Raw genomic sequence first — 144179 nt, forward strand, 5'->3', positions numbered from 1 at the left:
AGGCTCCTCTTGCTCACAGTATAGTCGTCGTACGCCCCCTGCTGGAACCTGGGGACACTGCCGGGCCCTCTTGCTGGCAGTGTCGTCGCAGCACAACACCTGCAGACAGATGGGGACTGTGCAGGGCCCTCTTGCTCCAGGTGTGAGGGCTGGCGCCCCCTACTGGCCGCCTCCTGCACCACTTAAAGTCAGAGCGCCAGTTATTAAGTGCCATCAGTTCTGGAAATTCAAACTGAAACGGGGCTATTACTGGGGAGAGCTGATGTCCCAGTTCTTTTCTAACTTGGAAGAAAGATTTTCACCAAGAGGCAGTACGAAGATGGCAGACAACTTCATTGAAAAAAATACAGTGTGAAGAGCTTATTGTAGAAAAATAGGGAGGAGTAGGCTGATCATGCAGGAAAGCAGCCTGAGAGTCCTGTGCATGGAATTTTATTTTGGACTTCTTCACATTCCTGCCTCTGTCTCAGGTCTCTCTCTGTTTTCTTTGGTTTTCCTGCTACTGCCTTAGATCCCCAACTTGCCCCACTTAGGCTTGTGGGACCTTCTCACTGTTGGTTCAGGCACATGTGTGGTCATCAATCTGAATCCACTCTGGCATCAGGCTCCCTCCCACCATCCCAGGCAGGCTGACAGCAGTCACGTTTGTACCTACTGCGCCCGTCTCTTTTGAATGTCCTTCTCTGCCCTAATCTGTACTTATGGTGCCAGGTTTCTTTTAAAAATGTCCCCTTTGTCCTTATCAGCATGTAGCTAGCAATATTGTGACATTTTTACTGCAGAGTGAATGATGACTGGGGCATCTTAAGAGGAGTTGTAGGGTGTCTCTTTCTGCATAGGTACCTCTTCTCCCTCCTACCCACAATTGACAAGTGCCCATCCACTCTGGCATTAGAGATGCTACTAATATGTGAATTTTTGGTGGTCCCTCCATGTAAGCCTTCCCAGACTTTCCATTTTCCAGGAGCTCAACCTCCTGTTCATGTCTAGCTGTCTATCTACTCAAACAGAGCCCACTACCTTGTGTCCTTCCCAAAAATAGTGAGGGAACAATGAATTGGAAACCATAGCAAATGATATGCATGTAGATGAAAACTTTTAACTTACACAAATAACCACTCAAAATCATCCTTACACTAAAAATGCAAAACTATACAATTTCTAGAAGAAACTATAGAAGAAAAGCTATGTGCCTTTGGGTTTGGTAATGAATTTTAACAAATGGTACAAAAGGTTGATACACATAGAAGAAATGACAATGTGGATTTCTTAATATTTAAAGTTAATACTGTGGAAAATACCTTGTGAAGGGAACAAAAAGACAAGTCACATATTGAAAGAAAATATTTGCAAAATACAGATCTGAGAAATACTTTGTACTCAAAATACATACAAAATTCTTAAAACTGAACAATAAGTTAAACAGCCCAATTAAAAATGCACACAGATCTGAACAGACACCTCACCAAAGATGATCTACAGAAGGCAAGTAAACATACCAAAAGATGCTCAACATAGTACATAACTGAAAACCACAATGAGATAGCACACCTGGTCTATACCTGTTACAACTGCTAAACTCTTTAAAAAATGACAAATTGCTGGAGGAAAAACAAGAACTCTTTTCATTGCTGGTGGAACACAGTGTATAAGACCAAAATGTGCCACCCTAAAATATAATGGCAGGAAACCAGAATATGCCACCCCAAAAAATGTTCCTTTGGCTTAAGAATTATTCTAAGCTGATTATTTTGAAAAAATGCCAACAAAGGAAGTTCTGAAAACAGAGTAGAAGTTACCCTTGTGTAAGGAAAATTTACATCTATAAAGGATAAGCTACCTCTCTCTCTCAGCACCAACAACAGAAGGATAACTAAATCACTGAAGAGTCTTATCAATAAGGTATACATGTTTTTAAACTTTTATGTTTTTCTCATTTTAATCTGTCGTTTATTACAGAGGGTCCCATCTAAGAATTCCAAAAACACAGAAAATTATTTTTCCTCCCCTATTACAAGTTGGGCAGTTTTTTCCAAAGCTAAACAACTCTCACCTTACAATCCAAAAATCACATTCCTAAGTATTTTGACAACTACTTTGATGTTATTTCTAAATAAAAGCTACCATGCAATTATTTACAGAAGCTCTATTCATAATGACCAAAGGAAAAAAAGAATCAGAAAGTCTTATATTAGATGACTGTGTGGGAATCCACTCAGACATCAAGAGTTCTTATAAAGATTATTTAAACGAAAACATTTGAGATACAGAAGATAAAGGAAGAAATCTTACCAGAACTTACTTTATCCAATTAAAGCAGAGCTCCCAGAAAAATACAGCTGCCATTAACTCCATCCAAGGAGTTTCTTGCAAATTCAGCTGCCATGAAGACAGTGTACTCTTTCCCATTAGCATTGATAAATGAAAATGAAATCCTAAGCTCCCAACTGACTGAACAGACCAACTCTTGGCTGAGGGAACCCCAGAGTAACTTTCAAAACTGAGTTCTCAGCTTGGCCAGGATGGGATGATGGGGGTCAGATACACCGCGTTATTCCCCCTCATTTGCTAACCATGATGAGGCTTTCTTCCCTAAGGATTAAACAGAAACCAGCCCTTTAAAAGGTGCCACCACTGATATCAACCTCTCCTTTCTTGCCTAATAAGAGACCACCCATGATGGAGAGGTTCTGGCCTGTGTACAGAGGATGCACAGAGTGAGTTTTCATGTCCTCTGCTTCACCTTTTAATGTCAGAGGGCTGAAAACTCTAGCCTGGGATCGTGCTAACACTGCCATTTTTTGTACATGGGTCCCATGAAGAAGCAAGAAACTCAATTGTGCAAGCATGCATTTCTCCTTTCATAAATATTCATTACTCCTCCTAGAGTTTATTAAATATATGTATTTGCCAATTCCACTCAGCATAAATTACTATTTCCTTTACATCTCCCTTGAAGCATCTGTTTCTGGCTTCTGGCTGGAGGCTATGCTTCCCAGTCTGTGAGAAGGACAATCCTGCAGGCTGCAACTCTTTATAGGAAATAAATCTCTCACTGGGTGTGGTGGCTCATGCCTGTAATCCTAGCACTTTGGGAGGCCAAGGTAGGTGGATCACCTGAGGTCAGGGGTTTGAGACCAGCCTGGCCAACATGATGAAACCCTGTCTCTACTAAAAATACAAAAAATTAGCCAGGCTTGGTGGTGGGCATCTGTAATCCCAGCTAATTGGGAGGCTGAGGCAGGAGAATCGCTTGAACCCAGAAGGTGGAGGTTGCAGTGAGCCGAGATTGCACCATTGCACTCCAGCCTGGGCAACAAGAGTGAAACTCCATCTCAAAAAAAAAAAAAAAAAAGTAAAAATGAAGAAATGTCTCCTTTCCAAATTTATGAATGTCATCATTCTTCTGTTGACAGCATTAAAATGTTCAAAAAGACCTTCCATACTCTCCCACAAAAGCCCTAGAAATTGTCATTTTGTTAATCATTTTGGATGCTGAAGAACTTGTAATCCAATGAGTAGAAAAGTTGGTAGCGCATTTATGGCTGTCAACCTGCCAATTCTCAGGAGTTTGTATGATCCTAAATCTGAAAGAATCTCATCCCATTAGGATTCTTGTCTCCTTTTCTGTTGCCTTTGCCCACTGGCTCTGCCAACAGGGGTCTTTCTTTCTCCTTGGCTATCTTTGGATATGGGGGCTCCATCTTCTGTACCACCTTAAGGAATGCCTTTTGCATGCATGGCTAAGTCATTGAAAAGCCTACAGTTTCAGTAACATTTTGAGTGAGTACTCTGTGAAGCTGGGTTGGAATCTCAGGCTTCTTTGTCTGGAAGGTAACTCTTGGGATACAAGTTTCTTATCCTAGCTTTGGTTTTGAGGCCTCTGTGTTCTCCTCTTGGGTTGGAAGTTATTCCTGGCTTTTTGTTTCATGGTGTCTCTGTGATCTTGATCTTGCTCTTTTCATGGGAACTTCTCAGTTGACTAAATTCTCCCTTCTCAAACCTCTGCTGACTATGTGTTCCACCAATATGGAGCTAATTCTGTCTACTTCCTTTCCTGTTTGCATGACTTTACTAAGAATAAGAATTATTTAGAACTTAAATGGCTCCTTTGAGAAAATTTTTATCTTCCAAACTGCCTCCTTTTAGATCTTTCCCTTCCCATTTGAGTCTCTCAACTCCCTATAATCACTGAAACTTTAGGCACCCTGCTCCATGCCTTGGAGGCTCTCAACATGCTCAAGAATCTGCAAAAGCAAACACCTGGGGCTGAAAAATAAAACAGAAAAAAAAATTATTTCTCAGCCTCTGTAAGATTGTATGTCAAAACAAAAGAAAATCTTACAAATCTCCAAAATTATTAGCGAGAAAAAAGCTTTAGCCCTCATATGAAGAAGGTAAAAACTTGTTCCATTTTCCAGAAACACAGTTATAATACAAATAAAAAATGGGGCAAAGACAAAAACCAAGTCTTCTGTATAAACTAGTGAATTTTGTATTATTGTAATCACATTAGTCAGGGTTCTCCAGAAAGACAGAATCAATGTGATATATGTAGATAGATAGATGAGAGAAGACTCATTAGGGGAATTGGTTCACATAATTATGGAGGCTGAGAAGTTCCACGATAGCCTAGCGCCAAGTTGGAGAACCAGGAAAGCGTAGCATGGCTCAGTCCAGGTCCAAAGGACTCAGAATGAGGGAAGCCAATGGTGTAACTCTCATTCTGAGGCCAAAGGCCTGAGACCCTGAAGTTCTGATGTCAAGGGCAGGAGAAGAAGGATGTTTCCATTTCAGAAGGAGATAATTCCCCTTTCCTCTTCCTTTTTGTTCTATCTGGGTTCTCAACCAATTGGATGGTGCCTGTATTCATCCATTTATACACTGCTATGAAGAAATACCTGAGTCTGAGCAATTTATAAAGAACAAAGAGGTTTAATGGGCTGACAGTTCCACATGGCTGGAGGGGCCTCACAATCATGGTGGAAGGGGAAGCAAAGACGTCCTTCTTCACATGGCAGCAACAAGGAGAAGTGCTGAGCCAAATGGGAAAACCTCGTTATAAAAACATCAGATCACGAGAACTCACTCACTATCATGAGAACAGCATGGCAGTAACCACCACCATGATTCAATCACCTCCAACTGGGTCCCTCCCACGACATGTAGGAATTATAGGAACTACAATTCAAGATGAGATCTAAGTGAGGACACAGCCAAACCATATCTGTGCCCATCTACATTGGGTCAGGGTTATCTCAGTGTCTTGCGGAAACACCCTCACACATATGCCCAGAAATTGTGTTTTACCAGCTGTGTGTGTCTCTTAATCCAATCAAGTAGATGTCTAAGATTAACCATCAGAATATTTATGCCTGATTCATGGCTGAAATTTCAGGATGAAAGCTATGAAATCTCTATTTGTGTTTGTATGTCTATTAATGTGTGTTATGTATATGTGATATTTTCTTAACTCAGGATAGCGTTGCAAAATTCATTTATAAAATCCTTTAAAGGTGCTCCATTCTAACTTGGCTTGGAAAAAAATAAGCATTTATAAATAAATATTCACCAAACTCCCAGAAATATTGGAACTGATCAAATGTTTTTTAAGTTAACATGATTTGGATAAAACTAAGTTAAATAAGGTTAATATAATATTTTTGGTATAATAAAACCACTATGTCTTCAAAGTTACCACTATTGAATTTAAAACAAGCATAAATTCCTATTCTGCTTCAGTTCTAGTCAAATAAGCTAATATTATACTTACTAGAAACGTAAAATCTTAAAGCTTATAGATTTGATTCTAATTAAGTTGTCATTCTTATGAAAAACATTATTTCTTTTTTATGGTGAAAAGATATACATATATTTAGAGTTAGCCAGCTGGACTTGGTTTAGATGATCCCAATTTTGTTGCAACATCCAAAGCATCACAATCAGGAGCCAGTCGAACATATGCCTTCTTCTCTTTATCAGGTCGAATCAGGATGTTGACTGTGGCCACATCCATGTCCCAGAGCTTCTTCACAGCCTGTTTGATCTGGTGCTTGTTGGCTTTAACATCCACAATGAACACAAGCATGTTGTTTTCTTCTGTCTTCTTCATGGCCAACTCAGTGGTCAGCGGAAACTTGATGATAGCATAGTGTTCAAGCTTGTTTCTCCTGGGGGTGATCTTCGGAGGATATTTGGGCTGCCTCCGGAGTCGCAGTGTCTTGGGCCACCTCAAGGTGAGTGACATGCGGATCTTCTTTTTTGTGTGTTGCTGTGGACACCTTTCAACACTGCCTTCTTGGCCTTTAAAGCCTTCGCTTTGGCTTTGGCTTTAGGAGGGGCAGGAGCTTCCTTCTTCACTTTTGGTGCCATCTTGTGAAAAGCAAAAAACATTATTTCAAAAATAATTTGTTCACTGTAAACCTGCTTAATAGTAGCTTCCAAAATACTTTTGGTAATTTTTAACCTTAAAGTTAAGCTAAGTAAAAGATTTGCATTAAATATCTAGACCATTTATAAATAAGATACAATACTAAAACATTAATTACTGAACATAAATAATTCAAGTTTATATACTTTTGGCTTCTTATTTTTACAGAGAGATTAAAGATATTTTGGCCCTTTAATAAACATGGTTTTGTCTGCCACAATGAGAAATTGTACTATGAGGAAACACATCCCTGTAGATGTTGGGAGATGGTATACTCATACATTTTCTAACCTACTATAGAATACTAATATATGACAGTTTATGACTGTTTACTTCCTAGTTTTCTCTGGAAAATAAAAGATTAATAAATATTAAAATTATAATCAATATATGTAAATAAAACTACTAGAAGTAATAGAATAACTAGAAACGACTATGCAAAGCATGCAAGAAAAGTAGGGCATGTTTCACAAGTAAAGTAGGGTGTATTTTTTATAAGGAAAACCATACAAAAGATACAAATAAAAAGAGATATCTAACCTTTCCTGTGTTATATTTGTATGGGTAAAATGTTATGTTTTCAGAAATTATATAAAATTCCTGGAAATTTGTCAATGTCCTCCTTATCCATGCTATGTGCCAGTATAGAGTTATGAGTCATAATTCCAATTATCATTTTAAATGTTGTGCTGGGTGCAGTGGCTCACACCTGTAATCCCAGCACTTTGGGAGGCCGAGGCGGGTGGATCACAAGGTCAGGAGATCAAGACCATCCTGACTGACACGGTGAAACCCCTTCTCTACTAAATATACAAAAAAGTAGCCAGGCGTGGTGGCAGGCACCTGTAGTCACAGCTACTCAGGAGGCTGAGGCAGGAGAATGGCGTGAACCCAGGAAGAGGAGTTTGCAGTGAGCCGAGATCGCACCACTGTACTCCAGCCTGGGTGACAGAGCGAGACTCCGTTTCTAAATACATAAATAAATAAATGAATAAATAAATGTTGTATGCCACAGGAAAAATCGAATATCCTTTTCAATTGTGGTATAATTACAGCCATTTCATATTCTTTGTCATTTAGATATTCTTTCCTCCTGATGCTTTCCTGAAAGCTCCTGCAATCAGCTACAGGTCAGAATGTTCATCTCCAACACAGGACTCCCTCTGAGATTCACGGAAAAGAGTATGACAGGCACTCTGGTTAAAGGCTTCTGATGATATTGCTTAAATAACTTTAAGACCATACACTTGACTCGGTGAAGATCTCCAGAAGCCTAGTGGAGAAATTGATGGGTTCATGAGACTGCTAACCCAAGATCCAGCAAGACTGGAATTGATTACATGGCACTGCATGAACTGATGAAAATTGATTATAATTTTATAGCTTTTTAGAGCATTGCTGGTTCTTTAATGTTCTAGTTTCTGGATTTAAGAAATCTCTTTCTCTTAATCTAACTGTAACTTACAACAGTTTAGTAGGTTATACTTTTGTAAACAGAAATGAAACATTTATCTTTTCCCCCTGCCTGATTTCTCCAGAATTTTGAAATTCTTACTGAATACTCTTATTTTCATGATGATACAGTTATTAGCAAAAGTCCAGTAAGAATCTGTTCACCTTATAACAGGACATAATTGGAAAATTTGGTTATATTATCAAGGTTTTTACTGGAATATTATATTTTAGAAGTGTACCTAAGATCAGTTACGACCAGCAATTTTAAGGAAGTACGGTTGACTTTTATGGAGACAATGCTTACAAAGCACTGTGAGAAATGGGAAAGTTCTTCTTCAAAGATTGTAAAAAGTCACAATTTCTTACTATAAGATTGCTATCCACTATTTTTATGTGTGTGTGTGTGTGTGTTCCAAATCAGTTGTCCTAGCTTGCTCCGGCATGCCTGGACAGAACTAGACAAGCTCCAACCCATAGTATATGCCATTCCTTATTTGGAGATGCTTCCTTAACTATCCCTGGCAACTTCCTTTTCCTTCTTTGTTCTATTCCCCTTACCTAATTAAGAAAGTTTTAAACTAATAGCCAACTCGGTAAAGTGTAAAATGTGAGGTCCTATTCCAGCCAATGGTAACTGGACACAGCAGTAGGGTAGACACATCAGGTTATAAGTAACTCTGTCTCCTTTGTTCGGTGTGCTCTTGTGGCTGGACAGCTATTGAGTAGCACCCTTTCTGCAGAAAGTAAAGCTCGCCTTGCTAAGAGATCATTTGTTCCCATGTTAATTCTTTTTTTGTTGTTGTTGTTTTTTGGAACACCAGACACTTCATTCCCAACAGCACTCTGAGAAAAGCCAGGCTGATACTTAGATTACAGGGTTCACAGCCTTACAGGTTAGTAAAGAAGGTCATTTCCTGGTAGGCCCAGGAATTTAGCGATATTTTGGGGGCCTCAAGAAGAGAGGAATTCGCACAAAGCTATAAGGACTGCAGCTGAAATTTGACAGTATGTTCTTAGCTTGGCTTTTAGCCTGAATAAGGCCTTTAAAAGTCAAATCTGAGATTCTGTATGAAAACTTCCAGCAAAGAAACTTGAAAGCACCTATGTGGCCATCTCCTGTTCTTGCTGCACTTACGTAAATAATCAAGCAAAATCTAACAAAACTAGACTTATTTTTAAAACAAGAATAGTCTTACTTTGATTATGATCAAAAATGATGGTTACTACAGAGATAAATTTTATGTTTCAATGGAAAACTATAAGTCGGACGGGCGTGGGGGCACATGCCTATAATTCCAGCACTTTGGGAGGCCAGGAGTTCAAGACCAGCCTGGGCAACATGGTGAAACCTCATGTCTACTAAAAATAGAAAAATTAGATGGGCATGATGGCAGGTGCCTGTAGTCCCAGCTAATCAGGAGGCTGAGGAGGGAGGATGGCTTGCACCCAGGAGGTAGAGGTTGCAGTGAGCTGAGATTGCACCTTTGCACTCCAGCCTGGGAGACAGAGCCAGACCCTGTCTCAAAAAAAACTTTTTTGAGGAAAACTATACGTAACGTAAATGACGAGTAGATGGGTGCAGCAAACCAACATGGCACATGTATACCTACGTAACAAACCTGCACGTTGTGCACATGTACCCTAGAACTTAAAGTATAATAAAAAATTTAAATAAATAAAAGGAAATCTATAGCCCTTGCGGGTTATCAGATTCTAGTCTAGTTTCTTGTCTTTGGGCTAGTTTTACCTGTTTGTAAACTGGATCCTGCCATCTGATGAATTTTGTCCTACAATGATACTTGTGGAATAAGAAGCCAAATATTGCCTCTCCTATTAATGTATCTATTGTCAGTTAATTTGAAGGTCTCCAACCCTGGAACAAAGTTAGAAGAGGAAGGTTTTGCTCCCCAAAATGCATAACCAAACTGTGGTACATTCATGCAATGGAATACTATTTAGCCATAGAAAGGAACAAGCTATCAACTCACACAAAGACATGAGTGAATCTTGTATGCACATTGCTAAGTGGAATAAGACAGTCTGAGGAGAATACACACAGTGTGACTTCATGTAATGAGATTCTGGAGAAGGCAAACTACACAGATGGGAAGCCATTGGCTCCATGGCGTGGGGATTTGAAGCATTCCATATGATACTTTAATAGTGGATACCTGCCACAATGCATTTGTCAAAACACGCAGAATTTTACAGCCAAATGAATAAGCCAAACTCTATTCAAATTAAATAAAATTATTCAGGATGTGGAGTATCCCAGGACAGAATACATCATGTGAAAAAGAAATTAACTATGCTACAAATTACTATGGTTTGGATGTGGTTTGTCCCTGCAAAAACTCGTGTTGAAATTTGACCCCCAGTGTGGCAGTGTGGGGCGGTAGGGCCCAGTGGAAGGTGTTTGGGTCATGAGGACGGATCGCTCATGAATAGGTTAATGTCCTCCATGGGGATGAGTGAGTTCTGCTCTCACAGGAATGGATTAATTCCTGCAGGAGTAGGAGTAGGAGTAAGAGTCTGGGTTCCTTGGCTTCCCTCCTGCTGTCACTCTTGCTATGTGATCTCTGGTGCACCCCTTGCTCCCCTTCCACTTTCCACCATGAGGTGAAAAAGACTCAGGCCCCACCAGATGCAACTGCCTAATCTCGGACATTCCAGCCACCAGTATTGTGAGCCAAATGGACCTTTTTTACTTTTAAATTACCCAGCCTCAGGTATTCTGTTACAGAAGCACAAAACGGACTAAGACACAAATGTAGGAAAAAACTCAATGAAGGTGTAGGGAAAATGGTGTTGACCTAATCACTTCAAAAATGAATCGATTCTGTAGGCTGAAGGCAAATGGACTACACTTCATCACTGGATTCCATTTTATAAAGTTCTTTCCAACAGGAGTAATTGTGAACAATTGTAAAACCACAGTATCTATATCTGGAATAAAACAATGACTTACATAAGTTGCAGATGGTAGGAACCAGGTCTCTCACTGTTGAAGTGGGAGGTTACAAATTAGCAAGGGGAGAAGGCTAGAATGATTCATGTAATAGTAGATCAGAGGTAGAGACATCAACATAAACTTACATTTGGTTTAATATAGATACATACAGTTCTACATAGAAACCTTTATAATTAGGTGTGTATGGGTCTGTTAGATGCACACATATACTTCCTAGCATTGCTAAGGACGGACAAGATATAATGTGCTCATTCAGCAGTCAGATGTAAGTTTTCCTACCATTCTCAAAGGAATCAGGCTCTTTGAAGAAATGTCTGGTACTAGAACTGGGACAGTAAATATATGAGCCAGGATAATCTTGAAGTATCAGAAAGTAAGTATGTACGAAAAAAAATTAAAAATGTCATAAAAATAAATAAAAGTTAATTCTTTTATTAAAAGAAAAACAGGAGCCAATAAAAAGAGCTACCCATGACCAACACAGGAATGAATTGTGCAACATAATGCTGTAGTGCTGAATAGTAACTAAAGCTTTACATAATTATCTAGGTGTCTGTGTTTGTATACATAGGTGAATAAGCAAATGGAGTTGAATAGAAATCTCCTTTGCAAAAGAATTCCAAATAATTGAGGTAGACAGTCAGCCATCAAGAAGGTGGAGCTCCTCACTCTGTAAGTGTGGGCTCCGCATAGTGACTTGCTCCGAAAGAACACGTGCAGTATGGACAAGGAGGAAAAATAACGTCACAGTGGAGAAACCTGACAAGCTAGCTCCGCCGAACAATCCAAGTGAACATCAAAGGTGACACTTCACCTTGAGAAAATGAAGTGACAAGAGTAGCACTTCACCTCTGTGATCTACTTCTTCCAGACCCATAACCCCAGTCTAATTATAAGAAAAATTCCATGTTTAATCACAATGGGGGACATTCTACAAAATTCCTGACCAATCCTCCTCAATACTGTCAAGGTCATCATGAGATGGAAAGCCAGACACGCTGTCACATCCAGGAGCCGCCTACGTGATGACTACATGTCATGTGGGATCCTGGATGGGTCAGGGTAAGATGGAACTAAGGGAATCCAAATGAAATATGAATTTTAGTTAATAATACTCTATCAGTATTTGTTCATTAACGGTGACACATTATGTAAGATATTAATAAGCCATGTGAGACACACTGACAGAAGATGTTAATAAGAAAGGAAAGTAGGTTGAAGCTACAAGGAAAATCTCTGCAATTTTTCTTTTTTGCAATTTCTGCGTAAGTCAAAAACTGCTATAAAATATAACTATATTTAAAACATTGTTATATTTTTTGAACACTTCCTTGTTTATTTATACCATGAATTGCTAGTAATTGACACTGTTAACTAGTCCTGTTTTTTAAATAAGAGCATTTATGACACAAAAAAATTAAACAATGCAGACTGATATATAAATCAAAATAAATGTTCTTTACATGTTTTCTGTTGGTAACACATATGTGTAAACTTATTTATCATTTTTTTTCTTGTGCTGCAGTTGTGTCCTGGGTTCATTATCTAAAATGCTGTTCACCTTAGACCAGGAAAAAAAATAATCTACCAGACTCTGTTTCAATTCATGACTAAATATTTTCAAAAGAGTGACTTTGTAAAAATATGTTCCAATGGCAAATTGATTCATTGTGACTGGATCACTTCTTCCAAAGACTTCTTGTCTTTATTTTGTTCCATGCCTACCTTTTAGCCATAATACAACAGAATCAAATATTGGCCACTGGGAAAAAAATATTCAAAGAAAGAAAGAATGTGAACAGAACTTGTGACCATGAAGATTCAGTGTTTTACCACAAAGCTTTCTAAAACAGAAGAGTGTAAAAAGATATTCAAAGTCAATTTCCTCAATGAGGCTTTGCAGAAAATGGGGAAACTAGAGGAAAAAAAAATGGCAGGACATTTCTACGGGTGATTTTAGATGTCACTATGCTTTACGGAAAAAAAAAATACTTTACCTTTTAAAGAATCACAAAGAAGTATTAGAAACCAAAACTGTGGAATGTTTCCAAATTTAGTTGAACCTCTATGTAGTTATGTCTATATAGCTAGTCATGAAGTTGATGATTTTTTAAAAATCCATGCCTTGTGTAATAAAATACACAATGAATACTCAATGCTCATAGGAAAACATGTTAGACTTTGTGAAAGGAAAATCAACCTTGGGGACCCAAAATCACTAAGCTAAAACGAAAAGTCAAGCTGGGGCTGCTGGGGGCAAACCTGCCTCCCATTCTGTCCAAAGTCACCCGTTTGCTCACCGAGATAAATGCGTGTCTGAGTGCCTCATCGGGAGAGGGTAACCGGCAACTCAAAAGAATGAAACCATTTGTGTCTTACCTACCTATGACCTGGAAGCTCCCTGTCTGGCCTTCTCTTCAAGTTGTCTCACCTTCCTGGACTGAACCAAGGTACATCTTTCACATACTGATCGATGTCTCACGTCTCCCTAAAGTGTGTAAAACCAAGCTAGGCCCCGACCACTTTGGGTCCGTGTTGTCAGGACCTCCTGCAGAGGCATCACAGGCGCATCCTCAAACTTGGCAAAATAAACTTTCTAAAAAATCTGAGACCTGTCTCAGATTTTCAGGGTTCACACATATAATGTAGGATGTCAATGTTTATAAAACAGACATTATTCTATCTACTATTAAAATATGCTGCCAATTAACCTTAGACTTTCTCAACAAAATAAAAAATGTTCATGAGGTACAAATAATATATTTAGACTTAAATAATGTTGCAAGTTTTAATATGCCTACTTTTCAATTTCTCCATACCACTTTTACTACTTTAACACTGTAAGAAAAATGAGTAATGAAAACATGAATAAAAGTGTTTACAGGGGGTGCACATGTTTCCTCCAGCCTCTGCCCATCCCCAGCTTTCATCCCAACTGTCCTGATGGTGGCTCTAAGCATTGCTCCTTTCTCTATACCAAGATCTCCTGCTGAAGCAAACCCAAATCTTATCACGTGTTATGACACGCTGTGATGATGAGCAACCAAAGCCTCAAGGAAGGGATGCTTTTGTAAAACAAGACTTGCAGGATATAACGTGTGAAGTAAAGCCCATGGCGGAGCTCCCTCTTTAGCACACGGGGGCAGACAGGAAGCTTTTGCCTCACCTTCCTCACTGGCCCGCAGCCACGTCTCCCCAGGTCAGTCTTGAGGACAACGAAACTCTGGTCTTCACTGTGGACACACTACCAGGTGCTCCAAAGCCATGTCCTCTCCTCAGGTGGGTCCTGAGGAGAACAAAGCTCTGATTCTAATCCTAACCCCAATCCTGTCTCTAGACTTTGACCCTGACCCTAAACCCTGATCCCTACCCTGGTCCCTAATTCTGACCCTGACTTTGACCCTGACTCTGATCTTGACCCTGACCATGACCCCACCTCTAACCATACTTCCGGCCCTGACTCTGACCTAGACCCTAATCCTAACCCTAACCCTACTATTATCTTTACAATCTATCTCTAATTTTACCCCCTACTGCTAAATAGCTGTACCCAAGAGCACTTTTTAAATTATTTGACTTCTTTTCCTTGAATTATCTAAGTACATCCTAAAGGAGATGTCATTATGTATTTTGCAGTCCCTCTGAGTGGTATGGCTTCAGATAGGAAGTTCTAATACTTTGCAAGACATAAAAAGTTTGGAGAGTAACAGCATGGAGTTGTCAGGGATGCATGTTGGCATTCACGATAGTCATTGGTGCTGTTCTCCAAATATTTTCAGTTCAGTTTTTATTAATTCATTCTGACTATTCCAACCCACCTACTTAAAGTTTTGCATGACCACATAGCTTTTTTTTTTTTTTTTTTTTTTTGCCAATGGAGGTGAGAAGAAATAACATGTGACTTTTTCAGGAGAAATCTCTAAGAACAGAGTTCTATTCAGCATGTTTTTTTCTCTTTTCTATAGCAATAATTTTAGCAATATTAATAGCTTCAAAAATTAACTTAGCTATTAGGTTTTTTAAAATGTCTTTTGTCTTCCAGTTTGTAAGCCACACTTACCTAGCCCTAACCCTAGCCCTAGCCCTAGCCCTAGCCCTAGCCCTAACCCTAGCCCTAACCCTAACCCTAACCCTAACCCTCACCCTCACCCTCACGCTCACCCTAACCCTAACCCCTAACCCTAACCCTAACCCCTACCCCTAACCCTCACACTCACCCTCAGCCTCAGCCTCAGCCTCACCCTCACCCTCACCCTCACCCTCACCCTCACCCTCACCCTCACCCTCACCCTCACCCTCACCCTCACCCTCACCCTCACCCTCACCCTCACCCTCACCCTCACCCTCACCCTCACCCTCACCCTCACCCTCACCCTCACCCTCACCCTCACCCTCACCCTCACCCTAACCCTAACCCTAACCCTACCTGGGCATGGTGGCACATGCCTGTAATCCAGCTACTCAGGCGGCTGAGGCAGGAGGATTGCTTGAACCCAGGAGGCGCAGGTTGCAGTGATCCAATATCGTGTCCCTGCACTCCAGCCTGGGTGACAGAGCCAAACTCCATCTTATAAAAAAAGATGGCTGGTAGACAAAACTCAATTGATTTTCTCTCTTTTGTTTTTAAGAGGCAGGGTCTGGCTCTCTCGCCCATGCTGAAGTACAGTGGCGTAATCACAGCTCCTGAGTTCAGCCTCCAAGTCCCGGGTTCAAGAGATTCTCCAGCCTCAGCCTTCCAACACACTGGGATTGCAGGTGTGAACAACTGCACCCGGCACCACCTGATTTCCCTTTATTTATTTATTTTTTTAAATTAAAAAAATTTTTTTTTATGGGCAGGGAGGTCTAACTATGTTGCCCAGGCTGGTCTAGAACTCCCAAGCTCAAATGATCCTCCTGACTAGGCCTCTCAAAGTGCTAGGATTACAGGCAAGAGCCACCACACACTACCTGATTTTCTTTCTATCAGCAATAATGTATATGAATAATTTGAACTGGAAATTTTAAAAAAATCATTTACAGTAGCACCCTCAAAATTGAATTTATTAGGTGTAAATCTAACAAAATACATACAAATATGCATTCAGAAAACCTTAGATCACAGTTGAGAAGAATAAAAATATATAAATAAATGCAGATACTACTTGTTTAGGAGCAGTACACTCATTATTGTTAGCTTTACCACAAAGCTAAAGGAATGAAGAGAGTGATATTGGTGAAGGAATGGACAAACAGATCAACAGAACACAATACAGAACTCAAAAAACCCAAGTAAATACAGTCAACTGATTTTGCCAAAGGGGCCAAAGAAATTCACTGGGGAAAGAAAAAGTCTATTCCACAAATGGCAATAGACAATCGGAAACCATAGGGAAAACACAGAATGTAGACAAAAACTTCATAGTTCACCCCCAAAAAAATCACTCAAGATAGTCTGTAGCCTTAAATGATCAAATGTAAAATTGTAAAAGTTATAGAAGAAAATCCACATGACTTTGGGTTGGTAATGAGTTCTTAGATACAATACCAAAAGCCAGTCCGTAAAAGAAAAAAACGATAATGCGGACTTCATTAAAATTTAAAATGACTACTCTGTGAAATATCCTGTTAAGAGAATCAAAAAAAGCCACAGATTGAGAGAAAATATTTACAAAACAAGCATGAAAAAAGACTTGTGAGCAAAATATACAAGGAAATTCTAATACTCAACAAGAAGAAAAAAAACCCAATTAAAAGATAAAGAGACCTCATCAAAAAAAGATATATAGATGATATGCCCAAAATGTGGTGGCTCATGCCTCTAATCCCAGCACTTTAGGAAATGGAGGCAGGTGATCACTTGAGACCAGGAGTTCAAGACCAGCCTGGCCAGCATGGAAAAACCCCATCTCTACTAAAAATACAAAAATTAGCACGTGCCTATAAACCCAGCTACTCAGGAGGCAGAGGCAGGAGAATAACTTGAACCTGGGAGGGAGAGGTGGTAGTGAGCTGAGATCATGCCACTGCACTCCAGCCTGGGCAACAGAGGAAGACTTCGGGAAAAAAAAAAAAAAAAACACAGACGGCAAACAGGCATCCAAAATAATGCTCAATAGCACTTGCTATGAGGGAAAGGCAACTTAATGTAACAATGAAAACCACTAAACATCTGCTAAAATGGCTAAAATCTTTTTTTAATGCAAGAAAAATTGCAACAGAAACTCTCATTTAATGATAGTGGAACGTATAACGGTACAGCAACTTCAGAAAACAATATGGCAGTTTTTCTCAAAGCTAAACATGCTCTCACCATAGAAGCCAGCAATTGCACTCCTAGATATTTAGATAACTGCTTTGAAAAATTAGGTCCAAATGAAGAAAAACATGCAATTATGTACAAGTGATCTCTTCATCATGGCCAAATACTTTAAGGAGTCAGGATGACCTTCAATAAGTGAATGAATAACCAAGCTGGGTACATCCATTAAATGGAATGCTAGTCAGTAAGAGAAAGGGGTGACCTATGAAGCCATGCAAAAACATGGATGAATCTGACATGCATATCACTAAGTGAAAGAAGCCAGTCTGAAGAGATCACATACTGTGTGATCCCAAAGGAAAGACTACAGACATGGTAAACAGATCTGTGATTGACAATGGTTTGTAGGGCATGGGGTGAGTTAAATAGGGGAATAGGATGATGGAAGGAGCCCCAATGGGCCAGGTGGGAGTGGACTCGGGTTGGTGAGATTGTGCTTGGTGAGTGTGGAAGAGCCTGGGACGTACAGCAGCAGTGTGAACAAAAAGGCTACTTCTCACTGTAGGAGATAAGGGTCTCCTTTCATCACACATGGAATTATTTCAGGATCAGTTCTGAAGAAGATTGTGCTGTGTGTGGTATAATTTACCATTTTAAGCATTTGTTGTTGTGGGGAAAGACACATAACATAATATTTACCATTTTAAACATTTTTTAAGTGTGTAGCTCAGTGGCACTATGTATGCTCACAATGTTGTGCAGCCATTACCTCTATCATCTCACATTCTCACCAGCAATGCACAAGGGTTCTAATTTCTCCATATACTCACTAACACTAGTAAGTTTCCATTTTTATAAAAGATAGTCACTCCAATGGGTATGAAATGGTATCTCATTGTGGTTTTAATTTTCACTTGTCTAATGGCAAGTGATGTTGAGCATGTTTTCATGTGTTTATTGGCATTGGATTTAGCAATGATTTCTTGGGTGTGACACCAAAAGCACAGGAAACAAGAGAAAAAATAGATATGCTGGAATTCATCAGAATTTAAAACTTATGTACTTCAAAGGACATTACCAAGAGAGCTAAAAGAAAACCGACTGTATGGGAGAAAAACATTGCAAGTCATATCTGATAAAGGTATACTATCCAGAACATATAAAGAACCCAACTACAAAAGGACAAAAACCACAATTTTATAATGGGAAGAAGAGTTGAAAAGACTTTTCTCCAAAGAAGATACACAAATAGTACATGAAAAGGTGCTCAACATCACTAGCCATCAGGGAAAGGCAAATGGAAATTACAATAAAATACCACTTGACACCCATTAGAATAACCATTACCAAAAACAACCACAACAACAAGGCCAGGAACAGTGGCTCACACTTGTCATCCCAGCACTTTGGGAGGGCGAGACGAGCAGATCACTTGAGGCCAGGAGTTTGAGACCAGCCCGGCCAACATGGTAAAACCCCATCTCTACTAAAAATACAAAACTTAGCCAGGCTTGGTAGCAAGCGCCTGTAATCGCAGCTACTTGAGAGGCTGATGCAGGAGAATTGCTTGAGCCTGGGAGGAGGAGGTTGCAACAAGCTGTGATTGTGCCACCGCACTCCAGCCTGGGTGACACAGTGAGACTCTGTCTCAAAAAACAAAACAAACAAACAAACAAACAGAAAATAACAAGTGTTGGCAAAGAAGTGAAGAAATGTGAACATCACTGATGGGAATGTAAAATGACACAGCCACTATGGATAAGTTTGGAGGTTCTGCAAAAGGCTACACATAAAATTACCATAGGACTCAGCAATTCTATTTCTAGATACATCACAAAATAATTGCAAACAGGTATTCAAACAAAGCCATGTACATAAGTCTTCATAGCAGCAGTATTCACGATAACAAAACAAATTGAAACCCAAATGTCCATCAAGAGATGAATCAACAAACAAAACGTGGTATATCTATACAAGAATATGAATAATAATAGCCATAAAAAGGATTGTGGTGCTGGCACTTGCTACAACCTGGTAGAAATTGTACACAAAAGGTCACATATTATACGATTCCATTCATAGGTATCCATAGAGATAGAAAGCAGGTTAGTGGTGGTCAGAGGGAGGGCAGATTAGGCCATAGTTGCTTAATAGGTGGGACTTCCTTTTGAGATGATGAAAATATTTTGGAACTAAGAGGTGATGGTTGCACAATATTGTGCATGCACTAAATGTCACTGAATTGTACATCTGTTATTTTTATATTATGTGATTTTTTGCCTCAATAAAAAGAGGAGGCCAGGTGGGGTGGCTCATGCCTGTAATCCCAGCACTTTGGGAAGCCGAGGTGGGCGGATCACAAGGTCAGGAGTTCGAGACCAGCCTGGCCAACATGGTGAAACCCCGTCTCTACTAAAAAAATACAAAAATTAGCCGGGCACAGTGGCATGCACCTGTAATTCCTACTACGCGGGAGGCTGAGGCAGGAGAATTGCTTGAACCCGGGAGGCAGAGGTTGCAGTGAGCTGAGATTGAGTCACTGCACTCCAGCCTGGGTGACAGAGCAAGACTCCATCTCAAAAAAATAAATAAATAAAAATAAAATAAAAAGAGGAAAACCCAGTCCCCAGTGTTCCCTCAGCAGGGATTGGCCTGGCATTCGAGTTTCTCCACAGTCCAGTGCTGCCTGGGCCTGGCCATCCACATTCTGCACCTGTGCTCCAACCACACTGTCCACCAGCTCTTAAGCCCACAGTGTCATCATTTCAGGTCCAGGTCACCTTCTCTCTGAGGACTTCACAGATGCCCAGTGATCAGCGACGCCTCCTCAGAGCTCACATGGTCTTTTGAACCTTGCCCTGCTGTAATCCACACCTCATCACATGGTCTTCAAGGGTTGTCGCATCTCTCTTTTTTAAATTTCCTTTTTTTTTTTTTTTTTTTTGAGACAGGGTCTCACTCTGTCACCCAGGCTGGAATGCAGTGATACAATCTTGGCTTACTGCAACTTCTGCCTCCCAGGCTTAATCAGTCTTTCTGCGTCAGCCTCCCAAATACCTAGGACTACAGGCAAGTACCACCATGCCCAGCTAATTACTTTTGTATTTTTCGTAGATAACTCAGGTTCCAGCCCAAAATCAGCTCTCCAGGAGCCACTCGGGGAAAGTTTGTGAGTTGAATGAAAACATGTCCATGCCACACAGGAGAGGCATCCCAACTGTGGGTTCGTTTGTGTGATCATGAGGTAGCCCAGGTCACACATGGAGCCTCATGAGCCACACAATCCCTGTTATAAATGCACTAGCCCGGGGATCCCCAGAGCCCAGCTACAGGAAGTGGATTCACACTAGTATTTTTATACTTGGTTACAGCTGAGGATGTCTGTACCTCACTTCCGTCCACACCCCTCCCACTCTCTGGATACTAAAGATATATTCTGGGGCCTGCCTCGCCCCCACAGACCAGGATCCAGCTCTGCCTAGGCTCCCCACAAAACCCTAGAAGTTCTGCAGGCATGCAGGGTGGGAGGGCTGCCTATCTGAGCCAGAAAGGGCTTTTGCCTTTGGGGGTGTCAGGTAGCAGGTACTTCTTTCTGCTCAGGTTGCAGGGAGCATGAAAGCCCCCAGGACAGTTGCTCCCTGTGGCTCAGGGCCCAGTGAGAGAACAGCTTCCATTTCATCCTGCCTTCAAAACTTCAGCGCTCCCAGCCCCAAAACCCTCTTGATGCAGGGAAGATGAGCCCAGAAATTGGGGTTTAGCACAGGAGGGCTCTTGGCTTCACCCAGGAAATAATTCAAGGGCGAGTCGGTGGTATTAGACAGCAACTTTTATTGAAGCGGCCGTGCACAGCAGCAGCAGAGGCACTGCTCCTTATGCAGCAGGGGATACCCCATAGGCAGTGAGCCCAGAGTAGCAGCTCAGAGGCAGTTCTGCACACATATTTATACTCACTTGTAATTATATGCAAATTAAGGAGCAGGTTATTTAGAAATTTCTAGAAAAGGGGTGGTAACTTTCAGGTCATTGTCATGGAAAGGGGCAGTAATTTCCAGGTGTTGCCATGAGAACCACAAACTCACTTGGCACCAGTGGGTGTGTCTTATGGAGGGGTACTTTTGCCTGTTTCAACTAGTCTAGAGTTCAAGCCCTGCCTCAGGAGTCAGGTCCCCCTCCTATCTCAGTCTGGTCACAGCCCTAACTAGGCAGATGATCCCAATGCCAGCCCAAAGCCCGGCAGTCAGGCCCTCCTGTGATCTGCCTGGGGCACCCAGGAAGGGGATGGGGCATGCTGGGGAGGGGCCATGGTGTTTGGGGCCAGCAGTCAGGCCCTCTAGGTTGAAGTCCTAACCCCAGTACCTGTGAATGTGACCTCATATGGAAATAGTGTCTTTGCAGATGATCAAGTTAAGATTAAATCATCAGGGCCAGCCTTAATCCACTATTATTGTGATTTTTAAAAGGGGAAATTTGGACACAGAAATGCACACAGGGAAAAAGCCCTGTAAAGACTGGAGCTTTGGCCAGGCTTGGTGGCTCATGCCTGTAATCCCAACACTTTGGGAGGCAGAGGCAGGCAGGTCACTTGATATCAGGAGTTTGAGAACTGCCTGGGCAACATAGAGAAATGCTGTCTCTATTAAAAATACAAAAACTAGCCAGGCATGGTAGCAGGTGCCTGTAATCCCAGCCACTCCAGAGGCTGAGGCAGGAGAATCGCTTGAACCTGGGAGGTGGAGGTTGCAGTGAGCCGAGATTGTGCCATTGCACTCCAGCCTGGGTGACAAGAGCAAAATTCTGTCTCAAAAACAAAACAAAAAAAAGATTACAGCTTTGGTGTCACAAGCCAAGAAACTAACAGAAGCTGAAGAAAGGCCTGAAACTAATCCTTCCCTAGTGCTTTCAGAGGGAGCATGGCCCTGCTGAGACAGAGTAGAAATGGGACTTGGCCCACCCCCACTAACGTGTTGTTCCATACATGCCTGCTGACCACTAGACCTTGCAGCACCATACTCGCTAACCAGACCTTGCCAACTGTCTGAAAAAAAATAAGATAAGTAGCATCATGCCATAAGTCTTACTCAGGGGAGTTGACTGTAACACCTGCTTGTGCACAAGGCCAGGAGAATTACCCTGGCCTTATGATAATACTAAAGTCCTCACCCAGGGAGGGGCTTATCTGCCATTTTCTGATCATGCAACGTATGTGTTAGCATGCATCTGAGCACCCTTCACTCCACCCCATACATGTAATGACACTCACTTAGCTCATAAATTATGCATGTCACCCTCCTTAAGACACCACAATGCATTCCCCTTGGGGAGCCAGCCAAGAACCCTTCCTCCTGCACTGTCTCTCTTCTGCCCAACCTTTTGGGCCATAAGACTCAATGAAGCCTTGTCTGGGAAACTTGCTTGGCCTCATATCAACTTCTGTTTCATGGGAGCCTAAGAACATGTGGTCAGGAATACTGCCAACATCTTTGTTTCCAACTTCTGGACTTTGGAACTATGAGATAACAAATCTCTATGGTTCTAAGATACCCATTTTGTGGCACTTTGTTACGGCAGCCCTAGGAAACAAATGCAGGCATGTTCTGCTGCAACTGCCACTCTCTCCAGACCACAGCTCCTCACCAAAGCCACCCCCTGAGAGGCTGAGGACAGAAGCAGGACCCTTCACAGACCACCATCACTGCTGGATGGTCACTTCCAGCCCTGACTGTCTGGGAGCTCCAGCCTCAGTTCTCAGTTTCCTGGAGCGGATGGGAGGATGAGGACAAGGAGGAACGAGGGTGCTGGCCTCCCAGGAACTGTCCCTGAGCCTCCACCCTGCTGTCCCTGGAGCTGCCCCTGAACCTCCGCCCTGCTGTCCCCAGAACTGTCATTGAGCCTCCACTGTGCGTCTCTAGAGCCCAGAAAGCCCAGGGCTGGACAAACCCCACCCCTCACCTCTCCTCTGGCCCCTCCTCCCAGCCATCAACACTTTGGAATAGCCATCAAGCTCATTTTAATCTCTAGAAAGGTGCCTCAGGAAGACACAGAGAGGTCACACCAGGTGGTCATGGTGCCTTACCTGTGTCCACTGGGCCCAGGCTGGCCCTTTAAGGGGATGAGGGCAGAACAGCTGAGAGACCACACCCCTCTTCTCAGAGAGGCCAGGGATAAAGAAAAGGGACAGTGGAAGGAGGAACCTGTGGCCAGGATGCTGAGGATAGAGGCTCCTCCCCACAGGCACTGAGCAGAGGGGTTGAAGGGGAGCCTACAGCCTCCATCCAGACAGGACCTCTGACCACTGCTAGGGGCCCCTTCTCAGGAGGTTCAGTCCCAGACAAGGGCTCCAGAGACCTCAGTCCATTTTCTCAAAATGGACATGATGCATCTGGCAAGTCAGGGACCTAGAATGTCCAGGACCGAGCCTTGCTGAGGACAGAAGGGAAAACTATGCCCTGGAGGTCCTCATGCAGCCCGGGCCTCTGGCAGTGGCCAGCCAGCACCCAGGCAACTCCTTGCTGGGTCTCAAGGCCCTGATGGTCACAGGAAAGACCACAAGCCAGGGCTGGGATGGGCCCAGGGCTCTGCGTGTTCCCTGGGAGGGCTGAGAGGTGCCATCCCCCATAGCAGCCCAAAGTACAGTAGTCACTGCTGCTGCTGCTGCTGCCCTCTGAGTCTGGGGGAGCTGACCCGGTGGGGGACGTGGGGGCCCAGTCCTCCTGTGGCAGATAGGCAAGCGTCTGTGCCCTCCACTCCGTACACCCTGCTGGCAGCACATTCTCTGAGCTCAGGTTCCCTGCAAGCCTGGTCCCAGTGCCCTCCTCTTCCTCCTCCAGGGCCACAGATTTCCAAGGATGCACTGGGCCACAGGTTAGCAGTGCAATGGCCTCCTGGATGCAGGGCTCCGAGGCTCCTCGTGGGGCGCCAGCACAGTCCTGGCTCAGCAGCACACCGGCCCTGTGGGCCCCCATCCAAGTCTGGAACAGAGTGAGGGAGGAGGGAAGGGCTCAGGCAGCATGTTCAGAACTCATCCGGGGAGCAGCTGCCTCCTTTCTGGCAAACCTAGTCTCCCTCCTCCTCCAGAAAGCCCTCCTGAGGTTTCCCTGGGAGGGCTGAGAGGTGCCATTCCCCATAGCAGCCCAAAGTACACCCAGAGGCCAAGCATCACCTGTGTCTTGGACATTCTGTCTTTCCTCCATGTGCCAGCCCAACCTCAACGTGGGACCCTGAGTCCCTTCAGGCCCCTCATCACTCCCCCAGCACAGGGCCTGGTGTTCACAGCAGCTTGAAACAAGGTACAGATGGTGACATCTGCCCAGGACAGAGCCAACTCCTGACAGCATGTGCCTCAGGGCCTTTCAGCAGCTACAGAGACTGGGCACTCCCACCTGACATGCACACACACACACACACACACACACACAAGTCGCTGTCAAGACCAGTGACTTTCAAAGCACTAGGCTACAGCCAGCAGACCTGGATCCTTCTGTGGGGCCACAGGAGGCCCCCGCCTCCAAAAAGAAGCTATTCCCTTGGTGTGACCAGGAGCCTCCATTCCATTCACCACACACACCACACCCTCCATCACTGCACTGCTCCCTGAAGACCAACCTACGGCACCAGATCCCCACCAGAGGGTCTAAATAACCCCTGGCAGGTGCCCTGATTCTCTAGGGAAGGGCTGGTGCCTGCAACAGGATGACAGTCCCAGGGACAATCACAATCTGTGTCCTGCTCAGCCTTGTTCTCAGCTGCCCAGGCTCTTAACAGTCACACCTACACCCTGTGGAAAGAAGGGGACTCTGCCAAGAGTCAGGTGCCCGGTTTATGGTTCAAATTGAATATTTGGACAAAAATCTTGAGAACTAGGCTCTTCATTGAGAGAGAAAAGGATTTTTCTGCATAGTAAGCTGGAGCCGTGGTGTGGAGGGGACATCCTTGCCGCACAGGGCCCAGGGATGCCCTAGGGCACAGGGAGGGAAGATCCTGGGGAAGAGGGGTCAGCTTGGCCCAGACCCCAGGGAGGGGCCCTCACTGCCTCTCTTGTCCTTTGCCCAAAGTGAGGAGTCTGAGGGGAAAAACCAGAGACCACTCACTGGAGTCCTCCCTCTCCTGCTCCTCCCACCCCCCTCCTCCCTCTCCCGCTCCTCCCACCCAGGGGGCATGAACCGCCAGCCCAGCAGGGAGGGGAGGGCCTGATGCAACCCCCAAGTTGCTCACTGGTCCCTGGGCTGTGGGAGCCCAACAGGGCCACAGAGGGGGAAGTGCAGAGCCCACTCCTCAGCTGTGGTGCCAGCATGTGATCCGGGGGGACCAAGGGACCAGGCAGAGCAGGAACCCAGAGGCAGTGAGAGCCCCAAGGGCAGCCCACACACCACAGACCCTTCCCCACGGCCACAGGACAGACACGTTCGCAGAAGGAGGAGGTGAGGCAGCTGCAAACCAGAGGGGACAGAGATAAGTCATGAGAAATTTGCATTTTTTCCATCGACAATGGAACTGGAGATATGAGAACAAAAAGAAATCAGCAATGGAAAATAAAGCTAGTTTTTCCCCATTTGAGACACGTGTATAATAAAGCTAGTTTTTCGCCATTTGAGACACGCATATAAACTGAAATTCACTGAATATACAGAAAAGGCTCCAAGCACTGACAAGCCTCCCATACTGGCCACCAACCCTCATGAAAGCCAACATCCCGGGCAGGCCAGAGCTCTGGGCAACCCCTGCCCCCCATGCCCTGCCGTGGTCTCTGCACACACCTGGAAGTTCCCATTGTGCACACTGTAGAGGGGCCGGAAGAACGCCGCTGGAGAGGGCACGTTCTGGTAGAAGATTCTCTTCACCCTGAGGCGAAGAGAGGCCAGTCAGAGGCCTGTGGCGACCCAGGGGGCCTGAGGTGGCCTGAGGTCATTGCACAGGCTGAGCTTCCTTCCATCAACAGGAGGCCCACTCACCTTGTCCCTGCCACTGCCTCTCTCCCGTCTCATCACATTCCAACCCACTCTCAGGGTAGGACCCAACTGGGCCTCCTTGCTTAACGGCCTCACAGAACTGATTTATACTGAGGCAGGCATCCTTTACAGCGTGAGCTGCTATGGTGGGTTCAGAACGGGGAGTTACCAGCCGGGTCCTCAGCCCACAGAGGGAGCCAGCACCTGCAGGAACCCCGTCTTTGCCATCAGCAGAAGGTCTGTGGCTCCCACTCCACCCAGTGTCTCCTTGAGTACCAGACTTGCTGCCAAGGATCCACTGACCCTCCCACAAGGATGTCACCTGGGGCTCCAACCCAACAGGTGCAAATAGACCTCCCCAACCTCCCCGCAAGGGTGTCCCCCATTTTCCCACCTCAGGGGTCACCACTCGTATCTCATCCACCCACATGTCCCCTCTGTTTCTCCTCCTAAAACCCCGCAATTCCTTCAGATTTGCTCTGTCTCCGCTTCTTTCACTGGCTCATGCTGAATCATCTGCCTGTGGGCACCCCACTGGCCCCCATTGGCCTCCAGCAGGTCCCCTGTGTCCCCTTGTCCCAGCAATCTATTCCTCAAAACATAAACTAGGTCGTATCACACAGTTTCACACTTTCCTTTGCTCCAAGGAGAAGCCAAGCACCCTCCCGCTTAGCCCCACCCAACACCCACTCCCCACACCCTCTTCCTCACATCTGCTGCCTGACATGGCCCCTGCACCCCTTCTTGTAACCTGACATGCGGTGCATGAGGCATGACGGTTTATTTAAAGAGAGTCCTTGTCTATCTTGTTCTCTAAGGCATCTGCCAGGGTGAGAACAGGGTCCTGAGCACACCAGATGACCCAACTGTCCTTTCGTAGACTATGTGAACAGATGAACAAACCAAGCTCCTCCAGAGGCAGAAGACTAGGATCCGGGCTCTTGATCTCGGTGACTCTGGGTCTGGTCGGGACCACACTGCCCTTGTCTTCGGCCTCTGCCACAGATCCCCCTTCCCTTCTCTCCCCTGGCAACTTGTAAACCCTCTTCTGGCCCAGGGTGGAGCCTTGAAAAGCCCACCCCATCCGGGACCAGACCGTGGAGAGGGGAGGGGAGGGGAGGAACCAGACAGGGATGGCCCTTGACGGCCCACCCACCACACACTCACACATTCACACAGTGGCACATCAGCACACATACACTAACACATGTACACTATTACCCACTCACACATGTACACACAAACACACACACACACACACACACATCAGCTACCTACCTGGGTGAAAGCTTGAACAGGAGATAAGTTAGGCCAATCAGCAGGAGGAAGACGGACACAGCGACAAGGGTGTTGTCTGGCTGCCCCCAGGGTGGGATCAGAGGGCCTGTGGGCAGGAAGGGCCCAGGGCTGTGAGCAGCCTCAGTGCCAGGAGGCTCCCCACAAACCTATATGGCAAGGGTGCGCCCTTTAGTGCCCTGGGCTAAAGTGGAAGGTTTGTGATGGGCCTTGGAGGTTTGTGTCACCTGCTGAAGGACCTTGGCAGGTGTTTGTTTCCGCCGTATAGACCTCAGACCTTCAGAAGAAGGGGATCAACTGGGGTATGACTGCCTTAGGGAGGGGCTTCCAGGAGTGTGAAAGGGTGCGGGGAGTGAGGTGAACAGGGGAGAAGACGCCCAGCCCAGACTCTGGAAGTGCAGCAGCCACAGCAGCGCCCACCTTGTCTCTGGGGAGTCTGGAAGCACACAGGCTGGCTCCACTCACTCCACTGGCCTGTGTAACGCTCCTCCTCTGCCACGTCATCCTCCAGTGTGGCCATCCGGACACGCAGCCTGGCCTCAAGGATAAAGCCAGGGTCCAGCTCAAAGGCTTCAAGTACGAGCCAGGTCACCCCGACAATGTGATCCCTGTGCTGGGCCCGCTGTGGGGGTGGGGGCAGTTAGCAGGTGCTGAAGGTGGGGCTGGGTGCCTCAGCCCTTGAGAATACACACATGCATTATATGCTCATATAACACACACACGAACACACCTGTGTTAACACACAGGCACACTCACCACATTCATGTGCACACACGCACACACAGAGAAGGCACACACTCACACACAGATACAGCTGCGTATGCCCACCAATACACATATGCACACACAGGCAAACATGTCTACAGGCACACTTTCACACTCCTCACACTTGCATGCACACTCATATACACAAGCGTGTGCACAGAAGCAACTCACCACACTCACATACACACTCATACACATAGGCATGTCCATGTGCACACTCACAGATACAAACACAAGGCACAGGCACACTCATATGTACACTTACATACAAACACATAAACAAGGGCACACAAACATGTGAGTGTGCACACTTACATGTGTGCACACATAAACACATTCATGCATACTCACACTTATGTGCACATACTCACAGAGACACAGGCACACTCACCCTACTCCCATACACACACACAAAGCATGCACATGTGCATGCCAGCATGTGTGTGTGCACACACACACCGCTCTAGTTCCTCCCCTCCTCATCACTATAAGTTGACATCTCCCTATGTAGAGTGGGGGGTCTGCCTTGGACTGCTGTTCCCAGGAGAGAGGCCCCCAGGGAAAGCCAGCCAAAGTGTTACCTCCCAGGCCTCTTCCTGCTTCTTGAAGGCCAATTCATAGCTGAGAAGTGTGGTCATTGGCTCCAAGGCAGGACTGATGCTCCAGGTCAGGATGCAGTGGCCAGAGCTGATGTTGCTCTGCAAGTCAGAGGGCGGGTCCAGCTTAACTGGAACAGAGTGAATCCACGTGAGGCCGAAGCCCCATGGATCTGGGTGTGTCCGTCGGAATACACAAGACTGGGGCCTGAAAGATTCCCAAGGGGCATGGTCAAGGCCCTCTCAGACCAGGCACCTCACTGGGAGACTGGTCAAGAAAAGCCCCAGGCGGGACAGGACAGCAATGACTTCCTCTGGCCTCTGCAGCTAGACTAGGTGGTTTCCAAATCTTGCCCACTCACTGGGCCACAGGGGTCACAGGCTGCAGGGCCCTGCTGCCAACGCCCAAGCAGCCAGGATGTTCTTGCCAAGGGGCCCCGCCCCAGACCTATAGCCGCTGCTCACCATGTCTCCGGGGCAGGTACTCCGGGTCCACCAGGCTGACCTGCTCCCTGCCAGACACGCAGTGGTGGAAAGTGATGGTGAAATTGTCGGATGGCACGAGCACTGCCTCGGGTGGCAGCACTACGGTGCACTCACTGCCCTGCAAGATGCACTTATGTGTGCCGCCGGGAGCCTGGTTGCTGGAAAGGGCATGTGTCAGCACCATGGGGCTGCTACACTGTCCTGGCGTAGTTGCTTCAATCCTGGGGACCTCACCCTCATCCCTGTCCAGAGCACGGGAGGAGGGAAGGGCTCAGGCAGCATGTTTAGAACTCATCCTGGGAGCAGCTGCCTCTTTTCTGGCAAGCCTAGTCTCCCTCCTTTCCCGTGGAAAGCCATGTCTTTCCTCCATGTGCCAGCCCAACTTCAACGTGGGACCCTAAGTCCCTTCAGGCCCCTCACTGCTCCCCCAGCATGGCCCTCCACCCTCACCTGGTGAAGAGGAGCCAGGGGCTGGAGCCCTGGCCAAGCTCTGGGGCAGACCAGCGGCAATCGATCCTGAGAATGTTGTTGGTGAGGCAGGTGAAGTTTCCAGCCCTTGGCCCTGGAGACAGTGATCATTGGGAGCCCACAGTAAGTGCTTCAGGGCACAGTTGAGCTAGGGGGCTGGGGGGGATCTGACAGCTGACACCCTAGCAGGGCAGTCACCAGTGAATGATCCCAGAATCTGTCCAGGGAAGCACTGGGAGGCCTGGGAAATGATGGGCGCTGACTCCTGGTACACGGGCAAGTCAGACCCGGAGAGGCATCAAGAAGGTGAAGGAAGGGAGACTAGGGTCGGTCCAGGGACTGAAGGTAGGGAGGTAAAGGTAGGGAGACTAGAGACTGAGGCCCAGGCTGACCCCTAGAGGACATGCCCCAGCACAGTTTGAGCCAAATCTTTCCCTAGGGACTTGACATTGGACAACCCAGTCCCCCAAACATGCCCCAGTTCTCCCCCCACCTCATACAAACACTAGTACCCAGCCCTCACCTCGTCCTTCCTCTGTGACACAGACTCCCAAGCAGACACAGGTGCAGACGCAGGTGCAGGCCAGGAGCCAGGTGCCCATGTCTCGCCTCAGGGCTTCACTCTCCAAGGTCCAGCCTGCAAGGGACTGGGCTGAGGGCCTGTGCAAATCATCCCTCCCTAGAGGGGTGCTCCCCATGAATTGCTCCCCAGCAGAGTGGTCAGTGGGTCCCCACCTGCACTCACACTGTGTCCAGCGTCCTGGCACCACTGCCCAGGCTTTACTGATAAGGAACTGTAGCTCAGAAAGGACATTTGACCCAGCCAAAGACTCATGGCTGCAGGGTATAAGGAGCACCCTCAAACTTAGATCCTGGACTCTGACTCAGCTTGGTCTCCACATTTGCCAAGAAGACTCCTCTCTGGGATGGGCATCCTTTGCCAGCCCATCCCCCATCCCTGGGCCCAGGCCCCATCCGCCGCCATGTCCAGCTAATTTTTTTTTTTTGTATTTTTAGTAGAGACGGGGTTTCACTATGTTGGCCAGGCTAGTCTTGAACTCCTGACTTCAAGGGATCCACCTGCCTAGGCCTCCCAAAGTGTTGGGATTACAGGCATGAGCCATCACACCCGGCCTCTGCATTCTCTCTCCCTTTTGTCTTCTTAAAGACCCATCCAAGTGTTCTGCCCCAGAAAGGTGGACGAGGGTGGCAGCAGAGTATTCATGCAACTTCCTGAACTCTGTCGCACCCCTGTTCCAAGGTACCTGCAAAGGAGAGCACCACCAGAAGGGCAAAGTCCCCCAATGCTGGAGTGTGAGGCCTGAGTCCCAGGATCCCTGGGGGAGCCAGAGGTTGGCCAGAGATGAGGGGCTGGGTGTCAGGAAGTGCTTGGGTGTGGGAAGGCCACTGATGCCCTATCACCCCATTTGCAGCTCCAGATGGTACACAGATAGCCCCTAGGCAGGAAGCAGGGCCAGCCTGGTTATACAAGACTGATTACTGATAAGGAGGAGGAAAAAACCAGACATGCACACAGACTACAGCATGCATGCCCTTAAGGAACCCGCACACCTCAACGGGCAGCAGGCACTACTCTAACCCCACCCCGCCCCACTATAGGTACTCATAGGACAGTCCCCTGTTGAGACTGATGATCAGGAAGCCTCACCCTTCCCTAGAATGGAGCGTGCAGCCTGGCACCACCAGCCGCAGCATGAAACACCGTGGCAAGTTCTCTGCAGCAGTGTCTGTCCCTTCTTGCAGCAGTTACTGGAAAGGTGGGAATGGGGAGGACAGTCAGCCTGCTCTTGGGATATGTGAAGGCAGGGTTGGAGTGACCACCAGGGCCTGGGGAAGCCCAGGCACAACAGCCACAGCTGAGAGCTGACCCAGGCCCCAGGATGGATGACCGCTGCCCCAGCAGTGGAGAAACACCCACATCTGTGTAGAACCAGGCCAGGTCTGGGTACAGTGACAAGGGAGTATGGCCATCTGAGGGGAAGGTCTCTGCTTTTCCTCTGCACTGAAAATGCACAGCTGTACCTGGTAAGCTGAGCAGGGCAAGGTCACCACCCTCCTACAGATGAGAAAACTGAGGCTCGGAGACCTGGGACCTGCCAAATACCTGACTCCTGACACCTCTGTTCTTGGCCCATTCCCACCGGCTTCCACATAAGCCTGTGAACTTCCCGAGGGCAGTGCCTGCGAGGTGCCCCTCAGCACATGACCCAACAGAAGGCACCACAATGTTTTATAACCCCCATCCTCGACCACAGGGCCAGGCAGTCAGGGCAGGTGCACATACCCCTACTTGCATGCTCCCTGCTCCTGGATGTCACCAGGGAGGTCTCACCACAGCTCAGACAACACCAGGTCACAGGAAGATTGTGACAGCAGGAGGGGAAACCAATGTGCCACCTGGGACAGAGCTGCCTCTGACACCCCCACTCCTGCTGCGGAGCCTGGCTGACATCAATGCCCAGCACAGACTATCCCGCATTGAGTCTGTGGACATAGCCTTCAGCCCACGATCACTTTGGTCCCTTCTCAGAGCCCCACCTGTTCCATGGCCTCAGTGTCAAAGTCTGGCCCAGATGCCTACTGGGCCCTATAGCCTGGCTGCCCTGCTTCCGTGGGCCACTGTGAAGCTGTGGGCTGTCCTGCAGCTGGAGCCCTGCCTCAGATCTCAGGGTCTGCCACACCCACAGGAAGGTCTTTAGACAGACTCAGTCCTTCACCTTTCCTGGCCCTCATGCCCTGAACACTCACCTAACACCAGGAAGAATCTTAACCCACAGCAGGCCACCATCATGGAGGCTGTCCAGGCAGCCCTGAGCATCTCTGTGCCTCGAAGCACACTCTTCAAGTTGCCCTCACACCGGCTACTGCGCACTTACTGTTACACAGAGACTATTATGCATATATATGCATATATTATGCATATATATATATATATATATCTCACTCTGTTGCCCAGGCTGGAGCACAGTGGCGTGATCTCAGCTCACTGCAACCTCTGCCTCCCGAGTTCAAGTGATCCTACTGCTTCAGCCTCCCAAGTAGCTGGGATTACAAGCATGAGTCACCACGCCTGGCTAATTTTTGTATTTTTAGTAGAGGCAGGGTTTCACCATGTTGGTCAGGCTAGTCTCGTACTCCTGGCCTCAAGTGACCCACCCGCTTCGGCCTCCCAAAGTGCTGGGATGACAGGCATAAGCCAACATGTCTGGTCATATTTTGTCTTTTTTAATGGGGACAGGAAAGGGTATCCTGGTTCTTCTGGACCATTCAGGAGGCTGGCAGCCATAGAGGTGGATAGGATGGAAGTTACTATTGAAGTGGACACTTGTCCAGCAAGGTCTTCTGTCTGCTGGGGGAAGAGGAAGAAATGCAGACCTTGGTATCCCAGAAGCAGCTGGAGCCTGGGGACATGGAGGCTCTGCTAGAAAATGGGTCTGGAAATGGGAGCAGGGGCCAGCTCCTCTCTGGACCACATGAGGACTTCCTTCAGCACAGTGGGAATCCCCAGTGCTGTTGGGCACAGAGTGTGTGGAGGTGCCGACAGGGGTGGGGATGGGGATGGGCAGGAGGCAGGAGGGATGGGGTCAGAAAGGCCAGCTGGAGGCAAGTACAGAGACAACAGACACCTCATCCAGAAGGTGCAGGGAAGGCAGGGTGGGAGAGAGATGGCACCAAGAGGCATTTTCCACACGCTTTCAGAAAAGAGGATGGGGGGCGGTGCTGCATCCATGAGGTAGATGTCTGTGGGAACGCTGGGCCACAGCTCAGGAAGAAGTCAGGGCTGGACTCGGCACTGCAGAGGTGTTGTTGGGTGGACAAGGGCACAGATCCAGGGCAGAGGGGAGCAGGCGAGGGTGGGTGTGAGAAGCAGAGAGGCATGGAGGAGACCCCTGCTGCTCTGCTTCCCACTGTACCCTCTGCCAGCTTCCCTCCCCATCACAGGTATGGTCTTTCATGAGGCCTTCCCCCAGTCCCCTAGTAGGCATCCCCAGCTGGATGGAATCCCTGAGCCTGAGCAACTCTCGTTCTGCACAGTCCTGAACTGACAGGGCCCAGGGGTTGGGCAGTGGCCATGGGCCAAGGCTGGAGTAAGGATATTGATACAATTCCCTGGGAGTCTGGAGGCGAGATGGGAAAATGATGTCCGTGCTCTTCCTGCTGTCTTGGTGAAGAGGTACCAGCATGTTGCCTGCTCTGCCCAACACGCCCCTCCCACAGCCTTGCTGCCCCACTGCAGTTGAAGGTCATCACTGTGCGGTGTCCCTACATGAGGCTCCTTAAGGCAAGACCCTGTTTGATCATGTTGCATCCCCTGCACCCATCTCAACTGTTTGATAAATGTTTTCCACTCCCCCTACAGAGGCTGCCCTTGCTTCTGGATGGTATTCATATTGTGGGTACCCAGGAGCGGGGCTCTGGGATGCTACTTGAAGACACGCTGAGAGGATACCCACTCTTGATACTAATCTACCTCGTGTAGCTAAGCTCTGGAAAGAAGGTGAGCCCAGAACAGCATAAATCAAAGGAAGATAAAATGGGGGCCTAGACCTCAGTTCCACCCCGTGGCCCTCACAACTGAGGCCCAAGTATGCCCATTTTCACCCAACAAAGGCACCCCCACAAAGGTCAGTTCAATCATTGAGGAAGCAGAGTTCCTTCCACACTGGCCACAGCAGAACCCATGACCCTTACAGGACTGGAAATTAGTTTGTAATCCTTGAGTTCAGCACTGCAAATTTTGCCATCTCTAAGAGATACCCAAGGCCAGGACACTGGAGGAGGTAAAGCTAGGGTGGTGTTCTCAAACACCACGCTTCCACAGTGGCTCCCTGGGCCCAGGGATGGAGGGCCACTTGTCCCTCTCTGCCTTCTGAATTTCAAGCTGACTTGAGAGGTCGGGAAGCCCAAAGCACAGACTCACCTTTCCAGATGCATCTGCCCAGTCCCATCACAAGTCTGAGGCATCCCCAACCTGGAGGTGATTTGTCACCCAACTGTCTCTGGGTGCACAGCAAAGACCCTCAGCCTGATTCAGGAGATAACTGCAGCAGTTGGTGACGTGAGCCTTGCACGACAGGTTCACACAGGCCGCCCACATCTGAAACCACAAACGCATTACAGAGCTGCTCTCCCGAACAGAGCTGAGAATGTCTGTCAGCACTAATCTTGTAAGTCAGGGAACTGTGAGACATGACAACCTTACAGTCCCCATGACAATGAGAACTGCCAGACATGGACTTCAGTGATTTGTCTACTGACTGGCAAGTGAGTGTCCACTGTGTTCTTCCCAAGAAACACCACTGAGATGCATTAAACTGACCCCAGGAGGCAAGGACCTGTGCAGGTGCAGAGCAGTGCTCTTGTCCCCTTCTATACTTTGCCAAAACCAGAGGTGTAGGTTCTCCTTCCACCAGCTAAAGCAACCTGTGGGCATCAGGGGTGGGGAGAGTATTAAACATAAAAGTAATGCAGACTCAGTTGAAGAAAAGCAATACAAAAGAAAAATTATTTAACAGGGTCCCCTTTCACCTCCCCCCAGAAGTAGTCACTGTGAGTAGTTAGGCACAAGTCCATGCAGACACTTCTGTTTCTTGGGGGTTTTGTTTATTCGTTTTCTTTTCTTTTTTGAGATGAAGTCTTGCTCTGTCACCAGGCTGGAGTGCAGTGGCGCGATCTCGGCTCACTGCAACCTCCACCTCCTGGGTTCAAGCAATTCCCCTGCCTCAGCCTCCTGAGTGGCTGGACTACAGGAATGCGCCACCATAACCAGCTAAATTTTTGTATTTTAGTAGAGATGGGGTTTCACCATGTTGGCCAGGATGGTCTTGATCTCCTGAACTCGTGATCCTCCTGCCTCGGCCTCCCAAAGTGCTGGGATTACAGGCATGAGCCACCTTGCACCCAGTCTTTTTTTTTTTTTTTTGACCAACTCTCACTCTGTCGCCCAGGTGGGAGTGCAGTGGTGCGATCTCGGCTCACTGCAACCTTGGCCTCCCGGGTTCAAATGATTCTCCTGCCTCAGCTCCCAAGTAGCTGGGATTACAGCCACCTGACACCAAGTCCAGCTAATTTTTTTGTATTTTTAGTAGAGATGGGGTTTCACCATGTTGACTAGGCTGGTCTCGAACTCCTAACCTCAAGTGATCCACCCACCTCAGCCTCCCTAGGTGCTGGGATTACAGGTGTGAGCCACCACGCCCAGCCAGACACTTCTTAAGCTGAAACAAATGCTTATTTCTTAAAGACTCCTGCTGTGCTGCCACTTTGCAGCCTTCTTGTTCCCCTATGTTTTTGCACCATCTTTCTAGGTCAGCACATAAAACCTACCTCATACCTTTGATGGTAGTAGACACCACCGTTTAATAATCCCTGCAATGTCTAGGCCCAGTGCCTCACACCTGTAATCCCAGAACTTTAGGAAGCAGAGGCCAGAGGATCACTTGAGGATCCCAGGAGGTCAAGATTAGTCTGGGAAACAGAGTGACACCCTGTCTTTAAAAGAGAAACAGTAATAATCATAATTTCTGCAATGAACATTTGGATTGTTGCCTGTATATGCTATTTTATTTATTTTTATTTTCATTTCTTTAGACACAGAGTCTTGCTCTGTCACCCAGGCTGGGCTGGAGTGCAGTGACATGATCATAGCTCACTGCAGCCTCAGACTTCTGGGCTCAAGTATATATGTTATTTTAAATGAATTTAGTGAACAATTCTGGGCGTGGATCTTCAACCAACAGAGTGAGTCTTACTGTAGGATAAATTGCTAGGGGTGGAATTGTGGGATCTCAGGGTTAGCATTTTAAAATATTGATAGATGCTGAGAAGTGGCCCTACATAAAAAGTGTTGCACAGACTTTTACTCTCACCAACAATGAAAGAATGCCTGTAACCCTCACCAACAGTAAACGTTATCAGTCTTTTTCATCTTTGCCAATCTGATAGGCTAAGATATTTCAATGTGGTTCTAATTTGTACTTCCTTGAGTATTAGTCAAGATAAGCATCTTTTCATGTATTTATTACTTGTGTGTTCTTTGAGGTTGAATTTTAATCAGCTTGACTTATCTGCTACAAGCTTGTCTTATCTGCTACAAGCATATACTGTTCTACTCACTGGAGCCATCCCTGCACTGGTGTCCTTACCAAGAGAGCTTCTTCCTGTCAGGGTGCCTTCCATCTTGCTGAAGCCAGAATTTACCAACTCAAGACCAGCAGACCACACTACCCATATCATAACCTCAGAAGCAGAGACCACAAGGGCTGGATAGGGAGAAAGGAAATTCTCAAAAGAAAAACCAGAGAAGAAAGCCCAAAATTCTGCATCTAAATTCTACCCAAATCTCTGGATGACCCTTGAACTATACATCTGCAGGCTAACTCCAAGGAGCCCAGCTAAGGTTAAACAACCTGAACAGAAGTTTCAGCCGTTCACCTCAGGACACAGAGTTTTCTGCCTGCTAAAATAACAAACAAACAAAAACAAAATTAAAAAAAATTTTAAACACCCTCCAGAGAAATATAACAGAACACACAGTCTCAACAATGTATATCATTCACAATTTCTAAGATAAAAACAAAATTATCAGACACATGAAGAAACAGAACTATTTTCTTAACCCATACTTAAGAGAAAAGATAATCAATGAAGATTGACTTCCAGGAATAAGTTGTTGGAATAGCAAAGGTTTTAAAGCAGATACTCTATGCTCAGATATATAAAGGAAAATATGCTCCCAATGAATAGATAGGAAATCTCAGAGGAGAAATAGAAACTATGCAAAAGAAACAATGCCAGGTGCGGTTCTATACAAAAGTTACCATTGTAACCACTTGTAAGTATATAATTCACTGGAATTTAGTGGGGCATTGTGCAACCATCTAGCTAGCTCCAGGGCATTTTCATTAGCTCAAAAGAAAACTTAATGTTGCTGATAGGTCCTTGGAAACTGCTACTTAAAGTGAAATTACATAGAATAAAACCAATTTTACCATAGGATAATTGATATAAACAAGAGCTAAATTCCTCGGGGCATATTTCTGGGCAAAGAAACATCACCAAACTGCTAAATAAAAATTGAAACATTTCTTTTCTTTTCTTTTCTTTTTTTTTTTTTTGAGATGGAGTCTTGCTCTTTTGTCCAGGCTGGAGAAGAGGGCCACTGTTCTCCAGACCTCCGAATGGTAGATCTACTGATGGCTTGCACCATGCACCTGGGAAAGCTGCAGGCACTCAACACCAGCCCATGAAAGCATCTGTGGGGGCTGCATTCTGCGGAACCTCAGGGGAAGAGCTGCCCAAGGCCTTGGGAGCCCATCCATTGCATCAGTGTGACCTGGATGTGAGACATGGAGTCAAAAGAGATCATTGTGAAGCTTTAAGATTTAATGACTGCCCTGCTGGGTTTCAGACTTGCATGGGGCCTGTAGCCCCTTTGTTTTGGCCAATTTCTCCCATTTGGAATGGAACATATACCCAATGCCTGCACTCCCATTGTATCTTGAAGTAACTAACTTGTTTTTTATTTTAGAGGCTCATAGGTAAAAGGTACTTACTCTGTTTCAAATGAGACTGTACTGTGGATTTTGAGTTAATGCTGAAATGAGTTAAGACTTTAGGGGACTATTGGGAAGGCATGATTAGATTTGAAATGTGAGAAGAACATGAAATTTGAAAGAGACCAGGGAGGAATGATATGATTTGGCTCTGTCCCCACCCAAATCTCATGTCAAATTGTAATCCCCATGTGTCAGGGAAGGATCTGGTGGGAGGTGATTGGATCACGGGGGCAGATTTCCTCCATGTTGTTCTTGTGATAGTGAGTTCTCACAAGATCTAATAGTTTGAAAGTGTGGCCCTTCCCGATTTGCTTTTTCTCCTGCCACTGTGTAAGATGTACCTGGTTTCCCCTTCACCTTCCACCATGATTGTAAGTTTCCTGAGGCCTCCCCAGCTGTGTGGAGCTGTGCATCAATTAAATCTCTTTTTTTAATAAATTACCCAGCCTCAGGTAGTTCTTTACAGCAGTGTGAAAATGGACTAATGCAATACCCATGAGGAAAATGAAGGACTAGCACATTGGGCCTTAATAAACATTTAAAGCTGAATAACTGGCCCCTATATCTATAAGGAACATTATCTCTGGTTCAGTCGCAATCAGATTTGCCTGAGGCTCATCCATACAGATGGAAAAGATAGGAGTCTGGACGGCCTCAATACCCCATCAGTCATCTAGAGGATGACTTTCAGAGGCTTGATCATAATCCAGGAATTGAGTTAGAGGTTCTTGTCCTTGCCTTTGCCCTTGTCCTTATCCTGCAGGACCCCCCTGTGAGATAGGTTGATGAGGTCGTGGCTGTAACAGCCTAGAAGGAAGAGGTGGCCCCCTCATGACAGAGAGAGGGACACTTACTCTTCTAATGATCCTCTTGTTTGCAATGAGGACAAGGTCCTGGGGGGTGGCTTGTAATTCGGAGGTTTGGGATATTCTCTACTCTAGTGTCCTGGATTCCTGCAGTGATTATAGGCCCCCGTTCTGTTACTATTATAGGGATGAGTCTTGGGTTTATTAGCTAACAAAAAATAATATGCCAATGCCATTGCTATGTAATTCGCTTGGTGATGGCATTTTTCCTCCTCCAATTGAGCCTTTTTTATTTTTGAGATTTCCTCCCAGTCGTTGAAAACCTTAAAGGCTATATTTAATAAAGTAGGAAAGGGACTATGTGGGCCTTGCTCTAATTTTTGGAGTTTTTGTCTGATGTCTGGGGAAGCCTGACCTATAAGCTGTACAGCCAGAATGGATTGGCCCTGAGGGCTTTCAGGGTCTGAATATGTATATTTATGCATTGCCTCCACCAGTCCAGCTTGGAAAAGGGTGGAGTTCTCAGATGGTTCCTGAGTGATTTCTCATAACTTAGAAAAATTAACAGGTTTTATCACAGCCTTTTTCATTCCTTCCAACAAGCACGTTATTATATAATCTTATCTGCCTCACGTTTGTTTGTGCCTGGTATTGCCAATTGGGTTCTCTGTCGATGACAGCTTCTGCCCAAACTCTTTTATCATTAGGATTATGAGCATGAGCTTTATTTGTTTATGCTTGAGCTAAAGACCATATGTGTGATTTTTCTTTGTGGGAATGGCGTGAATATGTCTTGTCAGGTTAAATCAAAGGAGTTCTTGAGTGAACTTAGAGGGATCCTGGCTAAATCAACCCAATGTGGGTTGAATTTGTGAAAGATCAGACATTGGAAGAGGGACATGAACTCGAACTGTTCACAAATCTCTATTTGCCATCTAAGGAATCTAAGAGTTGCATATGTGACTCCCGAGTGAGCATGTGAGGGGGATAAAGTATCTGGTTATGGGAAGGGTTGATTGGGGGACGGAGCAGATGGAGAGGTTGTAGGTGAAGCAGGAGCAGGCCAAGGAGAGTGTGGTATGCAAAAAGAAGAATCGTCTAAGACATCAGAATCAGGGAGAGAGGAAGTTCCTTGGAAGTATAGGGAAAAGAAAGAGAGACCAGACGGTTACTGTGTCTATGTAGAAAGGGAAGACATAAGAAATTCCATTTTGATCTGTACCTTAAACAATTGCTTTGCTGAGATGTTGTTAATTTGTAACTTTGCCCCAGCCACTTTGCCCCAGCCACTTCGCCCCAACCTTGTGCTCACAGAAACATGTGTTGTATGCAATCAAGGTTTAAGGGATCTAGGGCTGTGCAGGACGTGCCTTGTTAACAAAATGTTTACAGGCAGTATGCTTGGGAAAAGTCATCGCCATTCTCTAGTCTCAATAAATCAGGGACACAATGCACTGCGAAAAGCTGCAGGGACCTCTGCCTTGGAAAGCTGGGTATTGTCCAAGGTTTCTCCCCATGTGATAGTCTGAAATATGGCCTCGTGGGATGAGAAAGACCTGACCATCCCCCAGCCCAACACCCGTAAAGGGTCTGTGCTGAGGTGGATTAGTAAAAGAGGAAAGCCTCTTGCAGTTGAGATAGAGGAAGGCCACTGTCTCTTGCCTGCCCCTGGGAACTGAATGTCTTGGTATAAAACCCAATTGTACATTTGTTCAATTCTGAGACAGGAGAAAACTACCCTACGGCAGGAGGTGAGACATGTTGGCAGCAATGCTGCTTTTTTATTTTTTACTCCACTGAGATGTTTGGGCGGAGAGAAACATAAATCTGGCCTACATGCACATCCAGGCATAGCACCTCCCCTTGAACTTAATTGTGACACAGATTCCTTTGCTCACATGTTTTCTTGCTGACCTTCTCCCTATTATCACCCTGCTCTCCTACCACATTCCTCTTGCTGAGATAATGAAAATAATAATCAATAAAAACTGAGAGAATTCAAAGACTGGTGCCTGTGCAGGTCCTTGGTATGCTGACTGCTGGTCTCCTGGGCCCACTGTTGTTTCTCTATATGTTGTCTCTATGTCTTATTTATTTTCTAAGTCTCTCGTCCCACCTGATGAAATATACCCACAGGTGTAGAGGGGCAGGCCACCCCTTCAGGAAGCATACATGATAATTTTTATTTAGGGGTTTGGGGATAAAGCCAAAAAGACCTGAACATATGGGACCTCTGAATGCAAAAAAAAAAAAAAAAAATTATACAATTCTTTTTGAGAGTTTGTGGATTAAAACGGGGTCAGTTTTTAAGACTGCAACTCAAGGGCGAGTAGGAATGAATTGAAGAATGAATTGGACCCATGTTGGGTTTAGTTAAGGGATTACAAGATCCCTGAGGTGTCCCTGAGGGATTTGGACCTCCCTTTTCCCTGTGGCCCACTCTATTCAGGGGTGTCCCACCATGGAAAGAAGGCTTGCCCTTACCTGGATGACCAGGCCAGGTATGCCTGCGTTTGAGTGGTCAACTCAAACCTAATGTGAAGGAGAATTCACCTGTAACTTGGGATGTGGTGCTTCTGATGTTGAATCCAAAATTGTGTCCGCAACCAGTGGAGTGCACAAAGTTGAGATTATTGTTTCCAAGGCATGGTTTACAGAGTGTTCAGTGAAAGTGAACTTGCCACCACTAATGGCTAATTATTTTATTTAATTTTTTTGTAGAGATAGAGTTTTTGGTTTTGTTTGTTTGTTTTGATACTGAGTCTAGCTCTGTCACCCAGGCTGGAGTGCAGTGGTGTGATCTGGGCTCACTGAAACCTCCACCTCCTGGGTTTAAGCAATTCTCCTGCCCCAGCCTCCTGAGAAGCTATTACAGGTGCACACCACCATGCCAGGCTAATTTGTGTGTGTGTGTGTATTTTCAGTAGAGACGGGTTTTACCTTGTTGGCCGTGCTGGTCTCAAACTCCTGACCTCACATGATCCCTTGGCCTCCCAAAGTTCTGGGATTACAAGTGTGAACCACTGCACCTGGCTATCAGCAGATTTCTAATCATAAATTTTGGGGAACAGAAGGCAGTGGGCTGATACATTTAAAGCAGTGGAAGAAAATAGCTGTCAACCAAGAATCCTGTACTTAAAAGGTGAGGGAGAAATTAAGACATTCCCACAGAAACAAAAGCTGAGTGAGTTCATTACCTCTAGCCCTGCCCTGCAAAAAAATGCCAAAAGGAGTCCTTCAGGTTGAAATGAAGGGACACTAGGCACTAATTTGAAGCCATAAGAGGAAATAATTTTTTTGTGTGTGTGCGAGATGGAGTCTTGCTCTGTTGCCCAGGCTGGAGTGCAATGGTGCAATCTCGGCTTTCCACAACTTCCGCCTCCTGGGTTCAATCAATTCTTCCGTTTCAGCCTCCCGAGTAGCACCACTGCACCCAGCTAATTTTTGTATTTTTAGTGGAGACAGGGTTTCGCCATGTTGACCAGGCTGATCTTGAACTCCTGACATCAGGTGATCCTCTCACCTCGGCCTCCCAAAGTGCTGGGATTACAGGCGTGAGCTACCTCACCTGGCCGTAAATAAAGACCTTAGTAAAGGTAAATACATGGGCAGTTATAAAAGCCACTATTAACTTTGGGTTGCAATTCCATTTTTTGTTATTTCACTTGATTTAAGAGACTAATACATGAAAAAATGAGTATTAGTGTAAAAGCTAGTATTAATGTAACTGATTTGTAACTTCACATTTTGTCTTCTACATAATGTATGAGATTAATGCATTTAAATTATTAGTTTATATTTCTGGACATACAATGTATAAATATGTAATTTTGTAACAATGGTAACTGAAAAGGAGTGGGGATGGAACTGTATAGGGGCATCTTTTTTTTTGTTTGTTTGTTTTTCGGAGATAGGGTCTCACTCTGTCACCCAGGCTGGAGTACAGTGATGCAATAACAGCTCGTCGCAACCCGAACCCCTTGGGTACAGCTGATACTCCCACCTCAGCCTCCCAAGTAGCTGGGACTACAGGCGTGCGTCATCATGCCTGGCTAATTGGTTTTTCTTTCTTTCTTTTTTTTTTTTTTGAGATGGAATCTCACTCTGTCACCCAGACTGGAGTGCAGTGGAGTGATCTTGGCTCACTGCAAACTCTACCTCCCTGGTTTAAAAGATTCTCATGCCTCAGCCTCCTGAGTAGCTGGGATTACAGGTGAATACCACCACACCTGGAAAATATTTGTATTTTTTAGTAGAGACAGGGTTTCACCATATTGTCCAGTCTGGTCTCAAACTCCTGGGCTCAAGTGATCATCTGGTCTCGGGCTCCCAAAGTTCTCACAGGCATGAGCCACTGTTCCTGGTCTGGTTTTTGTATGTTACTGAAGTTAAGTGATATAAATTCAAATTGGAGTGTCATAATATTAGGATGTTAAATGTAATCCCATGGTAGCCACAAAGAAAATAGCTTAGACATAGAATATCCACAAAATGAAATGAGAAGAGAATTAAGATGTTTCACTGTAAAAAAAAAAAAAAATCAACTAAACACAAAAGAAGACAGTAATGCAGGATATAAAGGACCACAAAAAAAGCCATAGGGCATATAGAAAACACATAGCAAAATGATATAAGTGAGTCTCCTTATCAGTAATTATTTTGAATGTAAGTGGATAAACTCTCCAATCGAGAGATGGAGATTGGCAGAATGGATTAAAAAAAACATGATCCAGGTGGGTGGTGGAATGGGGGAGATATTGGTCAAAGAGTACAGTTTCAGATGGGAGGAATAAAGTGCTTTTAGAAAAAAAAATGATCAACTTTTCTACTGTTAGATATCACAACTGCTGTGACTTTACAGTAAGGGAGGAGACCACCCCTCATATTGTCTTATGCCCAATTTCTGCCTCAAAAGAAAGAATTACCAGTGCACACAGCCCCCAGTCACGTACCCCCTGTTTGCTCAATCAATCACGACCCTCTCACGTGCACCCCCTTAGAGTTGTGTACCCTTCAAAGGGACAGGAATCGCTCACTTGGGGAGCTTGGCTCTTGAGACGAGTCTTGCTGATTCTTCTAGCCGAATAAACCACTTCCTTCTTTAACTCAGTGTCTGAGGGGTTTTGTCTGTGGTTTGTCCTGCTACTTCTTGGTTCCCTGACTGGGAAGCGAGGTGACTAATGGATGGCTGAGGCAGTCCCTTAGGTGGCTTAGGCCTGCCCTGTGGAGCATCCCTGTGGGGGACTCTGGCCAGCTTGAGTGACAGATCCTGAGAGCACTCCCAGGTAGGCAATTGCCCTGGTGGAATGCCTCACCAAAGCAGTGTGTGGCAGGCCCCCACGAGGATCAACACAGTGGCTGAACACCGGGAAGGAACTAGCACTTGGAGTCTGGACATCTGAAACTTGGTAAGACTAGTCTTTGGAACTTGCCCACTCCATTTGAGTGGTCTGATCACCCATGGTGTGCCTGTACCGGCACTTTAGTTTTTGTTTTTGACTTGACTTGAACTGCTTGATACTTTGGTTTTCGTTTTGACCTGGCTTGGATTTCTTGATTTTCCTGATACTCTGATTTTGGTTTTGATTCTGGTTTGGTGTAAACTGTAAAAACTGTAAACTGTGTGTGTGCCCTTTTTACCCATTCTTTGTTTTGTGGTATGTGTGTGGTGTGAGCGTGGTGTTTTGTCTCAAGGAAACATGGGTCAGGCACAAAGTAAGCCCATCCCACTATGTTGAAAATTTTCAAAATGGGATTTAAAGGGGACTATGGAGTCACCATGACCCCAGGAAAATTTAGAACTTTGTGTGAGATAGACTGGCCAGCATTAGAGGTGGTTGGCCATCAGAAGGAAGCCTGGAGAGGTCCCTTGTCTCAAAGGTATGGCACCTGTAAGTCAGGGCACCCAGATCAGTTCCCATATATAGATTCTTGGTTACAGCCAGTTTTTGACCCCACCACAGTAGTTAAGAGGACAGGCAGCAGCTGTACTAGTAGCAAAGGGATAGTTAGTTAAGGAAGGTTCTCACTCTACCTGCCGAGGGAAGTTGGCACCAGAAGTCCTGTCCGACTCAACACCAGAAGAATCATGGCAGGAACTGGTACCAGCAATACCCCTTCCTTATTGGGAGGAAGGGCTCCCCACCCCTGAGCCAGCAGCATCTCCACCTCCACCAGATTACCACACCCCTAGACCACCCAGAGTAGACAAGAGAGGAAGTGAAGCCGCAGGAGAAACTACTCCCTTGGCAACTCGCCTACAGCCCAAGACTGGAATCCAAATGCCCCCGAGAGAGCAGCAATATACTGGGGTAGATAGGGACAGACACATGGTGGAAAGGCGTGCCTTTGTGTATCAACCTTTCACCTCTGCTGACCTCCTCAATTGGAAAAATAGTACTCCATTTTACACTGAAAAGCCTCAAGCTTTAATTCACTTGCTCCAAACTATTATACAGACCCATAATCCTACTTGGGCTGATTGCCACCAGCTGCTCAGGTACCTCTTTAATACAGATGAAAGGCGAAGGGTGCTTAGGTGGCAACTAAGTGGCTAGAGGAGCAAGTCCCAGCTGATTACCAAAACCCCCAAGAATATTTAAGAATTCAACTGCCAGGAACAGACCCCCAGTGGGACCCAAATGAGGGACCAGATATGGAGAGGCTAAGGCGGTACTGTGAGACATTAATAGAAGGTGTAAAGAAAGGGGCTCAAAAGGCCACAAATGTAAATAAGGTCTCTGAGGTCATCCAAGGAAAAGAGGAGAGTCCAGCACAATTCTATGAAAGACTGTGTGAGGCTTACTGTATGTACACTCCTTTTGATCCAGACAGCCCTGAAAATCAGCGCATGATTAACATGGCCTTAGTTAGTCAAAGCATGGAAGATATCAGGAGAAAACTGCAGAAACAGGCTGGGTTTGCAGGTATGAATACCTCACAGTTACTGGAAATAGCCAATCAAGTGTTCGTGAATAGAGATGCAACAAGCTGCAGAGAAAGCCATAAGGAAAGTGAATGCCAGGCTAGGCAAAACGCCAACTTACTGGCCATGGCCATTAGGGGAATTATCCCAAAAGGAGAGGAAAAGGGGGGTTCCAGGAAGAATACCCAGTCTAATCGCCCACACTTGCAAGGTAACCAATGTGCATATTGTAAGGAAATAGGACATTGGAAAGATAAGTGTCTCCAACTGAATGAAAAGCAAGGTGATTGGGAACAAAAGACCTCAGATAAAGTTGAGGGAGCTTTGTTCAATCTGGCTGAAGGGCTACTGGACTGAAGGGAACTGGGCTCAAGCACCCCCAAGGAGCCCATGGTTAGGATTACAACTGGGGGAAAGGACATTAAGTTTTTGGTCGATACTGATGCTGAACATTCAGTAGTGACCACCCCAGTCACCCCCTTATCCAAGAAAACCATTGATATAATCAGAGGAACATGAGTTTCCACTAAGCAGGCTTTCTGTCTACCACGGACCTGCTCGGTGAGGGGACATGAGATAGTTCACCAGTTCTTATACATGCCTGACTGTCCCTTGCCCTTGCTGGGAAGAGACTTGCTTAGCAAGCTGAAAGCCACCATCTCTTTTACAAAACAGGGCTCTTTACAGCTAGAGTTACTGGGAACAGGAGTTATCATGGCCCTTACAGTCCCCCAGGAAGAAGAATGGAGACTTTTTCTAACCGAGCCAGGCCAAGAGATAAAACCAGCTCCAGCTAAGCGATGGGCCCGAGTATGGGCAGAGGATAATCCTCCGGGACTGGCCGTCAACCAAGCCCCCGTACTCATAGAAGTTAAGCCTGGGGCCCAACCAATTAGACAAAAGCAATATCCGGTTCCCAGAGAAGCTCTCAAAGGAATCTAGGTTCATCTCAGGCACTTGAAAGCCTATGAAATTATAGTTCGTTGCCAGTCTCCATGGAACGCGCCCCTCCTGCCTGTCCCTAAGTCAGGGACCAAGGACTACCAGCCAGTACAGGACTTGCGCTTGGTCGACCAAGCTACAGTGACTCTGCACCCAACAGTTCCTAACCCTTACACGTTGTTAGGGCTGCTGCTGGCTGAGGACAGCTGGTTTACCTTTCTGGACTTAAAAGATGCCTTCTTTAGCATCAGAATAGCTCCTGAGAGCCAGAAGATGTTTGCCTTTCAGTGGGAAGATCCAGAGTCAGGTGTCATTAGTCAGTACACTTGAACCTGACTTCCCCAAGGGTTCAAGAACTCCCCTACTATCTTCAGGGAGGCCCTGGCTCGAGACCTGCAAAAGTTTCCTGCTAAAGACCTAGGCTGTGTCTTGCTCCTGTAAGTGGACGACCTTCTGCTGGGACACTCCACAGCAGTTGGGTGTGCAAAAGGGACAGATGCCCTGCTTCAGCACCTGGAGGACTGTGGGTATAAGGTGTCCAAGAAGAAAGCTCAAGTCTGCAGACAGCAGATATGCTACCTGCGATTCACTATTCGGAAAGGGGCGCGCAGCCTGGGGTCAGAAAGAAAGCAGGTCATCTGCAGCCTACCAGAACCTAGAACCAGAAGGCAAGTAAGGGAATTCCTAGGAGCTGTGGGGTTTTGTGATTCTGGATTCCAAACTTTGCAGTACTAGCCAAACCTTTGTACGAGGTTACAAAGTGGGGCGACCAGGAGCCTTTTGAATGGGGGGTCTCTACAATAACAAGCCTTTTGTAAGTTAAAGGAAAAACTTGTGTTGGCCCCAGCCCTAGGACTACCAGATTTGACAAAGCCCATTACACTCTATGTGTCAGAAAGAGAAAAAATGGCAGTTGGAGTCTTAACCCAGACTGTGGGGTCCTGGCCAAGGCCAGTGGCCTATCTCCCAAAACAACTAGATGGGGTTTCCAAAGGCTGGCCACCATGTCTAAGGGACCTGGCAGCAACAGCCCTGTTAGCACAAGAAGCAGATAAACTGACCCTTGGGCAAAACCTGAATATAAAGGCCCCCCATGCTGTGGCAACTTTGATAAATACCAAAGGACATCATTGGCTAACAAATGCTAGATAAACCAAGTACCAAAGCTTGCTATGTGAAAATCCCCGTGTAGCTATTGAAGTCTGTAACACCCTAAATCCCACCCCCCTGCTCCCAGTATCAGAGAGCTGGGTTGAGCATAACTGTATAGAGGTGTTGGACTCAGTCTATTCTAGCAGACCTGACCTTCGGGACCAGCCATAGGCATCAGTAGACTGGGAGTTATACATGGTTGGAAGTAGCTTCATCAACCCACAAGGAGAAAGATGTGCAGGATATGCGGTGGTAACTTCGGATGCTATCATTGAAGCCAAACCATTGCCACAGGGTACTTCAGCCCAGAAGGCTGAGCTCATTGCTTTAATTTGGGCTCTAGAACTCAGTGAAGGTAAGACTATAAACATCTACACTGACTCTCAATATGCCTTTCTAACCCTCCAAGTGCATGGAGCATTCTATAAGGAAAAGGGTCTGTTAAACTCTGGGGAAAAGGACGTAAAATATCAACAAGAAATTCTACAATTATTAGAGGCAGTGTGGAAACCTCAGAAGGTGGCAGTCATGCACTGCAGGGGACACCAGCGAGCCTCCACCTCAGCGGCCTTAGGAAACTCTCAAGCTGATTCAGAAGCTCAAAAAGCGGCATCCACCCCTTACCAGGCATCAGTAGTAGCCCCCTTACTCCCTCAAACACCTGACCTGGTACGTACCTATTCTAAGGAAGAAAAAGACTTCTTCTACGCAGAAGGGGGCAAGTAATAAAAGGAGCATGGATCAGGCTGCTAGATGGGAGGGTAGCTGTGCTGCAGTTGCTAGGAGCCACAATCACATTGGCCATGTGCGAAACTACTCATCTAGGACAAGAGTCACTTGAAAAATTGTTAGGCCGGTACTTCTACGTCTCACACTTGCCAGCCCTTGCCAAAGCAGTAGCACAATGGTGTGTTACTTGCCAACAGCACAATGCGAGGCAAGGCCCCACTGTTCCGCCCGGCATGCAAGCTTACGGAGCGGCTCTTTTTGAGTATCTTCAGGTGGATTTCACAGAAATGCCGAAATGTGGAGGTAACAAGTATTTTCTGGTTATTGTGTGTACTTTCTCTGGGTGGGTGGAGGCTTATCCAACACAAACTGAAAAGGCCTACGAGGTAAGCTGTATGCTTCTCCAAGATCTTATTCCTAGGTTTAGACTGCCCTTAAGAATCAGCTCAGATAATGGGCCGGCGTTTGTGGCTGACTTGATACAGAAGACAGCAAAGGTGTTAGCAATCACTGGGAAGCTACATGTCGCCTACTGACCTCAAAGTTCCAGAAAGGTGGAATGAATGAATCGGACTTTCAAAAATAGTTTACAGAAAGTATGTCAGGAAACAGGATTAAAGTGGATACAGGCTTTTCCTATGGTATTGTTTAAAATTAGATGCACTCCTTCTAAGAAAACAGGATACTCCCTTTGTGAAATACTGTATCATAGGCCTCCTCCCATACTACGGGAGCTTCCAGGCACTACCCAAGAGATAGGTCAAATTGAATTACAGCAATAGCTACAAGCTTTAGGAAAAATTAGACGATCTCAACTTGGGTAAATGAGAGGTGTCCCATCAGCTTATTCTCTCCAGTTCACCCTTTCTCGCCAGGTGATCGCGTGTGGATCAAGGACTGGAACGTAGGCCCTTTGCGGCTATGGTGGAAAGGACCTCAGACTGTAATCCTGACCACCCCTATGGCTGTAAAGGTAGAAGGAATCCCAGCCTGGATCCACCACAGCCATGTGAAACCTGCAGTCAGTGAAACCTGTGAGGCAAAACTGAGCATGGACAACCCCTGCAAAGTGACTCTGAAGAGGACAACAAGCCCTGCTCCAGTCACACCCAGAAGCTGACTGGTCTACGCATGGCCAAAGCATGAGGAGAATCATCATAGGACTCATTTTCCTTATAATTTGGACTTGTATAGTAGAAACTTCCACTGATTTTCCCCATATGGAGGACTGCTCTCAGTGTATACATCCAGTTACTGAGGTAGGGCAACAAGTTAAAACAATCTTTTTGTTCTATAGTTACAATGAATGCCTAGGAACTTTAACAGGAACATGTATATATGACACTCAGTACAAGGTATGTAGCCCAGGAAACGACCGACTGGATGTGTGTTATGACCCCTCTAAGCCTCCCATGTCCACAGTTTTTGAAATAAAATTAAAGACTGAAGACTGGTGGGGCCTCATAAATGATCCAAGTAAAGTATTAGCCAGAACAGAAGAAAAAGAGGTGCCCAAATGCATAATCTTGAAATTTGATGCCTGTGCTGTCATTAATAGCAATGAGGAAGGGGATGTGGCTCCTTTAGCTGGGAAAAAGGCTATGTGACTGAAAATAAGTACATATGTCATGAATTAAGACTGTGTAGAAATGAATGTGGATACTGGTCTTGTGTCATTTGGGCCACTTAGATAAAAAATGAAAAGGATCCAGTCCATCTTCAGAAAGGAACAAATGGCCCTTCCTGTACTAAGGGACAATGTAACCCCTTAGAGACAGTAATAACCAATCCCCTTGATCCTTGCTGGAAAAAGGGGGAGCATGTGACTTTAGGAATCAATGGGGCCGGACTGGATCCTCGAGTAAATATCTTGGTTGGAGGAGAAGTTTACAAATGTTCTCCTGAGCCAGTGTTTCCAACTTTTTATGATGAACTAAATGTGCCAGTACCAGAAATTCCAGGAAAAACAAGAAATTTGTTTTTGCAATTAGCTGAGCATGTAGCCCAGTCTCTCAATGTCATTTCATATTATATATGTGGAGAACTGTAATGGGAGATCAAGGGCCATGGGAAGCCTGAGAATTAGTACCTACAGACCCAGTTCCTGATGAATTCCCAGCTCAAAGAATCACCCTGATAATTTCTGTATCAGAAACTGTATAATGGCACCACAGAAACAGTCACTTGGTGGAGTTCAAATCACACAGAGAGGAATCCATTTAGTAAATTCCCAAAGTTGCAAACTGTGTGGACCCACCCGGAGTCCCACCGGGACTGGACAGCCCCCACTGGATTATTCTGGATATGTGGGCATAGAGCTTATGCCAAATTACCTGACCAGTGGGCAGGTAGTTGTGTTATTGGCACTAGCTATAAGAAATTGGAAAGATGAAGAACGATCCCCTGAGAGAATCATACAATATTAGGGGCCTGCTACTTGGGCACAAGATGGCTCGTGGGGATACCGGACCCCCACGTACATGATCAACCGAATCATACGGTTACAAGCTGTCTTAGAAATAATCACTAATAAAACCGGCAGAGCCTTGACTATTCTGGCCTGGCAAGAAACTCAGATGAGAAATGCTACCTATCAAAATAGACTGGCTCTTGACTACTTGCTAGCAACTGAAGGAGGTGGTCTGTGGGAAATTTAACCTTACTAATTGCTGTCTACACATAGATGATCAAGGGTGAGTAGTTGATGACATAGTTAGAGATATGACCATACTGGCACATGTGCCCATGCAAGTGTGGCATGGATTTCATTCTGGAGTCATGTTTGGAAAATGGTTCCCAAGGCTAGAAAGATTTAAAACTCTTATAATAAGCGTTATAATAGTAATAGGAACCTGCTTACTGCTCCCTTGTTTGCTCCTGTACTTCTTCAAATGATAAAAAGCTTCATCGCTACCTTAGTTCACCAAAATGCTTCAGCACAAGTGTACTATATGAATCACTATTGATCTGTCTTGCAGGAAGACATGGGTAGTGAAATAAAAGTGAGAACTCCCACTATTGAGTGAGATTCTCAAAGGTGGGGGAATAAGGGAGGAGACCACCCCTCATATTGTCTTATGCCCAAGTTCTGCCTCAAAAGAAACAAGTAGAAACTAAAAGGCAGAAATGAAATCCACAAGCAAACAGCCCGGCACCACACCCTGGGCCTAGTAGTTAAAGATCGACCCATGATCTAACTGGTTATGTTATCTATAGATTACAGACATTGTATAGAAAAGCACTGTGAAAATCCCTGCCCTGTTTTGTTCCGATCTAATTACCAGTGCATGCAGCCCCCAGTCACGTACCCACTGCTTGCTCAATCGATCATGACCCTCTCATGCGTGCCCCCTTAGAGTTGTGAGCCCTTAAAAGGGACAGGAATCACTTACTTGGGGAGCTTGGCTCTTGAGACGAGTCTTGCCGATGCTCCTGGCTGAATAAACAACTTCCTTCTTTAACTTGGTGTCTGAGGAGTTTTGTCTGCAGCTTGTCCTGCTACATCAGAATTAGTTGGACAAAGTCTTAGAAAATTTGATAAGGCTGGGGGTGCTGGGTGCATGGGTTAAGAGAACATGCATAAAATTCCTGAGACACCCACAAGCCTGCTATGTCCCTGTAATTGAAAGCAAATTGGACTGCAGGTAATTGGGGCTGACTGAATGGGAGAGGGCAGCAGGCAGGAGCACTCATGGGCCAGAAAACTATGGAAAACCATGTGGACCTTGTTCTAAGGCCAGTGGAAACTCACTGAGAACATTAATCAGGAGAGTGACAGGATGAGATTCCATCCCCTGACACATGCACAGTAAGGGGAACAAAGCAATAGGTAGTAACTCAAGCTAAGAGCCCACATGTGCACTAAGAAGATGGGGTGCAGCCACCAGAAATTCACACCTTATGCAAATGAAACACCCAGTCCTCACTGGTTTCTTATAAAAGCCTTTGCATTCAACTGTAAAAACAGCAACCCTCTTCTGGGTCCCCTCTCCATAGCGGAGAGCTTTCAACTTTGGCTTATTAAACTTTCACTCCAACCTCACCCTTTGTGTCTGCACTCCTTAACCTTCTTGGTCATGAGACAAAGAACTCCAGCTACTACCTCAGGCAATGAGAAACTTCTATGTTGTAGTGCATTGACAAAACTATGACAGAAGCAGCTTGGATTCATCTCTATTCTTTAAATCTGCCAAGGTTGTGAAACTGAGAGATAGTCACAGGAACAGTTTCAGGAAAAGGAAACTGGATTCAAAGGGAAAGAGACATTTTTCTCACAGTCGGCACAGGCAGTAAAGTGAACTGGGTAGGCAGATTGTGTGAAGTTGCAATTCTGGTACTGGAGTAACCACTGGGGAATCAGAGAAAGGATAAAAGGTATTTTGTACTGCTATTGCATGTTTCCTGTAAGTATGAATTTACTGGAAAGTAAATTACTTTATAAAACAACCATATCAATACCACACCAGGAAAGTAGAGATGACATCAAACTTCATTATAGAGGCTCCATTTCAGCCAAAGCTGTGAAACCAATCACTCTCAAAAGAGTGTGAATTTCATTAGCGGCCACTGTGTGGACATGATTCCATCAGTAGTAGGGGCCGCTGAGTGGATATTAACTACTAGAGGACATTGTGTGAATATATATTGTAGCCACTATGTCTTGGATGTTGAGAATGATCTCAGGGTGCAATGGCAACAGTGGGATTTGGGGTTTATATTTTTCTACATGAACCCTTCCTGTGCAGAATCCTCTGAAGACTGAGGAAAATGAAGTTCTTGTCTCCCGGCTCCCACCATCTGAGGGGAGATGGTCAGAAGAGGCGGGTTCACGTGCCATCTGGTGGCCATCAGGACTCAGCACAGGACGCTCTTGCTCACAGTTTATCGGTGGATGTGGGCCCCCTCCTGGCTCTCTTGAGAAATCACTACAATGCAGTATTCGTTTACTCAGTGCCATCATTTTGGAAATTCACTATCCCGTGTATTTTCCAAAAATAGTGATGGAACAATTATTTAGAAACCACATGGAATGAAAATAATGTAATACAAACTAAAGTTTACACAAAAATTCACTCACAATAGTCCATAGGCTGAAATTTGAAATGCAAAACTATAAACATTCTAGAAGAAAGCCTGCGTGACCTTGGATTTGGTGCTGAGGTTTAACACATAATACCAAAAGCCAAATCACAAAAGAAAAAATACTGATAACACAGACTTTATAAAGCTAAATTTTCAACTCTGAGAAAGAGCCTATTCAGAGAACAAAGACAAGACACAGACTGGGAGAAAGTATTTACAAAATACATATCTGGTTAAAACAATTGTATTAAAAATATAAAGAGATGTTGGGTGGGGTGGCTCATGCCTGTGATCTCAGTTACTCGGGAGGCTGAGGTGAGAGGATTGCTTGAAGCTAGTAGCTTGAGACCAGTCTGAGCAATATAACAAGACACGGTCTCTAAAAATAATGGTAACACAAAATGAACTCTTAAAAAGAAGCAATAAGATAACTAAAAACCCAATTAAAATGAGTAAATAGCTAAATGGACACCTGATCAAATAAAATATACAGATAGCAAATAATCACACAAAAGGGTGCTCAACATATCATTAGGAAATTGTAAGTTACAACAACAATGAGATAGCTGCACACCCTTTAGAACTGCTAAACTCTAAAAGAGCCCTGACAAACCAGTTGCTGGAGGCTGAAGAACAGTAGGAACTGTCATCCATTGCTGGTAGAACGCACAATGGTACAACCACTTCAGAAGACACTTTTGCAGTTTTTTTCCAAAGCTGAACAATTCTCACCTTATAATCTGACAATTGCACCCCTAAATTGCCTGTCTTTAACTGTTTTGAAAAGTTATGTTCAAACATATACCAGCATGTAATTATGTATAGCAGTTCTATTCATAATGGTCAAAATGTAATCAGAATTTCTTTCAATAGCTGACAGTTCTATTCATAATGTCAAAATGTAATCAGAATTTCCTTCAATAACTGAATACATAATCAAATTGGGGTGCATCTGTGCAATGCAGTACCATTCATAAATAGAAAGGAATAAACTATCTACACATGCAAAGACATGGGTAAATCCTGCATGTATACTGCTAAGTGAAGGAAGCCAGCCTGAAGAGGCTACCCATCATTTCACCCCATTTTATATGATATTTTGGAAAAGGCAAAATTACAGAGATAAATGAATCAGTGGTTACATAGGGTGGGTGTTTGAAGTATTCTGTATGGTACTTTAATGGTGGATACCTGACACTATGCATTTTATAAAACTGATTGAATTTTACAGCCCAAAGAATAAATCACAAGCTACACAAATTAAATCAAACTATTTAGGGTGTAGTAGTATCCAAGGATAAAATACAGAATGGGACCAAGAATCTAACTGTATTACAAATTTATGGAAAAGCTCACTGCAGGTGATGGGCAGAAAGTGTTAACCTAGGTCACTTTGGAAATGAGTAGAATCTATAGACTAAAAGCAGAATATACTGAATATAAATAGTGGACTCTATTTTATAAAGTTCTCTCCCTCAGGTGTAATAGTTAATTTAAAACTATTACATCGGCCGGGCGCGGTGGCTCAAGCCTGTAATCCCAGCACTTTGGGAGGCCGAGACGGGCGGATCACGAGGTCAGGAGATCGAGACCATCCTGGCTAACACGGTGAAACCCCGTCTCTACTAAAACTACAAAAAAAAAAAACTAGCGAGGCGGTGGGCGCCTGTAGTCCTTCTTTCGGGGAGGCTGAGGCAGGAGAATGGCATAAACCGGGAGGCGGAGCTTGCAGTGAGCTGAGATAAAGCCTGCACTCAGCCTGAAGTGACAGGCTCGTCTCAAAAAAAAAAAAAAAAAAAAAAAAAAAAAAAAAAAAACTATTACATCTGTAAAAAGAAAAAAAACCTGGGCACCATCTATACTCAATACTTCACTTCTGACAACAAATATATGAGAGGTTATCCCATATCAACCAATTCTCCGACTTTCTGGACACCAGCTGGGTGCCATATAATTCAATTTATGACATGAATTAACTGGAGTTATTACATACCTAATAGTTTAAGGGCTCAATAACACCAAACTGCCCCCCACTTCAGATGCCAATCACAACTAGTAAATCCCCAGTTTACTCACACTTCTGTATGACTTGGCTGCAAATTGAACAGTCCCACACCTCCTCCTCAGGATTGATAATTTGCTATGATGGCTCATAGAACTCAGAGAAACATTTACTTATGTTTACTGGTTAATATGATCTCAATGTTGGTGTCCCCCCAAAATTCATATGTTGAAACCTAACCTCCAAGAGTATGGTTTTAACAGGTAATTCATCATCAAGTGTTGAGGGCAGTCAGGGACCCCGAACACAGGGACTGGCTGGAGCTGTGGCAGAGGAACATAAATTGTGAAGATTTCATGGACATTTATCAGTTCCCAAATAATACTTTTATAATTTCTTATACCTGTCTTTACTTTAATCTTGTTATCTTTGTAAGCTGAGGATGTACATCACCTCAGGACCACTGTGATAATTGTGTTAAGTGTACAAATTAATTGTAAAACATATGTGTTTGAACAATATGAAATCAGTGCACCTTGAAAAAGAACAGAATAACAGCGATTTTTAGGGATCAAGGGAAGACAACCATACGGTCTGACTGCCTGTGGGGTCAGGCAAAAAGAGCCATATTTTAATTCTTGCAGAGAGCCTATAAATGGACGTGCAAATAGGATAGATATCACTAAATTCTTTTCCTAGGAAGGAATATTAATATTAATACCCTGGGAAAGGAATGCATTCCTGGGGAATGTCTATAAACAGCCACTCCGGGAATGTCTGTCTTGCGCAGTTGAGATAAGGACTGAGATATGCCCTGGTCTCCTGCAGAACCCTCAGGCTTACTAGGGTGGGGAAAAACTAACTCTGCCCTGGTAAAGTCATGGTCAGACCGGTTCTCTGCTCTCGAACTCTGTTTTCTGTTATTTAAGATGTTTATTAAGACAATATGTGCACCGTTGAACATAGACCCTTATCAGTAGTTCTGCTTTTGCCCTTTGTCCTGTTGCCTCAGAAGCATGTGATCTTTGTTAGACCCTTATTAGTAGTTCTGCTTTTTGCCTTTTGAAGCATGTGATCTTTGTACCTACTCCCTGTTCTTACACCCCCTCCCCTTTTGAAACCCTTAATAAAAACTTGCTGGTCAGAGACTTAGGTGGGCATCACAGTCCTATCAATATGTGGACCCCCAGCGGCCCAGTTATAAAATTCCTCTCTTTGTACTCTTTCTCTTTATTTATCAGCCGGCTGACACTTATGGAAAATAGAAACAACCTATGTAGAAATATTGGGGGTGGGTTCCCCCAATAGTCAAGGCTCTGCCCTCATGAATGGCACAAGTGCCAATATAAAAGAGTCTGTAGGTAGCCTGTTTATCCATTCTGCCATGTGAGGACATGGCTAGAAGGTACTATCTCTGAGAGATGAGCCCTCACCAGACATGGAATCTTCCAGTGCCTTGATCTTAGAACTTTCCAGGCTTCAGAATTATATGCAACAAATTTATGTTGTTTAAAAGTTACCCAGTCTATGGTATTTTGTTACAGCAACCTGAAAGGACTAAGACCCCAGTTTATTATAAAGGACATGGTAAAGAAAACACATGAACAGCCAGATAAGGGGGCACACAAAGCAAGATTTGGAAGGGTCTCACGTGCGGAAGCTCTGTCCTCATGGAGTTGGGGTTTGCCATGCTCCCTGCACTTGGATGTATTTAACAATTTAGAATCTCTTTAAACCCCATCTTTTAGGATTTTTTAAGAGACAAAGTCTTGCTCTATCCCAAGCCTGGAGTGCAGGGGTACAATGATAGCTTACTGCAGCCTTCAACTCCTGCCCTCAAGCAATCCTTCTGCCTTAGTTTCCTGAGTAGCTGGGACTACATGTGGACACTACTACACCCAACTGTCTTATTTTCTGTAGAGATGGAGTCTCACTGTGTTGCCTAGGCAGGCCTCAAATTCCTGGCCTCAAGTGATCCTCCACCTCTTTCAGGGATTTTTATGGAGGCTTTATCACATAGCTGTGAAACTCACTCATTTTCTGCCACCGGACTTACTTCGGTCCTGGATGAATAATATTGAAGATATGTGCTTAAAATATTCCTAACATCAGAATTTGTGCATGTGTTTTCTTCCCTAGTGAAAATTTCACTGTAAGCTTCCCTGTGTCCTCTCTCCCTTCCCGCTCCCTGAAACTAAAGGAATGTTAAAAGCCTGTTTTTCTGTCACCAGCGGACCTTGTCTATGCTCCCAATTCCGATTCCTTTAAACACAGTTTGTAAAATCCTGTGAGATCCTGTCTCCTTTGCCCTGCCGCTGCAAGGTTATAAAGTCATCAAACTTAAGTTACAATTCCAGTTTTCCTCAAGATCTGAGACATGTTAATTGTCTTTGTTTCTCACTCTGGTAACATCTTTGCCACCTTAAAGCATTTAAAAGGTGGTCAAAAAATCTAACACTGGCTACCCGCTGAGGACCCCTTCCACGCTGTGGAAACTTTGTACTGCCACTCTGCTCAATAAAGCCTACAGAAGTGAAAATGGCTGGTTCCTGCTTTAACTGATGACATTCCACCATTGTGAGTTGTTACTCCCCTACATTAACTGAGTGATTAACCTTGTGAAATTCCTCTCCTGGCTCAAAAGCTCCCCAACTGAGCACCTTGTGACCCCCGCCCCTGCCTGCAAGAGAACAACCCCCTTTCTCTCGGTCCGATCCGTGTCTCTCCCACCGCGGGCTACACCCATTAACTCATTTACATTAGGTATATCTCCTAATGCTATCCCTCCCCCTTCACCCCACCCCACGACAGGCTCCAGTGTGTGATGTTCCCCTTCCTGTGTCTTTTTAAAGTTTTCTTTGTGCTTTTCTAAACTGGGAATGGGGATTTAAAAAGAAAAAACACGGTGTCAGCCTGTGCATGTTAGTTTTCTTATACAGAATATTGCCATGATTTTCTTTCTCTTTGGAAGAGATATAGAAAGTCACAGCATTTGGGATTTAGATTGTTTGGGTTTAATAAAGAGCACGAACCCAAAATAATTTTGTACAGTGTATTCTGACCAGAAGAATGCTTTAACTTACCAAAATTGTCTTGATAAAGCAGTAGAGCCAATCCTATGAATGAGTCTAGAAGGAACTGGGCTATGCTAGACTGGCACCATTGCTCTTGCCAGAAGCTGAGAATTTCGTAGAATCCCCTTACCCTAGATGGTTTTAGGGTTAGCTTTTATCAGTGAGATGAACTTACATGAGACTTGGAAAGCAGAAAAAAAGTGGAGGTCAGTACCCTTCAAAGGACACAAAGATGCTTAGGTGCCTGGTGTGTCCCAGATTTTCCTCAATCTTTTCCATTCCACATCCAACTCATTCTGTGGACTGCTAGTCAACCAGCTGGGGCTGCAAGCCTACTACTTGGTACTTGGCATCAGCTCTACTGAAGCTGTGGCTTCCATAAACCTTTCCACATGTCTCTCTCTTCACACACCAACTTTGGCAAGTCTATTAGTCTACTCTCACACTACTGTACAGATACTACCCGAGACTGGGTAGTTAACAAAGGAAAGAGGTTTGACTCACAGTTTCGCATGGCTGGGGAGGCCTCAGGAAACTTACGATCATGGTGGAAGGGGAAGCAGCCACCTTCTTCAGAAGGCGGCAGGAGAGAGTGAGTGTGTGAAGGAGGAACTGTCAAACACTTATAAAACCATCAGATCTCATGAGAACTCCCTCACTATCATGAGAATGACATGGAGAAAACTGCCTCTATGGTCCAATCACCTCCCACCAGGTCCCTCCCTCGACATGTGGGGATTATTGGGATTACGATTCAAGGTGAGATTTGGGTGGGGACACAGCAAAACCATATCAGCAAGCAGACATACAGGGATTCTCAGGTTTTCCAGCAAGTTCTAACCTGTCCGCCTATGTCAATGCCTCAAGTGAAAGTGCTAGGACTGTTCTTCTGATCTTCTGGTACCTGCCTTCCAGACCTTCACTTCCCAGTTTGTCACACATTTGTGTAACCTTGAATCCTATATTAAACTCTGTTTTCCAAACACTTGTCTTGGCTCTGCTGTCTTCACTGGATTCACACTGATATACACGGCAACCACAACCACTACTTCCACCCTGTTTATTATACTTGAGAAGATGGCATTGCAAGAAATAGACTTGCTTCTAATGTAGAACACTTTGGTAGGGTCTAGGGTGCTGCTGTTATAGTTGTTACATTCATTTCCATCAAGATACCCTGGGAAGCAACCCAGTATCTTTGTCTATCTTGAGGCCAGAAAAGATAGATACCAACAGAGTCAAGCAAGAAACTATTATCTAAAGGCACCTACATTCACTATTAAGGAAACTTTTGGACTGTGACACTTTTTTTTTTTTGCCACGTGTTTGAAGAGAAATAGTTGGTGTCACTTCTTCCTTTATTCATAACCAAATAAATAACCATCTTTTATTTTTCTCTAAGTGTGTTTTAGAGAATGCATACTTCAGTTGAAATCTGGATAAAGCCAAGGGAGAACTTAAATAGGCTGTTTTTAAGTTACTGCAGCCTGTAACAAAAACATATTCTATACCTGACTTTAGCCACCTTACGTTCAGAGGTCCCAAGTGACTGATTATTTTGTTGTGACCTATTTGTATATTTGATTTGTGCCCGTTTTTCTTTTATTTCTGTTTAGGTAACCCTGTTTGCTATAATGAATTATTCCCTCCCACCATTATGCCTTCCCTTTGAGTCTCTTTCAGAACCAGTCATTTAACTTTAGATAGAAAGACTTTTCAGAATTGTGCTGAACTGGATGACAATCCCTGGGGTTCTTTTTCAGATCTATCTAAATCATGGGCTCACGACAATCGTTGTGAAGGCTGTGTGATCATTTCAGAATCTTTCATTGGTTTCACCATGGGCTATATATTTTTTAAGTTCATTTGTGTCTTTTGAAGAAATTCTACACACCTGAAACTATGCTATAGATCTTTACTGAAAGTCTCCAGGTAACACTTTTTAATATATTTTCGGCATAAGTAAAATACTTTTGTTCTGTATACAATGGCAAATGTCATCAGAAGAAATTAGGTTCCAGAAAGAACTTTTAAAACAAGCAAATCATTGTATTACTCTTAAATTTTATTAACGTCTTCAGTTTGTGCGTCATTTAAAATGAGACATGTGCTTTAAAAAGCATTCTTATACATAAATAGACCAAGGAACAGTTAGGTTATTGATCCCTAAAACATGCACATCAATTTTATTCAGGTGTGTATAAGAAAGGGGAATAAACTTGAAACCTTTTTCTTTGGATTAAAAACATTTGGAAATTATTCAGGAATGCCAAATGTTTTTCTGGGACAGATGTATTTTCCAATAGGAAATGCTGATGCAATTAAGAGGCATTAGTGTTGATAAAGAAGACTGGAAAAACATTTGTGCTATGCTAGATAAACAAGAAAAGAGTTCAAGTGGGCCTAAGATATATGTCAAATAAATGAATCAGATAGCATGAATTGAAAGGTTTGGATGGAAGAACAGGTACCATAAGCTAGATTATGGGACACATATATGTTCAAGGCACATGACTAGGCTAAACAGGTGGCTAGATTCTACAGACTAATTTGTTCATTCATTGAGAAAGTGTAAAATGTAATATAATTTCAATTTAATGGCACTTATTGATAAATAAATGCAATTGGATCTAGGGTAGAAAATGTCTTCCTTTCAGATACACACCAGAAATGCATACTAGATAACAGATGCCAGTAGCGATATGATTACAGTCCAATTTTCTTACACTGCAGTTAAATGGTTAAACTGTTTTGTATTAATTCTATATGTCATACTATCTATTCTCTTTCAAGTTTCACAAAAGAATTCATCAAAACTAGGCAGATTTAAGAATTTATTAAACCACAAAGAATGCTCAAACTATTATTCAACAGGAGTCAAGCCCAAACCCTAGAGTTGACTGCTGACCGTATTAGGTTTGGCCTTTTCCCAGAATGGAAACACTTTTCCCACACTACCTCCCCTTTGCACAGCTAAAATGCTAACACATCCATTGTGGTTCCCTTCTTTTTCTTTGGCAAGTCAGAGGAATTTACCTCCCCGCTCCCTCTACTACATATTCTATTAGTGACATGATTTCCCTAAATATTCACAGAAGAAGAAGGAACACAATTAAAAAACTGCAACCTTCAACAATATTTAAATCTTCATCTTCTCAAATCAACTGCAATGGGAAAACAGAAGATATCAAGCTATCCACTGTATTGTGAATGATCAGCACACTGAACTTTATTCCTGAAAGGGAATACTAGGAGAACAAGGATAATCTGTGTGCTTCTAATGGTCTAGCAAAATGCTCCCCATCTGAACATTTCTAACTGAAATAAGAATGTTTCATACTTTGAGCTCTTAGAAGGAAGCAGCACCAACGTCATTACAATTCCCCAAATCACAACTATTATCCATTTATATTGTTTTGAAGCACCTAAAACTTCTCATTAACAAAAGACATTAAAATGAGATGTTAGCAATACTGTCTCTTGAATACTTCTGTGTGCACATACAAAACTTCTCCACAGTTTTAGAAGATAGCTCATAAGACTAGTGGCGACAGCTTTGTGCAATTAAAAACAAAAATGTTGCTCTAAATAGATGACACTAGTAAACAAACCAAAGAAATAAACAAAAGCCATTTTAAGGCTACTGCTGCAATGAATGGTTCAATCTGAAGTTCATGGGAATAAACTGGTTGATAAGACAAAGGTAAACCTGGAGGCATGGAACAAGATTTTAAAAAGTGAGAAGAGGGTTGAAGAGACTGGCAGATACCATCTGTCAGTATGTGAAAGGCTTGAGTCACATGGATTGCTTTTAACTCCTTGTTCTCTCATATCCTTGGTTAATGATAACTTTTTCTTATTTCTTCACACAGCTTGGCCATGTAAATCCACCACAGAGAGGTGAGACAATGATATAGATGAATACCTGGAGGGAGGAGGAGGGCAATTTTATTTTCTTGAATCAATCATGTTATTCTAAATAATATATATAGGGAAGTAGAGCCTTATTAAAAAATACTTCTGATTCCATTAGAGTAGCAGTTATGTAGTAATGGAACACACTAATCAAGTATTTTCCAAGACAGAAGTGTAGTTAAAATTGTCCTTTTTGGTGTAACTCACACCCGCTTGAATTCTAGCGTTTCCTTCAGTGGGAGAGAAAGCAGTGGGGTTGTTGCTCTTCACTGGTAACTCGGCAGAATCAAGGCTAAATGAGCAACTCTTACTGACGTGTGATTAACAAGTCATAAAAAAATCACAAATAAGCATAATTCTCCTGAACTATGATTTCATTAATTATATTTTTAGGTTTTGCACATGAATTTAATTTGTGATTAATATAAGAATATATTTTAAAAGCCTGAGTAGAAGGCTTTCATCTGTATCACTTATGGGAAAGAATACTGCTATGAACTGTTCAGTGGATAATGACACAATAATTACGATGACCAAAACAAAGAAAAGCAGATGATGTAAGTAACATTGCAAAAATACTGGTGCTATTACAGATGTGTTTGCTTTTTAATTTTAGATTTTAATTTTAAATTATAAAATAGTCACTACTTGTTCACATTATTATATTACAAAAAAAAACAAATTTTAAACATTAGGTTCACTGCATTAGTCACTTTATTTTGCTTTATTTTTATTTTTTATTTTTGTAGAGATAGGGTGTCACTATGTTGACCAGGATGGCTTCAAACTCCTGGCCTCAAGCGATCCTCCCGCCTCAGCTTCCCAAAGTTCTGGGATTACAGGAATAAGCCACTATGCCTGGCTTTATTTTGCTTTAAATTGCAACTTCTTGAGATCTTTAAGTGACTGATTTCATTACTTGCAAGCTTGGAAAAGGATGCATTTATGAATTGCATACCCTTTGCTCCAAAAGTGAGCAGCATTTGCCTTGTAGGGAACTGTAAATATGGTCAGGGTTGGGAGGCAGATTACAGCAAATTCTGTTTATTAATGAATAGGTTGAACTTCTGACATCATATTCACACATACACAAGAAACAAATGTAAAGTTTACCAACTTGATGTAAAGTTGACTATTTGTCACAGCTGTAATATAAGGATTTTTGAAGCTGAAGTACATCTCGTTAGGTGACAACACCTTTTGGCAAAGATTGATATTGCATTTAGAGCTGTGCTCTGCATGTAGTAAGTAATCAGTAAATATATTCTGAATTTAACAAAAATTCAGCTGCACAAATCAACCTAAACTCCCAGACCAAACAATAAGAAGCTAAGCTCAGGAGCCTAAAATGTGATGTTAAAAAGAGAAGCCTGAGCAAGGAACCATTCAAGGCCATGACAATTACTTCCAGTATAAAATCTACAGATCTATGACTGCTCTTCTCTTTTAGATAAATCCAACTGTCTAAGGCAGAGGACCCTTAAACTGTGGTCGAGGAGATGCAGGGTCAGAGGTATCTGCTTGGAGGTAACTTTGGGCTTCTGGACATGACTGGAGGATGGGGAGGAAAGGCAACTTTATCTGACCATGAACAGGGTGAAGAACCCCCCACCCGTTAGCAATAGTTTTTAAAGTTGTGGTTTAGGACCTCTTTACACACTCAAAAATTACTGAGGACTTCAAAGAGTTCTTGTTTAAGGGGGATTATAATTATCAGCATTTGCCATATTAGAAATTAAAACTTTAAAAATACATAATTAATATACAAATAAAAACAATAAACCCATTACATATAAACAGAAATATCTTTATTTAAAATAACTACATTTCTGTGATGTCAGTTTTATATGTCTCTTTATATATAATAATTCTCAATAGGAAGGAGGGGTTTAAGTAGAGATATTTCCTATGTGACTTCATAGGAAAGCCACTGCCTGGTCATGTGTTTCACTATTAAAAGACATATGTAGCTCATTTCAGAGTGTTAATCACTGAGAAATAATTCTAGTACCTAATTTCTTAGAGACTGAAAAATAAAGCCGTACACTAAAAGGACAAAAACTTACAATTGATACGATGATGATAATGATCGTGAGCTTGAGGTTCTTCATACACATGGCTCGAGCAAGATTTCTGCTGGTAGTTTTGAAGGTGACAGACTAGAAAAGAGACAAGAATTGTTTAACCCCTGGCACTGACTACATGAATGATTTGCAATAACAACATGCGAACATTTTACTTCCATTAATTCTGTTTAAGTCCAATGATCTCTCTTTACAAGTAGAGACTGGCCATTCATACTCAATAGCTGCCAAAAGCAAGACTCTACCAGGCCTATCATAAGCAGTATGAGCCCAATTAAAAGGCTTCCCTCTTTTTTCTTCTCCACTGCAGCAATGCACATGATGTTGAGCACCAGAAGTGGTTCTTCCCCTAGTGGAAAAGCATTTTACTCTCTATACTTCCAATAAGAAAGGCTCCTTTAAAGCCAGCTGACTGCAAGCACATTTGCCTATTCTGCCCAGTATAATTCTGGGGCTTTGAGCCATAAAAACCTGTTTGATTTCCATAGGAAGATATGTATTTACTTTAGTGAGGGCCAAAACCCATAGAACTTCATTCCTTCTGCTATCCATTTTCTTTTGCCTCATCAATTTCTCAGTATCTACTGAACGATTCCCACCAGGATACAAGGAGTTTAAAACAAAAAGGCAACCAACCAACCAACCAACGAAACCTCCTAATAATCCAGCAATTCCACTCTGGGTATGTACCCAACAGATTTATGAACAAATTCACCAAAAGACATATACAAAAATGTTCTGGATAGCACTACTTTTCATACCTTAAACTGGAAACCACCCAAATGCCCATCAACTGTACAATGCATAAATAAATTGTAGGAGAGTCATAACATGGTATACAATACAGCAATGACAATTCACAATCTACTATTACATTTACCCAATTTACCACAGATGAATCTCATAAACATCATTTTGAGCAACAGAAACTTGACATAAACAGAGTACCAGCTATGTTTTATTATTTATTTTGAGACAGGGTCTTGCTCTGTCGCCCCAGCTGGAGTGCCGTGGCACAATTACGACTCACTGCAGCTTCGACCTCCTGGGCTCCAACGATCCTCCCACCTCAGCCTCCCGAGTAGCTGGGACTATAGTTGTGTGCCACCACTCTAGGCCCCTGCTGTATTTTATTAATCTATGTGGAGAAATCAGGACAGTGGCCACCTTTGGAGGGGAGCAGCGACTAACAGAAGGCAAAAGGGAGCTTCTGGGATCCTGTTCATGCTCTAGTTCTTAATCTGGGTGTTGGTTCTACATGGTATGTTCACTTTGTGAAAATACAAGTTGTATGCTCACAGTTGACGCACTTATGTATATCATACTTCAACATACTGGTTTTTAAAAAAACCACTCCCTTAACCATAGATTAATCTCCAACCACATACTCCACAAAGTCTCTGCGGTAGAACAACTGACAGGGGCACCAGCCTTTGGCTTTCACTTGATGAAGAGTGCACAGGATGCCACCTGGAGGCACAGACCAAAACTGGTTACATCTAGAGCTAAATATATATGTTGAATAGAATATACATATGGACTAGAACTTTTGAGAAGAAATAGTGCTTAAAGTGTGGAGACAAAAAAAGCAATGGGGGGAAACAGTCCTTAATGGAACTAAGTTAATATGGGAAACAAGATAGAATAATAGTAATAAAAAATGTCTAATAATTATCCTCAGATACAAGACATAATTGCACTAGTTTCACACAAAGTCATCAGAGGACATAAAAAATTAGATAACATAAGACAATATTCCAAAAACTGTATTTTAATAAAATGACTGGCATAATTTTTTAAAAGCAGAACATAAATGAGCAAAAGTAGCTTCTGCAGTAACAATTCAAAAAAAATTGCTCTGAAAACAGAGCAAAATGTCTAGGTTGTAAATTATGAAAGAAGATGTAAGATACATGGAAAACTGATCAAGCAAATCCAGGATCGATTTATAAAATCAACAGATACTTAATATGTGCTTATTATGTGCCTGGTACTGATTTAGGCACCTATTAGCAGTCACAGGAGAGAATACAACCAGAAGAGAAAGATCAATAATCAAAGGACTAACTGAAGAAAATATCCCCCAAATAAGAAATACTTGAATCTTCAGACTAAAAGGACCTACGTACCATGTGGCAAGAATATTGAAAAAAGGCAAATGTTACTTTTAGTAACATTTCAGAACTCCAACCTTTTGTTTCTACTCATTTTATGTTTTTCTGCCTTGAAGTATAATTGGCAAATAAAAATGGTATATATTCAAGGTATACAATGTGATATTCTGATATATGTATACATCATGAAATGATTACCACAATCAAGCTAAGTAAAATATCCATCACCTCACATAGTTAGTTGTTTGGATGTGTGGTGAGAATGCTTAAGATTTATTCTTACAGCATATTTCAAATATTCAATACATTATTATTAACTATAGTTGCCATGCTGTATGTCCAATATCCAGAACTTATTCATCTTATAACTGTAAGTTTATACACTTTGACCAACATCTCTCCATGTCTCCCACCCCCTGGCAACCACTGTTCTCTCTCTGCTTTTCTGAAATCAACAATTTTCTTAGATCCCATATATAAGTGAAATCATACAGTATTTGTCCATTTGTATCTGGTATATTTCACTTAATATAATGTCTTCTAGTTTCATCCACATTTTAGAATTGTTTTTTCTATTCTGTGAAAAATGCCATTGGAATTTCAATAGGGATTGTGTTGAATCTGTGTATTGCTTTGGGCAGTATGAACATTTTAATAATATTGATTCAAACATAGAATATCTTTCCATTGATTTGTGTCTTCTTCAATTTCTTTCATCAGTGTGCACATTTTTTACATCCTTGGTTAAAATATATTCATATTTTACTCTTTTTGATGCTATCATAAATGGGCTTTAAAAAAAAATTTTTTTTTTTTTTTTTGAGATGGAGGTCACCCCTCTGTAACCCAGCCTGGAGTGCAGTGGTGTGATCATAGCTCTCTGCAGCTCTGAATTCCTGGGTTCAAGCAATTCTCCATCTTCAGCCTCCCAAGTAGCTAGGACTACAGGCGCACCCCATCATACCTAATTTTTTCTTTTTGTTTTTTTTTTGTTTTTTTTTTTTGTTTTGTAGAGATAAGGTCTCACTTTGTTGCCCAGGCTGGTCTTGAACTTCTGGATTTTAGAGATCTTTTGGCTTTGGTCTCCCGACATATTAGGATTATAGGTATGAGCCACCATGCACAGCCTTGATTTATTTTTCTAATAGATTGTAATCTAGATAGTAACAGTGTGATTTAGGGTGGGGAAAAGACACTCCAGAAAAAAATAACTGTGTGATTTAGGAGGCTGTGGATCACAGCCAGTGGAGCTGGAGACTGAGATCAAGCCAGAGGGCAGTCAGTCAATAATGCCTACATAATAAAACCCCAATAAAAACTCTGAACACTAAGGCTTGGGTAAGCTTCCCTGTTGGGCAATGCTCTGTACATTTTGTCACAGATTGATGCCAAGAGAGTAATGTGTCCTGACGCCATGGGAAGAGGACAACAGAAGCTCTACATTTGGTATCTTCCCAAACTCCACCCTATACACTTTTTCCCTTGGCTGGTCTTACTATGCATAATTTGCCTGTAATAAACCATAACTGTGAGTATAACAGTGTTTATGGAGTATTATAAATCCTTCTAATGAACTATCAAATCTGAGGGTGGTTTGGGGAATCCCCAAACTTGCAGTTGGTGTCATAAGTGAGGGTGGACTTGAGTAAACTGTATAGTTGTTCATGCCATGGCTCCATCATGAGTGGGTGGCTTGACTGAGATCCTGTTGCTCTGCCCCTCTGTGTTGCCAATCAGTTTAGCCTGGAGACCTCATTAACTTCTTTAAGCCATAGTACCTTTTTTACCTCTTTCCATCCAACATGGGACAAGAATATCTGGGAATAAGTCTCCCCAGTGACATGGGATAAACTTACATCTAAAATGCTAATCATCAATGCTTTCAGAAGAGAAAAATTTTGATCAAAAGGGGGAAATGAGAAAAGAAAAACAGCTCAGAGCAGCCTGAGCTATGTGAAGTATATAAAATTTATCAGGCCCAGAAGACATGAGTATGGGGACTTCAGTCACACCCCCCACACAATACCCAGAGGGGCAACTGTTTAAAGGCATTTTGTTGCTGACTAGCTCCCTCGACCATTATCTTCATGTTCCTGGAATCTGTGATACAAAGGACAATGTATAGCCAATCAATAACTTGTTATTTTAATGTAAATTCTTGGTAAACAAATTAGATACTGCCTCTCCTTTTTTCCTTTAAAAACCTACTTGTAACGGCTGCTAATTAGTTTCATTCAGAGCAACTTGAATCTACGCTTCTGGGTTGCAGTCCTCAAACTTGGCCCAAATAAAAAACGTGTAAGCTATATAGTTGTTGAGCTTCTTAGATGCCTAAACTCTTCATGCACTGAAACGCGGCAATATTCAGAGAATTTTGAGAGAAAATGATCTTAACCCTAGGCTTCTACACTAGTCAACATTGTTCAAATATGAGACCAAAATAACACTTTTGTTCTTGAAGGGATTATCACCCACAAACTCATATGAAGATGATGTGTGAGGATATACTACAAAGACTAATTCACAATACATAATTCAAGAAAGAGGAAGATGATGTAGATGAGAAAAAGCAGTGAGGAATGAAACTAATAAATCCGAACATAGTTGTGTGATTCAACAGGTTGTAATGGAGATTCCTCCACCATCCTCAGGTCAACACCTGAACACTGACAAACCACCTGTTAAAACAAGTTCACCTAGGCCGGGCGCGGTGGCTCAAGCCTGTAATCCTAGCACTTTGGGAGGCCGAGACGGGCGGATCACGAGGTCAGGAGATCGAGACCATCCTGACTAACACAGTGAAACCCCGTCTCTACTAAAAAAAAGTACAAAAAAACTAGCCGGGCGAGGTGGCGAGCGCCTGTAGTCCCAGCTACTCGGGAGGCTGAGCCAGGAGAATGGCGTAAACCCGGGAGGCGGAGCTTGCAGTGAGCAGAGATCCGGCCACTGCACTCCAGCCTGGGTGACAGAGCGAGACTCCGTCTCAAAAAAAAAAAAAAAAAAAAAAACACAAGTTCACCTATAAAGAACAATTGTTAGATGTTGCCCTAAGATATGCCTGTGTCCTAATCCCTGTGAATGTGACATATGTGATATTATCTGGAAAAGGGGTCTTTACAGATGTGATTATGTCAAGAATCTTGAGATGAAGAGCGTATCCTGGATTATACATATGAGCCCTAAATGACATCACAAATGTCTCTAGAGAAGGAAAGTAGATGGAGACTTGACACACATGCAAAGGAGAAGGTAATGTGAATATGGAGGCAGAGACTACAATGATACAGCCACAAGTCAAGAAATACTGGCAGCCGCCGGGCGCGGTGGCTCAAGCCTGTAATCCCAGCACTTTGGGAGGCCGAGACGGGCGGATCACAAGGTCAGGAGATCGAGACCATCCTGGCTAACACGGTGAAACCCCGTCTCTACTAAAAAAATACAAAAAACTAGCCGGGCGCAGTGGCGGGCGCCTGTAGTCCCAGCTACTCGGGAGGCTGAGGCAGGAGAATGGCGTGAACCCGGGAGGCGGAGCTTGCAGTGAGCTGAGATCCGGCCACTGCACTCCAGCCTGGGCGGCAGAGCGAGACTCCGTCTCAAAAAAAAAAAAAAAAAAAAAAAAAGAAATACTGGCAGCCATCTGAAGTTGGAAGAGGCACGAACAGATTCTCTCCTAGAGCCTCTGGAAGGAGTGTAGCCCTGCTAACACCTTAATTTCAGCCCAGTTATGCTAATTTTGAACTTCTGAAATCCAGGGGTGGGAGAAAATAAATTTTTGTTGTTTTAAGCCACCAGATTTGTGATAATTTGTGATAGCAGCCACAGAAAGCTAATAACCATATATAAAAAGTTGAAAACCAAATATAAAAAGACACTCTTAAAACCAGCCAAAGGGGGCCAGGTGTGGTGGCTCATGCCTATCTTTCCAGCACTTTGGGAAGCCAAGGTGGGAGGATCACGTGAGCCTGGGAGTTTGAGACCAGCCAGAGCAACATAGGGAGACCCCTATCTCTAAGAAAAATTTTAAAAATTAGCTAAGTGTGATGGCGCATGCCTGTGGTCCTACTTGGGAGGCTGAGGCAAGGCAGGAGGATCACTTGAGCCCGGGAGGTGGAGGCAGCAGTAAGCCATGATCATGCCCCTGCACTCCAGCCTGGGTGACAGAGAGAGACTCTGTCTTAAAAAAAACAAAACAAACAACAACAATAAAAACAGCCAAAGGTGGGGTAAGAATCACTATTTTTCAAGTAAGACTAAGAGAGATGACAATCTCTCCAAGAACATGTGAAAGCCAAAGAAAAATGGAATGGCATTTTTAAAGCACTAATTTTTTTTTTAAATTGACATTGTGAAAAACTAAAAAACTATAAAGTATTCTTCAACAAAATGATGAAACCAGATTTTCAGACAAAAGCTTAGAGAATCTCCCATCAGGATCAACATTGTAACAAACAATAAAAGAACTTCAGTTTGAAGCAAAAAAATTGTACATGGAAACAGAACTGCAGAAAACAATAAAGAACAACAGAAAGAATTGCAGGCATATCTCCTTTTATTGTACTTCATGTTATCGCACTTCATGCATACTGGTGTTTTTTTGCTTTTTTTTTCAAATCAAAGGTCTGTGGAAACCCCATGATGAGACTATCAGCACCATTTTTCTGGTGTTTTTTTTTTCTGCTTGGCCTGTACTTTTTGTTTCTTTTTATTATTATTATTATTATACTTTAAGTTCTGGAATACATGTGCAGAACGTGCAGGTTTCTTATATAGGTATATACGTGCCATGGTGGTTTGCTGCATGCATCAACCTGTCATCTACATTAGGTATTTCTCCTAATGCTCTCCCCCTAGCCCCAACTCCCCGACAGGCCCCGGTGTGTGATGTTGCCCTCCGTGTGTCCATGTGTTCTCACTGTTCGACTCCCACTTATGAATTAGAAAATGCAGTGTTTGGTTTTGGCAGCACCATTTTTCTGACAGCATGTGATCACTTCATGTCTGCGTTTTGTTATAACATTTCAAACTTTTCATTATTTTCATTCTATCTGTTATGACGATCTGTGACCTTTGATGTTACTATTGTGATTGTTTTAGGGTGCCATAAACTATGCCTATATAAGATGATGGAGCTAACTGATAAATGTTGTGTGTTCTAACTGTTCCACTGACCAGCTATTCTCTTATCTCTCTCCGTCTCAGGCCTCCCTATTTGCCGAGACACAATATTGAAATTTGGCCAATTAATAACCTTACAATGGCATCTATGAATTCAAGTGAAAGGAAAAGTCATACATCCCTTGCTTTAAATCAAAAGATAAAAATAATTAAGCTTAGTGAGTAAGGCATGTTGAAAGCTGAGATGGGTCTAAAGTTTGGTGTCCTGTGACAAACAGTTAACCAAGTTGTGAATGTAAAGGAACAGTTCTTGAAGGAAATTAGGAGTGCTACTCTAGTGAACACACACATAAGAAAGCAAAACAGCCTTACTGCTGACATGGAGAATGTTTCAGGGGTCTGGATAGAAGATTAAACCAGCCAAAACATTTCCTTAGGCCAAAGCCTAATTCAGAGCAAGGCCCTAACTCTTCAATTCTATGAAGGCTGAGAGAGGCGAGGAAGGTGCAGAAGAAAAGTTTAAAGCTAGCAGAAGTTGGTTCATGAGGTTTAAGGAAAGAAGCCACCTCTATAACATGAAAGTACAAGGTGAAACAGCAAGTGCTGACAGAGAAGCCACAGTAAGTTATCCAAGAGACCTAGCTAAGATTGATAGAGGTGGCTATACTAAACAACAGATTGTTTTCAGTGTAAACAAAACACTGTTCTTTTGGAAGAAGATGCCATCTAGGACTTTCATAGAGAGAAGCCAATACCTGGCTTCAAAGCTTCAAAGGATAAGCTGACTTTTATTAGGGACCAATGCAGCTGATGACTAAGTTGAAGCCAATGGTAATTTACATTCTGAAAATCTAGGGCTCTTAAGAATTATGCTAAATCTACTCTGCCTGTGCTCTTGAAATGGAACAACAAACCTGGAAGATAGCACATCTGTTTACAGGATGGTGTACAGAAGATCTGTGGAGATCTGCTGCTCAAAAAGAAAAGATTCCTTTCAAAGTATTACTGCTCATTGACAATGAACCTAGTCACTCAAGAGCTCTGATGGAGACGTATGAGGAGACAAATGTTGGTTTCATGCCTGTGTGAAAGGAAAATAAATCTTGGGGCCCCCAAATCACTAAGCTAAAGGGAAAAGTCAAGCTGGGAACTGTTTATGGCCAACCTGCCTCCCATTCTATTCAAAGTCACCTTTCTGCTCATTGAGATAAATGCGTACCTGATTGCCTCCTTTGGAGAGGCTCATCAGAAACTCAAAAGAATACAACCACAATGAGATACCATCTCACACCAGTTAGAATGGCGATCATTAAAAAGTCAGGAAACGGGAGGCGGAGCAAGATGGCCGAATAGGAACAGCTCCAGTCTCCAACTCCCAGCGCGAGCGACACAGAAGACCGGTGATTTCTGCATTTTCAACTGAGGTACGGGGTTAATCTCACTGGGGAGTGCCGGACAATCGGTGCTGGTCAGCTGCTGCAGCCCGACCAGCAAGAGCTGAAGCAGGGCGAGGCATCGCCTCACCTGGGAAGCGCAAGGGGAAAGAGAATCCCTTTTCCTAGCCAGGGGAACTGAGACACACAACACCTGGAAAATCGGGTAACTCCCACCACAATACTGCGCTTTAAGCTAACGGGCACACCAGGAGATCATATCCCACACCTGGCTGGGAGGGTCCCACACCCACGGAGCCTCCCTCATTGCTAGCACAGCAGTCTGTGATCTACCAGCAAGGCAGCAGCGAGGCTGGGGGAGGGGCCCCCGCCATTGCTGAGGCTTAAGTAGGTAAACAAAGCCACTGGGAAGCTCGAACTGGGTGGAGCTCACAGCAGCTCAAGGAAACCTGCCTGTCTCTGTAGACTCCACCTCTGGGGACAGGGCACAGTAAACAATAACAAACGCAGCAGAAACCTCTGCAGACGCAAACGACTCTGTCTGACAGCTTTGAAGAGAGCAGTGGATCTCCCAACACGGAGGTTGAGAGCTGAGAAGGGACAGACTGCCTGCTCAAGTGGGTCCCTGACCCCTGAGTAGCCTAACTGGGAGACATCCCCCACTAGGGGCAGTCTGACACCCCACACCTCACAGGGTGGAGTACACCCCTGAGAGGAAGCTTCCAAAGCAAGAATCAGACAGGTACACTCGCTGTTCAGAAATATTCTATCTTCTGCAGCCTCTGCTGCTGATACCCAGGCAAACAGGGTCTGGAGTGGACCTCAAGCAATCTCCAACAGACCTACAGCTGAGGGTCCTGACTGTTAGAAGGAAAACTATCAAACAGGAAGGACACCTACACCAAAACCCCATCAGTACATCACCATCATCAAAGACCAGAGGCAGATAAAACCACAAAGATGGGGAAAACGCAGGGCAGAAAAGCTGGAAATTCAAAAAATAAGAGCACATCTCCCCCGGCAAAGGAGCGCAGCTCATCGCCAGCAACGGATCAAAGCTGGACGGAGAATGACTTTGACGAGATGAGAGAAGAAGGCTTCAGTCCATCAAACTTCTCAGAGCTAAAGGAGGAATTATGTACCCAGCGCAAAGAAACTAAAAATCTTGGAAAAAAAGTGGAAGAATTGATGGCTAGAGTAATTAATGCAGAGAAGGTCATAAACGAAATGAAAGAGATGAAAACCATGACACGAGAAATACGTGACAAATGCACAAGCTTCAGTAACCGACTCGATCAACTGGAAGAAAGAGTATCAGCGATTGAGGATCAAATGAATGAAATGAAGCGAGAAGAGAAACCAAAAGAAAAAAGAAGAAAAAGAAATGAACAAAGCCTGCAAGAAGTATGGGATTATTTAAGACCAAATCTACGTCTGATTGGGGTGCCTGAAAGTGAGGGGGAAAATGGAACCAAGTTGGAAAACACTCTTCAGGATATCATCCAGGAGAACTTCCCCAACCTAGTAGGGCAGGACAACATTCAAATCCAGGAAATACAGAGAACGCCACAAGGATACTCCTCGAGAAGAGCAACTCCAAGACACATAATTGCCAGATTCACCAAAGTTGAAATGAAGGAAAAAATCTTAAGGGCAGCCAGAGAGAAAGGTCGGGTTACCCACAAAGGGAAGCCCATCAGACTCACAGCAGATCTCTCGGCAGAAACTCTACAAGCCAGAAGAGAGTGGGGGCCAATATTCAACATTCTTAAAGAAAAGAATTTTAAACCCAGAATTTCATATCCAGCCAAACTAAGTTTCATAAGTGAAGGAGAAATAAAATCCTTTACAGATAAGCAAATGCTTAGAGATTTTGCCACCACTAGGCCTGCCTTACAAGAGACCCTGAAGGAAGCACTCAACATGGAAAGGAACAACCGGTACCAGCCATTGCAAAAACATGCCAAAATGTAACGACCATCGAGGCTAGGAAGAAACTGCATCAACTAACGAGCAAAATAACCAGTTAATGTCATAATGGCAGGATCAAGTTCACACATAATAATATTAACCTTAAATGTAAATGGACTAAATGCTCCAATTAAAAGACACAGACTGGCAAACTGGATAAAGAGTCAAGACCCATCAGTCTGCTATATTCAGGAGACCCATCTCACACGCAGAGACATACATAGGATCAAAATAAAGGGATGGAGGAAGATTTACCAAGCAAATGGAGAACAAAAAAAAGCAGGGGTTGCAATACTAGTCTCTGATAAAACAGACTTTAAACCATCAAAGATCAAAAGAGACAAAGAAGGCCATTACATAATGGTAAAGGGATCAATTCAACAGGAAAAGCTAACTATCCTAAATATATATGCACCCAATACAGGAGCACCCAGATTCATAAAGCAAGTCCTTAGAGACTTATAAAGAGACTTAGACTCCCATACAATAATAATGGGAGACTTCAACACTCCACTGTCAACATTAGACAGATCAACGAGACAGAAAGTTAACAAGGATATCCAGGAATTGAACTCAGCTCTGCACCAAGCAGACCTAATAGACATCTATAGAACTCTCCACCCCAAATCAACAGAATATACATTCTTCTCAGCACCACATCACACTTACTCCAAAATTGACCACATAATTGGAAGTAAAGCACTCCTCAGCAAATGTACAAGAACAGAAATTATAACAAACTGTCTCTCAGACCACAGTGCAATCAAACTAGAACTCAGGACTAAGAAACTCAATCAAAACCGCTCAACTACATGGAAACTGAACAACCTGCTCCTGAATGACTACTGGGTACATAACGAAATGAAGGCAGAAATAAAGAAGTTCTTTGAAACCAATGAGAACAAAGATACAACATACCAGAATCTCTGGGACACATTTAAAGCAGTGTGTAGAGGGAAATTTATAGCGCTAAATGCCCACAAGAGAAAGCAGGAAAGATCTAAAATTGACACTCTAACATCGCAATTAAAAGAACTAGAGAAGCAAGAGCAAACACATTCAAAAGCTAGCAGAAGGCAAGCAATAACTAAGATCAGAGCAGAACTGAAGGAGATAGAGACACAAAAAACCCTCCAAAAAATCAATGAATCCAGGAGTTGGTTTTTTGAAAAGATCAACAACATTGACAGACCGCTAGCAAGACTAATAAAGAAGAAAAGAGAGAAGAATCAAATTGACGCAATAAAAAATGATAAAGGGGATATCACCACCGACCCCACAGAAATACAAACTACCATCAGAGAATACTATAAACACCTCTACGCAAATAAACTGGAAAATCTAGAAGAAATGGATAATTTCCTGGACATGTACACTCTTCCAAGACTAAACCAGGAAGAAGTTGAATCCCTGAATAGACCAATAGCAGGCTCTGAAATTGAGGCAATAATTAATAGCCTACTAACCAAAAAAAGTCCAGGACCAGATGGATTCACAGCTGAATTCTACCAGAGGTACAAGGAGGAGCTGGTACCATTCCTTCTGAAACTATTTCAATCAATAGAAAAAGAGGGAATCCTCCCTAACTCATTTTATGAGGCCAACATCATCCTGATACCAAAGCCTGGCAGAGAGACAACAAAAAAAGAGAATTTTAGACCAATATCCCTGATGAACATCGATGCAAAAATCCTCAATAAAATACTGGCAAACCGGATTCAGCAACACATCAAAAAGCTTATCCACCATGATCAAGTGGGCTTCATCCCTGGGATGCAAGGCTGGTTCAACATTCGCAAATCAATAAACATAATCCAGCATATAAACAGAACCAAAGACAAGAACCACATGATTATCTCAATAGATGCAGAAAAGGCTTTTGACAAAATTCAACAGCCCTTCATGCTAAAAACGCTCAATAAATTCGGTATTGATGGAACGTACCTCAAAATAATAAGAGCTATTTATGACAAACCCACAGCCAATATCATACTCAATGGGCAAAAACTGGAAAAATTCCCTTTGAAATCTGGCACAAGACAGGGATGCCCTCTCTCACCACTCCTATTCAACATAGTGTTGGAAGTTCTGGCTAGGGCAATCAGGCAAGAGAAAGAAATCAAGGGTATTCAGTTAGGGAAAGAAGAAGTCAAATTGTCCCTCTTTGCAGATGACATGATTGTATATTTAGAAAACCCCATTGTCTCAGCCCAAAATCTCCTTAAGCTGATAAGCAACTTCAGCAAAGTCTCAGGATACAAAATTAATGTGCAAAAATCACAAGCATTCTTATACACCAGTAACAGACAAACAGAGAGCCAAATCATGAATGAACTTCCATTCACAATTGCTTCAAAGAGAATAAAATACCTAGGAATCCAACTTACAAGGGATGTAAAGGACCTCTTCAAGGAGAACTACAAACCACTGCTCAGTGAAATAAAAGAGGACACAAACAAATGGAAGAACATACCATGCTCATGGATAGGAAGAATCAATATCGTGAAAATGGCCATACTGCCCGAGGTTATTTATAGATTCAATGCCATCCCCATCAAGCTACCAATGAGTTTCTTCACAGAATTGGAAAAAACTGCTTTAAAGTTCATATGGAACCAAAAAAGAGCCCGCATCTCCAAGACAATCCTAAGTCAAAAGAACAAAGCTGGAGGCATCACGCTACCTGACTTCAAACTATACTACAAGGCTACAGTAACCAAAACAGCATGGTACTGGTACCAAAACAGAGATATAGACCAATGGAACAGAACAGAGTCCTCAGAAATAATACCACACATCTACAGCCATCTGATCTTTGACAAATCTGAGAGAAACAAGAAATGGGGAAAGGATTCCCTATTTAATAAATGGTGCTGGGAAAATTGGCTAGCCATAAGTAGAAAGCTGAAACTGGATCCTTTCCTTACTCCTTATACGAAAATTAATTCAAGATGGATTAGAGACTTAAATGTTAGACCTAATACCATAAAAATCCTAGAGGAAAACCTAGGTAGTACCATTCAGGACATAGGCATGGGCAAAGACTTTATGTCTAAAATACCAAAAGCAACGGCAGCAAAAGCCAAAATTGACAAATGGGATCTAATTAAACCAAAGAGCTTCTGCACAGCAAAAGAAACTACCATCAGAGTGAACAGGCAACCTACAGAATGGGAGAAAATTTTTGCAATCTACTCATCTGACAAAGGGCTAATATCCAGAACCTACAAAGAACTCAAACAAATTTACAAGAAATAAACAAACAACCCCATCAAAAAGTGGGCAAAGGATATGAACAGACATTTCTCAAAAGAAGACATTCATACAGCCAACAGACACATGAAAAAATGCTCATCATCGCTGGCCATCAGAGAAATGCAAATCAAAACCACAATGAGATACCATCTCACACCAGTTAGAATGGCGATCATTAAAAAGTCAGGAAACAACAGGTGCTGGAGAAGATGTGGAGAAATAGGAACACTTTTACACTGTTGGTGGGATTGTAAACTAGTTCAACCATTATGGAAAACAGTATGGCGATTCCTCAAGGATCTAGAACTAGATGTACCATATGACCCAGCCATCCCATTACTGGGGATATACCCAAAGGATTATAAATCATGCTGCTATAAAGACACATGCACACGTATGTTTATTGCCGCACTATTCACAATAGCAAAGACTTGGAATCAACCTAAACGTCCATCAGTGACAGACTGGATTAAGAAAATGTGGCACATATACACCATGGAATACTATGCAGCCATAAAAAAGGATGAGTTTGTGTCCTTTGTAGGGACATGGATGCAGCTGGAAACCATCATTCTCAGCAAACTATCGCAAGAACAGAAAACCAAACACCACATGTTCTCACTCATAGGTGGAACTGAACAATGAGATCACTTGGACTCGGGAAGGGGAACATCACACACCGGGGCCTATCACGGGGAGCGGGGAGGGATTGCATTGGGAGTTATACCTGATGTAAACGACGAGTTGATGGGTGCAGCACACCAATATGGCACAAGTATACATATGTAACAAACCTGCACGTTATGCACATGTACCCTAGAACTTAAAGTATAATAATAATAAAAAATAAATTAAAAAAAAAAAGAATACAACCATTTGTCTCTTACCTATCTAAGACCTGGAAGCCCCCTCCCCACTTCGAGTCTTCCTGCCTTTGCTTCGAGTTGTCCCGCCTTTCCAGGCTGAACCAATGTTCATCTTGCATATGTTGACTGATGTGTCATGTCTCCCTAGAATGCATAAAACCAAACTGGGCTCTGACCACCTTGGGCACATGTTGCCAGGACTTCCTGAGGCTGTGTCATGGGTGTGCACTCTCAACTTTGGCAAAACAAACTTTCTAAATCGACTGAGACCTGTCTCAGACTTTCGGGGTTCACACCTGCTAATACAACATCCATTCTGCTGCCCATGAATCAAGGAGTGATTTCAACTTTCGAGTCTTATTATTTAAGAAAAACATTTAGTATAGCTGCCATAGATAATGATTCCTCTGATAGATCTGGGCAAAGTAAAGTGAAGACCTTCTAGAAAGGATTCGTCATTCTAGATGCCATTTAGAACATTCATGATTCGTGGGAGGAAGTCAAAATATAAACATTAACAGGTGTTTGGAAGAAGCTGATTACAATCCTCACAAATGATTTTGAGGGGTTCAAGACTTCAGTGGAGCAAGTAACTGCACATGTGGTAGAAACAGAAGAGAACTAGAATTAGAACTGGAGCCTGAAGACATGACTGAACTGCTGCAGTTTCTTATAAAACTTTAATGAATGAGGAGTTGTTTCTTATGCATGGGCAAGGAAAGTGGTTTCTTGAGATGGCAACTACTCCTGGTGAAGATGCTGTGAACACTGTTGAAATGACAACAAAAATTTAGAAAATTACATCAACTGTAGCTGATTTGAGAGGACTGACTTCAATTCTGAAAGAAGTCCTATTGTCGGTAAATTGCTATCAAACAGCAACACATACTACAGAGAAATCTTTTGTGAAAGAGTCAATCAATGTGGTAAACTTTACTGTTGTCTTATTTTAAGAAATTGCCACAGCCACCACAACCTTCAGCAACCACCAGCCTCATCGATCAGTCAGTAGCCATTAACATCAAGGTGAGACCCTCCACCCAGCAAAAAGATTAAGACTCACCGAAGGTTCAGGTGATTGTTAGCATTTTTTTTTTTAAGCAATAAAGTATTATGCTTAGTGAAATAAGCCAGACACAAAAGGGCAAATTTTGTATGATCCCACTTATATGACATATCTAGAATAGGCAAATTCACAGAGACAGAAAGTAGATTAGAATTACCAGGGACTGAGAGTAAGGAGAATGGGGAGTTATTATTACTTAGTGGTTACAGAGTTTTTGTTAGGGGGTGATAAAAAAGTTTTGGAAATAGGTAGTAGTGATGGTTACACAACACTGTGGATGTAATTAACACCACTGAATTGTGCACTTTAAAAAGGTTAAAATGGCAAAATTTTATGTTATACATATTTTACCATAGTTTTAATAATGTAATATACTAAATTCCACTGAAGTGTACCCTTTAAATGGGCAGTTTGTATGGTCTGTGAATTATTTCTCAATAGAGGTGTTAAAAAACAAATAGAGATGATTTTAAAAAAAACAATTTAAAAAGTACCTGAGCAATCAAAATAAAAAAGAAGAGGATGGGGATGGGGCAAATAAAAACAAAGAGCAAGATACACCTAACTATCAAAATTTGCATTACATGTAAGTAGAATAAGCACTTCAATTATAAATACACTTCGTATACTCAAGAAGGTAGAGGAAAGTATGCACATGTTAAGGAGACACATGGAAGATATAAAAAAGATCCAAAACAAACTTGTAAAGATGAAACATACACAGGACAGAAACAGCAGATTGCAAACTGCAGAAGAAAAGATAAGTAAACTTGAAGACATAGCAATAGAAACTATTCTAAATGAAACACAGTGGAAACAAGACTGAAAAATGAACAAAGCATCAGTGAGCTGTGGGACAGCTTCAAGTGGCTTAATATAGATGTAACTGGAAGCGTAGAAAGAGCTAAAGATTTTCATAATTTCATAAAAACTACAACAAACTCAAAGCCAAAGAAACATAAAGAAATATATATCAAGGCATATATATTGTAATCAAATTTCTTAAAACCAATGATAAAGAGAAAATCTTTAAAGCATCCAGAAGAAAAAAAAAATACACTTTATGTACGTAAGAATGACAGCAAAATTCTTGTCAGAAACAATGTAAAAGACAGTGATGAACCACTGTTCGTCAAGTATTAAAGGAAAAGAAAAATCACTGACCTAGAATTCTATACTCAGTGAAAATATCTTTCAAAAGAAAAGGAAGTGAAATAAACACTTTTCAGACATACCAAACCTGAAATTCATTTCCAGTAGACCTACACACTTGAACTACAATGGAAGATTATATGTTAAATTAAAGCATACAGGCAGAAAGAAAATAACATCAGATAGAAACTCGGCCTACACAAAAGAATTAAGAGCACTGAAATGGTAGATACATAGGTAAATAGAAGAGACTTCCCTTATTATTTAAATCTCTTTAAAAGATAACTCTTTAAACAAAAAAAGTTAACAATGTATTCTGAAGTTTTTAATATATGTGTAAATAAAAATATGTCAACAATAGCATAAAGGCCAAGAAGAAACAGATAGAAGTAAACTATTATAATGTTCTTATCTCTTCATGAAGTGGAAAAATGCCACTTTAAGGGAGATTATAAATCAAAGACATACTGTAAACCCTAAAGCAATCAGAAAATGACAAAATGGAGCTATAGCCAATAAACTGACAAAGGAGACATAATGGAATAACAATATACTAAATCCAATGGAAGGCAGGAAAAAAAGGGCACAAAGACTAGGTGGGACAAATAGGAAACAAACAGCAAGATAGCAGATTTTAAATTTTCTAACGAAGAAACCTCGAGGCCCAATTTGCTTTACTAGTAAATTCTTCCAAACATCTACGACAGATAATACCAATAGCACCTAAACTCAGAAGACAGAGAGGTTAACATTTCCCAACTTGTTTAATGAGGCCAGCATATTCCTGATACCAAAACCTAAAAACAAAAATAAATTACAGACCACTATCTCTTATAAACATAGATGCCAAATTCCTGAACAATACAATAGCAAATCCAATAAAGTGCTATATAAGAAGGATAATAAGTCATGACCTTGCAGAAATGCAAAGTTGGTTTAACATTCAAAAAGCAATGTAATTTGCCACAGTAACTGAATAAAGGAGAAAAACCAAACAAAACTCTCCATAAATGGAGAAAAAGCATTTGATAAAATCATGAATATAACTCTCAAATGAGGAATTAAAGGGAATTCTTCCACCTATTAAAGGGTACCTACAAAAAAATCTACAGTAAACCACAAACTTAACACTGAATTTATTTTTTTCAAAAAATATAGAATTTTTCCCCACTAGATGATCAACAGGCAAGGATGTTCACTGTTATCATTTGTATTCAGTATTGTGTAGAAGGTTCTAGCCAGAATAAGGCAAAGAAAATAAAAGGCAGCAATGTACAAAACAGTAACCAGAACTGGTAAATGAATTTTTCTAAGATTGCAGGATAAAAACAAGGTCAATATACAATAACCAACTTTCTTTCCATATACTAGCAATAAGGACTTAAAAACAAAATTTAAAAATTTGTTACACAATACAAAAGCATGATATTATCAAGGGCAAATTTAACAAATATGTGCAAGACCTGTACATCAAAAACTAAAAAATACTGCTGAGAAAAATTTTTTAAATCCTAAGCAAAAGCAGAGATATGTCATGTTCACAGACCAAAAAACTCTATACTGTCAAGATACCAATGTTCCCTAAATTGACCTATATATTAAATGCAGTCACAAAGATACACATTGTTGTGGGGTTGAGAGATGGAAAACAAGCTTATTCTAAAACATATATGGAAATGTAAAGCACCTAAAAGAGTGAAGACAATATTGGACAAGAATATAGTTGGAAGACTTACATTACTTAATTTCAAGAATTCCATAAAGTTATAGTAATCAACACAGCGTGGCACTGGCATAAAGGTAGACAAACTGACCAACGGAACAAAATAGAGAATCCAGAAATAAAGCCCCACAGAGAAGAACGGATAAACAAATTGTGGTAGATTTGTATAATGGAATAATACAAAACAACAAAAAATATGTGATAACTATAATTTAAAAAGTGGATGAATCTCACAGGCATAATGGTGAGTGAAAGTGGCCAGAGACAAATAAATTTTAAGAACAGGCAAAACACTATCTATGGTGATATAAGTCAGAAACATAATTAAATCTATTGGGGATTATTAACTGGAAGGGGTATGAGGCAGCCTTCTGGGGTGCTGGAAATGTTTTCTATCTAGATCTGGGTGGTGGTTACAGGGTATAGATACACATGAAAAATAATTGAGCTATAACTTAAAAGTAGTACACTTGATACAATTTGCTGCATGTATATTATTCTACCATAAAGAGAGATACCTGTTAGTTCATTAGTACCCTCTGTTGTTTTCAGTCATGAAGTCAACAAAATTAAGACTTTTATTTGGAAAGTACAGATTATACTAGTATTGGTCAAAGACAGACTATTCCAGCTAAGCAGGGTAATCCTCAAGAATTAAGAGTAACTAAGAGACAGTCTGGAAGTATCAAAGATATTGTTCTGCAGATCTGGAATCAGATACTTCTCTGTTTTCTTTCCCCCCCAGCAATGGGTCAAAAAGTGAGATCTAGAATCCAGGTGTTTTGACTTCCTGTATGGTACCATCCTTCCTCCAATTACCACATGCTTTGATGAAAAAACTGTTTATAAACTCCTAGAAAACCTGATAGTAGACTGTATATTCCAAAACCTGCTGCTAATAGATGTCTCTGTAAAATTAACAATAACGACGAACATTTAAATAGCTCTTACTATGTATCAAATACTGTGTTAGGCACTCTACATGCATTATCTGATTTAATCCTTAAAATGCTCTGAAGTGGGTACATCTTCATTTTACAGAAGATGATGACTGAGGCACAAATAGGTTAAGTCATTTGCCTAAGGTCACACAAGTAGTAAGTAGCAGAGGTGGATTCAAATCCAGGCAACCTGATACTAGAGCTTGTGTTCTTAACCACTACAATCCAGCTGTCAGTCACAACGAACATAATCAATCACTGTTTTGTTTCAAGGTGTAAACCTGTACTGTACATTTAAATTTATAATTGGGTAGACCCAAATCGTAGCTGATCTCTGTCCTCCTTCTGTTCACCATACAACTGTCATCTTTCCTTAAAACTTTCATTCACAGTAACTGCATTGAAAATGTGAGGACATATGGAACCATAGTATAAGCAGCTCACAAGGACACACTGTCTCCTTTAAGGCTTATTTATTGGCCCTTTCCAATCCATGTCTCTTGATTGATACAAGGCAAGATGAAACTATCAGTGTAAGCAAGAAAGTGAATTGTCCAGTTTTCAGGATTCATATTGGGTCACAAATGTCTTGCACATTTGTCTCATGTTTTACAAATTTGTAAAGTGAACAGACTGGTACATGCAGTTGAGGTGCTAAATTATATAGGCCTCAATCCAAAGCTTTAGAAAATTATTTCTGTATACTAAGTATGTTTTCCAAACCAAAGCTACCTTAATGGCTATTAGGGGATGATTTTTTTTTTCTGTGCCTCACTGTTATCCTCATTATTACAAAGTAATCACATAATGGAAATGAGAAAGGAAAAAAAAAAAACCCACCAAATTTTTGAATTCAAGGCATTTCCCAATTATGTTAGCCATCATCCATACTTTCTCCACTTTACATCCTGAAAAATATTATCAGATTCCACACTTACAGAATCCACGAGATTTTCTGTTTTGTCAATCAATAATTCCAATCTTTCTCCTCGCTGAGCTACCAGATCTGAAAATATTGGAAAAATAGAAAAGGTCAAGTTTTACATTACATATGTGCTATCGTTATCTTTGTTTTAATTCACATCTGATATAACTTACAAAACTGGTATTCTTGACAGCTCATATTTACTACAGAAGTACTTACGCCGTTAAGTATATGCATGCAGAATAAAATAATTTTTTTAAAAAAAGTAATATAACTTAATGAATACACTGTCTTGGGGCCAAAGGACAGGCATGCTTCACCCACTGGTGACACCACTCGAAAACAAGGACTAGCCCACCTGAAGTCCCCATACCCAGCAAAACTTCACCACAGCCTCCGTAACAACTACACCCTGAGCCACTAAGAAAAATACAGACATGGTTGATGCTGTTTATAGCTGAAGAAATTATACAGACTACACTACTGAATGTACCCATAATCAAAGTCAAAGTGCCCTGCCCAACCAACACCATAGATACACCCTCAGGAAAAAGTCCTTGCATATTAAAGCAAATCTAAAAATTGGAAGAAGTGACCATAGAAATATTATTAACAACTACATGCTAATAAACTGGAAAACCTAGAAGAAATGGATAAATCCCAGGACATATGCAACCTACCAAGACTGAATCAGGAAGAAATAGAAAACCTGAACAGGCCAGAAATGAGTAATGCGATTGAATCAGTAATAAAGTCTCCCAACAAAACCAAAACAATGCCCAGAATCAGCTGGCTTCACTGCAGAACTCCATGCAACTTACAGAGAAGAACTAACATCACTTCTCAAACTATGCCAAAAAGTTCAAGAGAAGGGAATTCTCTCTAACTCATTCTATAAGGCCAGCATTACCCTGATACCAAAACCTGACAAGGACTCAACAAAAAAACAAAACTGCAGGCCAACATCCCCGACGATCACAGATGCAAAAATCCTCAATGAAATACTAGCAAACCAAATCAAACATCACATCAAAAAGATAATACACCATGATCAAGTGGGATTTATCCCAGGGATGCAATGATGATTCAATGCATGCGAATCAATAAATATGAAACATTCCATCAACAGAATGAAGAACAAAAGCCACATGATCACCTTAATAGATGCAGAGAAAGCATCTGATAAAAAAAGCATGTGATAAAATTCAACATCTCAGGGTGGCAAGATGACCGAATAGGAACAGCGCTGGTCTGCAGCTCCCAGTGAGATCAATGAAGAAGGTGGGTGATTTCTGCATTTCCAACTGAGGTACCTGGTGCATCTCATTGGGACTGGTTAAGACAGTGGGTGCAGCCCACAGAGGGCAAACCAAAGCAGAGTGGGGTGTTGCCTCATCCAAGAAGCACAAGGGGTCGGGGAACTCCCTCCCCTAGCCAAGGCAAGCCGTGAGGGACTGTGCCATGAGGAATGGTGCACTCCGGCCCAGATACTACGCTTTTCCCACAGTCTTCGCAATCTGCAGACCAGGAGATTCCCTTGGGTGCCTATGCCACCACGGCCCTGGGTTTCAAGCACAAAACTGGGTGGTCACTTGGGCAGACACTGAGCTAGGTGCGGAAGATTTTTTTCATACCCCAGTGTTGCCTGGAACGCCAGCGAGGCATAACTGTTCACTCCCCTGGAAAGGTGGCTGAAGCCAGGGAGGCAAGTGGTCTAGCTCGGCATATTCCACACCCACGGAGCCCAGCAAGCTAAGATCTACTGGCTTGAAATTCTTGCTGCCAGCACAGCAGTCTGAAGTCGACATGGGATACTCGAGCTTGGTGAAGGGAGGGGCGTCTGCCATTACTGAGGCTTCAGTAGGCAGTTTTCCCCTCACTGTATAAACAAAGCGGCCAGAAAGTTGGAACTGGGCAGAGCCCACCGCAGTTCCCCAAAGTCGCTGTGGCCAGACTGTCTCTCTGGATTCCTCCTCTCTGGGCAGGGCATCTCTGAAAGAAAGGCAGCAGCCCCAGCCAGGGGCTTATAGATAAAACTCCCATCTCCTTGGGACAGAGCACCTGGGGGAAGGGGTGGCTGTGGGCTCAGCTTCAGCAGACTTAAACGTTCCTGCCTGCCAGCTCTGAAGAGAGCAGCGGCTCTCCCAGCACAGCGCTTGAGCTCTGCTAAGGACAGACTGCCTCCTGAAGTGGGTCCCTGAGTTCCGTGCCTCCTGAATGGGAGATATCTCCCAGCAGGGGTCGACAGACATCTCATATGGGAGTGCTCCGGCTGGCATCTGGCAGGTGCCCCTCTGGGACGAAGCTTCCAGAGGAAGGAACGGGCAGCAATCTTTGCTGTTCTGCAGCCTCCGCTGGTGATACCCAGGCAAACAGGGTCTGGAGTGGACCTCCAGCAAACTCCAACAGATCTGCAGCAGAAGGGCCTGTTAGAAGGAAAACTAACAAACAGAAAAGAATAGCATCAACATCCACAAAAAGGACGTCCACACAGAAACCCCATCCGCAGGTCACCAACATCAAAGACCAAAGGCAGATAAATCCATGAAGATGAAGAAAAACCAGTGCAAAAAGGCTGACAATTCCAAGAGAAAAAACTGGATGGAGAATGACTTTGATGAACTGACAGAAGGAGGCTTCAGAAGGTGGATGATAACAAACTCCTCTGAGCTAAAGGAGCATGTTCTAACCCAGTGCAAGGAAACTAAGAATCTTGAAAAAAGGTTAGAGGAATTGCTAACTAGAATAACCAGTTTAGAGAAGAACATAAATGACCTGATGGAGCTGAAAAACATGGCACAAGAACTTTGTGAAACATACACAAGTATCAACAGCTGAACTGATCAAGTGGAAGAAAGGATATCAGAGATTGAAGATTCACTTAATGAAATGAAGCATGAAGACCAGATTAGAGAAAAGATAATGAAAATGAATGAACAAAGGCTCCAAGAAATATGGGACTATATGAAAAGACCAAACCTATGTTTGGTTGCTGTACTTGAAAGTCACAGGGAGAATGGAACCAAGTTGGAAAACATTCTTTAGGATATTATCCAGGAGAACTTTCCCAACCTAGCAAGACAGGACAACATTCAAATTTGGGAAATACAGAGAACACCACAAAGATACCCCTCGAGAAGAGCAACCCCAAGACACATATCGTCAGATTCACCAAGGATGAAATGAAGGAAAAAATGTTAAGGGCAGCCAGAGAGAAAGGTTGGGTTACCCACAAAGGGAAGCCCATCAGACTAACAGCGGATCTCTCAGCAGAAACCCCACAAGCCAGAAGAGAGTGGGGGCCAATATTCAACATTCTTAGAGAAAAGAATTTTCAACCCAGAAATTCATATCCAACCAAACTAAGCTTCATAAACGAAGGAGAAATAAAATCCTTTACAGACAAGCAAATGCTGACAGATTTTGTCACCACCAGGCCTGCCTTACAAGAAGTCCTGAAGGAAGCATTAAATATGGAAAGGAAAAACCAGTACCAGCCACTGCAAAAGCATACCAAACTGTAAAGACCATCGACACTATGAAGAAACTGCATCAACTAACGGCAAAATTGCCAACTAGCATTATAATGACAGGATCAAATTCACACATAACAATATTAACCTTAAATGTAAATGGGCTAAATGCCCCAAATAAAAGACACAGACTGGCAAATTGAATAAAGAATCAAGACCCATCTGTGTGCTGTATTCAGGAGACCCATATCACGTGCAGAGACACACATAGACTCAAAATAAAGGAATAGAGGAATATTTACTAAGCAAATGGAAAGCAAAAAACAAACAAACATAAAAAGCAGGGGTTGCAATCCTAGTCTCTGATAAAACAACTTTAAACCAACAAAGATCAAAAGAGACAAAGAAGACCATTACATAATGGTAAAGAGATCAATGTAACAAGAAGAACTAACTATCCTAAATATATATGCACCCAATACAGGAGCACCCAGATTCATAAAGCAAGTCCTTAGAGACCTACAAAGAGACTCAGACTACCACACAATAACAGTAGGAGACTTTAACACCCCATTGTCAATATCAGATCGAGACAGAAAATTAACAAGGATATTAAGGACTTGAACTCAGCTCTGGACCAAGAGGACCTAATAGACATCTACAGAACTCTCCAAGCCAAATCAACAGAATATACATTCTTCTCAGCACCACATCACACTTATTCTAAAATTGATCACATAATTGGAAGTAAAACACTCCTCAGCAAATGCAAAAAATGGAAATCATAACCAACAGTCTCTCAGACCACAGTGCAATCAAATTAGAACTCAGGATTAAGAAACTCAATCAAAACTGCACAACTACATGGAAAATGAACAACCTGCTCCTGAATGACTACTGGGTAAATAATGAAATTAAGGCAGAAATAAATAAGTTTTTTGAAACCAATGAGAACAAAGATACAACATGCCAGAATCTCTGGGACAGAGCTAGGGCAGTATTGAGAAGGAAATTTATAGCACTAAACGCACAACAGAAACTGGGAAAGACTTAAAATCAACACCCTAACATCACAATTAAAAGAACTAGAGAAGTAAGAGCAAACAAATTCAAAGCTAGCAGAAGACAAGAAATAACTAAGATCAGAGCAGAACTGAAGGAGACAGAGACATGAAAAACCCTCCAAAAAGAATCAAGGAATCCAGGAGCTGTTTTTTGAAAAGATTAACAAAATAGACTGCTAGGAGACTAATAAAGAAGAAAAGAGAAAAGAATCAAATAGACACAATAAAAAATGATAAACAGGATATCACCATTGATCCCAGAGAAATACAAACTACCATCAGAGAACACAATAAACACCTCTACTCAAGTAAACTAGAAAATCTGGAAGAAATGCATAAATTCCTGGACACATACACCCTCCCAAGACTAAACCAGGAAGAAGTCAAATCCCTGAATAGAACAATAACAAGTTCTGAACTTGAGGCAGTAATAGCTTACGAAGCAAAAAAAGTCCAGGACCAGAAGGATTCACAGCCGAATTCTACCAGAGGTTATAAAGAGGAGCTGGTACGATTCCTTCTGAAACTATTTCAAACAACAGAGAAAGAGGGACTCCTCCCTAACTCATTTTATGAGGCCAGCATCATCCTGATACCAAAACCTGGCAGAGACACAACAAAAAAAGAAAATTTCAGGCCAATGTCCCTGATGAACATCGATGTGAAAATCCTCAATAAAATACTGGCAAAACGAATCCAGCAGCACATCAAAAAGCTTATCCACCACGATCAAGCGGGCTTCATCCCCGGAATGCAAGACTGGTTCAACATATGCAAATCAATAAATGTAATCCATCACATAAAAAGAACCAATGACAAAAACCACATGATTATCTCAACAGATGCAGAAAAGGCCTCTGATAAAATTCAACACCGCTTTATGCTAAAAACTCTAAATAAATTAGCTATTGACGGAACGTATCACAAAATAATAAGAACTACTTATGACAAACCCACAGCCAATATCATACTGAATGGGCAAAAGCTGGAAGCATTCCCTTTGAAAACCAGCACAAGGCAAGGAGCCCTCTCTCACCACTCCTATTCAACATAGTATTGGAAGTTCTGCCCAGGGCAATCAGGCAAGAGAAAGAAATAAAGGGTATTCAAATAGGAAGAGAGGAAGTCAAATTGTCTCTCTTTGCAGATGACATGATTGTATATTTAGAAAACCCCATCGTCTCAGTCCAAAACCTCCTTAAGCTGATAAGCAACTTCAGCAAAGTATCAGAATGCAAAATCAATGTGCAAAAATCACAAGCATTCCTATACACCAATAAAAGACAAACAGAGGGCCAAATTATGAGTGAATTCCCATTCACAATTGCTACAAAGAGAATAAAATACCTAGAAATACAACTTACAAGGGATGTGAAGGACCTCTTCAAGGAGAACTACAAACCACTGCTCAAGGAAATAAGAGAGGACACGAATGAATGTAAAAACATTCCATGTTCATGGAGAGGAAGAATCAGTATAGTGAAAATGGCCATATTGTCCAATGTAATTTATAGTTTCAATGCTATCCCCATCCAGCTACCATTGACTTTCTTCACAGATTTAGAAAAAACTACTTTAAATTTCATTTGGAACCAAAAAAGAGCCCATATAGCCAAGGCAATCCTAAGCAAGAAGAACAAAGCTGGAGACATCACGCTACCTGACTACAAACTATACTACAAGGTTACAGTAACCCAAACAGCATGGTACTGGTACCAAAACAGAGATGTAGACCAATGGAACAGAACAGAGGCCTCAGAAATAATACCACACATCTACAACCATCTGATCTTTGACAAACCTGACAAAAAAAAGAAATGGGGAAAGGATTCCCTATTTAATAAACAGTGTTGGGAAAACTGGCTAGCCATATGCAGAAAACTGAAACTGGACCCCTTCCTTACACCTTATACAAAAATTAACTCAAGATGGATTAAAGACTTAAACGTAAGACCTAAAACCATAAAATCCCTAGAAGAAAACCTAGGCAATACCATTGAGGACATAGGCATGGGCAAAGACTTCATGACTAAAACACCAAAAGCAATGACAACAAAAGCCAAAATTGACAAATGGGATCTAATTAAACTAAAGAGCTTCTGCACAGCAAAAGAAACTATCATCAGAGTGAACAGGCAACCTACAGAATGGGAGAAAATTTTTGCAATCTATCCATCTGACAAAGGGCTAATATCCAGAATCTACAAGGAACTTAAACAAATTTACAAGAAAAAAAACAACCCCATCAAAAAGTGTGTGAAGGGTATGAAAAGACACTTCTCAAAAGAAGACATTTATGTGGCCAACATATTAATAAAAGCTCGTCATCACTGGTCATTAGAGAAATGCAAATCAAAACCACAATGAGATACCCTCTTACACCAGTTACAATGGCGATCATTAAATGGCAATCATTAAAAAGTCAGGAAACAACAGATGTTGGAGAGGATGTGGAGCAACAGGAACACTTTTACACTGTTGGTAGAAGTGTACATTAGTTCAACCATTGTCAAAGTGTGGCGATTCCTCAAGGATCTAGAACTGGAAATACCATTTGACCCAGCAATCCCATTGCTGGGTATATACTCAAAGGATTATAAATCATTTTACTATAAAGACACATGCACACTTATGCTTATTGCAGCACTATTCACAATAGCAAAGACTTCAAACCAACCCAAATGCCCACCAATGATAGACTGGATAAAGAAAATATGGCACATATACACAATGGAATACTATGCATCCATAAAAAAGGATGAGTTCATGTCCTTTGCAGGGACATGAATGAAGCCAGAAACCATCATTCTCAGCAAAGTAACAAAGGAACAGAAAACCAAACACCGCATGTTCTCACTCATAAGTGGGAGTTCAACAATGAGAACACATGGACACAGGGGCCTGTTGTGGGGTGGGGGGGGGGGGCTGGGGAGAAATAGCATTAGGAGAAATACCTAATGTATTTCTGGGTGCAGCAAACCACCATGGCATGTGTACACCTATGTAACAAACCTACACATTCTACACATGTATCCCAAAACTTAAAGCATAATAATAAAAAAAAAAGAGCAAATGTGTAACATAGAAATTGCAATGGGTCAGGGTGAAACATTTCCATTTTCATCCCTAATTGTAGCCATATGATGACATAGCTCAAAAGGAAAATAGGATATTCTACTTTTATCTATTCAAATAAAAATATATAGTTCAAGGTATCAAAAAAAATTCAACATCTCTCCATGATAAAAACTCTCAAAAAACTAGGCATAGAAGGAACATCCCTCAACATGATAAAGGCTATTTATGACAAACTCACAGCTATCATCATACTGAATGGGAAAAACTAAAAGCCTTTCCTCTAAGAACTGGAAAACTCTCACCACTCCTATTCAACATAGTACTGGAAGGATGCCCAGTTTCACTACTCCTATTCAACACAATACTGAAAGTCCTAGCCAGAGCAATCACGCAAGAGAAAGAAATAAGGGCATCCCAATTGAAAAAGAGGAAGTTAAATTATCTCTCTTTGCAGATGACATGATCTTATATCTAAAAGACCCTAAAGACTCCACCAAAAAACTCCCAGATATGATAAATATATTCAGTAAAGTTGCAGAATAGAGAATCAACATACAAAAATCCGTAATGTTTCTATGCACCAATAATGAACTTGGTGAAATAAAACTTTATGAAATCAAGAAGGCAATCCCATTTATAATAGTTATGAAAATATAAAATATCGAAGAATAAATTTAACAAGGAGGTGAAAGACTCCTACAAGTAAAACTACAAAACACTGATGAAAAAAACTGAAGATGACACAAAGATACAGAAAGACATCTTATGGTCATGGATCATAAGAATGTATATTATTAAAATGACCATAAGCCCAAAGCAATCTACAGATTCAATGCAATCTCTATCAAAGTACCAATGTCATTTTTCACAGAAACAGAAAAAACAATCCTAAAATTAGTATTTCAGGAACCAAAAAAGAGTCCAAATAGCCAAAGCAATCCTGAGCAAAATGGACAAAGCTGGAGGCATCACACTACCTGACTTCAAAACATATTACAAGGCTACAGTAACCAAAACAGCAAGGTTTGGTATAAAAACAGATACAAGGTCGATGGAATAGAATAGTGAAAGTCAGACATTGATCCACATAGTATAGCCACACATATATAGGCAACTGATTTTCAACAAGGGTGCCAAGAATGTACACTGGGGAAAGGATACTCCCTTCAATATATGGTATTGGGAAAACTGGATATCCATATGTGGAAGAATTACTGGACCTCTGTCTCTCATCACATACAAAAATCAACCAAGATAGATTAAAGACTTAAATTTAAGACCCAGAACTATAAACCTACTAGAAGAAAACATAGGGAAAACACTTCAGAACACTGGTCTAGGAAATGATTTTGTGGCTAACACCTCAAAAGGACAGGTAACGAAAAGAAAAATAGACAAATAGGACTATATTAAACAAAAAAAGCTTTTGCACAGCGAAGGAAATAATCAACAGAGTGAAGAGACAACCAGTTGAATGGGAGAAAATAGTTGCAAACTATTCATTTGATAAGGGAATAATATCCAGAATACATAACAAACTCAACAGGAGATATACAAATAATCCTCTTAAAAAGTGGGCAGACGACATGAATAACCACTTCTCAAAAGAAGACATACAAATGGCCAAAAGGTATATGAAAAAAATGTTCAACATCATAGAAATGCAAATAAAAGCCAAAATGAGATATCATGTTACCACAGCAGTTAGAATGGTTACTAAAAAGACACAAAATAACAGATGCTGGCTAGGATGAAAAAAAAAAAAAACAAAAAACACTTATACACTGTTGGTGAGAAAGTAAACTAGTGTAGCTACTATGGAAACTAGTGTGGAGATTTCTCCAAAAACTAAAAATTAAACTACCATATGATCCAGCAATCCTACTACTGGGTATTTATGCAAAGGAAAAGAAACCAGTGTATAAAAGGGATCTGCACTTGCATATTTATTGCATCCCTATTCACAACAGCAAAGATATGGAGTCAACCTAAGTGTCCATGAATGCATGAATGCATAAAGAAAATGTAGTATATAAACACAATGGAATACTATTTGACCATGAAAAAGAATGAAGTCATGTCATTTACAGCAACATGGATGTAACTGGAGGTTATTATGTTAAGTGATATAAGGCAGGCATGGAAAGATAAATATCACATGTTCTTACTCACATGTGGGAATTAAAACAGTTGATCTCATGGAGGTAGCCAATAGTGTAATAGATACCAGAGGCTATGAAGGGTGTGGGTATGCGGGGCAGAGCAGGGAATATGAGAGGTTGGTTAATAGGTACAAAAATACAGTTAGATAGAAGGAATAAGTTCTAATGTTTGACAGCAGAGTAGGGTTCACTGAAGTTAACAACAGTGTATTATATATTTCAAAATAGCTAGAGAGAGAATTTGAAATGTTCCCATCACACAGAAATTATAAATTATTGAGCTGATGGACACCCCAAATATCCTGACTTGATCAGTCTTTACATGTAACAAAATATCACACGTACCCCATAAATGTGTACAAATATTATGTATCAAGTAAATAAAAGACACTAGACAGCTAGCTCTCTTTTCCTTGCCCTGTGGGAGAACAGAGAGAGAAAATGCAGTCTGCAAGCCAGAAAGAGAGCCCTTACCAGAACCTGACCGTACTGGCACCGTGATCTTGTACTTCTAGCCTCCAGAAATGTGAGAAAATAAATTTCTGTTGTTTAAGCCACTATGTCTATGGAATTTTGTTATGGCAGCCAGAGCTAAGACAAATGATCTCAATTAATAACCTAACAACTTAACTTTCCACCTTATGGATCTAGAAAAGAAGGGTAAACTAAATCCAAAGCTAGCAGTGGGAAGGAAATAAATATTAGGGTGAAAAAATTAAACAGAAAAACTATAGAAAAAAATGTATGAAACCAGAAGTTGGTTCTTTAGAAAGATCAATAAAATGGACAAACCTTTACATAGAATGACCAAGTAAAACAGAGAGAAAACTCAAATTACTAAAATCAGGAATGAAAAAGGAGACATCACCACCAAACTTACAAAATGAAAAGGATCTTAGGGAAATTCTATGAACAGGAGTATGTAAATAAATTAGGTAACTTAGATGAAATGCACAAATTCCTAGAAAGATACAAACCGCTAAACAGACTCAAGAAATAAAAAATCTGAATAGAGCTACAGCAAGTATAGAGACTAAATCAGTAATTTTAAAACCTCAGGCTGGGCACGGAGGCTCATGCCTGTAATCCTAGCACTTTGGTAGGCTGAGGCAAGTGGATCGCTTGAGCCCAGGAGTTTGAGACTAGCCTGGGCAACATGGCAAGACCTTGTCTCTACACAAAAACCAAAAAACAAAAATTAGCCGGGCGTGGTGCCACATGCCTACAGTCCCAGCTGCTCGTGAGGCTTAGGTGGGAAGATTACCTGAGTCTAGGAGGTCAAGACTGCAGGTAACTCTCCCACCAAGGGAATGAAAGAGGAATTAGAGACGATTGTGTCACTGCACTCCAGTCTGGGTGACAGCGAGACCCCGCCTCAGGAAACAAAAACAAAACCAAAAAAACTTCACACAAAGAAAAGCCCAAGCCCAGGTGGCTTCAGAGGTGAATTCTACCAAACATTTCAAGAAGAATTAATACAAAACTTTCACAAACTCTTTCCAAAATAGAAGAAAAGGGGAACACTTCTTGACTCATTCTATGAGCCCAGCATTACCCTGGTATCAAAACCAAACAAAGACATCACAAGAAAAGAAAACGACAGACCAACAACTCTTAAAAATACAGACATTTAACAAATCCTCAACAGACTACTAGCAGTATGAATCCAATAATATGCAAAAAGGACTATACACCATGATGCAGTGTGATTTATTTCAGAAACACAAGGTTGGTTTAATATCTGAAAATCAATTATTATAATATATCATATTAATAAAGAACAAAACCATCATTTCAATAGATGTAAAAAAAGTTGACAAAATCCAACACTGTTTAATGATAAAATCACTCAACAAACAAGAAAAAGAAACTTCCTCAACCTGATAAAGGACATCTATGAAAAACCTCATACTTAATTGTGAAAGACTCTTCAAGATCTCCCTAAGAGCAGGAATAAGACAATGATGTCCACTCTTACCACTTCTATTCAACATTATACTGGAGGTTCTAGCTAGGGCAATTAAGCAATAAAAAGAAATGAAAAGCATCCAGATTGAAAAGGAACAATTAAAACTATCTCTATTCGCAAGTAGCATGATTCTATATAGAGAAAATCCTAAGGAAACTATTAAAAAGTTATTAGAACTAATAAATGAGAACAACAAGGTTGTATGATAGAAGACCAATTTACAAAAATCAATAAAATTTCTATACATTGGTACTGAACAATCCAAAAATGAAACAGAAAAATTCCATTTACAATAGCATCAAAAAAAAAATACTTAGGAACAAGGCAAGAAGGATGTTAGAAGAGATATTGTTAAAGAAAAATTATTCTGATACTTGTTAAAAAATGGTAAGGCAGATTTTGAGATTACTGCAATAGAGGTCAAGGCTATCACAATGGAGGGGAGAGATTGAGCTCAACTCCTAATGCAACCAAGACCAGTGGGGATTTGTGGCCTATGAACAGAGTGAGGGGGTCAGAAGATGGAAAATTACTAAGAGGAGACATCAAGGGCAAGGGCATTCTCTCTAAACTGGCCTAACAGGATTCCTGCTAAAAGCTGGCTGGACTTATATATCAAATATAGGGGATGAGGAACTTGATCAAGGGTGGGGTATTAGCAGAATTCTTTGCTAAGACTTCCTTAGGCAGGCCAAGGATAGAGCCCAAGGATGAGACCTAGTTTAAAAGAGTGCTCAGAGGAGCTTGTCTAAAACTTGGTGAAGCAGAGTCTTTGTCATGTAAGACTTGCATACTGAAAACTATAAAACATTGTTGGAAAAAATTAAAGAAAATCTAAATGAATAGGAAGAAAGCCCATGTTCATGGATCAAAAGTTTAATATTGTTAAAACGGCTCCCCTAATTGATCTATAGATTCAACACAATCCCTATCAAAATCCCAGATAGCTTTTTTTGCAGAAATTGACAAGCTCATCCTAAAGTTCAGGAAAATGAAAGGTACCCAGAATAGTCAAGGTAATTTTGAGAAAGAATAAAGTTTGAAGACTAATATTTCCTGATTTTAAAACTACAAAGCTATAATAATCATGACAGCCTGGTACTGGCATAAAGATAAATTGAACAGAATTGAAGGTCCAGAAATAAAGCCATACATCCATTGATAACTAATTTTTTATAAGAATGCTAAGATCATTCAACAGGGAAAGAAAAGCCTTTTCAGCAAATGGTTCTGGGACAACTGTATATACATACTCAAGATAGTTAAGTTGGATCTCTTCTGTATTCCATACATAAACATTAACTCAAAATAGATCACAGACCTAAATGTAAGAGCTAAAACTAGTCTTAGAAGAAAACAAAGGAGTAAATCTCCATGATCTTGGCTTAGGCAATGGTTTCTTAGATATGATATTCAAAGCACAAACAACTAAAGAAAAAAATAAATCGAACCTCATAAAAACTGTTGTGCTTCAAAGAACACCATCAAGAAAATGAAAATACAACCCACAGAATAGAGCAAAATATTTGAAAATCATGTATCTGATAAGGGTCTAGTATCCAGACTATATAAGGTACTCTTATAGCTCAACCATAAAAAGACAAATCACCCACTTAAAAGCAACAAAGTATTTTTAAATAGACATTTCTCCAAAGGTAAAGAAAATATACAAATGGGCTATAAGCACATGAAAAAATGCTCAACATCATTAGTCACCAGGGAAATGCAAATCAAAATCACAATAAAATACCATTTCATTAGACTGGGTATAATCAAAAAAGATACATTTTGGCAACGATGTGGAGAAATCAGAATCCTCATACATTGCTATTAGGAATGTATAATGGTACAGTCACTTTAAGAAAGTTTGGCCCTTCCTCAAAATGTTGAAGAGTTGCCATGTGATCCAGCAATTCTATTCCTAGGTATGTAAACAAGAGAACCAAAAACATATATATATATATGCTCACACAAAAACTTGTACACAAATGTTCATAGCAGCATTATTTATAATAACTAGACCATGAACTAATGACTAGATACATAAAATACATTAATGCAATGGAATTATTAGTCATACAAGAGAAGTACTGATTTACGCTATGACATGAATGAACCTCACAATCATTATGCTAAGTGAACGAAGACACAAAAGGCCACATGTTACAAGATTCTATTTATACAAAATGTCAAGAATAGGCAAATTTATGAAGATGAAAAGGGAATTAATTGTTGCTTAGGTCTGAGAGTTGAGGAGAAATGAGGAGCAACTGCAAATGAGTACAGGGTTTCATTTAGGGATGATAAAAACGTTACAAAATTGATTGCACCAATGGTTGCACAATTCTGTGAATATAGTAACCACTGACTATACTTGAAATGGGTGAATTATATGATATGTGAATTATATTTCAATTAAGCTGTTAAAAAAATGAAAGGGAATTAACTGGGAATGTTCTTGTCACATTTTAAATTTGCTGTTTCTGTAACTCTAAAAATAAATAAGTCATTTAAAAGGAGTTGATTAAAAATGTTGATTTTTCTGGATACTTGATGCGACTGCAATAAATAATATTGTAGCAATTGTCTGCCTCCACTTTCAGGCAAAATAAATACATTTGGTGACCAAAAAAAAGAGTAAAACAAATAGTAGTTGTCTCAACAGATTCTCTAGTCTCTATCTAGATATATAATTAAAACTAAAATCAAAGGAAATCACTTTAAATAGCTGAGACATACATATCAAGAACCACGAAAATGTTTCCGCATTTTGATTGTTAATTCCATTCCTGATAATTAATCTCAAGAAAATAAGAAAAACATAATAGGCACAAAGACATAACAGTACTGTTACTGTAGCATAAACTTCTACATCAGTCCTACTTAACAGTGTTTGCAACTGGTTGACTAAGTCTCTAAGCATACTGTTCAGGCTAATTGACATTATTTTCATAGCAAGAGGGCCTCAACGAAGGAAGCACAACATTGATTGACATTCTTCAGCAAGCTCCTTATCTGGTTGCAAAACAGCACTCTGAGTAACACTGTGCTAAAGAACCCATGCATCCAAAATTCAGGCAAGGTTAGGTAACCTGTGATACATTAACTCAGCGAAATACTATATGACCAAACTGACCAAATTATTCTAAACTGCTGAATTATCATAAGGTTCTTAGAAATTAGTCTCGCTAAGCAAAGTAATAAATTTAGAATGAAGAATAGTTGCAAGGACAAAGAAGAAACCATTTGCACAAGCAGACAGTATCATAGGTGTCTCAGCTGACAATTAACTCCCAATGGTAAGAATAAGGAAGTGCTATTTTGGCTTCTCTAGAATAATTTGACCCCAGTCAAGTAATCTTTATTTTTGCCCACATGTATGAAACTATGCCATGAAACATACCTATGTTTCTGACCATGATTCCTTTCAGTTCATCCACTTGGGCTTGAGTCTCCATCACTTTGTCTAGGCCCTTATTCTCAGAGTGATGCTTCTATAAGAAAATAAGTTTTAACTTACGGTACCCAGACATTATTTACAATAGGAAAACATAAATAAAGGGAATGACAATTTACACTGAGGAATGCTATAAAATTATGTCTCTATTGATATAAAAGATACATGTCACTTCACTGGAAAAATGTTACAATACCCAGGAAAAAATACGGGCAGCATAAAAAAATGCTTCTATACAAACTATAAGTATATAGTCTAAAAATTACCTTATTTTAAATAAAATAAAAATAAATATTATATCAAATATACATGTGACTTATGGGGCAGAGATTTGGGGGCATATATAATCTGTGCTCAGACAAGGAAGAAAGGAGAAAAAAGACTGTAGTTGGGGCAGTGGGGGGAAGAATGCTGCAAAATCGTTCCCCACTTCTTGAGTATGTTGAGGTAGGGGCTGGCCCAGCTTCTTAGCATCTGTTCTTGTATCTACCAGGATCACAACATATAAACTATTTTTATTGGCTTCTCACAGGATCTAGAATCTAAGACACTGATAATTTATATTTTGAAATTATTATCCATAGCTAGCAATTACGGGATGCTTAATACACAATGTTCCAGTCATTTCATTGTGTTAAGTGCTTCAAACGGGATATTACTTAATCCACCCCAAAACTCTATGAAACGATGCTATTATTATCTCTATTTACAGATGAAGGAACAGGTAGAGATTTTGTTCAGAAGGTCACACAGATCTGGAGCTAATGACAAATTGGTTAATTTGAAAGTATTGTTTCTAGCTGACCCTATTTACTTTTGACTAAGCACTGGTATTTTTGTTGTTGGTAGTGTTTTATACAGTTATACATAGATGAACATTTCCTAGTGGGGAGTATGAAACAAACCAACTGCTTGAATAATAAAGGTTTATAAGTAACCAATTTAAAAAGACTTTATTGCCAGAAGAGTATGTGTGTGTGTGTGTATGTGTGTGCCTGTGTGTATAAAATTTAGAAATGTAATACTCAGTATTAAAAACACAAGAGAAGTGAAAGTATTCAATTACAATACATCATTTTTTTTAACTCACAACAAAATCATACCTAGAGCTTAGGTCTTTATACTCAAATAGTTTCGTGGATAAAAGGGAAGCATTTTGAAAGGTGTCTGACATCATGAAAATATAAATTAAAACCACAATGAGATACCGTTACGCATCAACTGGAATGGCAAAACTTAAGACCATATCAAGTATTGGCAAGGATGCAGAGACACTGGAACTGCTGGTGAGAATATAAAATGGTACAACCACTTTGGAAAAAAAAAGTGATGTTTTTTTTTTTTTTAATTACACACCACCTACCATATGACCCAGCAATTCCATTCCTAGGTATTTATCAAAGAGAAATAAAAAACATATGTCTACACAAAGACATACATGGAGATTCACAGCAGCTTTATTCATGATAGCTGAAAACTGGAAGCAATCCAAATATCCAGCAACAGGTAAACGGATAAACAAATTGTGGTATATGCATATACTACTACTTAGCAAAAAGGGCGACAAACTACTGATTTATACAACATGGAAGAATATCAAAAGCCTTACACTGAGTGAAACAATCAAGACACAAAAAAGTACATACTGTATGATTCTATTTACAGAAAGTTCTATAAAAGACAAAATTAATTTATAGTGATAGAAAACAGATCAGTGGTTGCCTGGGGCAGAGTGTGGGGGAGGGGACCGACATAAGGGAATTTTTAGGGAGATTAAAATGCTGTCTTGAGTACAATGGTATTTCACAGGTATAAACACATGTAAAACCTCACGAAGCTGATAATTATGGACTCATACAGATGAAGAGAGTTTCAAATTATTAATTTGGGTTGTTAGAAAATTAAATTTGCCTCATGGAAGGGTAGAAGGTTTATGTATAGGTTAAAAGATCATTTGGCATGTTGAACACATTTAAGCATCAGATGGGTAGTTGAACTAGATGATCTTTAATGCTCTTCCGATCATGAGACACTATGACCACTATTAATAGAGAATACAGAGATAATAAAGAATATCACTGTTTTCTACCCTAAAATTGCCCCTTTACATTTTTTTTAATCAGGGAAGTTTTATTATGTTGACTTACAGTAACACAATCAGAAAACTATATTGCAGGTCAGGGCCCCCTAGATTCATAGCGTTTGAAGGTAATAAAGAAGATAAAAATCAAAATACCTTATCCTGAGAAAGATCTTACCAGCTGTGCAGCCAAGACACTGGAGAACTCGCTATTCATGGCATATGGAAGTGCTGTCTGTGCTCTTGAACCATAAGTAGTCTGGAACCTCTTCTTTATCTCATTCAGAAAATTAAAGGCTCGAGAACGTTCAAAATCCTGAAAAGAGATCAACACAGAACTCACATTTAGAAAGTAAACAAAGATGATGTGAGTGATTAAGAACAACAATAAAAAATAGCTAACATTGACTGAGCAATGATTCTATGAGGAGGAACTAGCAATGATCCTATCTTAAAGATAAGTAAAGGAAGGCCCTGAGAAAGTAACTAACTTGTCCAAAGGTCCAACAACTAGTAAATGAAAGAGCTGAGAGTGAATCCAGATATATCAGGTCATTGACAACTGAAGATAATGATAATTATCAACTTCTTGACATCAGGAATTGGGTTTTACTTCCTCCATATATTTTACAGGATCTATTAGAAGGCCCAGCACAAGAATATGTTTAATAAATCCCATAATAATCATACAGTCTTTCATACACACAGATAATACTACTGATATTAACTTCAAATTGAATTTTTTCAATAGTGGTGGTACATTTGAAAAGATCAAGTGACATACTCATGTCTAATCTCAGCCAGCCAAAAATTATGTGTGTTCTCTAGAAGAATACCTTAGAGGAAAAAAATGAATGTGTGTATGTGTGTTTATGTATGTATGTGTATGTGTGTATCAAATTACAGCTCAAGAAATATGAGGCTCGACTCTGACTATCCCAGATTTCATTATTATTTTTTATCTACTCCAAGCTCTTTCACATCAGTCATTTCACATATAGCTGGATTTTTTTCTACTTTTGGAAAATATTGTGAAGTCAGAGATAAAAATCATTGTGATGATCACTATGGTTGACAGTCATTTCCCTTTCACCCAAGATGCTTAGTCTAAGCCGAGGGTTCTTAAATTGGGGTCAAGGGTCCAAATTCAAGGGGCCCTTGTACTTGGATAGAAAAAAAGATAATCACATCATTATTTTTATCAATTGTTAACTTATATTTCAATTGTGAATATAGGTAGTATATTCATAACCAAGGTAGTATTAACAGTACCTGTAACTATCACCAACAGAAATCTTTTTTCATATACCATCACAGTTATAGATATCTCAAAATATTGTTAACACTCATCACATCAAGATTATTAGTTATTAGACCCATGACTAGACCTTGTTAATGAGTTAATAAAGAAGCATATATACGACTACATCAAGTTTTTAAAATATTTTGAAAACTACATATATATATATATTTCAATACAACTGGCTTTGTTAGAATTGTGTGTGTTTTATACATTTAAAAGCATTCTGGAAAAGGAAAATTAAAAAAAGAAAACAAAAACATTCTGGGAGTGTTCCACAAGTGACGAGTCTGTGATACAACAAAGATTAGGAACCCTGATCTATGGCAACCATGCCAATTCCATGTCTCTTTGTCAGTAGACAGTTTAGAAATGAGCATGCAGCCAATAAGACATGAAAGGAAGTTCACTTTGAAAGCAGGGGGAGGGGAGGGCATGCAGCTGGGAAAAGCTTCCTCATTCCTACAATAAGACACTCAAGAAGACACAGTCCCTCTTCTCTGGACATGAATAAATAAGTATGTAGCTCTACATAACCATAATGGCAACCTGTCTGGGAAGAAGGAGACACGGAGGAAAGCAGAGAAGAGAAAGGACCTTAATGACATCATTAAGTTACTGAGAATTTTGGGCTGAGAGCCGACAGTCATACCTAGCCAATGTAAACTACAGGTTTATATAGCTGATCATAATGTACTGTAATTTTGTTTTTCCAAAGTTCACACACATGAAAGAATTCATTAACTACTGATAGAAGGAATGACGTTATCTAATTTAACATTCCAGGTAAACAATTTTTGAGAGGTTTTGATATCAAAGAATTATAATTATGAACACCAATTCTCACTACAAAATAGAATATAGAAGTTGCAACAGGCTAAGCTAAAACTCTACCAAAATCGAGTTGATTTGCACATACCCCAGTATCAAGTTTTCTTATCATTTGCTGCTCTATATGACAAATGCAAAATATTAACAATTCCAGCTATGTAAAGTTCGCATCACCTTTGCCCACCATAGGTACAGATCAGCAGTCCCCAACCTTTTTGGCACCAGGGACCGGTTTTGTAGAAGACAATTTTTCCAAGGACTGGGGGAGGGGGAATGTTTTCGGGATGAAATTGTTCCACCTCAGATCATCAGGCATTAGTTAGATTCTCATAAGGAGCATGCAACCTAGATCCCTCGGATGTATAGTTCATCACAGGGTTCGCACTCATATGAGAATCTAATGCTGCTGCTGATCTGATAGGAGGTGGAACTCAGGTGGTAATGCTCATAGGCCACTCACCTCCTGCTATGTGGCCTGGTTCCTAACAAGCCACAGACCTGTACCAGTCTGCAGCCTGGGGGTTGGGGACCCCTGGTGTAGATAATAAAGAACTGGCTGTATTAATAGTACACATAGTTAAATAGCAATATGTCTTCAAGTTACTTACATCATCAGTGATACAAAGATATACAATCCTGTCTTGGCAGATGTAATGAAACAAATAACTGTAGAATAAAAGATATAAAACTTACTGTGGTTATAAGCAACATCACTTTTACTTCTATCTTCTATCTATGTATAAGCAAGTTCAGTACTGCCAATGTCACCACATTACTTACGGATACAGTCTCTTCTCCCTCTTCCCCTTCCCAATATACCTGTTTCTTTCAAGTCAAACTGAGAGAAGTAAATAAGAAATAAAAAGAAGATCTCTATTCTAGCTACATAGCACAACAGCATGTGTATTACCCATTAGAACCACAGCTGCAAAAGCATAATTGGACTCTCAAAGCATGAACAAGAGATGACATCTTAGGAGGAGCATGTAATTAAGATTAACCCCCAATAGGCCATATGGTTTTCTTTGCCATATGGTTTTCTTTGCTTTTTCCTAAGTTCTTAAAGCAAACATCTTTTCTACCAAATTCTCAACATTTGAGTACCTACTTTGAGTTAGTTACTGTGCTGGAAGTTGACGATACAAAAAAGCAAAACCACCAACTCCCAGTCTTCACAGGGATCACAGTATAAGAAAATACAGTGCAGCATGGCAAACAGGATGACAGGAAAGTTAAAGGCAGTACATGGTGCTCTGGGGACATATTAATAGATGAGGCACGAAATGGAGATTTGCCAAAGGGTAACCAGAAAGACTTCCTGAAACAAGTGATGTCTGATTTAAGACCTGAAGAATAAGTAACAGACGGCAAGGTAAAGAGTGAGTGAAAGGCCAGGTGTGGTGGTTCATGCCTGTAATCCTAGCACTTTGGGAGGCTGAGGCAGGCAGATTGCTTGAGCTCAGGAATTCAAGACCAGCCTGGGCAACATGGCAAAATCCCATCTCTACAGAAAATACAAAAATTAGCCAGGCATGGTGGCGCACGCCTATAGTCCCAGCTACTCGGGAGGCTGAGGCAGGAGGATCACTGGAACCCAGGAAGTTGAGGCTGTAGTAAGCCGAGACTGCGCCACTGCATTCCAGCCTGGGTAACAAAGTGAGACCCTGTTTCAAAAACAACAACAACAACAAAAAGTCAGCGAAGAGTTTTTCCAGAGAGGAAGCAGCAAGCATAATGGCCTAGAGATAAAATAGCACATAATAGATTTAGGAAAGTAAAATCGGCTCACATGACTAGAGTATAGAATGTGAAGAAAAGGTAAATTATCTGGACAGACAAGGCTGGACAAGTCAGCAAAAACCAGGTTATACAAGACTTTATAAACCACACTGTGCATTATCCTAAGAATAATGAACAAGCATCCAAAGGTTTTAGCCTAGGGAGGCTGTGATCAGATTTGCACTTTAAAAAGGACACATTGGCTAGAGTGTGGAAAACTGACTCAAAGGAGGACCAGACAGGAGACTACTGCAGTATACCGGGTAAGAAATGAGGAGGGAAATAAACTAAAGTAGAACGGGTAATAAAGAAAAAGGGACAGAGCAGATAGAAGGCAGCATTTATAGAACTTGGTGACTGGCATGAGACAGGTTAACTAAATTTTGCCTCCCAGATTTATACCTTGGGCAAGTGGATAGATAGGGGTACCTGTTGAATTATATTAATGTTCACAGAGGACTGACATGAATTACAAGGAGATACAGGAACTCAGGCAAAATCTTTTCCTCTAACACTCTAAAACTATTTGCACCATTTCCACCAATGACTTCCACATTGCCATATCCAGTGGCTCTCTCTGAAACATATGATAGTGTTGACCACTTTCTTTTGGAAAGTGTTTTCTCTTCACTAGATTTCTTGACATCAGGTTTGCCTGGTGCTATAGACTGAACTGTGCCCTTTCAAAATTCATATGTTATAGTGTGACTATATTTGGAGACAAGGCCTTAGGGAGGCACTTAAGATCAGATGAAGTCATGAGGGTGGGGTCCTCATGATGGGATTAGTGGCTTTGAAAAAGAGGAAGAAAGAGATCACTCTCTTTCCAGCACCTGAGAACACAGCAAGAAGGTAGCCATCTGCCAGCCAGGAAGAAGGCCCTCATCAAGAACTGAATCGGTGGGCACCTCACCCAGTCTCCAGAACTGTGAGAAACAAGTATCTGTTGTTTAAGCCACTCAGTCTATGGTATTTTGTTGCAGCAGCTCAAGCAGGCTAATATACCTGGTTTATATCATAGTCCCTTTCCCTCTACACTAACGTTTTCTAGCTTCATTAGCCTCTTGCTTTTTTCACACTTACTCCCTGGAGGGCAGCACACATTCTCATGTTTTGTTGTTGTTTTCAGCTACCACAATTGTGCTAATGATTCCCAAATCTAGATCTGACCTATCTCCTGAGCTCCAGGACGACCTACACTACTGTCTACTAGACATATCCAACTAGATATACCATAGACAGCTTAAACACGACATGCCCAAAATGAAAGTCACCACTTTACCCACAAAATTTGTTTCTCCTAAACCAGACTTGTGAGTCACTTGGTGCACAGGCCACAAAAGGTAGCAAGGTATGATCCCTGCCATCAAGAAGCCTACAGTCAGGGTACAGAGATAAACAATCATTTCAATTATAATACAGTCTGAGGCCGGACACGGTGGCTCATGCCTGTAATCCCAGCACTTTGGGAGGCTGAAGCGGGTGGATCAACTGAGGTCAGCAGTTCGAGACCAGCCTGACCAATATGGTGAAACCCCATCTCTACTAAAAATACAAAAATTAGCCAGGCATGGTGGCGCGCACCTGCCATCCCAGTTACTCAGGAGGCTGAGGTGGGAGAATCACTTGAACCCAGGAAGTGAAGGTTGTGGTGAGCTGAGATTGCGCCACTGCACTCCAGCCTGGGCAACAAGAGTGAAACTCCATCTCAAAAAAAAATAAAAAATAAAATAATAATAATAATAATACAGTGTGATAAGTGTTACAATATGAACAAATTAGATGCTATGTAGACACATAAAAAGAGTGTCTGATTGGGGTGACTGACTCAGTGTTAGTGTTCAGGGGTTTCTGGAAAAGGAAACATCTAAGTTCAGGAACCCGAAGTGAGATTTTTTAAAAAGTAAGCAGATAAATATATTCCAGTAAAAGGTAACAGCTATTGCAAAGGCTAGGAAGAGAGAAAGAACCTAGCATTGAACTGCAAATGGCTACGTATGGCTGGAAAGCAAAACTGAGGACTAAAGTAGTAAAAGATGAGCCCAGAGAAGGAAAAAGTGGCAGATCTTGAAGAATATTCCAAGTCCTGTTAAGGAATTTTACCTTGAGGGCAGACAGTATCTGTTGAACATGATCAGAACTGCCCTTTTAGAGGCATTAAACTACAAATTAAGAAAGTATTTCGCTTGGGGCCTGTAAAGTGAGCAAAAGTTTACAAGGAGGCTTAAGAGGAGAACAACATTCCTAGAAGATAACAAAAGCATGAAAAAAAGGTACCAAAGCTCAAAATAACACAGCTAGATCAGAGGCACAGGTAGAGAGGCATGGCAGACAGATAACATCTCCTTCTACTATAACTGCATTTTAATTCTATACTCTCTTAAAGCTACATATGGCTGTGACTAAATTCTGGCTCATAATACATGAGCAGAAGATATATGCCCTATTTCCCAGTCTTGCCTCTAAAAGGACTACATGTGCTTTCCCTGGACATTTTCCCAGGAGCTACCTAGAAACAGAGTTTGTAAGTCTAATACATTTTTAGGGAAAGTATAAAGCCCAAATCATAAGAGGCTAGGATTATTTAACCCTTAACCTCTAGGCCCACAAACCTATGCTGGCAGGAAGAGGACTACAAAATGTGTACAATTCCCAAAGATGATATACTCTCTAACTCCCATTTTGGATGTGGCCAGAAAGGAAGAACTTCTTGTAGAACAAAGCCAGGAGTCAGGGAAAAAAGGTGAGGGAGTTCCTCCAAGAAAGCAGAACCACTAACCACTACCTGGTCAGAATACGGGTCTTTGAAATTGTGTGAGGCAATTATTTGATCATTACTGGAAAGCAATGACTTCTACATGTTTCTCATTCTTCCCTTTTCCAAATGGGAGTTTGTAACTCTCACTATGATGATCCTTATTTCACCGTTGTCTACTGGGTTAGGCTGGGAGAGCAGGGAAAACATATGACTTATCTTTTAGTTTATGGTCAGTAGACCACAGGAGCCACACCAGGGCCTGATGGAGAGGACTGTGTACCACCTAGACATGCTGGACTTGGAGCCAAACACAGTGACTAGATAGGTCTTTTGAGCTACCTTTCTCAGAGAAGAGGCGTATTCTATGTTTGGGAAGAAAGGTTCACTGAAATATCTGGGTGGCCAGAAGAGCAGACTGGAAGACTGCAAGTCATCCCCTGATATCCTATAACTTCCTCCAGAGTAACAGAGTTTTAGTTGAGCCTACGACTGGATAGCCAGAAGAAAATTCCTGGCCTCCCTTCTAGCTATGTTAGCTACATGACTGTGTAGTGAACAATAAGATGTAAGTAGAAACTTCTCAACAATAACAGGCCACTTCTGGGTCCTGCCTTTAAAATTACTGGGCAAGCACTGGGATATAACAAGCACCAAAGGAGCTGCCTTGGCCAGAGGTGGAAAGCACTAATTGCTTTGGGAATTAGGGAATTGGAAATGGCAGAGCCACCCCAACATCCCAAACCACTCATCTCTGGACTATCTCACTAAAATTAATACTGTATCTCGGGGGTCTCTCTCACAGTAGCTTAGAGTGGACCTTAAACTGTATAAGGGGTTAGCCATAGAAAGTAATAAGGACCTCATTCTGAGATAAGAACTAAGGAAGTAAGGCTGGGTTAAGTAAGAAAAGATTTTCAAGTGCCAATGGGGAAGGTTGAGGCACTTTTTAAAACTAACTACTAAGATTTCCCATCTATGGCCACTCTAACAGTCACCAGAGTGATCTTTCTAAAGCAAAAACTTGACTGAAGGCCAGGCGCGGTGGCTCACGCTTGTAATCCCAACACTTTGGGAGGCCAAGGCAGGTGAATCACTTGAGGTCAGGAGCTTGAGACCAGCCTGGCCAACATGGTGAAACCCCGTCTCTACTAAAAATACAAAAATTAGCTGGGCATGGTGGTACACACCTGTAATCCCAGCTACTCAGGAGGCTAAGGCACGAGAATCATCTGAACCTGGGAGATGGAGGTTGCAGTGAGCCAAGACCGCACCACTGCACTCCAGCCTGGGTGACAGAGTGAGACTCTGTCTCTAAATAAATAAATAAATAAATAAATAAATAAAACCTGACTGTGTCACATCCTGGCTGAAAACCTTCAATGCCTTCCCACTGCCCACAGGGTAAAGTCCAAGCTCTTAATATGGCCTACAAGGCTCTACATGACTTTTCTTCTACCCATCTCTCTTTAGCTTTATTTTCACCATCCTGGGCACCAGTCACAGAGAACAGTCTGCAATTCCCTAAATATGCCCGCCCTATGATCTCATGCCTCCATACTTCTCTACCTGCTGTTCCTTCTACTTGGAATACCATCCTCCTATCTACTACTTCCCACCCTCCCACCCTTGACATCATGGATTTGACTGCCTCCCTCATTAAACTATAACCCTTATGAGGCAAATACTACATTTCTTGTTATATCCCCAGCACCAAGCAAAGTGCCTGGCAATAGTTAAGCGCTCAGTAAATATTTACTGAAAGAATGAACAAAGGAACATTATCTATCTTATCTGAATCATTTCACATATCACACAGCTCTAGAGCAAAGTCATTTTTATATTTAACATTTCCATATCTTTCTTCAAAATAAAATAATATCACTTCAATAATAGAATAAAATAATTACAAGTTAAATTTATAAGTAACAAAACCAGATATTTTCTAAGTTGTTGAAGGTTACTATTCTGTCAGCTTATTCAAATTATGTACCTAGAAGCTTGTTTTCTACTTTTCTACCATTCTGATTACAGTAACAGAATTCCCTTCTTTCATCCCTTACCACATGCAGAACAGAACTCACTTGCCATGTGAGTATGTTAGTTTGTTATTTTCTGAAGGTATCTTGGCCAGAATCTGCTCTGTCACCTCCAGGAAGTTTCCTCCACACCAAGCATGTTTGGCAAGGATAGTGGTCCCCCTGGCAACAACAGCAAAAAGAATCGCCATGGCTTCAGTCTATCAAAAGGAAAAAGACACAGATTTAGAATATTTATTTGACATAATCTTTCAAAAGTAACTTACTATCATTTACCAACATACTACCTGGAGATAATATCTAACAAGGTACTATAACATGAAACTTAACAACAGACATAACAGCAGGCTTTAAAAAAAAGGTCAAAGTTTCCTACAAACTTACAACCTAAGCCATGCTTGTATGCATATAAAGAGACATACAAAACACATATACACACACACACACCATTGATAGATTTCATTTACAAATTATTACAGCACAAACAGATATCACCCTTTTGAAAAGCAATGACTATAGATAGCAAAGGTACATAAAGATGTCTTCATTCTTTAATGTAGAAATTTCATCCTGAAAATTTATCCTAGAGAAATAGTTCAACAGAAGACTCTAGATTCATAAAGATAACTATTAACAATAAAAATAGCCTATATTTATTGTTTACTATGTGCCAGGTACCATTTTAAGTACTTTATAATTATTAATCCATTTAGTCCTCACAACTCAATGAGATTATACACTATTATGATACTTCTATTATAGATGAGAAAACTGAAGCACAAATGACTTAAATAATTTCCCCCAAATTACAGAGCTAGTAAGTGTGGAGCTGCAATTTAAACCTAGGCAGTACGGTTCTAGAGCCCATAATCTTATCCTTTTACTGTACACTGCCAGTATAAAGTCATTATCCATAATAGAAACAAAGTGAAAATAACTCAAAGCTTCCACAAGAAAGGAATGGTAAGACCCTTCATAAACAAAACATTACTAAAACAATATGGTATGAGTTTAAGATTATTTTCCTTAAGTCTGCCTATGAATATGTGCTATTATTTCCCACCTAACAAGCCCAGCTTCTCTTATTTAATGACGTAAACATAAAAAGAGATGAACAAATGCTTTACTAGTCTTCGATTAACTGTTAAACCTACTCTTATTTGTTAACATGCTCAGCACCCAACATACCAGTGGTTCTCAAACTGTAGTGGGAATACAAATCATCTTGTGTGGCAGAGTATGAGTCACTTGCTAAAAATTCAAACTCTTGGCATCACTTCCTGAAATTCTGATTCCGTAGGCCTGAGGTAGGGCCCTGGAATCTGTATTTAACACAAGTCTGTCTGGATGCAGGTGATTCACACAAATATACTTTGTGAAACACAAGAGCAAACTACAAACTGCTTGAGACTAGGGAATATGCAGATTCCTTATTGCAATCCCAGCATGGAAGGACAGCACACAGAGCAGAAGGTGCTCATCTGTCTCTTGGGCTGAATGTCTCTTGGGGGTCTCTGTTTCATTCCTACTCTTGAATTGAAGTTGTTCCCCAGGGTTGTGATCTCGACCATCTTCTTTCTAGAATTCTCCTTACACATAGGTAGCAAGTTATAGTTTCCAAATTGCTGTCTTATACTTTAATTTCCCTTGATCCTAAAGCCTCCCTAACTGTGGATCCTACTGTTCTGTTTCTTTTCTTTTTTTTTTTGAGACAGGATCTTGCTCTGTCACCCAAGCTCCAGGCAAGAGTGCAGTGGCACAATCTCGGCTCACTGCAGCCTCCACTTCCCAGGCTCAAGTGATCCTCCTAACTCAGCCTTCGTAGTATCTGGGACTACAGGTGTGTGCCACCATACCCAGCTATTTTTGTATTTTGTTGTAGAGACAGGGTTTCACTATGTCACCCAGGCTGGTCTTGAACTCCTGGGCTCAAGAGATCCACCTGCCTTGGCCTCCCAAAGTGTTGGGATTACAGGCATGAGCCACCATGCCTGGCCCTGTTCTGTTTCTTCAAAGCATTGCTACGCATTATCTCTGCTCCTCTGCCTCCTTTTAATTCTTCTACTTACTATAATCTGGCTGTTGCCCTTAACACTCCAAAAAACCACGCTTCCTAAGGTCACCAACAGCCTTTGTGTTGCAAAATACAGTGGTTGCTTCTCTATTCTTACCTTATTTGACCTCTCAGGCAGTCAACACTGCTGACCAACCCTCCTTGAAATGCTCCTACGTCTCTGGCTGCTCTTTCTGTCTTCTTGCTGACTCTTCCTCCTCTACCTGACCTCTAAATGTTGACTTTCCTCCGGGACTGATTTTGTGCCCTTTTATTCCCAGATGAGCTCAGTTAGATCTGCCATTTTAAACATGATTTATTTGCTGAAGATAAATTGCATACAGAAAAAAGGAAGAGTGCTGAGGAAAAAACCCAAAGCACAACCAACAGTTGAGGGAAAGGTAGATAGAGACTCACAAAGACTAAGGAGGACCAAATGGGAAAGCCAAAAGTGTGGTGGCCCAGAAGCCAAAAGGAAAGAAAGAGAATGAAGACTGTAAAAGCATCAATGAAATTTTATAACAAGGAAGGAGGTCATTGCTTAGGGTCAAAGAGACATACAGTAGAGAGGAACAAAAACGCAAAGAGAAACAGATATAAGAAATCATATGGTCCCTGGAACAGAGAGATGAAAAAGTAGGAGCCTCAGTCCCTGTGCAGGTTCAAGAAGAAAACTGAGCTTGGCAACAATTAATACAAAAAGATCTAGTGTTTCAGTGGACTGTAAGTTCATTATGAACCAACAGTATGAGATATTGCTTAAAAATGCTTACATAATCTCAAAGTACATTAAGAAACAGGGTGTCTTGACCTGTTTAAGTACTAGTCCCATTACACTCTGTGCTGGTTAGAACATATGTGAAATACTGAATTCAATTCTGGGTAGAATATTTAATGATTGGACAAAAGGGAGACAATATGGGTGAGAGACATGGAGATTATGTCATCTGAAGACTGGCTGGAGGAACTAGAGATATGTAACATGAGAAAGAGGACTTAGAAGGAACATTACAATAGTTTTTGAGTTTATATAAAGTACAGTCACCTGGAACAGGGAGCACATTATTCGGAATATAACTAGGAACAATGGATATAAGTTATAGGCAAGTAGTGTTTCATTCAATAAAAACAGTCCCCAACTTAAAAATGACTGTTAAACAGTGGGTACATAGCAACAGAAATTTTACTTTCCTTCCAGATGTCACTAATGGGAATTCCTTCCTCTCTCCTATACTGCTAAAAATCCCACCTATGAAGTCTTACCTGCCCCCACTGTAAGCGTCTTGTAATAGAATCCATAACGTCTTGATGAGTATTGGGATAACAGAAACAACTGTGGTACAATGAACACTGCATTTGAAGTTAGAAAACCTGGCTCTGCTAATTATTAGCAGTATATAAATGCCTACTAAACCATGAAGTGCTATATAAAGATAAGATCCAAGAAGAAAAAGAATGAAAAGATAAGCCAGAGAGAGAAGGGAAGAAAAAAAGATAATGCAACATAAAGGAAAGCCCCATATCAACTCTGTTCCTCTTTGTTCTCCTATTCACTCCTCACTTGGTCCCACAGCCATCATCCCAATTCTACTTCATTCCTGCTAAGAACCCTGTATTAGTTTCTTGTAGCTGCAGTAATAAAGTACCAAAAACTTGGTTGCTTAAAACAACAGAAATGTATTGCCTACCAGTTCTGAGGATTAAAAGTCCAAAATCAAGGTGTTGGCAGGGCTATGCTCCCTCTGAAACCTGTAGGAGAGAATCTTTCCTTATCTCTTTCTAGCTTCTGATAGTTTGGTGGCAATCCTTGGTGTTCCTTGGCTTGGAGATGCAGCACTTCAATCTTTACCTCTGTAGTCACATGGTGCACTCTGTATCTGTGTCTTCACACTGCATTCTCTGTGTCTCTTCTCTTTTATTATATGGATGCCAGTCATATTGGATCAAGGGCCCACTCTACTCCAGTGTGACCTCATTTTCAATTACATCTTAATTACATCTGCAAAGATCCTATTTCTAAATAAGGTCCCATTCACAGGTACCATGGGTTAGGACTTCAACACAGCTTTCTGGAGGACACAATTCAACCCACAACAAGCCCCCATTTTAAACTGATACTACACCTGATCTTAGCCAAAAAGCTGACAAGCAATGCAGACTTCCATTTTAGAAACTCACTGTTCACCCAAACAAATCCTACTCTTCCCTTTCCAGATACTCATATTGCCCAACTTGCCTCCCTCTCTAAAACCTCTATCCCTTCTTTTTCCTTGCTCATATTGGAGGACTGTCCTTAGAGCTAAGGGCTAGAAGGGTCACCCACAACAGCTTAGAGTTAGAAAAGTCTGTTTTTACTATGTTAAGGGACTAAAGAAATGATATTTTTGTTCTAGTTGTTGGGTTTCAAAAAAAAGATATGCTATAAGGGAATTCAAATGAGAATTATAAATGCAGTCTTTTAATAGAGGAGTTATTGTAAATTGTGGGGAAGGTCTTCAAGTCCACTAAATTAAAAGTTAAAATGATACTGGTTGGCATAACAACGTAAATGTCATGGATAGCATTATTTATAGAAGAAAATACATCCAGCGTTCCAAACAACAAGCTTACAACAGTACTTTTAAAATATATACATTTGTAAGTAAGGAATTGCCTGTATAAAAAAATTTGGTAATAAAATAGAACAGCAATGATGAAACTGCTCCTTCTCAGCAAAAGCATCTTCAAGTAGAGGCTGAAGACAGTTTCAGGTAACTAAGGGGAAAGGCCAAGTCCATGTGTTTTGAGAAATCTTTTAATTCTGCATTTGTATTTTGATAACGCTGAAAAATGTATAACAATATTCTGGATCATCTACATGTGTGTCTTATAAATGAGCAATGGCACACAATTCAGTGCTGCACTTGCATTCCTGTCTATAAAGAAATAGGTGTCAATAAATCACCTAAAATGACAATGCTTAATGTTTACATCTTAGAAGCATCTGGCTGATCTTAGGTTGGCACATCCTAAATTCATGACAGTCATGACTCAAGCACTCTTGTACTGCTGTTGTTTTTAATCCGTTATAAAGACAAAATTTGTCTTTTGCAGTAATGATTTACAATTGAAAGATATCTGCATGGAATTAGACTTCAGTTCTGGCTGGGCGCAGTGGCTCATGCCTGTAATCCCAGCACTTTGGGAGGCCGAGGCAGGTGGATCACCCAAGGTCAGGAATTCGAGACCAGCCTGATCAACATGGAGAAACCCTGTTTCTACTAAAAATACAAAATTAGCCAGGCGTGGTGGCGCAGGCCTGTAATTCCAGCTACTTGGGAGGCTGAGGCAGGAGAATCGCTTGAACCCAGGAGATGGAGGTTGAGGTGAGCCAAGATCATGCCATTGCACTTCAGCCTAGGCAACAAGAGCAAAACTCTGCCTCAAAAAAAAAAAAAAAAAAAAAAAAAAAAAACCAAAAAACTTTAATTTTAATACTTAAGACTTTAACTGACATCCTGAAAATAACAATGTGGCAGAATAACATTACCACTTAAATTATCTCAGGCGAAGGAGAAAGTAATACTCAAAGATGTGTTTCTTGGCCGGGCACAGTGGCTCATGCCTGTAATCCCAGCACTTGGGGAGGCCGAGGTGGGTGGCGAGACCAGCCTGACCAAAAATGGTGAAACTCCATCTCTACTAAAAATACAAAAAACAATTAGCCGGGCGTGGTGGTGCGCACCTGTAATCCCAGCTATTCAGGGGGCTGAGGCAGGAGAATTGCTTGAACCTGGGAGGTGGAGGTTGCTGTGAGCCGAGATCGCGCCACTGCACTCCAGTCCAGGTGACAGAGCAAGATTCCGTCTCAAAAAACAAAACAAACAAAAAAAGATGTGTTTCTACCAATTAGAAACCAAATGATACCAAAACATGCTGTGTGAACAGAGGTTATACAACGGTTCAAATAAAGTAGTACAATTAACTCATTACATAGCACATGGTGATAGGCAATGCAAAATTTTTAAAAAGTATTCTGTATCATTATTTATATTATTGCAGGAGGACCTATTATGTTAATTCTTGCAAGAGTTCATTGGCAGAATGTTTCATAGGAAATATAAAAAGGAAATTAATTTTTTTCCACCTTTATATCATGAGCAGACTATTAAACTAACTGGCCCACTAAATTAATGGAGGGAGGTACACAAGGTGCCTGGGAAGAGATAGGAGATCATTTTAGGAGGGATGGATGGAACGAGAAAGCATAGAGGTGAGAACAAAGTAAAGAAGGTACATAAGTTAGCCTGATAAGATGAAATGATCCACCTTTGGTGAATGAGAAGGTTGAGGAATACGGCTGATGGCCTTACATAAAGAAGGCCTTGTATAAATCATGTCATTTAAATTTGATCAAATAGGGAGTCTTTCTATTTCAGTCCAACACGTATGTACTGGCAGGTTACTATATGACAGTCAAAGTAGACACTAGAGGTATAAAGTTAAGGAAGAAGGGATTCCAATACTTGAGGGAGCCATAGAACAATGGGGAAAGACATATAAATAAACGCGATAAAGAATAATAAGTGAATAATCTCAGAATGTCCACAATTGCTCAGAAAATGTCTTAATGTTTTGTGATGATCTCACCTTGGATGAAGAACAGGAATGTAGGTGTCAGCCTATGCCTTAGGAATTTCCTCAGTATACTGTTAGGATTACTTATCCTTGGAAGAGAGCTCAAAGTGTCTATTTTACCCTATTTTCCCAGTGCTCAGCACAGTGCCTACCATCTAATATTCCCTCAAATATTTGTTGAATAAATGAGTGAACATTGAGCATATTTTGGTTTTAAATATACTATAAATGGTAGATAACTTTATATTCAGAAGGACCTGGTAAGAATAATACTTTCACAACCAAACTATCTTTCTCAGTAAGATAAAGCAGTTGAGCTAATAGTAATTCAATCCCCCACTCTTCTCTCTGGGTCTTATAAGGAATAAACCAACTATAGATAAACCATGAATTCTGATGCAACAACCTTGGAGGAGATAGAAGAATGAAGAATAAACACTGCTTAGACAGGGGAAAAGAAGAGGTGTTTGTGAAAAGTCATGTTACAGATCAAGATTATTCCTGTTGGTATTACAACTATTCTTTCTGGACGATGCTCTGAGACCCAGTCCGATCCCTCTGACTTTCTTAGGATAGGATCCCACCCTTTCAAGTCAACCACCTGTTTTATTTCGCATTAACCAATATATAACATAATCCCGATTATTCCTGTTTTCCCCTCTAGACACAAACATGTAAGTTCCTGAGAGTAGCAACATCTTAAGTCTTATTTACAGCTGTATCCCCTGCACTTAAAAGAGTGTCAAGCATATACCAGCCGTTCAATAAATATTTGTTAAATATATGAATGGATCTGCTCTCAGCCACAGGTATTCAAAGGGAATTAATATCCCAAACATGACTGTATCCTCTGGGATCAATGGAGGGAGAATGGAGATACAGGTAGTTGAAAGCAATTAATGAGGCCGAATGAAGACAGTTGATTGTTTGTGAGAGTTATGGGAGAGGGAGATGTAAAGCATTTACCAAAGTACGCGGTCAGAATTTGATAAACATTGGCCACTAATAAAAACACCAAACAGGTCTGAAGCTGAGGAAACGGGTCTGTCAGAAATACAGTTCCTGAACAGACGAAGAAGGGGACTGTCAATACTGAGCAGTGGAGGAAGGGCGAATAAGGGGCTAGGAACCCACGAAGGAGCATAAACAGCCAGAAGTAGAAGGTGAAGCAGAAAGTGACGTCATGGAACAAGGACGTAGAGAGTTTTTGGAAGACTCGGGGGATCTCAAGAGATTTAAATGCTACAGAAAGGTCTTGTAGAATGCAAACTGAGAGAAAGTTAACATTTTTTCCCTCCTGTAATGACAGCTGAAGTGACGCATTCTGACACTCTAACTCGAAGCCTTTCCAGTGGCATAAGACGCCAAAACTGGTCCTGCCCGACAACTGAAACTGTCGACACCAGAGAAGCCCAAGCCACCCTTGCACTGCCTCCTCGCTCCACCCCAGCACCTTTCCGTCTACGCCTCCGCCCTCTCCCCGCAGTTCTCTCCTCGCCTCCCGCAGAGCGCGCCCCACTCCATTTACCTGTCCGGGCACCCTCTAAGGGCGCGCGGGCTCGGGACCGAGGGGCGCGGGTCAGCGAAGTGTCGCCAACTGCCAGCTCCCAGAGCAGGCTGGGACCGGACGCCGGGACCGGACGCCGCCGACTTCCGCATGAAGCGCCCCGCCTACGCGTGGCCTCTTGGGAGTGGGAGCGCTCCTCCAATGGCAGCAGGCGACAGGGCTAGGCCTGCTGCGTTCCCAGCTGCCCGCACTTCCCAGGAGCCGTACTGCATTCTGGGAGTAGTAGTTCCGACTGGAGTATCCCTGAGTGTCTCACGTTCGTTCGACATTTCTTGTGGTAAACAGCGTCAAACGCCGTATAGGGATCCAGGAAAATGAGAGGATGCAGGCTAGATAAAGAATCTACCAGCAATGGTGGGCGGCATAAATGAAGAACCAAGCTGGCCCCGTCTCTCCTTCTTAGTCTCTGTAGGCAGCGTCGCCTGTTTCTTCACAGACAAAATAGAGTTCATCTGACAGGAGCTGCCTCTACTTTCGCCATGAAATTTTCTAATTTTCTTGTACCTCTCACCAATCCTTTCTCCTGTTCTTTTTGCACTAATAATAATAATAATAAACGACTACTCTCCTTTGATCTAAGCCAGCCCTCTTCCATCCCTATTCCCTGTTGCTGACTCAGAGTCAAGCTCCTCTGATGAACCCTGCTGTTGCATGACTCCTCGACGGCTCTCTGCTAACTGGCTCTTTACTATCAGGACTTAAAGGCTGTCAAAATTTCTCTCATCTAAAACATTCCAAAGTCACCTTTCTTAACCCCGTACCCTATGCCCCCTCACCAAACACAGAAAAGCTAGTGGTCTTTCTCCTACCTCTCCTTTACAGACAAAATTCTCAACAGTGTTGCTAAAACAAATAGATAATTTTCAGCCATTACCATATTTCAACTCTGCAGGATTTTACTTTGATTATTCCTTTTTTTTTTTTTTTTTTGAGACAGAATCTCACTCTGTTGCCCAGGCTGGAGTGCAGTGCCCTGATCTTGGCTCACTGCAAGCTCTGCCTCCCGGGTTCAAGTGATTCTCCTGCCTCAGCCTCTTGAGTAGCTGGGATTACAGCCGCGTGCCACCACATGCGGCTAATTTTTTATATTTTTAGTAGAGACGGGGTTTCACCATATTGGCCAGGCTGGTCTCCAACTCCTGACCTCGTGATCCACCCGCCTCAGTCTTCCAAAGTACTGGGATTACAGGCACGAGCCACCGCACACGGCCCTTATTCCCTCCTTTTTGAACCCCTTTATTCTCTTAGCTCTTTCCAAGACACTACACCCTCCTGGTTCTCCTCCCACCTCTGTGGCAGCTCTTCATTTTCTTTTGAAATGTTCACATTCCATAGGGTTCTGCCCTACGCCATCTTCTCTTCTTACTCTTCACACTCTTCCTGGCGATCTTAATCATTCCCCTTGTTTTATCTCCCCTTTGCAAAGGTTCACATTTCATATTAATATTAACTTAATTATATTGTATTCAATATCTATTCTTTAAGAGGCAGCATAGTATCTTAGAAAAAGAATGAGTTTTAGAGTCAGAGAGATCTGAGTTACTAAGCTGTGTGAACTCTAAATATTGCCTCTCTTTAGAGCTTTTAGGACTCTAGCAAAGCCCCCTCTTACTCCATATTCTCTCCTAAAGTAATCTTATCTATACCCTAAAATTTGTAATGAATTATCTGGCCATGTAAGATATGCCTGCTTCCCCTTTGCCTTCCACCATGATTGTAAGTTTCCTGAGGCCTCCCTGTCAGAGGCATGTGAACCAGAGCAATTTTATCTTGAATAGGAGCTGGGTAAAATAAGGCCGAGACCTACTGGGCTGCATTCCCAGACAGTTAAGGCATTCTAAGTCGCTGGATGAGATAGGAGGTCAGCACAAGATACAGGTCATAAAGACCTTGCTGATAAAACAGATTGCAGTAAAGAAGCCAGCCAAAACCCACCAAAACCAAGATGGCGACGAGAGTGAATGTACACAGCCTAATTTCCTTAATATGGTTATTTTCAGCATGTAGGGTTACCATAGTGAATGCTGGGGCACTGATAAACAGGGATATCTAGATATTTAGAAATAGCTCCTGTATAAGTGTTCATCCTAGAGCTGGCAAATGCAGACCCTAGAAGGGCAGGCCAGGGGAGCCCTATATTCCAGTGGGACAGCAGAAATATTTGCCTCCTGGCAATTGGATCAGGATTGGATCCTGGCAATTGGATCAGGTTTTGCCTCCTGGCAATTGGATCAGGAATCTGATCCAGTCCTCCCTTGATGGGACTGAAGTAAGTTACTAAATCTTGGAGCCTTAGTTTTCTCCCCTGTAAAATGGAGATAATTCTGTCCACCAAGTCCTAGGACGATCACATGAGATAACAGAGATGAAAGCAGTCTGTTGACTTTTAAAGGGCTGCCAGATGTTCTAAATTATTACTATGCTGGGCAGTGCTGCAAATATGCATCTTAGATTTAGCAGATTGTCCTCTATCCTACTTAATTTTATTTTATTGTAAGTTCTGGGGTACATGTGCAGGATGTGCAGGTTTGTTACACAGGTAAAAGTCTGCCATGGTAATTTGCTGCACCTATCAACCCATCACCTAGGTATTAAGCCCAGCATGCATTAACTATTTTTCCTGATGCTCTCCCTCCCCCAACCCCACCCCGACAGGCCCCAGTGTGTGTTGTTCTCTTCCCTGTGTCTTTGTGTTCGCATTGTTTAGCTCCCACTTATAAGTGAGAACATGCAGTGTTTGGTTTTCTGTTCCTGCATTAGTTTGGTAAGGATAATGGCTTCCAGCTTCACGTGATGTGTTATTTTGTGGTTTACAAACACATCTAGTGATTCTGTTGCTTTTGAATCAAAATAATTCACACGATTCCAGTGTATCACTGATCGCCATTGCTGTTCATGCTTCTTTTCTCTTGGATGTTTCAACTTAGGCAACTTTTCCTCCTATGTTATGCTCAAAACAGACCTACATCAAGGATACCTGTTCTCGTTTGAAATTCACAATCAGTAGAGGGCGCTAACACATTATCAATAGCTATAAAGTAATTGACATTTGAGTATGGGATATATTTTTCACTGCAGCTTATTCCAGTTAGAGTCATCACGTATCTTCCTCTGTTTATCTGAGCCATCTGTGGTTCTAACAAGAGCTTTTGCAAAGCAGTTGTGAATAATTATTATCTTTTTTTTTTTTTTTTTTGAGACGGGGTCTGGCTCTGTTGCCTAGGCTGGAGTGCAGTGGCGAGATCACAGCTCACTGCAGTCTTGAACTCCTGGACTCAAGAGATCCTCCAGCCTCAACCTCCCTAGTAGCTGGGACTACAGACACGTGCGACTACCCCCAGCTAATTACTTCTGAGGTGTCTGTGTTCCACATAGTAGTAAGATATCTCATTACATCAAGAATATGCCATTTCTTTATATCTGTGATAGGAACACTGCTTCTCATAATGTGTCAAGCACTTCCAGCATCCACATTTTGATTATTTATTATATCTCAGTTTAATAGCTACTTGTAGCCACGGTGCTGGCAGGCAAAAAAAAATTTTTAAGGCCACAGATGTATCTGATTTAAACCTTCAATGACTATGTGCAGCTATTGGTAATAGAGTGTTCACGTTCTGGCAAGCCATTTTTCTCTCTAATTATAGGAACCATTCCCTAAACAACCTGCTAGATATCAGTGCATTTTTGTTAATTTTCTATGCACACAGTTAAATTGTGTATATAAAGGAAATTTTAAATTCTTCGTAGAGGTGATTTAAATTTCTTGTTCTCAACACTCTGACAAAAGAAGGCTGATGACCCAACTCTCTTTATATATTTATTTTTGTCCAGAGAAATATTTTTCTGTCAGAGAATGACTCTGGTTTGGTTGCAGATTACAGAGGTGTAGTAGATGTCTTCAACTTTTAGGTGAAGTGATGTGATATTGTGAAGTTGAAGAATCTACAATAACTCTGTTTGCTGAAGATCTTGAAAGTAGGAAGCAAAATCTGAATAGATGTACCCATGGGGCACATCTACTACACCTCTGTAATCTGCAACCAAACCAGAGAGTTTGGTTTTATTTACTAAGTAAATAAAACACTTGAATAACTTTGCCAAATCAAAGCAGGTATTTCTATATCTGCATGCTCACGAGTTTCTAGAAAGGCTAATGAAATTTGCTCCTCCATTCTGTTACCAATTTCACCTCCCCTGGCTGCTTGTCTTTTTATCTTTTCCTAATGTTTAAGAAACCTATGGAATATTCATATAGAAACTCCAAATCCTGAGACTATTTCACTTTTTGACTTTTCTTTCTTACCGACTAACTTGTAGCTCTGGAGAAATTGGGAGCTAATTTTTCTCTTTAAAGCCACAACTAACACACTGCATGGAGAATAACAGAAAAGGCCTGCTTCACAGCAAATGAACATTCTAAAAAGGAAACCCTAAGGGCAAGCCTAAGGCTTGGTGAAGAAGGTGGAAGTGTAGCAGTGAGGAGGCAACTCATTTTCTTAAGTTTCAAAGTTTCTAAAAATAGCAAAGGTGATGTCAGCTTCACTGGAAGAGTTAATTTGAATTATGTTAATAACCAAGGTATACTAATGACTTTGAGATAGATGCTATTGCTATCAGATATTGAATGATTAGTTTTAAGACATAAAATGATGAAACTGAAGGACAGCACTGTTTTTGAAATTATCTTCTCTTAAAATTTTGATGGAAAATTAAGAACAATTCCAGTTCAAAGTTCTAAGCATAAAATGAGGGTATGACCCATCTGTTGGCTCTCTTCTTTGATTTGATGTAAATAATCCATACTCTTATTTCAATCTTAATGTCCATGTGTACCCACTCTTTAACTCTCACTTATAAGTGAGAACATGTGGTATTTGATTTTCTATTTCTATGTTAATTTCACTTTCTTTGTTAATTCACTTAGAATAATGGCCTATGTTTTCTATTTCTATGTTAATTCACTTAGAATAATGGCCTCCAGCTGCATCCATGTTGCTGCCAAGGACATGATTTCATTCTTTATTATGACTGCCTAATATTCTGTGGTGTATATGTTCCACATTTTCTGTATCCAATCCACCATTGATAGGCACTTAGGTTGATTCCATGACTTTACTATTGTGAATAGTGCTGCAATAAACATATGAGTGCAAGGTTTCTTTTTAATAGAACAACTTCTTTCCCCTGAAAAATTACCTATTGGGTACTATGTTTACTATTTGGGCAATGGGTTCACTAGGAGCTCAAACCTCAGCATTATGCAATATACCCTTGTAACAAACCTGCACACATACCACCTGAATCTAAAATTTAAAAATTAAATAAATAAATGTTTTTTAAAAAAAGAATCCATACTCTAAGGGAATGGTAAACCACAAAACTGGTGTCCTCATGAAAAAGGTCTGTAACTTGGCATTAGATTTTTTTCCACCTTGACTTATTTCCAGTTGTCAGAATTTTAGCTAAAAATCCTTCAGTATTTAATGAATTTTCTGTTGGTGAAAGGTGCTGGATCTGTTTCTCTGCACATATACTGATCTTTGTCATCAATCACTTTAATAATGAGAAAACAGCTGGGACAGGTTCCCATATCTTTCCCATTCTCCAACTCTTGGCGAGAATGAAGATGCTCATATAAATTATCCTTACACGTGCAGGGGTAGAAATACATCTTTAAGTCATTGTCATATAATAAGTGCTTGATTTCCACCTCAGAACAGACCAAGCATGTGCTCACCTTTGAGTTTTTGCCTCAGCTGTTTATTCTGCACTGAATGCTGAACCTCCAGATCTGTGTGCATGTCTTTCTTGTTATTCAGGCACCTCCTCAGATGGAGTTTCGATGAGCACTGGCTTCTCATTAGCCACGTGCCACATGTTCCCTCTGTACGTATTTTCTCGTTTTATTTTCTTATGATAATTAAAATAATTATATTTTTACTGTTTACTAGCTTATTTTCCATTTACCATCATTAGGATATACATTTCATATGGGCAGGAACATTATTAGTCTTGTTCACCACTCTTCTCAGGGTAGCACAGAGCTTGTGCTCAATTACAGTTTGTTGAAAGAATGCATACTAATGACAAGGGCTAACACTCCTCAGTACCAAACAGTATTCTAAGATAGATACATATTACTGCATTTAATCATCGCAGTAATGGTGTGAAGTAATTATTATTATTATCAACCCCCTTTTCCAGATAAGGAAAACCGAGGCTTCTAGCCTCACAGACAGCGAGGGGGCTGAGGTTTGCCTCCCACGCTCTTGGCTTCCCGACTCCGCCCCTCTGGAGCAATTTTCAGAAGTTCTTTAAGAGGGAACACAGAGGAATGGGCAATCAGTGTTGGTCGACCAAAGCGAACAGTTCCAACTGGGCACGTAAAGTGTCTGCTTCTGCGCTCCTCCCTCATTTCGGTTCCTGCCTTCTCCCAAGATGGGGACAGGGAGCACACATTCCACAGCAAAAAGGTTGGAAGACAGTGAGTAAATACTAGCGAGGGGCGGAATGTTTCGGAGGGCCTTCCCAGGGCCCTCATCAGAAATGCCCCAGCGGCTGCAAAGCTTGAAGCGAGCCGGGGACAGGGACCGGCGGCAGCTGCTCTGGGAAGGCGTTCTCCCCATTCTCTTCACTCCAACGGGGAGTGGACCGCTACCTTTAGATGCTGAACGTGGCTTCTGAATGCGAGGTCGAGGTCGTGGCCCGGGACTCGGGAGAGCGGCGGCAAGCCGACGGACCGTGCGACCTTTTTCAAGACGCGAGGAGACCAGATTGGCTTTGTTTTTCTTTTCCTCCTCCCCACCCAGCTGGAGATTCACACGAAGCATTTCTCTGAAAGAAAGGAAACTGCGGTTAAAATAATGGGGAAAAACCGCTGCTGGAGTGCACCCCCATAGTCTAATACAGTAAGGCCCAAAGGCGTTGCTCTAAATCATCCCCCGCCCCACCCCACCCCCCCCCCCCCCCCACCCCCGAGTTTGGAGCCACGGAGGTAGGAGTGCAAGTCCAGACAGAACGCAGCTGCCTGCTGGACCCTTTTACTCTCTCCAACACATTCCCAACGATTTTTCTCCTGATACTACTGCCCTCAATGTTATTTCAAATCTGTGGCTTGCGGTGGTTCCCTGTAAGGAAAAGAACAAAAACTTCAGGTAGCTCGAATGGGAAGGCAATGGTTTTCATGTTATGTTTGAGTGTTTGAAAGCCATGAGTCCATATGTAACACGAATGAAATCAGGGAATGTGTGTGTGTTTTTCAAATTGTTCATCTTCCTACATTAAAGATTACTACATCTTCTTGGCACAGCTGTGCAGATCACTAACTTTGTTGAGAGATGGAAATACTTTTTGTAAGAAGACAGTAAATTTCTAAGTATAATGGAAAGTCACACAAATTTAACAGAAGTGTAGAATATTTATGCATGATACAATGATAGTTGATATGAGATATATTTTATTAACAAAGTAGGCAGAGGAAGGAAGGGAAACACATGAGCATTATTTTCTGAGTTTCTGCTATGTCCAAGGCACTAATACAACAGTACACAAAACGAAGTTCCTGTCCTCTTGGAGACTGCAATTGTTGAGTTCCCCTTATACGTTAGGCAAGATTTCTTACATTCTGTTTTTGAAAAATATACATGGTTTCAATGAATATTCCAACAGTCCTGGGTAGTATCATCTTGAAATTCATTTCTTGAAATTTCAGCAACAAGTAGAATTTTAAAAACAACCCATAAACATCCATGGTGTAGATATATCTCAGGATATAGTGAACAATGGTGAGAAAACTTAGATTTAAAGAGGTTAAGTACCTTAATAGCAAAGCTGAAAATAAAATGCAACTCTGTTTTGACTCCAAACTACCCTTTATATTAATGCAATGCAGCTTCCTCTGTGGCCAAGCAAAAGCTGACTTCACAGCCGAACGGCATCTTCAAGGATGAGTGGGGGCAGAGATATAATAGGGAAACCGTTACTACTTATGTAGTAAATCCCACAAAAGGGACTTCTCTTTTTTTCAGTCATTAAGGCAACATAATTCACTTGTCCCAGATTTATTGAGAAAGTTATTCATACAGCTTTACCTGACAAATTAGAAAGGCCAACATTCTAGGTAAGTATGTTTAGAAGGTATCACCATGACTTTAATTTTTACTGCTTGGAGTTTAAACAGAGCGTTCAATTCAACAAACTTTAACCCAGGCATCATGTGCCAGGAAGTGTGAGAGATACATGCTCTCAAGGAACTCCAATAATACTCATCATTGGTTCATTAAATACATGGTAAAGTGGAAAAACATACAAGTGTAAGAGTACTTGTGTCCTCGTTTTTGTAACAACTGCCACTATCATACGACTTCATTTTTCTGACTCTCATCTGTAAAATTATGAGGTTGAATTAGCTGGTCTAAGAATTCTTTCAGTTTTAAATTTTTTATGATCTGGATTTTTGGAGTCTGACAAAAGGTTTGCTTTAAGTGATTGCTTTTCCCTTTCAAATTTTGCTGCATTCTATTTTTTGGTACTTGATACTGAGGAGTAACACTGTTGATTCTCACTTTCTTTTGGTTGGGAAGGATAGGCAGTTGATAAAAGTAGAAATTGTATCACAATTTGTATTGCCCAAAGAGGACCATACCCTAGGAAACTCTCTGTTATGTGATCATGAAGTGAGTGTAAATGTTCATTCACCAAGGGCTTGGTGATTTCTTCCTAGAACCATTGGCCTAAAACATTGATTCCTAAACACGGTTGTATCGATGAGCTACTTCAGAATCACCTACGGTTAGCTAATAACATAGATTCCTGGCCTACAAAGTCAAGTTTTTGAGGGTGCAACATGCATTTGCAGCAAGAGACCCAGATGATTCTGATAAGCAACGTGGTTTAGAAAACGCTGGAAAAGCAGAGACTATGACAACCTATTTATTTAATCCCCAAATCTCAAAATGGGATTCAGTTTAATTCTAAACTGCGGTCAGATTTTTCAATTTGCAGTCATGCTTCCAGAATTAACAACATGAACTGTCAGAATATTCTTTAGTAAATATAACCTTAATCTCTCATTTTGTAGTTTCAAGTCTGTTTATTGTCCCTAGCAACTGGTACCCTGTAATTTTGGACTTAATGACTCTAGAATACACGACTACCAAGGTCTAATTTCTTTTTTCTTTTTTATTTATTTATTTTATGTATTTATTTTTTTATTATACTTTAAGTTCTAGGGTACAAGTGGATAACGTGCAGCTTTGTTACATATGTATACCTGTGCCATGTTGGCGTGCTGCACCCATCAACTCGTCAGCACCCATCAACTCGTCATTTACATCAGGTATAACTCCCAATGCAATCCCTCCCCCCTCCCCCCTCCCCATGATAGGCCCCAGTGTGTGATGTTTCCCTTCCCGAGTCCAGGTGATCTCATTGTTCAGTTCCCACCTATGAGTAAGAACATGCGGTGTTTGGTTTTGTGTTCTTGTGATAGTTTGCTAAGAATGATGGTTTCCAGCTGCATCCATGTCCCTACAAAGGACACAAACTCATCTTTTTTATGGCTGCATAGTATTCCATGGTGTATATGTGCCACATTTTCTTAATCCAGTCTGTCACTGATGGACATTTGGGTTGATTCCAAGTCTTTGCTATTGTGAATAGTGCGGCAATAAACATACGTGTGCATGTGTCTTTATAGCAGCATGATTTATAATCCTTTGGGTATATCCCCAGTAATGGGATGGCTGGGTCATATGGTACATCTAGTTCTAGATCCTTGAGGAATCGCCATACTGTTTTCCATAATGGTTGAACTAGTTTACAGTCCCACCAACAGTGTAAAAGTGTTCCTATTTCTCCACATCCTCTCCAGCACCTGTTGTTTCCTGACTTTTTAATGATTGCCATTCTGACTGGTGTGAGATGGTATCTCATTATGGTTTTGATTTGCATTTCTCTGATGGCCAGCGATGATGAGCATTTTTTCATGTGTCTGTTGGCTGTATGAATATCTTCTTTTGAGAACTGTCTGTTCATATCCTTTGCCCACTTTTCGATGGGGTTGTTTGTTTTTTTCCAAGGTCTAATTTCAGTTGCCAGTTTGTAATACAAATGCAAATGAAAGCTGTCACCAGACAGGGACTATAAACCTCATTGTTTTCAAACACTATTCAAAGCCTACTTTCATTTAATAAGTCATGATAATTTATTTATACAAGTAATGCATGACCAGTAATAGAAAAATCAGAAAATATTAACAGGAAATAAGAAAAATATAAAAATCAACCTTAATCCTGCCATTTGGGGCATATATCTCACAAGACTTTATATATACAATTATTTTAAATTTTTTTCTGAGTGCTTATAAGTTATGATGTATAGTAAAGAAAAATCCCTTATACCATAGAAATTTTCACCAGTAAATTAACCACTTATAAAATTAGTCCTCCTCAAAAAACCCCTTTCTGCTAAACAATAGCATGTATTATTCTCCATCATATCACTGGTCCTCTGTTGACTATTGAATGCTAACAGTGAAAAAAAAAAAGAGAGAAATTAATTGCAATGTAGAGTTATAAATCTTGGAAAAGACACAGGATTTCATAAAGTTGAAAGTGGTATTGGATAACTATTTCAATACATCAAAGCCCATGAAAAATGATTTAAATCAGTTAAGTTGAAGTGAAAAAAATCTACTTGGATGATGAGTGATGGGTATTTTGAATATCCAATTAATGAGAGACCTTTGGAGGAAACAGTGAATTGTTCAAACATTTTGGTAAAAATAACCCTGTTTATGAGGTAAAGGATACTGTATCATTCAATACTTTTATCAGAGAACTACCCCGAATCCCTCAAATAGTTCTTATTTCATTCTTTGTCCATTCTATAAATTATTACTTAGCTGCAATTAAAATTTAAAATATTTTAAATGAGATTAAATAAGCTTATTTTAATGATTTTTGGTTTTATTTTTCTAAAGTCCCAAATAAAAGCTCTTTTCTATCATTTGTGATGCAATTTTGTTCCCCTATTAAGTTGATTCCCTTCTGGTGGCATTTTCAGTGCCAGCTGTCCTTGGATAATGGGAACTTTTTGTGTGTGTGTGTGTGACATTTTTAAAAACAAACATTTGTTAATTAGATGCTAGAACTCATAAATGTCAGAGTTACTGATATAAATTTGGATGTTATGAGCATATAGTTGGTATATAAACCCATGGAAAGGAATGAGATCATCCAAGGTAGAAATGTATAAGAGAGGGTGCAGCATCTAGCCCGCAGGAACTTTGATTTTCAAAGGTCTTATAGAGGAATAACAACCAGAACAGGACAAGTCAATAAAGTGTGTAGAGAGGTAGGAGAAAAAACAGGTGAAAGTGGCCTCACAGAGGCTGAAATAGGAGAGTGTTTCAAGAGGGGCTTGGTCAGATACACATATGCTGCTAAAAGGTTGAGTAACAGTAAGATGGAAAATGTTGACTTGGGACCGTGAATCATATTATTGTTGATACTTTCAAGTGTCATTTTATTGGAATTGTGGGGATGAAAGTGTAAACCAAAAATAAAATTCTAAGGCACCCCCAACCATCTAAACAGACTTCCTCTTCAGCCAGGGCTCTTAAAATTTACCCTGACTGGTTCAGACCATGAAGGGAAGTGGGGGTTGGACACGCCTCATTATACCTCTCTGGCATTAAAATCAACACAGATTTTAAGTCTGATAAGAAACATTTTACAGCCTGTTCTTTCTGAAGCCTGCTAGCTAAAAGCTTCATCATTTGCATGATAAAACTTTTTGGTTTCTGCAACTTCTCATCACAACCCAAGCATTCCTTTCTATTGATCCCAAGTCTTTAGACAAAATCAACCAATTGTCAACCAGCAAATGTTTAAATTTACCTATAGCCTGGACCCCCTACCCCCTTCTTTGAGTTGTCCCGCATTTCTGGACCAAACCAATGTATTTCTTAAATGTACTTGATTGATGTTTCATGCTTCCCTAAAATGTGTAAAAGCAAGCTACACGCTTGGGCACATGTCCTTAGGACTTCCTGAGGCTGTGTCAGGCATGCATCCTCAACCTGGATGACACTTTTTGGGTTCACAAAAGCCACATCAAAGAGGTGATGAAGTAGAGATAGCTTGTGTAGATAACTCTTTTGAGAAGTTTCCCCCTGAAGGGAGGAAGAAATTTAGTAGCTAGATGGAGATGTAAGGTCCAGGAAAGGATTTTATTTAAGCTAGGAGATCCCAGAACAAATTTGCATGCAAGAAAGATCTAAAAGAGATGGGAAAATTGGTGATGCGAGCAAGGGAGGGCGGCGTGGGGAGGGGAGAAAGACTAAAGGAGAAGAGAAGGTAAGAGGGGATGGTAAGAAGGCATTGAGCTTTAAGCAAAGGATAGTTCCTTCATTTTAAGAATATGACAGAAGGAAAGCAAGTTCATTGGCTCAGAATAAGTTGGGAGAGGTGGTATTGGCGGTTTGAGGAAAGAGAAATAATTATGGACTAATCAGCTCAAAGAGTGGGAAGAGTAAACTTGGGGAAAAGTGGTAAGATTGTCAGATAATATGTTGATTTGAGGTTTGTGAACATGAATTTATTATAAAACATGGTGGGGTTATTTTTTCCTCTGATATTCAGCAAAACTAGGGCAGGCACAGAGAAGACAAATACAGGATGATACCATTCATAATATTTTGTAATATATTTATTTCACTCAGTAATGTATTATGAACCTCTTTCCATGTTGAGTATAGTTTTACAGATCACCTTAAGTACTACATAGTATTCTATTATGTAAGTGTGTTACAGTACTTACACCTACCGTTGAACAATTAGATTTCTGGCTTACCTATGTTGTATATAATGTGATAAAATACCTTGTAATCAAAGCTTTATCTACAAACTTAAATATTTCCTTAGGATAAATGTTACAGACCGAAAGAATGAGGGTCTTGATCAACTCAGTATACCACTGGAGGCTATATGAGTAAGCAGCAAACTGTTCTCATAAATGCAGAATGTTGGTAAACTGACAGGCTGCATCAGCTGCCCAGAAGGAATGCTGGGGGCAGTCATGACCCAAGCGCAGTGTTTCTTGTGATTACGTACATCTGAAGCCTGTTTGTTAGTAATAATATGAACCTGTTATCAATTAAGCAACTGACCAATCATTACCTCCTCCTCCCTGCTCTTGCTACTCAATAAATATGAAAGGCTGTGGAAGCTCAGGGGCTGCCTTTGCTCACTAGACGCAGGGAACTCTCTTCTTCTTCCCCTGGACCCTTCTTTAAAACAGTTTCTTTTGTCTTAAGTTTTCATTTCTACATTTGTCCCTTCATTCAGTCTTGTAATGACGGTCTCAAGTAGTGACACTAGTAACTGTTGTAATGACGGTCTCAAGTGGTAACCGTGGCAGTCAGCCACAGATAAGTCTCTGTAATTGGAATCTCTGAGTCAAAGGACATACAAATCTTAAAAACTATTGTCGTATATTGTCAGATTTTTTTTCAGAAAAGATTATACCAGTTGATTTACTCTTTCCCTGTGTTAAATACAGTGAGTTCTAAGTTTCTGTTCAAATAATCAATATGTCAGTATGTTCAGGTCTTTGTTCTCAATTTGAAAGTTTAACTTTCTCATTCTCTTCATCTCCTTGCCCCTATTTTCAGTAAACAACCTTCCTGCCAGCTCTAATCAGTAGTTCACATCTGTTCCCCTGGTCACCTGCTCCATCCTGAATCACCCCTGGTCACCTGCTCTGACCTGAGTCTCCTTTAGTCACCTGTTCCATGACTGTCTTTCCTGCCGAAACTGCTCACCCTGCCTCTCTGGCTTGTACCCCTGCTCTCTTTAAAATAGCCAATCGGAATTAGTTTAGACTGTGCGGTCCAACCCTAGCCAATAGGGAAATGACACAGCAGTAGGGGCTACCTACGTCAAGGATAAGAATCCCTTCCCCTCCCTTGTTCAGGTGTGTTCTCGCCATTGCTCCATCCACAAGGTGCACCCTTCTATAGAAGTAAAATTGCCTTGCTGAGAAAATTTATGTTCAAGTGCTATTTCTTTTGTGGCACCAAAAATTTATTTCCAACACCTGGACATTAAGTGATGAAAATAAGTTTTTCATACTGTAGTCAGTGCTGCTATTTTAATTCTATCTTATCTGTGGATGTTTCATAGGCAATAAATTATAATTAACTCATTTTCACTTGCATTTATTAATTACTAATGAACTTAAACCTTTGTAAAAGTGTTTTTGCTTTAAAATTATTTTTATTGCTGTTTGTTTTTAATTATTTTGTGAATACTTGTTCTGCTTTGTTTTGTTTTTCTATTGGTATGATTTTCTTATATATTTGCAAAGATTCTTTATAGGGTAAAGACATTGACTCTTGGTCTGTTGCAGATAGTTCCCAGTTTGTCATTTGTTAGAGCCTATTTTAAAGGAAAGGATTAAAATGAGATGATTATGTTCCAGTTGTTCTAAGTTTTAATACTTTTGAATTATAGAGTATAATGAGATGTTTCAGTTTTATTCAGTTTTATTCCAGTGTTCTTTTGTTTGTTTTTTTTTTTCCTTTCCAGTTCAGAAAGTGGAATTTTATGGTTATAACATCATCCATTCTTCAGAAAGCAAAATTAATTTCCACATAAAAACTAGAGGGGAGAGAATAGATGGAGAGAGGGATAATATTAAAAAGATTTAACACCTGGTATACTGCAGGATATACAGAAACCCAGCAGAACAGGAAACCCCTGCTGTGTTGCTGAATCTCAAAGATGACCAATGGGCAGGGACAACAGGGAAACACTCAGAAGGCTCAAGGCAGAGATTAAAAATGGGTACTTAAGTACCTTTATCTCAATATTTTAAGTATTGGTGTAGCTATAATGGTGTATTCTGGCCAAATATCAACACGTCAAAAGAAATGATATTCTCTAAATTTGGGTTGCAGCTGTTGCTGAGTTTTCCTATCTATACCATATTACTAGAGAGATCTTCAAATTAGAGAAGTATCTTTAGATATTAATTCTTAATGCCACAATTTCTCCCTCCACTAATTTTTTTCTGAGATATATTTGACGTCTCTTAAATTGCTATCCATTTTCTTACTGTTTTTATTCCATAAATAAATATTATAAATATTTATGACACAGTTTATCAACTTAACAAAATGATTTAAGATACCCTATAGTATTAAAACATAAGGTAGGATAGTTTAAAAATAGATTGGAAAGGAAATTAGAAATTCAGAAGATAAACTGAGGAATCTAGGATAAATATTTATTTTTTATGAGTGCTAAATTTATCTCTGTGCTTCATAGCAGCCAATAGAAAAGAGAAGTACATATTTTTGGGTTTTTTTAAAAATTATCATTATCTGACGGAATGTATTTATCTGATAGGCAAAATTTTCCCCAACATTGGAATCTGGGAGTTTATTTCATGGTCTCTTGTACAGAAAAAATAACAATGAATGCATATTAACTATTATATTATCTGAATGATGGTTTGCAAGAATACTTTTTGAAAATGAAGTATGCAAGTTCATACTTGACAGCTAGTTCAGTACTTCAAAGGCCTGTTTTGCTTTCAGGTTCTGGGTGGTGTTTCAAGTAGTTGAGGTTGCCTGAAACCTGGCCTCCATATTACTGGGATAGTTCTATTCTTGAACTTTTCTAGGTATGTACTTTGTGGATAGAAGTAGTTCTATATTTGGATAAAGTATTTAAGATGAACAAACTATTAAAAGGTGATTTCTCTTTCTTCCCTAAGGAAAAGAAATTAATTCCATGCTATTCCTAGTATGTTATATGAAATTATTTTCCAAGTTGGCTGATGAAAAAATAATCTTCCCATTTCATACTGTCAGACCAAAGCTTTTAAGTAGGAAAATGTACTTCAAAGTTAAGACAGTATGTTATAAGTATGTGATGGCCAGATATACACAATAAAAATTTGTAATAATATTGGATATTCAGGAAGAACTACAAATCTAATCCATCTTTTGGTCTTCAGTTTACTATGATTTTTGAACTTTGTTCATTCCCCACCTTTTGTTTTTAGCACCATGTCTTTTAACACCAATAAAGGTCGATGTGGTTGCCTTCATCTTCTCCCTGCCTCCCTGTTTCTGCCATTTGCTACATATATGTGTGTGTGTGTATAAATATATATATAAATAAACTTTATTTATATACATAAACAAGCTTTATTACATATATATGACATATATATTACATATTACATATATAAATATATGTAATAAAGCTTGTTTATGTATATAAATAAAGTTTATATATATTTATACACACATATTATATTTATGTATATATATAAAAATATATAAATATATATGTAATAAAGCTTGTTTGCTTGAGGAAACAAAGAGAATAAAGAAACTATTCACACATATATTTATTTAATCTTGTCCAGCAAATACCTTGATAATACTTAGGCTTCCTGGTACCTTCCTAGCTAAGAATGTGTTTATATTTTTCTACACTTGTACAGTTTATGCCAGCTATTGTCTTTCTAACCTTTCAGGAACAATAAGATGCTGACATCAGAGCTTGAGGTTACAGTGAGCTGTGTTGTGCCACTGCACTACAACTTGGGCAACAGAGCATGACTCTGTCTCTTGATAAAAAAAGACACCAAATCCAGTAGCACTACTGTGATACTGCAGGATATACAGAAACCCACTTGTGAATATAGATTTGAGTGACACAAGGGTAACAGATAATCACTTGCTTCTAGAGTTAGAAGCCAAAATGCCTGTTTTTCTACCAAGTGCTAAACCCTAATGTATTCTCATCTGTGATGTAAACTTTTGTCATATTTCTGTGTGTGTAGCACTAATGTTTATTTTCATTTTACATCTTACCAATTTAAGGGATATTTCTCCATCATTCTCCCCGCAGTCATGGTTAATAACACCATTCTTATAGTAACTTAAGTAAAAAACTAAGAATTATTCCCAACCCAGTCTTTTATCTTCTCCCTCATATCAAATCAATCTCCAAGTTCTGTAAAGGCTGCCAAATTTATTAACTTATCATTTTCACTGTGAGTACTTGAGTTCAGCTCTTGATATCTCTTCTGGACTATTTCAGTAGACTCCAACTGATCTCCCTGCCATTATCACTTTCTTCTACAACTCATTCTGCAGTACCACAGATAGACACCAAGGGGAATAATAGAATATGAACTCCTGAGAAGTAAACAGGGGCAAACCTTTTTCACTGGGAAATTACATGCACAAGCTCACAGAAGAGGTTAAGAGGTCCACAGATTCTCTAGCCAAGCTGATTGGTGAAGGTCTTCTCCTTTACGAAGCCATTCCATTAAGACTGGGAGGGGTGGCTATCTTTTTAAATACCCAAATCGCAATAAAAGATCACAAGGCATACAGAAAAAGAAAAGAAAACAAAACAAAACAGGGAAACATGGCTGAATTGAACAAAATAAAGTTCCAGAAACTAACTCTAGAGACATGATCTAGGAATTATCTGACCATTAAGTCAAAATAACCATCTTACAGATGTTCCGTGAGCTAACAGAGAACACAGATAGGTAAGCAAACAAAATCAGGAAAGCGATTCCTGAACCAAATGATAAAATCAACAAAGGGATAGAAACTACAAAAAAGAACCAAACGGAATGAACCTAAGAGTCCATCAACAGATGAATGGATAAAGGACATGTGGTACATATACACAATAGAATATTTTTCAGCCATAAAAAATGAAATTCTGTCATTTGCAACAACATGGATGGAACTGGAGGATATTATATTAAGTGAAATAAGCCAGGCACAGAAAGACAAGTTTCACAAGTTCTCATTCAAGTGTGGTAGCTAAAAAGTAAGATAATTAAACTCATGGAGATAGACAGTAGAATAATGGTTACCAGAGGCTGAAAGGGTAGTGGGGAGTGGGGGTGGCTAATAGGTGCCAAAATATAGTTAGATGGAATGAATAAGATATTTTATAGCACAACAGGGTAACTGTAGTCAACAATAATATATATTTTAAAACAACTAAAACGGTAGAATTGGAATGCCCCTAACACAAATACATGATAAATGCTTGAAATGATGGCTACCCCAATTACCCTGATGTGTATATTACTCATTGTATGCCTATATTAGAACATTACATGTACTTCATGAACATATACACCTATTATGCACCTGTAATTATTAAAAATAAAAGTAAAATCTGAAGAGCAGACTGTATATATATACACACACACACAGTTTAGAATACTGAAATGAATTTTTTAACAGATAAAAAATTGTTCAGAATCATGTTTTCTATATAGTATGCAAATCACTTGTGTCTCTACTGGACTTTGCACATTTGTGTTTCTAGGGACAAAAATCATTTATACTGCCATTAGTTTTCTACAACTTTTAGAGTTGTAAAATAGCCATGTCAAAGACAAAGACACACAACTCTACAAAATCAGATCACCTGGAATTCCATTGCCCAGTATTCCACTAAATGGACACCCAATCATTTTTGCCTATTTAACAATCTTTCATACATTCTCATGACAGTTTTTGACATATCATGTAGATAAAAATAAACAAGGAGATAAACATTAATAAATGTGGTTAAATATTCACATTTATACAAGAAAAGAAGTTTTCTTTTTCAGCACTATGGAAATTTGGGCTGGTACTATGTCACAAAATCTCATCTGAGTCTCAAAATAGAGATCATATAAGCTAAACACAATGGTCACAATTGTATTTAAAAACTGGAAATTATTCAGTGTTTGTACAAAATCACAATTACTGGGACATTTTAAAAAAACATCCTGCAAATAAATCCTGGATCAAATAAGAAATACAAATTACAACTACAGACTATTTAAAAATATGGTCAAAGAGAGTACTACTTTTCAAAATTTATCGGTTGTAGTAAAAACTGTTGTTGAGGAACTTATAAATCCTTAAGTACCTTGGTTACTAAACAAGACTGAAAATGAATGTACTATATATTGAATTCAATAAGTAAGAACAAAACAGTAGCAGTAAAAACAATTATTTTTATTTGTAAAATTCACTATTACCTACTTGTACTTTAAAAATTTCAAGGCAACTGACTGAAAAACCATTAGAGCTCATAAGAAGATTCAGTATGGCATTATAAATGTAATTTAAAATCTATAGCTTTCTATTCCAATAAACAAAAAAAATAACGGTTTACAAGATAGGCTGAAAAAGTAACACCTACAGAAACAAAACAATACAATAAAAATCTGTGTAATAGTAGGATATGTACGATACTTTAAAACCTTACTGAAGTACTTAAAAGAATACTTTCATAATTGGACAAACTTACTATGTTCCTAGAAGGGGAAATGTCATAAGATTTCAATGTCATGAGGTGTTTATTTCTTCCGAATTTAGGGTTTTTTTTTTTTTTAAAGTTTTTTTTTTTTGAGAGGAGGTCTCACTCTTGTCGCCCAGGCTGGAGGGCAATGGCATGATCTTGGCCCACTGCAACCTCTGCCTCCCAGGTTCAAGAGATTCTCCTGCCTCAGCCTCCCAGGTAGCTGAGATTACAGGTGGCTGCCACCATGCCCGGCTAATTTTTGTATTTTTATTAGAGATGGGGTTTCACCACGTTGGCCAGGCTGGTCTCGAACTCCTGATCTCAGGTGATCCGTCTGTCTCAGCCTCCCAAAGTGCTGGGATTATAGGCGTGAGCCACCATGCCCGGCCCCCAATTTAGTTTTTAGGTTTAATTCAATTTCTATAGGTATCCGAATAGGATTATTTGTGGGAAGGGACCTGTTAAAATGATCCCTAAGTTCATATGGAAAAGTTATGTACAAGAATAGCCAATAGCATTCTGAAAAAAATACCAGGGAGTAATTTTCACTTTTATAAAACATTATAAAGCTACAATAATTAAAACATTTGTTAGCTGTAAAATAATAGAAACAAAAAACAGAATGGAAAAAATAAGTGCAACTATGCATAAATATTTGCTATATAAAAAAGTGTATCATTTCAAATTAGTTAGAAAAGAATGGGTTGTTTTATCAATTACAGTAAAAAACTAAATTTGATCATTCTTCATAAGCATACATCAAAATACACTACAGGTGGAAAAAATAGTTAAACATAAAAAAAGAAAGCAAAGGAGGCCAGCCGTGGTGGCTCACGCCTGTGATCCTAGCACTTTGGGAGGCCGAGGCGGGTGGGTCACCTGAGGTCAGGAGTTCAAGACCAGCCTGGCCAACATGGTGAAAACTCATCTCTACTAAAAATACAAAAAATTAGCCGGGCATAGTGGCATATGCCAATAATCCCAGCTAGTTGGGAGGCTGAGGCAGGGGAATCACTTGAACCCAGGAGGTGGAGGTTTCAGTGAGCCAAGATCATGCCATAGCACTCCAGTCTGGACAACAAGAGTGAAGCTCTGTCTCAAAAAATAAAGTTAATTAATTAATTAATTAAACAAAAGAAGTGGAGAAAAATATAGGAGAGTCTTTATGTAGGCCCTTTTCCCTAAGCAACAAAGAAAAGGCAGAAATAATAAAAACAGTTACATATCTGATTATATAAAATTTAAAATTTCTTTAAAATACTGTAATTAAAATAAAGTACTAACAATATCTTAAATATGTTTGCAATATATATGCCAGACAAAAGGTTATGGTCCTAAATATATATAAAGTGTTCTTATAATTGAATTAGGCATATATTTTTTTAAATATAGTTTTAAAAAAAGTTAAAGTCAAGAATGGGAGCAAGCAATTCAGCTGAAGTGAACATCTATGGTTTTGTTTGCCCAGCACCACCTTTCTTCTGGAAATTTCCCTTCTCACTCCAACCATATGATTGGATAGAATCTCTTAGATTTTTACATGGTCACATATCCCTAACAACAATTTATTCGTCCATATGTGAGTACCTTTCTTAGAGATCCCTAGCTTTACTCCTAGAGTCCACTCTGTGCCTGCTTTAGCATATTGAAACCTAGCAATGAAGTTAGGAAAAAAATCATATTTCCTTTTACTTGACAATATCTATAGTTCCTACAAGGCAGATATAAATTACAATTTTCCTTCATTATAATTACAAAGCTTCCCACTTCCTATATTGGAGTACTACAGTAGGGAAGCTGGGGAAAATGCCAAGCTTCTTCAGTTAGACAGCTTTATATGATATTACACAAAAATCACAGTCCTTAATGAAAATAATTGATTAAGTATACTTTGTCAAACATAAAAAAAAATTCTTTTAAAGACACTATTCATGATTCTGGGTAGATGGTGGAGTAGGAAGCATCTAAAATCTGTCTCTCCACCTAGATACAATTGCACTGGCATAATCTGATTTAACTACAGTTGTGTGTCATTTAACAACAGGGATAGATTCTGAGAAACACATTGTTAGGCAATTTCATCATTGTGTAAACATCATAGAGTGTACTTACACAAACCTACATGGTACAGCCAACTACAAACCTAGGCTATATGGTATAGTTTATTGCTCCTAGGCTTCAAAGTTGTACTGCATACTGTACTGAATACTGTAGGCAGCTATAGCACAAGGGTAACTGTTTGTGTATCTTAAACAGAAGAGTTATAGTAAAAACACAATGTTATAATATCGTGAGACCACCATCATATATGCAGTCCATCATTGATTAAAACATTGTTATGCCATGCATGACTCCATTTTGGAACTCTGGAGTCTATTGAAAGCTTGCAACTTCCCAGGGAGGCCTTAGATCAGTGGTCCCCAATCTTTTTGGCACCAGGGACTGGTTTCATGGAAGACAATTTTTCCACAGGCTGTGGGGTGGAGGATGGTTTCGGGGTGAAACTACAGCTAGATTCTCTAGGTCTCTTGCATGCGCGGTTCACAATAGCATTCGGGCTCCTATGAGAATTTAATGATTCCCCTGATCTGACAGGAGGCAGAGCTCAGGTGGTAATGCCCACTTGCCCGTTGCTCACCTCCTGCTGTGCGGCCCGGTTCCTAAGCCACGGACTGGTACTGGTCCGCAGTCCGGGGGTTGGGGACCCCTGCCTTAGATGGTAACTTTCAGTTGATTTTAGTCAATTTCAACCCAACTCCCACCCCTCAGCCCCATGGCAGGCAACTGTGCACATATTCCTGAAGCAGAATGTATCAAGGATCTATGCTGTGATTCTGAGTTGCTGCTTCTGGTCATGGAGATGCAGACAAAAATGGTGGCAAACATTTTTGTTGCACCTCCCCACATTGTTGTTGCAAGTCCCTCTGCCTTGGGCTGAAATGACTCCCAGGTGATTTAAAGGGCCAATGCCATTTTCCTCCCTTCCTTTTTCTCTGCTTCCCTTTTTGGGAAGCAGATATTGAAGACTAGATATTTAAAAGCAACTGCATATACGGAGCAAATTGGAAAGTCACAGAACATACACAAAGGAAGGCGTGGGCTCAGAAAAGGTCTGAGAAGACCTGCAATTTACACCTCAGGCGAATCCTCGTTTTTAGTATTAGCCTATAACTGTCCTTGCACAGGTACAGCCTATAATGATAAAAAAACAAAAAAAGCTGGAAAATTCTGGAGAAGGGGGAGAATCTGATTTCCAGAATTACCACATTATTAGATTCAAATGTCCAATTTTCAATAAGTAAAAGATCACAAAGCATACAAAGAACTGGAAAAGTATGGCCCATTCAAAGAAAAAATAAACCAACAGAAACTATCCCTGAAAAAGACCTGATAGCAGATCTGCTACACAAAGACTAAAACAACTGTCTTAAAGATGCTCAAAGAACTGAAGGAAAACATAGAATAAGTCAAAAAAATTATATATGAACAAAATGGAAATATTAATAAAGAGAAAGAAAACCTAAAAAACCAGAAATAAATTCTGGAACTGAAAAGTACAGTAACTGAAATAATAAAAAATTTAGGACCATAGTTCTATGTTAATGAAGTTAAGCTGGTAAAAGTAAAAATGTATAGAGTGTTATAACTTTAGAATGTTAAATGCAACCCCCATGGTAACCACAGAAAAAAATACCTAAAACATGTACACAAAAAGAAATGAGAAAGAAAAAAACAGTTTACTAAAAAAAGAAAAAATCAAACTAAACACAAAAAAGAAGACAGGGTATTTAGTGTGTCCATCACCTGAGTACAGTACATTTTTGTTAACTCTAGTCACCCTACTTTGCTATCAAACATTAAATTTATTCCTTCCATCTTACTTTATGTGTGTACTCTTTTTACCAACTTATCTTTATCTTCTCCCTTCCACTCCACTCACCCTTCCCAGTCTCTGTATCTATCATTTCACTATCTACCTCTATGTGATCAAAATTTTTTATCTTCCACATTAGTGAGAACATGCAATATTGGTCTTTTTGCCTGACTTATTTCACAGTTGTTTCATTCATGTTGCTGAAAATGACATGATTTTATTATTTTTTATGGCCACGTAGTATTCTGTTGGGTAGATATATCACATTTCTTTATTCATCACCTGTTGATGGTCACTTAGGCTGATTTGAATAGTAATGCAATAAATATGTAAGTGTAGGTATTTGATATAAGGATGTCTCTTCTTTGGAATAGATACCCAGCAGTAAGATTGCTGGGTCAAATTGTAGTAGTTCTATTTTTAGTTTTCTGGGAAATCTCTACACTGGTTTCCATAGTAGCTGCACTAGTTTGCATTCCCACCAACAGCATTTTTCCCCTCATCCTAGCCAGTGTCTATTATTTTGTTTTTTAATAATAGCCATTTTAACTGGGGTAATATGATATCTCATTGAGGCCTTTATTTGCATTTCCATGATGTTGAGCATTTTTTTCATATACCTCTTAGCCAATTGTATGTCTTCTTTTGAAAAATGTCTATTCATGTCCTTTGTCTACTTTTAGGGGATTATTTATTTCCTGTTGAGTTGAGTTCCTTGTATATTCTGGATATTATTGCCTTGGCAAATGAATAGTTTTGCCACTATTTTCAACAGGTTGTCTCTTCTCTCGGTTGATTATTTCCTTTGCTGTGCAAAAACTTGTTTGTTTAATGTAGTCCTATTTGTCTATTTTTCTTTTTGTTACCTGTCTTTTTGAGGTGTTAGCCATAAAATCTTTTCCTAGACCAATGTTTTGAAGTGTTTCCCTTGTGTTTTCTTCTAGTAAGTTTATACTTCTGGGTCTTACATTTAAGTCTTTAATCTATCTTGGTTGAGTTTTGAATACGATGAGAAACAGAGGTCCAGTTTTATTCTTCCACATATGGATATCCAGTTTTCCTGGAACCATTTTATTTATTTATTTATTTATTTATTTATTTATTTATTTAGAGACAGAGTCTCGCTCTGTTGCCCAGGCTGGAGTGCAGTGATGTGATTTTGGCTCACTGCAAGCTCCGCCTCCCAGGTTCATGCCATTTTCCCGCCTCAGCCTCCTGAGTAGCTGGGACTACAGGTGCCCGCCACCACACGTGGCTA

General features: G+C 41.1%; 2 protein-coding genes, 1 long non-coding RNA gene and 1 pseudogene across 6 annotated transcripts; all 4 read right to left on the bottom strand.

Moving 5' to 3' along the window:
• Positions 1-5586: 5586 nt before the first annotated feature.
• LOC110742154 lies at positions 5587-7170 on the bottom strand (annotated as a pseudogene). The gene has a single exon (XR_002519556.2). The product of XR_002519556.2 is annotated as a 60S ribosomal protein L23a pseudogene (transcript).
• Positions 7171-9484: 2314 nt separating this feature from the next.
• Positions 9485-14696, bottom strand: LOC108583655. The gene is made up of 3 exons (XR_001898477.3): positions 14023-14696; positions 13240-13344; positions 9485-9758 (listed from the first exon to the last, which is right to left on the bottom strand). It is a non-coding gene; the product is annotated as an uncharacterized LOC108583655 (long non-coding RNA).
• Positions 14697-21828: 7132 nt separating this feature from the next.
• Positions 21829-35328, bottom strand: IL9R (interleukin 9 receptor). Of its 2 annotated transcripts, XM_003918505.4 has the most exons (9): positions 34596-35328; positions 30177-30290; positions 29636-29747; positions 29165-29343; positions 28685-28830; positions 27759-27960; positions 27321-27426; positions 25851-25935; positions 21829-24065 (listed from the first exon to the last, which is right to left on the bottom strand). In XM_003918505.4, exons 1-9 carry the CDS (start codon positions 34621-34623, stop codon positions 23493-23495), a joined length of 1545 nt encoding a protein of 514 aa, XP_003918554.2. In that variant the 5' UTR covers positions 34624-35328; the 3' UTR covers positions 21829-23492. The 2 variants fall into 2 exon arrangements, with proteins under 2 accessions (XP_003918554.2, XP_021788510.2); XM_021932818.2 differs by lacking the exon at positions 34596-35328 and having other exon boundaries at positions 30177-32622.
• Positions 35329-60988: 25660 nt separating this feature from the next.
• Positions 60989-119827, bottom strand: VAMP7 (vesicle associated membrane protein 7). Of its 2 annotated transcripts, none has more exons than XM_021932817.2 (8): positions 119651-119827; positions 111498-111652; positions 105488-105545; positions 102927-103064; positions 100615-100705; positions 85479-85546; positions 64926-65018; positions 60989-62869 (listed from the first exon to the last, which is right to left on the bottom strand). In XM_021932817.2, exons 2-8 carry the CDS (start codon positions 111641-111643, stop codon positions 62801-62803), a joined length of 663 nt encoding a protein of 220 aa, XP_021788509.2. In that variant the 5' UTR covers positions 111644-111652; positions 119651-119827; the 3' UTR covers positions 60989-62800. The 2 variants fall into 2 exon arrangements, with proteins under 2 accessions (XP_021788509.2, XP_031516499.1); XM_031660639.1 differs by having other exon boundaries at positions 111477-111652; positions 119651-119770.
• Between the last annotated feature and the right edge of the window lie 24352 nt (positions 119828-144179).

Source organism: Papio anubis, chromosome X (assembly GCF_008728515.1).
Source record: "Papio anubis isolate 15944 chromosome X, Panubis1.0, whole genome shotgun sequence".
Lineage (NCBI taxonomy): Eukaryota > Metazoa > Chordata > Mammalia > Primates > Cercopithecidae > Papio > Papio anubis.

What these genes read in the sequence shown, in the direction of transcription:
- IL9R (XM_021932818.2), bottom strand. Translation starts at nt 30,351, where the DNA reads ATGGGGAGCACCCCTCTAGGGAGGGATGATTTGCACAGGCCCTCAGCC. An exon ending in TGTCACAGAGGAAGGACGAG is followed by an intron (nt 29,748 to 30,176) that starts GTGAGGGCTGGG and finishes CACTGTCTCCAG; the next exon opens with GGCCAAGGGCTGGAAACTTC. An exon ending in CCAGACTCCCCAGAGACAAG is followed by an intron (nt 27,427 to 27,758) that starts GTGGGCGCTGCT and finishes TCCTGCCCACAG; the next exon opens with GCCCTCTGATCCCACCCTGG.
- VAMP7 (XM_021932817.2), bottom strand. Translation starts at nt 111,643, where the DNA reads ATGGCGATTCTTTTTGCTGTTGTTGCCAGGGGGACCACTATCCTTGCC. An exon ending in ATCTTTGTATCACTGATGAT is followed by an intron (nt 103,065 to 105,487) that starts GTAAGTAACTTG and finishes ATCTCTTTTCAG; the next exon opens with GATTTTGAACGTTCTCGAGC. An exon ending in TTATCATCATCGTATCAATT is followed by an intron (nt 62,870 to 64,925) that starts GTAAGTTTTTGT and finishes TCCTCCCTCCAG; the next exon opens with GTATTCATCTATATCATTGT.